Raw genomic sequence first — 134,805 nt, forward strand, 5'->3', positions numbered from 1 at the left:
AGAAACGCCATGCTGAGAGGACAGCTGTCAGTGGAGTGACGGCTTTAATAATAAACAAACACGCTTGTCTTGAGACTAACTTCCTGCAGAAGCACCACGAATGACAATGAGGGACAACAGACATATGGGAAAGAGTCATATTTTCGATGCATTTACAATGCCTTTCCCTTACACATTTAAGAATGCATATTAGTAGAAGAAAAATGAAGCAATTCAGAGGTAAATAAACGGTAAATAAATAAATACATAAAAACAACATTTTTTTAAACCAAACCTTTTTTTTCTAAATTTTTCTATAAAACAAAGGATTAGTTCACCTCAAAATTTAAATTTCCTAATACTTTACTCACCCTAATGCCATCCAAGATACCCATGTCTTTCGTTCCTCAGTGGAAGAGAAATTACGTTTTTTGAGGAAAACATTTCTGGAATTTTCTTCGAATAATGGTATATAAAATCAATGAAGTTTCAAAGGTCTTTGAAGTGCTTCAGCGGACTGTGCACGATCGCAGCTGAGGAGGAGGGTCTTATCTCGCGAAACGATAGGTCATTTAAAAAAAAAATATATATATATATATATACAGTGGTGTGAATAAGTTAGGCCCCCCATGCTAAAGTTGCCTAAAAAGAGGAATAAAAAATCATCTTTTGGAAATTGATCTTAATGGCTTAATTGGAAAAATGAGGAAAAATCCAACCTTTAAGGACACCAATTTTCTTTGTGTATGAATAATGTATCATAAATAAATAAATGTTCTTCCTTAAAATACAGGGTGCATAAGTCATTGCCCCCCTATGTTAAATTCCCATAGAGCCAGGCAGATTTTTATTTTTAAAGGCCAGTTATTTCATGGATCCAGGATACTATGCATCCTGATAAAGTTCCCTTGGCCTTTGGAATTAAAATATCCCCACATCATCACACACCCTTCACCATATCTAGAGATTGGCATGGTTTTATTTCAGTTTGGCTAATAGCTGGTTTGATTTGCATTGAGAGATGATCTTATGGAAAGTGCCCCATGCCAATCTCTAGGTATGGTGAAGGGTATGTGATGATGTGGGGATATTTTAATTCCAAAGGCCAAGGGAACTTTATCAGGATGCATATTATCCTGGATCCATGAAATAACTGGCCTTTAAAAATAAAAATCTGCCTACCTCTATGGGAATTTAACATGGGGGGCAATGACTTATGCACCCTGTATTTTAAGGAAGAACATTTATTTATTTATGATACATTATTCATACACAAAGAAAATTGGTGTCCTTAAAGGTTGGATTTTTCCTCATTTTTCCAATTAAGCCATTAAGATCAATTTCCAAAAGATGATTTTTTATTCCTCTTTTTAGGCAACTTTAGCATGGGGGGCCTAACTTATTCACACCACTGTATATATATATATATATATATATATATATATATATATATATATATATATACTTTTTAACTACAATTGTTCGGATTGAGCTGATCTGCAACACGCCGGGAACTATGTCATCACGTTGAATGGTCAGGCTCGATGTCGCCGGCGTCGGTGGAAGTACCGCCCCACTGTATACAAAGCGACCAATACAATTTGAACCATCCTCCTTCACAAGGTCGAGTGGGGCGGTACTTCCACCGACGCCGGCGACATCAAGCCTGACCTTTCAACGTGATGACGTAGTTCCCGGCGTGTTGCAGATCAGCTCAATCCGAACAATTGTAGTTAAAAAGTGTATATATATATATATATATGTATGTATATATATGTATATATATATATATATATATATATATATATATAATTATTATTTTATTTTATTTTTTTAATGACCTATCGTTTCGCGAGATAAGACCCTACTCCTCAGCTGCGATTGTGCACAGTCCGTTGAAGCACTTCAAAGACCTTTGAAACTGCATTGATTTGGACTTCAAAACGCTGGTTGTCATTGAAGTCCATTATTCAAAGAAAAATCCAGAAATGTTTTCCTCAAAAAACTTAATTTCTCTTCCACTGAGGAAAGAAAAACATGGATATCTTGGATGGCATTGGGGTGAGTAAATTTTTAGGAAATTTTCATTTTGAGGTGAACTAACCCTATAAGTAAAATACATACATTTAAAATAGTTATTTAGAGGTAAAAACTATAAACAAAAAAAAGAGAAGGAAAACCCAAACTAACAACAATCAATACAAAAACTTAAAATTAAAACAAAACATTAAATATTTTATATATATATATATATATATATATATATATATATATATATATATATATATATATATATATATATATATATATATATATATAAAGCAAGGGTGATATATATATATTAAATATATTAATATATATTAATAAATATATATTATATATAATATATATATATATATAAATATTTTATATATATAATATATAAGTATGTTTAATATTAAAAGTAAAAATACAAAATAAAATAAGGTAAGATAAGCAAAGCAAAACAAATAGAATTGACCATGTTGATTACAATGTTCTAGTCTGAAATCTGTTTACCTGGTGTATTATTTCAGTAAGTGTGTGCATCCAAGCTGGCACGCTCACCTTGTGCACACTGGTCAGAGGTGAGAGGACACCAGCGTACGGCTGGTTGGACATTAGCGGGCATTAGCCTGTGGATGGGACAAAGGTCCATTGAAGGGCTGCATTATTAATCTAGGCCTTCAAAGGCCCGAGCAGCTGAGTGTCATGGCAGAGAGGGCTAATTACGGATTCGTTTGCCTGGGGTAATTTGCACCCATTGTACTGTTCAGGCTGAATCAAGACATGAGATCACAGATTAAACACTTAACGCAAGAGAAGAGCTTTTCAGAACCAAAGTGCAGGAGCAGGCGGGGGTGGTGGGGACGAGGAAGGGTTAGAAAATGATACAGTCCTTCACATGCATAATATTGTCTTTATTTGGTGTTGGTTCAGGCCTAAGGTACATAACAAAACTGTATTGTGCCTCAACGTTATTAATAGTGTTTGAAGTCTGCAGTGAGACTAGAAAATCAGAGTGGTATCTGCCCATGCAAACCTCAAAGTCACGAAGCAAGGGTGTTGTGGGTGGCTGCAAAGGCATTGCTAAACAAATGGCTATTCTGTGTCAATTGGAGGATTGAAAGAAGAACAACAGGGTCTGAGCAGACGCCATTCAAACAGACTAGGGTTTAGACAAGAAGGCCAAATCATCATAGAGCTAGTTATTCATCGGTTCTGGTGGGTTCACGTGTGCTGTGTGCTTGAACTCAAGCGGATACAGCGATATGTCACGCCACATTAAAGAGCATGACATTTACAATTTGAATATTGTGATATAAACTGACAGAATTTGAAAGCCGAGCCTTTATTTTATTTCAAAAGTTACAAAGCATAAAGATTATTGTGATAATTGGATAGGAGCGCTGCAAATAATGTTTAGTGAAGTTTTGTTCACGCATCAACTGAAACAGAATAGATGAAAGATATATTCTTGGGATTCAATAAGCAATCTTCAATATTAAAATGAAGATTGATTCAAATGGAGAAATCAATATTGTCAAAATGTCAACTCCGTTATAGCGTCCACACAGCTGACATGTTTATCTGTTGTATCTTATCAACATGATATAGACACTGACAATGATTTCAGCTCTCCAAAACCATTTCAGCCAAAACTGAATGTTTCGGACTAATATTTTTGTTTACCGAAATTTCTGTGCATCACTACAAATGGCTCTACACTTTGTTGTCTATCTCTGAAAACCGCCATGTGGAACAGTTCAACAGTTAGTGATACATAACCTAATTTCCTGTGTGTTTGCACATTAGATTAACTTTGTTTGCATGCCTGATCTTGTGTCCCTCCGCATATCTTCCAGTAAGACTCCTTTTCCCTTCCCTGCCAATGCAGATCCATCTCTTTGCGCTCTTCACAGCTGCCTAACCCAACCGATAACCTCTTGGCCTGTCATGGGGGAGATGGAGCGTTTCTGTCTGAACAGTTCCCTGGCTCTCCATTTGGTCCCTCGGCAACTCCTGCAAACGCAGAGTGTCAACACCCGCAAGCCGTCAGAGGCTGAGGAAAACAGAGGAGCCAATCTCCTGCTGTCAGACCAACACACACTCACGCTCTGATCAATGAGGACGGCAGAGTGTCTTTGTTATCTGTGATTAGGTTTTCATGAGCAGAAGCCGCATCCTGTCTGGATGACCATCTGGTCATTTACTTGCTCTCAAAGCGCACTGGGAAATGCAGTCCTTGGGTCCCGTGAGCTCCCACCATTTCTGCTTTGCTTTCAAGTATAGCCGCAGTCAATCAATATGCCACAGTAGATCACCGTCATCATTTGAGTGAGATAGGGAGTGGGAAGCTAAATCTAGGACTGAGCATCTCTCATTCACAAACAAACCTGAAATCTGAACCTGACAATCCAATATTTAATTTTTTAGGGGAGTAAACACCATTATTACTATTGCTCATACTTAAAGGATTAGTTCATTTTTTTTTAACTTTTGCTGATAATTTACTCACCCCAATGTCATCCAAGATGTCCATGTCTTTCTTTCTTCAGTCGAAAAGAAATTAAGGTTTTTGATAAAAACATTCTATGATTTTTCTCCATATAATGGACTATAATGGAGATTGGGTACCAAACGGTCCAAGGTCCAAATGACAGTTTCAGTGCATTTTCAAATGGCTTTAAACGACATCAGACGATGCATAAGGGTCTTATCTAGCGAAACGATCGGTCATTTCAAAAATAAATAAAAAAGTTTAAGTTTTATAAGCACAAATGCTCGCCTTGCTCTGTTCTGTGATGCACGTTCGTGACTCTCCTGTTCAAACTCGTTCATCAAAATGAACAAATCTTTTTTCGAGTCATTTCGTTCATTCAATGAACGAAATGACTCGAAAAAAGATTTGTTCATTTTGATGAACGCGTTCTCGACTGAGGTTTGCGCAGAGATAATGGATAATCGCTTGCACCTTTGAACCTATTTCAGGGAGTGCGTTCTCGAGACACCAGGCACTGTTTTATGCAGATGGGCAGCCGGAGCTCGTTAAGGGTTTTTCTGTTAGAACGGTGTCGTGTTAGCGGCCCCTAAATTAATGACTAATGATCTTCGCAACGGAAGTGAATCAATCAAAACTAACTTTATAGCTGGACAGTAACTTTATCCTAGAGCTGTGGTAAAGCCTAAACAATCTGCTACGGTAATTTCTATTATGGTAAATGGACTGCATTTATATAGCGCTTTCAACAGACCCATGGCCACCAAAGCGCTTTACATATTGCCTCACATTCACCCATTCATTGACTCATTCATACACCGACGGCGGTGTCAGCCATGCAAGGCGGCATCCAGTTATCCATTATCACTGTAAAGCTGCCTTGAAACAATCCATACTGTTAAAAGCGCTTTATAAATGAAGATGACTTGACTATGAAAATGTCAAAATCTAGTTGAAGATAAACCAAAACAATAGATTGGAAAACTGCCAAAAACTCAGTAGACGAGCCTATCTGTGTGATACCTTGTATTCTCAAAGTAATAGAAACCGCTCTAGACCCAAACCGCAAGTAGACTGTGCCCCAACATCAAGGTTAATTACCTCCTTCTCCAACTCTTTGCTTTTGTGGCTTTATGAATGCCTGCCTTGCACCCTCGTCTACTGTGTATTACAAGCAAACACACACAATGTTTCTGCCATTGCTGGTGCTGTGTCAACAATTCTCAGATTAAGAGGAAAGAATGTCCTTTCTGATGATCGCCGAATACCGGAGTAATGTATCAGCAGGGGACAGAAGGAAATCACTGAAAGACAGAGAGAGGAATCCCCAATAGAAATGTGTGTTTGTGAGAGTGCAGTATTTTCAGAGAAAGCTTGATGAGCCTTGCAAGCAAAAATGTATTATGATCAAATCCTGCTTGATTTATTCAGCATACAAAATTTTGCAGACAAAAAAAAGGTCATTATTCATCATGTGGATTCCTTTAGACATGAATGGATGTTGCTCACGAGAAATCATGGAGCAACGCTGTATGACTGCACTTTTACAATAGGCATTTACAATGGATGTGAATGGGACCATTGAAACTCTTTGAAATTTTACAACGTCATCACCAAAACTATGCAAAACTACCCTAAAATTGAAGTATTAATGTAAGTGCTTTTATAAAATGACACATTTCTACTTTTAAATCCTTCAGATGGCCCAATTGACATCTATTGTGCCTCACCATTAACTCAATTTTAGCTTATTTAAGAAAACACTCTACAAGTTTTCGGAATAACAGATTATGACAACAGTGAAGCAATGCATTATTTCACAAAAACACATAAATACACAAGCTGTTTGTGGACAGAAGCATGTGATATTCTCTCTCTCGCTCTCTCCAATTAGTCTTCTGAGTTTCCCAGAGGCGGGTCACGTATATTAAGCACACCTGTTCATTACATCTGCAGTAGGCCTGTTGAGTTCAGCATGCAGAATAAGACCACAGTAATTACCGAACATTCACACTGCACGGCCCACACATTTCAGCTTACAGATCAGCATGAACACTTGTACATGCATACTTGACCGCATATTTTTCAGTCTTTCAGGTGAAGGTCTATCCATCCTTACACAAAGACAGTGTTATTCCAAACAACCAAAAGATATCAGTCTAATAGTCTTCAAATAAAAGGGTGACATCACAGTTAAATGACAATTTATCGGCTTCTAAACATTAAAACTGGACTATACAGGATACGACTATTCACACCAAGTTCAAATTTTAAAACAAAAGATTGCTAAAACAACAAAATATTGTATTACAATGTTTTGTATTATTATTTGGAGACTATGGCAAATGTTTCATTGCTTGGATTGCCAAACTTTCAGAGAACTTTGCAAAATAATTTAATAATAATGTTATATTAAATTTGTAATAATAGAGGCCACAGTGATTTTACATATACATAGACTAATATATAAATAATATAATATACCTATCAATATAATAAAGTATGTATAATATACAATAATATATAATGGTTTTAAATAATTTTAATATATTAAACTATATTTTTATAATATTTCCCATATTTTTTATTCTTTGATGTTGTTTTAATACTTCAATAATAATAATGGATGCCAAGGAATAATACAATTATATATATATATATATATATATATATATATATATATACAATTATATATATATATATATATATACACAATTATATATATATATACACATACATACACACACAGTATAACAAATATTTATATCTGTGTTTTATGCACTACTGTTGTTAATTATGTTTTAATAATGATGAAGGCCAAAGTTCAAGTTTTTTTAAAATGTGCTTGTCTTTGCTCTGTAGGAAGCAGAAATAGCTGTTACAGATTTCACATAACAGTGTCAATAACTTACATTTACATTTATTCATTTAGCTGACGCTTTTATCCAAAGCGACTTACAATTGCTATATATTTCAGAGGTCGCACGCCTCTGGAGCAACTAGGGGTTAAGTGTCTTGCTCAGGGACACATTGGTGTCTCACAGTGGATTCGAATCCGGGTCTCTCACACCAAAGGCATGTGTCTTATCCACTGCGCCATCACCACCACACTTACAGTAAATATCATCCACATCTCTATTCAGCACATGTTTTATGGTGATGTATTTACAATGCTGAGTTAGATCTTCAAAGGAGAATTCTCAATCGCAACATGAACAAGCGCACACTCACCCACAAACACAAGTATCTATTTTCCACAGTAAATCCTTTTTGAAGAGGAAAGCAAGAAATAACATTAGATACGTTGGACAGAAAACAGAGGAATGTATGAGGATGACTCGCTAAGATGAAGACGAAGAGAAGGCCAAGAGGATCTACCCACACACTCTTCTATCACCAGCAGGCAAAGCCGCTCGCGGCCCCAATCAGGCCCGATTACACACCGAGCACAGGACGCCTGCCCTCCAGGCATGACACACCTGTCAATCATGCCCAAGACCCCAAACTGAGCCAGGCATGTGTAAATGAACACAAATCAACATGAAGGAAGGGGAGAGTTTACTGCACAGTTCTACTCATATGTTTGTAACCCCTCAGGTCCTACACTATGCTCTGCTCTTGAGCTCAAGGGAGTGAAAATGAATTTTATTCCATCACAATGAAGCTTTTTGATATTTTATATACATTCCCCAAGATAAAATAATAACATTAAAACATAGCATCCCATTCTAACAACTACACAACCCATGTTTTCTCTCTTTGAGCATCAATGACTGTTTGCAGCCTTCTGTATTGTGCTAGTAGTGCAATGTAAGTGTTTTGGTTTCCCAGCGTGCCTTGCACATTCGAAGCCTTCCCCACGGTGACTATATGATTTTGAGATCCAGCTTTGCCACTTAGGACAGTTGGAGCACTGTTAAACAATTAAAAAAAGAAAGTAAGGCTGCAAACAATCACTAGTGCTACAGAAGCAACAGACAATATTAGGAACCAAGAGTATGTATGGTTTTGAACACGATCATTTATCTTTGGAACATATTTAAATATATAACTTTTGTCTTGTGGAATATACTTAAATGTCCCTTATGCAGCTTTTTCGGGCAATAAAAAAAAATGAATTACTAAACATCTAACAGATTCTTCCAAGGTTATATCAACTTATGAGCACTGTTTATCAGAGTGGATGTGAGACTTTGTGTATAGTATGTGTGCGTATACTTAAGACCTGCAGAAAAGAGACCCGAGTGTGTGTATGTGTGTGTGTGTGTGTGTGTGTGTGTGTGTGTGTGTGTGTGTGTGTGTGTGTGTGTGTGTGTGTGTGTGTGTGTGTGTGTGTGTGTGTGTGTGTGTGTGTGTGTGTGTGTGTGTGTGTGTGTGTCAATTATGGAAAGATATGGCATACTAGATTAAGAGCATCATACTGAGCTCCATAACCTTCATACAAAAGGAATTGTATTTGAGGATGTGGGCTTGGTTGGAAGAAAAAAAAATATAGGAGGGAGAGAGAAGAGGATGAAGAAAAAGAGAGAGGGGGTGATAGAAAGAAAAAGAGGGGAATATATACTTTGATGCATTGTATAAATTTCCATAAATTAAGGCCCCAAACCGCAAGCTTCAGTCCTTCCTTTAATGCACCACAATAATCATAACTTTCACGCTAAAACCCCCTTTTATTAAAGCACAAGATATGATTGTGATGCAGAACAAAACATAACACAAATATATACTCCAAAAACACACCATCTTCTGTGGGTGTGTAACACCTATGTGCATCTTTTGCCGTTTTTTGGGGATCTTTGAGGAGTGTTTTAGTGGTCAACTCCTCACCAATATTTGGCATATTTTTAGTTATCAGCATCAGCCAATATGTTTTCTGCTTGCCCGTTAAGTGTGGGAAGCAGGACTTTAATCTTAACAGCATCAGGACATTTATTTTTAAAGTGAGAACACCAGCACATGCACATTTGCCTTTCTACTATTAATAACAGAGGCAAACGCTATAATACTTTCTCATATACTTTCATCATTCAGCAACTTTATTATCTACTAATACTATTTAGTATCTTTTAATTAAGTTGTGTGATATATCTTTGTAAAGACCCAATCCGAAAGCCTCGATCTTTTGTATCATTATCTATCACTATGGTTACAGACATTATTAGAAAGTTAGGGAATAAGAGTGACTTTGGTTGCCAGTTCATTTTGACTTTATCTGACTGTTATTTTATTTATTTATTAACATTTATTAGAGGATCAGCCCCATGAGATGAAACATCTCGTTTTCATGGGGGTCCTCAGGATCATGTCCAAACAACATTAAACAACAACACAACAGAGTAGATACAAAATACAACATATAAGAAAAACCTTAACCATACACTCACACTCAGTCACACACACCACGCGGACAGCACGCGCACCCACGCCTGCCCGCACTGGCACCCACGCCTGCCCGCACGCGCACCAACGCTCTCACTATTCCCCCCATCACAGATAAAGTAAAGTAAATCATAGTGGTTCCAAAGCTGTGGTATGTATACCACTACACACAATTTATTTTATACCACTTTAAATAAAACCTTTTTAAATTAAGACTCAGCATGAAGTTGCTTAGGAAGTCAAGCATTTTACGAGGGGTATTTAGTAAGAAGTAGGAGAACAACTGGTGTAACATATAGCATAAAGTACAATGATCCAGTGATGTTTTTAAAGTCACCATGAAATAAAAATAAAAATGTATTGGAATATTTTATGGAATATTGCAGTGTTTACTATAAAAATATGTTTTTATTCATGTGCCCTCAACATTTAATCAAAATAAGTTGCCCTCCCTCTTGCAGAGACATCTCTTCTCTGATGTGTTCACGGGCACAAGGGTGGGACAACCTGTCACTCACATGACATCATAGCAATAGCAAACCACAATGATCCAATCAATACCCAATGAACAAAATCAAGTCCCGCCCTACATTTTTTCTTCTTCAAGAAGCTATTTATCTTGGATATACGTCACAATAGGGAAAAAAGACCATTGAAACTTCGGTTTCATGCCAACTTGAAGTACGGTTGTCTGCCCTAATCCCTGTGAATTTACACGGTCAATGTCAATTAGTCAATATTTAACCTTTTCAAAGAACGAGCACGTCCTCCAGCCAGAATAGAACAGACTATAGCAGTGTTTAGAGATTAACAAGTGATGACTGACTCACTGTAAATATGGTGTTTTGCTAACCAAGCCCACCCTTAAAGCCGTAGTGTGCGTGCTTGGGTGATTGTGCAAGCGTGCAGCTGGATCTATTCGGAGGCATAATTAAAGCGTAAAGTGCTGGTTATCACCCAGTGGGCTAGCAGGACGCTTGCTGCAGTAGGTGATGGCGATGCTCGCTTGAAAACACGCTTTCTTTCCCCCATTACATGCATTGTTGAGCTTCCTCTGAGACTGCAGCGAGGCAACGTCTCTCTCTCTTTCTCTCTTTTACACATCTGTCTGTCCCAATTCTCTACTCCAAACAAAATTCTAGTTTCTTCTCTTCCCCTCCTTTGGGTCTTGAGGCTGTTTGCGCTGTCGCCTGGATGTGATCTCATACAGTGTGTCAGCAGGAACACACAGAACGACAACACACAGGTGAGACACAGAGAAGAAACCACATCACATCATCTGCAGTGGTGGAACACCTGTCTCGCAGAAACACACCTACGCCAAGTGAAAAAACCTGGTCTTTCCGTGCAGCTACTTGTATACTGTAGGGCTTTTAGGCACTGGTGAGCTCTCTCAAGCTCTGGATCAAAGGTGCTCCAAAAAACACACGAGCTCCTGAGACGTGGGAAAACATCAAAGGCATCTGTGAATGGACTATAAGAGACGTGTGAAGACGCTGGATGGAGATGTCTGTCGCTTGCATTCTTCACTCGACTGGGGACTCCGTTGCGGATACAACTGATGGTTTGGGGTTATTTACTGTTGAGAAGTTGCACAATTAATACATTTAATGTATCTTCAATGAATGCATCAGTGTTGTTACTGTTAGCTAAAACTATTGAAATTGAACTTGAACTGATATAAAGCTGAAATAAAAGTAAATATAAGAAAAACATTTTTATAAATGTTTCCTTGGCAACTCACTGAAATAAAAGTCATCTAGAGAGTTAATATGGCCAACTGATCAAGTACTAGGAAATGACAGGAATGTCTTGGAAACACAATTGTTCTCTTTCTGAACAGTTATTTTTTTCATTTCATGTTGCTCATGTTGTTAAGTAACACTTAGACATTAAAAATGTCAAAAGAGCTTGACTTTTAATACTTAAATTAGTTTTGCTGTGATTTTCTGTGGTACAATTTCAGCAAAGAACAATTTGTACTGACACTGAATGCGGTGACTTTCAGTCCAAGGAAGTGACAGCACAAGATTAGACGTCGTTCACACAGGATGACGCCTTTTTTTCAAGAACAAGTACATGGAGTATAATTGAATAGAACTGATTGCGGCAAGGGTGTAAAGAAGTGTTTTAAAAGAGCTATTTTCAACCTCACACTGCATCATGAATGGCTGTAAAGCTCAGCGACTGTGAATTTGGCACAAGACACAATGCAATGGCACAGACCAACAATTAATGGAAAGAGTAGAAATTGCTTTCCAAATCAGACAAAATGACCATTCCTAATTGTGATCATTGTGTAAATTGGTTTTTGCAGTGTAATCCACCTAATACAAGAGCCAGATTCATGCAGTCACTGAGCATTATGCTTTGACCCATTCATGCTTCGGTGATATATTTATGCTGCATTAATGTTTGATGTGAACAAAGAACAAAAAACAAATAAAAAAATAATAAAGAAATGAATAAAATATATAAAGCATAAACCTACATTAAATGTTAAAATTTTATAAAAAACAATTATAATCTCTCTCTCTCTCTCACAAAATTAAAGTGCAAGCGATCTGTTTTTGTTTGCAGAGATCACTTCTTTCTAACCCTCTTTTATTGTGTTACTCCCCACAATCAAATCATGAGCATCTAAAAAGCCGGTGGAATTAGCACAATGACGCAATCGCCTGAAGACAGCCTCCGCCAGTTCTTACCCCCCCCATCCAGCTCAGAGCCGCTGCTGTAACCATGGTGACGGGGCAGTGAAAGGCTAGAACAAGTTTCAAGGTGAGCCGGTGCGTAGCAGTGAACTGTGGAGAGATGGATTGTGGTGTCTCCACGCTACACGGGTGACTTGAACGCGTCTTACGTGCCTGGGAACACATGCAGGTGCACAGATGAAGCAATGCACAGCAAGTGGAGTGATGGGGCTTCAGATGTGGAGCGGCTTCCCAAATCCCTCTGCTGGGTTGTGACAGGAAGCTGATTACTGTGTTTCCAGCTCACACTCGGTTGCTGCCTCGCTCCATCCCCGCGGCTCTACTGCGGGACAGGACAGCTTAGTGAAACCGCGTCCTCTGTAAAACAGAGTACGGAGCACTCACTCGTTTTACTGTTTTTCGGCAGGGAACGGTCATTTTCTCTCTCATAAGACTTCTAATATTTCACGCTGTGTAAAGGTCAGTTAATGATCACTTCGTCGTAATGTTCATCAACTAAAGAGATCTGTTCCGCCACATTGCGCCATTCAACATGGATCCGGTCTATTTCTATGCTTTAACTGTTTATGGACGAAACACATTACCTTAGCGTCCTTGAGCATCGTATATTCTGCTGCGACCAAACATGAATCACTGAATGATTACAGAGGCATTGCCCTGAATACAAAAACGACTCTGCACGGTTTTAAATGACCCTATAATTAAACCTTCCATGTTTTGCTTACACCTGAGGGGGGAAATGTCTTGGAACTACAACTAATTACTCAAGCAAACAATACATAAATTAATTCAAAATAAGAATGAGATTTCAGGTGAAAGCGAATGCTGTAATAGAGAGAGTTGGGCACAGACTAAAAACAAATGACTAAAGCCCTATCCGCACCGGATTAGTATTACCTGGTGACCTCTAGTCATTTGTAATAATTGCGATGGTTGTCTGTGATCTTAATCCCGCGCGAATCGGCCATGTCTGTAATTTGTAAAGTACAAATTACCCCGCAAATGACCTAACATATTTCGCCCAACACACTGAGGTCCTGTGATAATATCAATCCCATGCGAATCGGCATCTCTGTGATTTGGCGGGTTCGTATATAATTGTTTCAAGGTTTTTGTTTCCTGTGCGCTTTTTTATCCATCTTTCGCAAAGAAAATGGCTACAGAATACATGGCTGTATTGGAGTGTTTCGATAGTATTTTGGGTGCTGGGTCATATCGCTATAACTACACCATACAACTGTAATTTGCAGAGAGAGAAGAAAGCTGAAAATCATCGGAACAAAAAGAATGATTAGATGGAGATGGATACAGCAGCATGCGGTAAAGAACATTTTTCTGTTCATGATATATCATACAGCTAGACCTATAGCGAAATTTCCAAGCAATAGCCTATTGACATCATATCCGGGAGATAAGTCAGTAAATTCGAGTAAAATCAGAGGCTTCGCTTATCCCGTGCGAATGCGCCACACGAAATTCAGATGGGTGGGTAATTTCTAAATCACACGAGGTCCCCAGATAATACTAATCCTGTGAGAATACGGATCATTTGCACATTCCTGCCCTGATCGAGTCCTCGATTGCCTGATCCAATGAGATTTTGCACCAAAAAAAACAAAAAACAGGCCATACAACTTGAGCACTGTATTGCAAAGGTTTTGAAACCATATGATAACTTTGAATGAGGAACAAACTGAAATGTCATTCATAAAATGAAAGTTAGTAGTAGTAGTAATAGTAGTATTATATTGATCGCTTGTCATGAAATGAAAAAGTATGGTGCCAGTAGCCCAATATAACATCAAATGCATCATATTAGGTTTAAGAAATTTCATTCTATTCATTTTTGGGTGAACTATCCCTTTAAGTTACTAAACAAGAAAATAGACTAGAGATAATCCTGGAGATATTTGGTGTCAAACAAACAAAATGAATATATCTATACATTTAAGAAATATTTGCATGTATATACTTTATACATAATTTATATTATTATAAATAACTATTTTTTCTTAAATATATACAGTACATAGTACATGTGTGTATTTACAAAATAATTATACACAGTACATACACATAAATTATGTAAACACAAACTTTTATTTTGGATGCGATTAATCGTTGCCGAGCACAAAATTATATGTATTGTTAAATTTTTTTAAAGTTAAAGTTAAACTAAACAGTTAAGTTAAACTGCAAGTTGCACACACACGCCCAAAGAGTATTTCGACACATACACTTCCATCTTGTGCCCTTTATAAAACCATGAAGGGCAAGCAGAAAATCTATCTTGCTATTTTAGCATTGAAAATGTTGAAGGAAGCCAATGAAATTCATGAGAGGCAACAAATCAGCCGCTTGCCGCCTGTCGTCTCCATTAGACAGTAAACGAGGTCCGTGTATCCTTGAGCAGCGACGTGGCTGAGAAGCCGACCTCGGCTGAGAAACACGAAATATATTTCAGCGCTTTAAAACTCATTGACTGCTAAATCAAAACAATGCCTGGTTATGTGAACGAGTGGCTTGTCATTTTCAAGTAAAAATAACAAAAAGACTGGTACAATTACCTCAAGGCACACACAAATGTCAAGCTGTCTGTCTACGACCTGCGGTGATTGTAATCTGGTAAGAAAGGGTTTTAAAAGATCTTGGCATCTATCATCATTAAAGCTTCAGGCCTACAGTTTCAAAATGCCAATTTAGATCATGTTTAATTGACTTCTATAAGAACGGCAGGTTAATAAATAGTGATAAGTGTTCCGCCTCAGGATGACAGTACCCAGGACTGAAGATCACCTTGTGAAGGGAATTTGATCCCGAAGACCTTCTTATATTGTTATTAAATTTTGCATTCATTATTGCGATTACTTTAGGGTGTCCACCTTTCCACTAAAGCTCTCTGGGGGATTTGACATTGGAGTCAGTGATTCACTGTAACAGCAACACAATGTGAACTATAAATCCACACGGATCTATTTCTATGCCGCCAATTCTAATGAGTCCTACTTATCTACAATAAAAATAGATGAGGTGATATAAATGGCTTCAAACAAATTGTGATCAAAGGAATGTAGCATAATTGTGCCAGTTAAGAAACAAACAGTAAACTAACAATAGAGTCGTCTTTAAAAAAAGATCCAGACTAAGAGGAAAGGGAAACAAATTACAGCCAGACAGGTTTAAACGGGAAGTGTTTATCTGGAAGATTGCATAACTCAAACTTGACGTGCTTTAATAGGGTTAAGATCATGAAAAAATATAAAAAATCTCTCAAAAATAAAAATACATTTTTGATATGCTCAAAGTTTAAAAATAACTGGTAATTAAAACAAAATCTGGGCTTTTAGAAAGTAAAGACCTAAGCAATACTGTTGCCATCACAGGTGTAAAAAAAAAAAAAAATTATTATTATTAATAATTATTTTTTCAAGTTTTGGGATTTTCACTGAACCAGAGGTTTATTGGTTTACAGAGGCATGACCAGAGGTTTATTCATATTTGTGGCACGAACAATACAGAAAAGGTGCTTTAAAGTTTAATACAGTGCATAGGGTTCAGTGGGTGTTTAAACTCGTAACCCTAATCATGAGCAATAATAATAGAGAACACCATAAAAAGCAACACTAATAGTGATGTTAGCTAAAGAAACAACCAATAATGATTACACAACTAAAACCTTTGCCACCTTGTGGTTAGAGAGTGCTTCACAGAGAGAGAGAGAGAGAGAGAGAGAGAGAGAGAGAGAGAGAGAGAGAGAGAGAGAGAGAGAGAGAGAGAGAGAGAGAGAGAGAGAGAGAGAGAGAGAGAGAGAGAGAGAGAGAGAGAGAGAGAGAGAGAGAGAGAGAGAGAGGATAATAGGAAGTTAGTCATTATTATTTGTATGGTATGGTTATTTGTATGGTATTTGTATGGTATGACAAGTTTCTACTGAGGAAAAACATGACTGCGTTTGCTCATGGCACCAACCCACATGACTCAGATTTGTGAAAAAAAGCATTTCACGGAAGAACGATATAAACAACCTCTTCAAAGACTCTACAGCAGTTGCCTAATCATTGTACAGATATATATATATATAAAAAAATATATTCAAAAAAAGCAGTTAAAAAGGCCCCAAGACTCTCATCTGACTGTTCCGAACCCAGATGAAACATCTGCTTTCTCAGAAAGAGAGAAAACTACAAAAGCAATCCACACTTGATTCGGAGGGGAGCAGACAGTCAGTCTAGAGGCCAGCCTCGGTTTCAGGACCCTGGAGAGCGAATAGTCCATGTTTTCCACCTTTTCAAAGCATAGTGTCAGTAAATATGTCTGCTTTGTTCAAATGATGTATACATTTAAAGGGATATGATGACATATCTAGTGCGCCTAGTCCTCAGGGGCCCTTTTGCCCCTCCCTGCGGTCCCGTACTCCCCCTCTCTTTGGTTTTAACAGTACGTTTGCCGGCCTTGGTGGAAACGAGAGGCATGTGTGGTGTTCCTCATACAGTGATATGCGATTACGGGCAGAGCAACGGCTGCGGCCAATCGAATTACAGCAGAACAAGGAGAGGAACAAAGCAGCCTGTGCTCTAAACTCTAAATGCACTTCAAAGCCTCCAAGCCTGCCATGCAGGACACTGACAGACCCCGCACTGGCAGAAGGGGGGATGGAGAGAAATGTAGAGAGAAGAGAGGGTGGAATAAGACCGTCTGAGATGAAAAGAACAAAAGAAGCTCTTGAGGCCGCAGAGAATGGATAGACGGAGAATGGAATATAGACATCGAAGTGTAATAATCTGTAAGCATCAAAAAAATAAAGTCGATAACAGACTTATTACAGTCCATTGACGGGTATCTCCTCTGTGATAAGACTGGAACTGTTCTGGAAAGATCAGATTGGGACTTAATTAAGACTAGAAGCCGTCATACAACTAAAAGAAAGCAACATCAGAGACTCACCCAGGCTCTTAGCAGTGTACTCCAAATGTCTAGTATTTTTTGGGCAGGTCAGGAAATCGTTCAACAGCTACTAAAAGTATATGAACCCTTCAACCAGTTATTAAACCTAACGTATGAAATGATAGTCTGAAAAATCTAAATTTTGTATTCAACATTTAGACAAAATCTAAAAAATTAAAAAAAGAAGCTTGCATATGTATTTTTTGTTGTTGTTGAGTATCATTTCTAATACAGCGCATCAGGCTTTTATGGCTCACGTAGTATGATATAGGATAATATGAAGCTCACACTCAAGGAGGAAAAAAAAAAAACTTAATTTTATCCAGAGACCCAAACACAATAAATGCAAAAATACACAATCTGGTGCAGATACTGGTATTTATATGGTCAAAAAGTAAGATTACATTTTTATAGCTTGTAATGTAAATCAATGAGATCTTGATGAGAACAGTATAGCAGACTACATGCATATATTATATATATATATATATATATATATATGCATATATACACTCACCTAAAGGATTATTAGGAACTATATTAATACTAAAACTGTGTTTGACTCCCTTTCGCCTTCAGAACTGCCTTAATTCTACGTGGCATTGATTCAACAAGGTGGTGAAAGCATTCTTTAGAAATGTTGGCCCATATTGATAGGATTGCATCTTGCAGTTGATGGAGATTTGTGGGATGCACATCCAGGGCACGAAGCTCCTGTTCCACCACATCCCAATGATGCTCTATTGGGTTGAGATCTGGTGACTGTGGCAACTAGATAATTGCATTTTAGTACAGTGAACTCATTGTCATGTTCAAGAAACCAATTTGAAATGATTTGAGCTTTGTGATATGGTGCATTATCCTGCTGGAAGTAGCCATCAGAGGATGGATACATGGTGGCCATGAAGGGATGGACATGGTCAGAAACAATGCTCAGGTAGGCCGTGGTATTTAAACGATGCCCAATTGGCACTAAGGGCCCTAAAGTGTGCCAAGAAAACATCCTCCACACCATTAGACCACCACCACCAGCCTGCACAGTGGTAACAAGGCATGATGGATCCATGTTCTCATTCTGTTTACGCCAAATTCTGACTCTACCATCTGAATGTCTCAACATTCAGAAATCGAGACTCATTGTCAAATTTTGGTGAGCTCTTGCAAATTGTAGCTTCTTTTTCCTATTTGTAGTAGAGATGAGTGGTACCCGGTGGGGTCTTCTGCTGTTGTAGCCCATCCGCCTCAAGGTTGTGCGTTTTGTGGCTTCACAAATACTTTGCTGCATACCTTGGTTGTAACGAGTCGTTATTTCATTCAAAGTTGCTCTTCTATCAGCTTGAATCAGTCGGCCCATTCTCCTCTGGCCTCTAGCATCAGCAGATTGTCTTGACCAGGACCACACCCCTAAATGCATTGAAGCAACTGCCATGTGATTGGTTGATTAGATAATTGCATTAATGAGAAATTGAACATGTGTTCCTAATAATCCTTTAGGTGAGTGTATATGCAATATGCATATAAATATTGGTTGTCACTCTATATCTCCCAATTATATGTCTTTGTAAGATTACATTTAAATGCCTGGTTTTATGATCAAAGCCCTGTAGTTTTTAGTTTTTGTTTTTATCATGGGAACAAAACATATAATACAGTGATGACTGAGAGATGTACAAGTAAACATTCCTCAAAACCTGATGTATCATATTTGATACTCACATTTTAACATAAAATTTCCAAAAAATTATGTGTGGATAATCACGTAAACCTAAGCTGCTTCTGTCTAGTATGCGTTCATCTTGAAATATTACAAACGACTTAATATTTATCCTTACGTCTACTTTATTAAAATCAGTAAAGATTAGTAAAGTTTTCACAGCAAAAAGACACGTGTACCACAAACTGAAGGGGGACATTTATAGAATTATACTTAAAGAACCTTTTCACTTGCTTAAAAAGTATAAACTATCAATCAGACGACAGAAAGCCTGTAGAAGATTGTGTTCAACAAAGTTATTATCACATGCCTTAGAGATATGCGTATCAAATATGATACCGTAGCTTTACAGAGTTAAATTCACCCAGCACTGTGAACCAAATCTGCCATCAGACCCTTCTCTAATGTAAGCATGCTACATCTGAATATTACTATGATCTAAATGTTAATATGCTTGTGCAAGTACTTATTTGCAACAGCTTGACGGTAAGAATGAGCCTGAAAAAAGACATTCAATTGATTTCAGCTTTGCCATCGCAGGAATAAATTGCATTTTAAAATACAGAAAACATTTATTTTAAATTGTAATAATATTTCACAATATTTACTGCTTAACTGTTTTACATGATCAAATAAATGCAGCTTTGGTGGGAATATTACCAGGGTATCACATCCAAATAGAGAATATCCTGAGTCTCAGTGGCTGATGGCATTCCACTAGACTGTCTCAAAGAGTTAAATGTCTCAGGGATGGACCGTAAGCCCAATCACATGCCTATCTCTCTCTCCTACGCCCCCTCCAGACACATGACTAGGCTTTTCTTTCTGCTGCACTGCGAGACTCAAACTCTCTCCTGAGATTCTTGCACCCTCTACAGTGGAAAACAAAACCGTTGCCATCTCAGACCTCTGCTCTGAATAATGAACACAAATACACACACACACACACACACACACACACACACACTCAAAAACATATCACAACGGTTATTAATAATTGATGTGTTTTACAGAACTTTGGCCAGTTTTAAAGTAAACTACAAGGCTTTTAAAAGGGATAGTTCACCCAAAATAACACTCTGGGAAAGAGCATCCTGAACATCAATCTTCAAGCATAAGGAAATGGATGAAATATTCTGAACAATACCAATCCAGAATCTGACATGGATTTGCCTGGAATCATAACCACACCGTGTTGGTTTGTTTGGCCAGAGGAGATCTGGTCCCCGCGCCTGAACTTGGTTTCTCCCAAGGTTTTATTTTTGTTGGAGTTTGGGTTTCTTGCCACTGTCGCCCCAGGCTTGCTTAGTTGGGGATACGTAATGTTCAGCAATATTATTGATTTGACTGCACTGACACTATTGGATGAGAACTGAACATCACTGTTTTCTACAGAGCTGCTTTATAATAGAATCAAACTCATTTAATATTTGATGATCTTTACACAGTTATTAAACGGAACTGGCCTCAGCTGAACAATGACACTTTTCTTTTTAGGGCTGCTTTACAGCAGAATTGAACTCTGTTTGCATCATTGAATCCTTAGTTTTCTGTTTATCCCTGTAAAGCTGCTTTGAAACAATCTGTGTTGTATAAAGCGCTAAAAAAAAATAAAGGTGACCTGACCGGCTACCGCTAAATAACTTTGTGATCCACAGAATAAAAAAGAAAAAAAAAGTCAGTTTGGAATGACATGAGAGATAGAAAATGACAGACTTTTCATTTTTGGGTGAACTATACCTTTAAATTAGGTTAACTTTAGAGCTATTAAAACATCCAAAGACTTGTAGAGGAAACCCAATTTTTGCCGCCGCCAAAAAAGGAAGAAAGGAAAACTTCACAGAGGAGGCCACCATTTCTTAGAAGAGCTGTGAGATATGACTGAGGCTTATATAAACGGTGTTATACAAATTTTATACAAATACTGTATAATCATGTAAAAGGTTTGCGCGTTTGTCTGAGGTACAGTCGTAGCTGCAAGGAGCTGAGATAACAACCTGTTCGAGCTTGTTAAACTAAAATGTCATTGTTTCCGTTTAGCCTTTGGTTCTAGTTCGCAATGACCTCTGATGTAAATGAGTGCTTTATTCTGCAGCTAAATATAAGCTTAAGAAGTAGAAGGACTCGCACCACACAATGACGTCAACTGAACACCAGCAAGGAGTATTTGTGGATGTCACGTGAATGAGACTTACCAGGGTCAATTACTCTGGTCAATAAAGCTCAATGACTCCTTATGTACTGTTATCAATCATAAAATGAAAAGTATTTTGATTTAAACACAATTGTCTGGCAACAATATCAAAATTGACATCCATTTTCATCCAATCTTTGTAGCAATAACTATTTTTAAGGTAGCTACACCTTTCACTGACCATTTGACTTAATTAAAAAATATATATATTCAGCTGCATATTTTTTACCTTAGTCAAGTCCCCATTATTTTGAAAGAATAAATACAAGAGAGAGGGATACTCATTCAAATGCGAAATATCCAGCAGTCTCTGAATCAGACACAAAGGTAATAAAGGCAAAGTCAGACTCCCCCCAGACAGAGCTAAACACACACACACACACACACACACACAGTTGTCAGTAATGAATGCATCCTAGAGCCTCAGCTTCCTGTGCGAGTCTGAAAGCACACGCGGAGCTTCAACGGTCTTCTCTCAGCGTCAGCAGAAGTCTTCTATGACACTTCTCTCTAATCCTCCCCCTCATTTTCTCTTCCTCTGTATTTAGCTCTGTTCCCTGTTTCGCTCCGGTACGCCATCCTAGAGCAGAGAACTAAGATGGAACTTCTCCTGCCTGATCTCCACAGAGACGGAAACACACAACCGCCAGGATCCGGGCACACTGAGAGGAAGAAGAGATATGTCGCTGAACTGACAGCTTGAATTCCAGTTGGAAATTCTTCACAGGTTCTTTTATAGACTTCATAATTTACTTTCAAGTGTCAGTGTCAGGAGTACAGTATCCCAGAAGTTCCAAAACATAATCAGTTCACTAAAATAAAACCGTATGATACAATAAATTAATCTGATTTCATTTAATCTGAAAGTTACACATTTCAAATATAATGTCCCTTAAATAGCACAGTCTGCCATTTTCTTGTGCCTAAAAAGGAAAGTTTGAATGTAGTTTAACTACTTAAAATGAGCACAAAATACTACGGTTCCCCAACACTTGTGAGAACCATAGTGAAGACTCATTTGCTGTTTCAAGCCACCCGGTGTGACAGAATTAAAGGTAGGGTAGGCAAAAAGCTCGGAGAGGCTAACAATAGCAATCCAGCTTTGAAAGCATGAGATCCAACCCACTCTTCAGAGCGTCTCCAAACCCACGCATCCTTCAAAACACACGAACACACACAGCAGCGTCTGCAAAGCGTAGCGAGAGACGCCGTCAGATTACATTAACACTCAAAGACATTTTACAAAACCATTACAACAATAATTAATGTAAACTAATTACAGAGCTCTTACTTGTACAACCTGACTGCTGTAATTTCATTTGCGTTGATATTGTTGACATGGAAACGCATAAATCCAAGTCTGAGGACGTGAACTGCTCCGGGTAGAACGGCACGGGTTGCCATCTTGTAATTGCGCTGTAATTATGGCGTGAACGCAGCTTGTTGTTTTGGATCAGGAGGAACTGTAAAAGGCGGCTGCGGTTTGTTTTCGGCATCGGTGACTGACGTCTGTCTATAACTCTGCATAGCCTTGTGGAATGTGCGGATGATGATGTCTGCACAAGCAGGGTGCGCGGAGGTATAAAATACATATGTTGACCGACAGGACCGAGTGCAATGACTGGATGAATATCTTCCACAGAAGATATCATGTACATGTTTTAATATTTAGATCACTTCTATTATCGACTGCTATCAGGATTTGAAAAGAGTTTCAACCAGTATAACAAAAAGTGTTTATGAAACAAACTGCCTAACTTTAATGAAGAACTGTCATTACCGACGCAACGGTGTCGGCTGCTAAAGTACATCCCTTTTGGCTCACCAAATTAGTAAAGAGTGTCTAACCCTTTATCCAACAGTGCATGTGTCAATATATGAAGCAGCACTCAGGAAAAATGTGCCTGTGGAAATAGTGAATCCTGTCGGACGCTAATGAGCATTGCTAAGGTCTAACGAGAACGTGTGAGATGAAAACACCTACACGAGTGAACAAACACTCCAGCACACTACAAATCCTGTGCTTGGGGATACAAAATTGTACTGTTTTCTGTTGTTGAACATCTGAGTGCGAAAGTGGTAACAATTACTTTCTAAAAATAGCAAAACCTTCAAACCGAAGGAGTTCAGTTTCACAAGAGAAGAAAAAGAGCGACTTCATGATGTATAGACCCATATGAATTGGGTAAACAAAGACACACTTTTGTGACCAAGCACACACACACACACACACACACACACACCGAACACACACACACAGAAAACAAGCTGAGGATAGAGTGACAGGAACTTGGCAATGACGAGAATGGAGTGGCAGAAGTTTGACAATTTTCCATCTGTGGTGATCCATCTCAGGAATTAAGCGTCCATTACCACTCACTTACGCACGCAGACTACAAGTAGCGTCATGCTAATTTCTACAACCCCAGGAACTGTGACTCAAAAATAAGCAATTAACTAGCCATAGTTTCTAAAATCGAGATGAATTGACATAGCAGGGTTTCTGAAATTACACAGATAATAATCGTGGACTGAGTAAGGTAGTACCATGGTATTTTTTGGCACCACCTCCAGCTGGTATTTTTCCAGCCGGGTACACATTATATGAACACAACTGAAATCATGCACATGTTTGTGGAAATGGCAGATGATGATGAGGCCCATATTCAACCGTGCACTTTCTTTCCACAATAACAAAGAACAAGACGACAACTGTTCACCAGACTAGCACAAAGCTGAAGCTTCAAATGTCAGAGTGCAGCTGTGAACCTCCAGCCTCTGCTGACTCATCCACAGTTGCTACGGTGAGGAATATAACTGAGATGCATCAAATGACATTACAGACAACAATAACAAGCTAGGACGCTTTTGTATGAAAAAGAACTTCGCGCATCTGCTTCTGTAAACATTTAAGCAGACCCAGAGAAATTATGCAAACCTATTTTTACTTTTTCTGCTTCTGCTTTGAGTGAAAACCTGCCAATCAGCAATGTTTTTTACATATATATATATATATATATATATACATATATAGTGCTGTCAAATCGAGTCACACAAAGTCTGTGTGTGTGTGTGTGTGTGTGTGTGTGTGTGTGTGTGTGTGTGTGTGTGTGTGTGTGTGTGTGTGTGTGTGTGTGTGTGTGTGTGTGTGTGTGTGTGTGTATATATATGTATAAATATATGTGTGTGTACAGTAAATATAGCCTATACTATAGGCCTATAAAATAATAATATACAGACACACATAAATTATGTAAACAAAAAGTTTTTTGTTAGATGTGACTAATCGCGATTAATCGATTTGACAGCACATGCAAAACACACACACACATATATATATATATATATATATATATATATATAAAAAGAGCGACTTCATGATCTATAGACCCATATGTTTGGGTAAACAAAGACACACTTTTGTGACCAAGCACACGCACACGCACGACACACACACACACACACACACACACACACACACACACACACACACACACACACACACACACACACACACACACACACACACACAGAGAGAGAGAGAGAGAAAACAAGCTGAGGATAGAGTGAAAGGAACTTGGCAATGTGTATAATACACATTTCTAGATATAAATATAAAAGTACCCTTAGAAATTTGCCCCATGTTTGACATACAAGTGGTGTGTGATAACTTCAATAGAAAAGTGGAATGTAAAAACACTTGAAGAATAATTACAATGCAGCAGTAGCCTATTTTCTTGCGTTAACAGCAGGTGTTAAGGAACACTTAATAAAAAGAACTCCAGGAAGCAAAGCAAAGTCCAAATCATTTTTAACTCAAGTGTGTCACTGATTGGCAGAGGCCTGTAAACAGAGCTGGCAGCGGGGATGTGGTGAGCAGCAAGAACCACTGGAGCTCTAGTGTAGTGAGCAGAACTAGAGGACCTCAAGGGCACAGCCTGGATCAATGAAAGAATACCACCGGCATCAGTCCAGCCATGACTGTGGGACTTTAAAAGCTGTAGGAACAAAAAAAAAATCCAGGGCCTTTTTTCTTCTGCTTGCTGTGTCACAAGGACACACACGCATACTAAAAGTACTGCCCTGACCCTGAGACCCAAGTAATATTTATACAAGGACTTGACAACAGTAAAAGCAGACTACCATCAGAGCCTCAGAAACTACAGTAAATGTAGGTTATGGGCACACTGGGAGGTCATCTCTGGGTTCCTATGGAAACAGGTGAGGGGGCTATCATGCCATTAAAAGCAGAAGCGCAGGTACATTAGCTCAGATGAGTCAAGAGCTTTGTAATGTTGCTTCCTGTCATTTCATATTGAGTTTTTTTTTATAGGTCATACAAAAAAGCATTTCAAAACAAATTTCACACAGCAAATGCATGGAAAAAAGAAGTTAGGAGGATACAAACAACACCCAAATAACATCTGTAAATATTTTCCTCTGAAGAGGACTAAGATGGAGAGAGGAAAAGGAAATGCTGACCTCTGCTTCTGCACAACTGATTTATTAGAGATGACTATAATGTAGTCATTTTATTTATGAGAATCAGCACCTCCAAGTCCGAGGCAATGGTTCTCAGTCGGAAAAGGGTGGCTTGCCCACTTCAGGTTGGTGGAGAGCCCCTGCCTCAAGTGGAGTTCAAGTATCTAGTGGTCTTGTTCACGAGTGAGGGAATGATGGAACGGGAGATTGACAGACGGATCGGTACTAGTGATCGACCGATATTGATTTTTATAACCGATACCGATACAGATTATTTGCATGTGTATGTGCCCGATAACCGATATGCAGAACCGATATTTATTTACTGTTATACTTCTGTTTTGGCACAATTATTACAACACAAATGAACTGAACAAACCATTTTATTTATAACAATCACTCCCTCCTTGCATACAAAAAAAAAACCTTTATATTTATACACAAATAAATAGAGGGGTCTGAGTCTAAAAAATAAAGCACAAAAACTATTCTAACATATTTGGATATGTTTATTTGTTTTCATAAATGGTAAACTAATCAAATTACAATAAAAACATTTATATTATTACATTATATAATTTATATCTAAATTATACATATCATTTATAAGCATCAGCAGCAACAATGTTAACAATAGGCAAAATAAATGTTAAAAGTCTAATGTTTTCATATGGAAAAAATAATTGACAGGGGAGTCATATCACCTTTGCAGAAATGTAATTCATTTTAAACAGTTTTAGAAGGTTTATGTGCCGTTTAATAGGTTTAAACTAAGAGTGAGGAATAATTCACTGGGTAATATTAATTCACTGCATAATATTAGCTGGAATAGCCTATAACATCAGGAAAGTAACAAACAAAACAGCATATACATCATTGCATTTTCCAACTAGTATGTTATTAATTATTATTAATATTTTTGTCGGTCTAGATCATGAAATGCTTTATGACAAAGTGCTGTTTATCTATGCATTTACACATAACTATAACATTAGGCTATACGTTACTCAACCGCGATCGCGCGTGCAGATAATAAATAATTAATTTCCACAAAGCGGTAAATTTAGATGTGTATTAGCGAAATAATTGCTATGTAGTAAATGATAATATAATCTAGGGTGTTTAAACAAGACAATCTTGTCAAAAGTTTCATTCAGTGGCCGTGCTTGAGCATTCCTGATCATCAACCCAGTGAGTGCTCAGCAATATGAACAAACTTTTTTTTCGAGACTAATGGTGAGCAAATACAACAGATAGAGAATTAAATTCAGCGCTTTTATTTTCAACATGCACTCATTCATGTCTGTTTTATTTAATTCATGTAAAGTTACGTCTTTATTGGGGAAGGACATGACGGATTACGCTACGTGGCTCAATGAGTTCGTCTCAATTTTTTAGAACCAAGCTGCATAAATAAACTATATCAGGCATTTATGTCTCAAATCTCATTTCTGCATGCATGTCTCTTATGTTAAATAAAGTTGAATAATTAAAGCAAAGCAAGTAGAACATATACTTTACCTGTGCACAGAGTTGTTATTGACTGATCTCCTCAGACGCGGGGTGCAATGGCGGAATTCTCAAAACGGCCACAAGATGGCGCCGTTTATCGGAAAATCCGATATTACAAAACCGATTCCCGATTATGGGAAAATGCTTAAATATCGGGAAAAATATTGGTAAACCGATACATCGGTCGATCACTAATCGGTACAGCTTCTGCAGGAACGCGGTCGATGTGCCGGTCTTTCGTGGTGAAGAAGGAGCTGAGCTGCAAGTTGAAACTCTCGATTTACCGGTCAACCTACGTTCCTACTCTCACCTATGGTCATGAGCTGTGGGCCCTGACCGAAAGGACAAGATCCGGATACAGGCGGCCCGAAGTGAGCTTCCTCTGCAGGGTGGCTGGGCGATCCCTTAGAGATAGGGTGAGGAGCTCAGTCACTCGGGAGGAGCTCAGAGTAGAGGCGCTGCTCCTCCACATCGAGAGGGAACAGCCGAGGTGGCTCGGGCATCTGTTCCGGATGCCTCCCGGACGCCTTCCCGGGAACGTGTTCCGGGCGCTTCCCACCAGGAGGAGGCCCAGAGGAAGACCTAGGACAACACTGGAGGGATTATGTCCCCCCGGAAATGCTGGAGGAAGTGTCTGGGGAGATGGAAGTCTGGGCGTCTCTGCTTAAGACTGCTGCCCCCGCGACCCGGATAAGCGGAAGAAGATGGTATGGCATTAAAAAAAAATGTTAGCCGATTATTTAAACTAAAATACAAGTGGAAATAACCAGTATGCATGAGAAATGTGTTTATTATTTTATTCACAAATGAAATGACCAAAAACGGTTTAAAATTAACAACAACACATTTATGTAAAAATATATTTATAATAGTAATAATAATTATTATTATTATTATTAATATTATTAATAATGATAATAATAATAATAATAATAAGTATTAATAAAACAATCAACATTTTTAATATCAATACAAATACTTAAATTACTAATATTAAATATATTAGATATTTTTTTAATTATGTTTTAGAAATACAATTAGATTATTCAAATTGATCTTAGGCTTTGTATGTATATATTAAAAACTATTTATATATTATTTATATATATTCTTATTCAGATAAACAGTTGCTGCAAATGACCTGTTAGAGGTCGCAGGCACACACTGAGACACACTGATAAATTAGCATGTTTCTTATAGTGCTTTACTGGAAACTCACCCGGAGGGATGAGGGATGAACCAAATATACCAATAAGAATTGAAATTTTGCCACACTTGGATGCAGATGACAGCACACACGATCATCTCTCAACACCTCAAAGTCACGAAATCCACACCGGCAAACCAGCAATTATTACGCATTCAGACTTAGCAGTGAAATGTAGGTAAAGGATTCAGTAGGAAAGTATCTGTCATTGGTGCTTACAGCAGGAAAAGCCACAAAGGAAAACAATTTGCATAGTCCATGCTAGTCACATAGTCGACTTAGGTCTCTTCTACCTTCCTGACCTTTTATTTCTTTTCATCCAACTCCCGTTCCCCAGCATTGTGACTTCAACACATGAACTGCCGAACAATAGCCACTTGTGTTACGGAGAAAAACAACAATCGGGTAAGCTGGAGTAATCCAGCATCACAAGACCACACTGGAACTGAGCTTGTTGCTAAGGCTGAATGAGGCAAGGGTTTGACCTTTGACCCTGGGTCCTGCACCCCAAGCCATAACCCGTTCAGAAAACCAAACCTTCAGAAACACTCAAGTCAACTTCAATGTCAGCACATCTACCTAAATATAAAAACAAATAATGATATTCCCGATGATACACAAAGAAAACTAACAATAATATATATATATATATATTACAACAATAATATTAATACATTTATGACCTTGTGAAATATTGAACACAACTGAAAGAACAATATAATAATATTAATTAATGACATAAAGGTCAATAGCTTCCACTAATGAGGTGAGCTGGGTCACACTGTGCTCACTCCATTAACCATCAAATAATGTCAGACACCAGTAACTGACACACAACAGCTCTTACACAACTTTAAAACGACATTTGAAGGCTCTAAAAGTTCTCATACACAACTTTGTTCTATCGACCTTAGCCACTGCCAGGGTAGACACCATATTTAATTGTAGACAAAACATTGATAATACATAAAAAAACTCAAGACCTTTTGTATTAACAACATATAGGAAATGTATTTAGGTCACAAACTGCCGTTTTTCACAAACTGAAAAACAGTTCTCTCTCATAAATACCATTAAAGGGTTAGTTCACCCAATAATGAAAATGACCCAGTAATTTACCCAGCCTCAAGCCATCCTGGGTTTATGACTTTCTACTTCCAGCCAAACACAACCAGAGTTTTATTTAAAAATATCCTGGCTCTTCCAAGCTTTATTATCGGAGTGAATAGTAAGCCTAAAAAAAAAAACCCACACACATACATTATAAAAGAAATCCATACAGGTCCAGGGAGTTAATAAAGGCCTTCTGAAGCGAAGCAATGCTTTTTTAGTAAGAAAATATCCATATTTACAACTTTATAATCTATAAATCACTGGTTTACGGTAACGTCTGTACGCGAGTCTAGTTCCGGCAGAAGAGTGACCTCTGACCCGACGCATAACGTAGGATGTAGGAGTAGCGTAAGCTTAATTGAGAGAAGACGCCTCTCGCTGTTCAAACAAAATAGGGCTGGGCAACAAACTCAAGCTTCGACATTTCTCTTTTATTTAAATGTAATAACATTTCTTCTAATTCGAGACTGGTGTTTTGTTTTGCTCTATACCCTGCGCTTCCGCGTTCATCAATGCGTCATACTCTTCATAGGTCAGAGGTCACTCTTCCACCGGAACTAGACTCGCGTACGACCGTTAGCCGGAAGCCAGTCATTATAGTTTATAAACTACTGTATACTAAAATCACACTCTAACGGCTAATATTGCCCACAACCCATTGCACATTGGAAGAGGATCCAATTAACTATAAACAAATTAAAAATAGTTAAAAAACTACAAACATGGGGGATGTGCAAGTCTGGCGGTTAAGTAGAGAGGTTTAGATAAAGGGGTTTGAGTAATTATCAGTATCTAACTTGACAAAAGATATTTATTCAATGTTATCCACATTATATTTCATCTGTAACAATATTGTAAACTTTGTAAAGATATGTTTGGTCATTAACTTTTAAATGTATCATTATGCAAATTGAAAACACACAAGGAAAGTTCTCCTCATGAAAAACCCACGACTGGCAGATCAACATGCTACTACATATCTCACCGAAACGGTAGGAAATTAAATTAAATTGAATGTGGAAGATTTTAACTGTGAAAAATTGATTGATGGTGTAGTTTAAACGGTGACAGGATGCACGTAACTAAACGACAGAGCTGTCCGTTAAAAAGCACTATTATGTAGTAGTATGACCCAAAACTTGCCTACTCCTCTGCTAAACACACAAAAGTACTTTTTCTTCACAAAAAGAGTACATACTTTTAGGGCGTAGTATAAGGCAGCGATACTGCGCAATTGGGACGCAGTAAATTATTTGAGAGATTTGTTTCGTTCAAAACACTGACTCATCCAGTAATGAAACAAGTAAAGTGTTTATGAGTGAGTATTTTAAGTAACATTTTAAAAAAAAAATTTTTTTTTTACATTTTTCACATAATATTGTTTTAATTTCACCTTTATTTACATCAAATTTTAAACAGTTTTTAATAATTTGTTTATACAATAACAACACTGCATACATGTGACCTTGAAGTTCAATTTGCATGTTAAAAATAAAAAGCTAATTAAAAGAAATCCCATCAACCAAGGTTTTGGCACTAGGCCAGATAGCCAGGCATATCTTTGTGTTTTACATACTAATCCTGGAACAAAAGACTACACACAAAGAGACGGAAAGTGAGATATTGTACTTCCGCCAAATGTGTATGCCAAGAATTGTCCTTTTTGGGAGTCAAAATAGTGTTTGAAGATCTGCAATATGGGCTCGATGTGGGCCCAACATCTTTCTGAACAAGAAAACAAGCTGAACGTAACATTTTTCTGTACTATGTTTACCCATAACTATAGATCAGATACTCATGGGCAGTCAGGACTGCAATGAAAATACAGACTGCAACAACACTTTCTACCCTTAATCGATGTGGAATTAAATGGTTGGCTGGTTTGTACCGAGTGGGGAAGGGAGGACAGAACAAATTGAGGTGAATCAAGGAACATGACCAATACAAATCTACAAAAAACAGTATTAGAGGACATATGTTGAATAATGTGACAGTGAATGATGACTGAAAACTCTTGCGTTGATGTCAAAAGCATTTCTTTCTCATTTATAACAGGTATAAGGGTTACTAGTGTGCTCTTACATATTGTGCAAAAGTGCTCATGCAAGCAAATCGATTCATCGCGATTCGTGGGTCGATTCCAATATTTTCCGAATGCATCGCCATTCTCTCTCGAATCGCTTCTGAGCTTAGTTTTTGACAGCAGATGGCGTTCTAGGCTAGTTTTTAACCGCACGCTCAAATGCTCACGAATAAAAGCGCTCGTGTGTTCGGCTGAATCTGAGAATGTACTTGCACCGAATGCTTTTATGACGCCAGATTAATGTAAAACACCCTTAATTCGCTTCAACCTTTTCGAACTTTATGATTGATTATTTCATAGAAGGTTCAAGTGGTGTGTCTAAGGCATTGGAAGCCAGCAAAGTACGGCTGTTTCTAAAGCATGCATTGCCATCTGCTGATAAAAACTAAGTTCAGAATCGATTCGAGAGAGAATCGCGATGCATTCGGAAAAACTCAGTATCGATCCAGAATAATTTCTCGATTCACGATGCATTTACGACCACGATTTATTGTACCAGCCTTAGTACCTATAGTGTAAAAAAAGACCAAAAGGCAAAAATAAAACTTAAGTATGTAGTGTTCTGACTCAACATCAACAAACTCCCTGTTTTTGAGCTCTCCACATAGGCTATCGCCAGCAAATGTAGCGACACTTCAAACGCACAAAGTGATAATGAGTCAAAGATCAGCATTCCAGCCCAACAAAGCCGACTCAAATCCTCTTCTCCGGCTTATCTTTCCCTTCCAGCCCGCAGGCCTGTGCTCTCCACACCAGAACCAACATAACGTGGGTCCTAAATAGCTCTCTTGAGCTGTTTATTCCCCCAGCATGCAACACAATGGCCCTGCAGTGCTGGAAACAAGAGTCGGAAAGCTTCTCCTCTCCACCGCTGCCTCGCTCTTGTTCTTCGAACTCTCCCCTTTCTGTGACTCTCTCTACCGCCCTCCCTCTTCCAGTCTAACGCCAGACGAAGAGTGAGTCAGAGCGGCGAGTACGCCAGAGGGCATGTTGGAGGACAGGACAAGATTTTACCGGGCCAGACTGAGTTTGAGTCCACTGCGAGACCTTGTGGCGGTTAGAGGGATTTGGGTGAAATCTTTAGAGGAATTCAGAGGGTTGGTCCAACTTCCCTCAACTGAATGGGGGAGAACTAAATGAGAAACACAGCATGTGACCAAAAAGGCTGAAAGAAAAGTGAAAGACTCAAATACAAACTCTAAAACCACAACAGCAGGGTGCTTGCAGTGATGACATCGTTTTCCAACCCGGAAGTTAGCATCACCCTGGTTCCCTCGACAAAAAGTCAACAGGATTTTCCCATTGGCTTTTGGAAATATTGCAGAAAATATGCTCTGTGACCAACAAAAGTTTATGATTCTTACACATTTTTGTTGATCACATATTAACACACCTTGAATTTTGATGCTTAAAGTTGTCATGAAATCAAATTTTACCATTAATATTTTTATATGTAATACTGTAGTGTTTATTAAAAATGGTTTATCTGTGCACTTCATTATTTTTAAAAGAATCATGTACCCTTATAATCTTTCATCAAATACGTTACCCTTCCCTCCCCCCTCGAAACGACTTCTCTTCTCTTCCGGTCAAAATCTATTACTAGGGCTATTGTGCGCCTCATTGTTCCTGGGAGGCTCATATAAATATGGGGTGATTCCTTCCGGAAAATTTGGCTGCTCGTCCTCGTTCTCATCGTCGGGTTCCTCAATTAAAAATGCTTCATGGGAGGGTAACGGTGGTGAGTCCGGTGGAGAGAAATCCTCCACAACTGACTGTAAACTGGCATTCAAATCTGCCTCCATTTTGTTAGCAACGCCCAACCTCCAACGATCCAATCAATTCCCGAAGGACGAAATCAAGCCCCACCCTACATTTTTTTCTAATTCCAGAAGCTGTTGCACTCGGATATTCGTCACAATAAGGAAAAAAGGACAATCTCAACTTCCGTTTCATGACGACTTTAAATACAATCTCCAGAAGTAGAAAGCTAAAGTTAGGCTATAAATGAACTACACCAGGTGTAGTTGACTTCAACGTCACCATCACTACGCTTCTGACCACTCTTTCAATCTTTATTTAAAATTTTAGAAAGTTTGAATTAAGTTTGACTAAGTATAGTTTGCAAGTTCACTAGTATGAACACAACGGTGCTGTGAAGGCGGACTAGTGAATATATCAGCTTTCCTGTTGATGATGTTTAATGTCTCCAACCACCTCTATAATCCTAATCAGACACTTATTAGCAAATTCCTTTAAGACACGTACAAGCTTTAAAAATTCAAGAGTGGGCATAGCCAATGTGTTTTATGTAACAAAATAAAATGTGAAAATATCCACCAATATACCACAGATGTTCCTAAAAACTAATTCGAAAATTCCTTAACTTCAGGACGATGGAAGTTTTTCCAGCATCCCATTTTTAATGCTTTATTTTTTTTTTTTTAAACCATCACATCATAGTAACACAATGGTCACAGAAAAGCAGCCCAATTAATTTTGTCAATTTAAAAAATTCCTTTCTGCTAGTAGGAAGTTAATTACATTTACATTACATTTAGTCATTTAGCAGACGCTTTTATCCAAAGCGACTTACATCTGAGGACTAAAGCAAGCGAGTCATCGTGAAGAGGGAAGAACGACGCAAGAAGTGCTCAAAATACAAAGTTCAGGTATTGCTCAGAGTAGTAAAAGCCAGACAAGGGAAGATTTAAAAGGGAAGGAAAGATTTAAAAGAGAAGAAATTATTTTTATTTTTTTATGTTAAGTACTCACGGAAGAGATGAGTTTTCAGTTGTCTTTTGAATGCTGTCAGGGATTCTGCATTACGGACGAGGGTGGGGAGATCATTCCACCAGCATGGAGCCGTGAATGAGAATGTTCTGGAGAGTGATTGGTACTTGTTGGTACCATCTTGAATCGTTACAAATATTGATCTGATATTCAAAAGAGTCAACTGGCATGCTAGTTGCAATTGTGCCATGATATCAGTCCTAAAAAGTTCTTAAACTGTCTTTAACAATCTAAATTTTGTTAGAAGGTAAAAAAAATACCTGCAATTGCCACATCCTGTCAATATAGTTCATTTATCCTAAATATTTCCCAAAACTGTTGTGGGTTTCATTATTGCAAGATACACTAAATTGCTCCTCGGCGATGAACAAAGCAGCATTGTACTGTATTGTTAGGGTTAGACTAATAGTATGACTATTTACCTCAGGTTTGAATGACCTAGATAATACACTCATACCGCACTCCTTAAATAAATAATATAAAACAGATCAATTCCATCTACAGCATGCATTTATATTTGTAATAACTTAACGGTGTGTTGTCAGGCTTATACGGTCACATGGATCCCCCTTCAGCAGAATCTGTAGATAAAACAAAAATACCAGCTGGGGTGAAGCATCATCGGAGCCTGTTTAATTCTGTCCACAAAGCATACCACGCTGCTTTTAGCGTGTGCAGACAGCGGGCAGGCAAAAAACTAGGCCAACATGAATTTCATATGACTCTCACCAAGTACAAGAAAGATGTATGTGTGTGTGTGTGTGTGTGTGTGTGTGTGTGGGGGGGGGTGGGCTGTTGGGGCGGGTGGAGCGAAAAATCAGCAAATCCATGATCATATGCAGTGTGGTGGAGAATGCAATTGGCTGCTTGCACCACAAAAAATGTGTGTGTGTGTGTGTGTGTGTGTGTGTGTGTGTGTGTGTGTGTGTGTGTGTGTGTGTGTGTGTGTGTGTGTGTGTGTGTGTGTGTGTGTGTGTGTGTGTGTGTGTGTGACCCAGACTCTAGTATCAGCGAAACTCTTTGCAGCAGAAAGACAGACAGAGCTTGTGAGACCCTGGTCTCGTTCACAAACAAGGACACATAGCCTCTACATACCTGTGCAGAGCTCAAAACGAATCCGAGCCCCTGGCTACTCAATCCGATATCATCTCCACACACACTTGTCATTTATTGTGTAAATGTGCCTCTGGTTAGACGTGAAAAACAAAAATCACTCCACCAGCAGCAGAGAGTCTACAGACACGCGCAAGTAAATGTGAGTACTTCTCCTTGAACAGTTCGACAGTGGGACTTAAAAGCAGATTTTTTTCCCTGCTGCCCTTTTCTATAATAGATCCGTTGCTGTCTGGAACATGCTCATGGAGAAATGAACCTCTTTTCTGAAAAGCACTGAATTAAAGAAATATGACCTTTTTGCAATTCATTTGAGGAGATGGACATCTAGTCGTGCATGTACTGATGTGTTGGATATTACACAAACAGCGCACACACTCACAAGAGATAGAATACAAGCCAATGTGCATCAAATGCCTTTGTGTTAGTGCAGTAAGAGAGGTAGATGTGTGTAAAGAAGAGAAAGGACAGGCGTCTGAAAAGAAGGGTGCGGTTTGTTTTTTCCGGCTACGTTTTCCAGCTATTCGACAAACATTAAGATTACAGTTGGGTCAAAATATACATTTCCAGATTGATTGTAATTTTCATTTGAACATTCTCAATATCGATGAATAAAAACTGGTCTGAATTGAATGTGAAGGCATATACCAATAAATACAAGACACATCTTTCCTTGCATTGTCCTCAAAAGATGTTCACTGTGACATGGATCGTGACCAGTGTAGTTCAATTCACGGACAAATGACTCTTATGAACCAGTTCTTTTTAGTGAATCAAAATATACAGCACAACTAGTATAGTCTGATTCATGAACAAATTACTTTTTTGAATCGGTCCTTTTAATGGAATCATTCAAAAAGACTCAATCACAAACAAAGACCATTTTGAATCCTTCCTTACTCATTGAATTCATATGTTAATTTCATAGGATATCTGTATAATTTAATGCAATATTTGAGAGAATTTATTTTATGCACAAGCAAAAGGACATCATAATGTTTTAAAAGAAATGAATACTTATATTCAGCAAGGGATGATCAAAAGTGGCAGTATAGACTTGTACATTGTTAAAAAGATTTCAATTTATATTCTTCCAGACTCTATTCATCAAATAATCCTGAAAAAAATTTAATCACAGTTTCCACAAAAGTATTAAGCAGCAAATTTTTATTATTATTTAATAATAATAATAAGAAATGTTTCTTGAACTCCAAATGACCATGAAGACTGGAGTAATGATGCTGAAAATTCAGGGTTTCCATCACACGAATACATTTCATTTTAAATTGTAAGAATATTTCACAATATTACTGTTTTTGACTGTATTTTTAATCAAATAATTGCATCCTTGGGGAATGTGAGAGAATTCTTTCAAAAACATTACAAAAAAATCTTACCAAGCCCAATCTTTTGAATGGCAGTGAATCAGAAATTAAATTAATCAGATTCAAATTTAATGAATAAAGTGTGTGAATAAAAATATAATTGGCAAGTGTCATGTGTATCAACACAGCAGTGAAGCTTGACTGGTAAATTTTAAAGGAACACTCCACCATTTTTTGAAATAGGGCTTATTCACCGTCTCCCCTACATTAAGATAGGTGGGCAAAAGCATTTTATGCCTCAGTGCAGGCATTTTTTTAGTTTGGCAGCGCCGACGCTAGCTCAGCTTAGCATAATGAATGGAATCCTAAGTTGTCAGGTAGCATGTCATGAGTAAAAGTGATAAAAATTAAAAAATGTAAAAAACCTAATTACTTCTTGTGGCCTGCATATTCACAACAAGTACAAATAGCAATTCAGATTAAGACTAGGCGATTTCCTAGGCAGATATTGATTTGGAACTATATTAGGGTGAATCACAGGCGAAGCACTGCTACTTGGGCGCAGTCATATCACGCAACACCTGGAATCCCCTAACTTCTGTCAACATACCGGCTTGACCTGACCTGCCCCGGGTATCTTCGCTTTTGGATTATGTTTAGTTTGAGAAGTTACAGCAAACATGGTAATTACCTGCATAGCAAAAGGTTGTGAGAACGAGAAAAGGACATACACGAATGTAATGTTTCACAGAATTCAACTGAATGTGGAACTGAGAAATCGATGGCTAGCTGGATATCTCTGAACTTCAACACCTCACTACAAAATTAGCCAGTATCGTGTTTGCGAAGAGCATTTTACACCGGAGGACTATGTTGGAAAAATGCTAAAGTTATATAGGACCAGAAAGACTACGTCTGAAGGATACGGCCGTACCATCCATTTTCAAAGTACAGGCAGATAAAAGTGCACATGTAAGTTGTCTTTTATTACTCTTTCTTACGTGAATCTGTGTATTTATTCAGTTGTAAGATAGATGCTGAGAATAAGTTAGAGTATGGTTCAAATTGCCTCATCTTCTATTACCTCATGATGAGTTCAACCTGTTTAGCATGAACAACATTATTGAAAAAAAAAAAAAAAAAAAGAAAGAAATCGCTGTTATCGTTACCGGTGAAATAATTGTCTTTCATCCTCACGTCCTCTGTCTGTTGAGTGATCGCAACCTCCTCCTGTCTGTCTATTTCCATTGCACGCAGCTCCTCTTCTGAAAACTCTGGTTCGTATATGGTTCTAGATCTTGACTGTCAGCGAAGTCACCCTCTTCGTCTCACACAAAATCCCCCATGTCCATCGCCATTCACTATGTCTACTGTCGGAAAAATAGCCAGCTAATATTCACGCCGGTATGTTGACAGAAGTTGGGGGATTCCAGGTGTTGCGTGATATCTCTGCACCCAAGTAGCAGTGCTTCGCCTGTGATTCACCCTAATATAGTCCCAAGTCAATATCTGCCTAGGAAATCGCCTAGTCTTAATCTGAATTTCTATTTGTACTCATTGTGAATATGCAGGTCACAAGAAGTAATTCGTTTTTTTGTTTGTTTGTTTTTTGTATCACTTTTACTCATGACATGCTACCTAACAACGTAGGATTCCATTCATTATGCTAAGCTTAGCTAGCGTTGGCGCTTCCAAACTAAGAAAATGCCTGCCTTGAGACATAAAATGCTTTTGCCCACCTATCTAAATGTAGGGCAGACGGTGAATAAGCCCTATTTCAAAAAACGGTGGACTGTTCCTTTAATGTGAAATCTAGGTCCTGAATATAATGTAGCATGATATTCTGTAGTGCAGTCTGATATTTTGACAGATACTCAAATACCCAAAATGACAACACCAATGGTCCTTACTTGCTAAGTGTGCTCTTAGTCTTAAATATCCCATAAAGCCGCAATTTGGGGACTTGTTTACAGCTATACAAGCGTATTTTGATCCCTGATTTTCTTCTCAAGAACATCTCATTTGATGCAGAACAGCTTATCCGACTCATACCTGCCGATCACAGCGTCCAAGAGGCTTGTAATGCCTGGACGTACATGACATTCCTGCCAGCACTGGATGTCTGAGCTAAATAGTGACAACTTTGTTCACTATCGGGAACGAGAAAGCGTTTATTCCAACTTATCTGGAGATTTGATTGTGACATTGCAGTTTCACATTCCCAAATTCAACCTGGAAAATAACTACTTGCAAAACAACTGAACCCTGTTATGTTCCATTCGCAGCACAATGGCAGTTAATTCAAAAATTAAAACATGAATACGTAGCAATGAACACACTTTTGTATTTGTGTTTGTTTTTCCTATTATTGTTCCCAAAGTTGTTCGCAGCTGGAAACCATCAAATCTATTTTCAATTTCAATAATTTCAGCAGAAGCAGGAGCTTTGTTATCAGATGGCGTGACAAAGACGGGAGTCAGAATCACTCCATTCTATTCAGGTTATCATTTTATTGTTTGATTTTTTTTTTTAACGCTTACTCCGAGCATTTGTGCCTCACGTCTAGCCAAAAGAGGTTGTGATTATTCAGAAAGAAATTGGGAGCCAGGTGGTATGCAGAATGTGTACAACCCATTGCACTGCCTATAAGGAAAAGAGTGGTTTAACTCCGAAAAATTCTATGAAAAGCTCTGTTCATTATAATCACATTGTCTGGCCTCTGCCAGCAATGAATCTGTTTTGATCTTGCAGCAAACACTCAGTAAACACTTCCCACCGTTGAAACCCCGATTGAGCGATTACAAGAGACATGAGAAATCTATATTTTCAACCTAGCAGGCTCTCTTCACCCTTTATTTGTGTGCTAAACCTCTGCAAAACTTTCCACCTCACAAAACCAGTAAAGCAAGGCAAAATAACTATATCAGTATAACAGTAATGGCTGCGTAGCACTTTACTAACTTTATTTTCCACTGGACAGCTGACAGCGTCAAACAAGTGTGGAATGATTCAGTTAAAATACACTCCATATGGTGCATGTTTCACTTACGCTGAGGTTAGAATTCTGCTGCCGTCAAACGCAAGCAAATTTATGATTGTCTCCGACTCAAAAAATCTAACTTCAGTGTCAGATTCTAGGCTCTCATCCAGAAAGATCAGGGATACTGGAGAGAATCGGTCCCAGAGTGCAGAAGCTTGATGATAGACAATACCAACTTATCTGTTTTAAAACAGATCTGCAATAGCATAGAGATTACATACATAGAGACTCTCATTAGCAGAGATAAGAGTCGTGCTCATGACGCTTTGTAAAGAAGGTCCTGGACAGTGAAGCGCTGCAGGAAATACGTCACGATGGGGCACTGGCTCGAAAATTGGCAGGAACACTGGACTGATCTAAATTATGCTACAGTTCTTTTCTTAAAGCCTCTTCTTTCATAAGAGCCTCTCAATTTGAAAAGCTCTTATGAAAGGGGCTACTGCCCAAGTTGCAACCTTATCAAGTGGAATGAGGCAGCCTTTTTAAATAAAATAAAAAAGGTCAAGATGAAAATCGTGGGAAAATGATGATGTTTGTGCATCTAACCCAGACCTAGGCTGAATCTTCTGACATTTTTATCATTTTCTGCACTGATATTGAGCAAAATATGGATTTAAACATTGTAAAATATGCTAAAGGGATGGACGATTTATTTGTTTGTTTTTATTGCCATACCAACATCTATGCTTGCATTTTCAAGGCAAGATAGATGCATTTAAAAAGAAACAAATAGTGCTAAATTATTATTGAAAATCCACAACAATGGATGATAATGTTCTTTTTATTATAATTGAGTGCTGAAGTCATTTTCTCGAACACTTTACATGCTCAAGCTCTTTATAGTCAGATGGATTCGAATTTGCTGTCAATGTTTATTGTTCATCAGCTAGAAAAAAATCATTGTGAAAGAAAGTCATTCCAATGATATCATTCATTCCTGTTTTATTATCTTTACAGTTGCAGTGTGGACTTCCCTATTCTCAGAGAAACAGAATGATTACTAAAACATTATAGTTATCATCCTTGGTGTGAATGGCTCTTAACACATCATAACCAGGCACAATGTGACAAAAACTATAAATCCTACGTGTTCCCAATGAATATGGGACAGCGACAAGAAACAAGCCACAGACAAGGGCAAAAACATTACAGTCCACTAATAGTTTTTGAGAAAACATCAGATGCAAATGTCAGCGGTCATGGTGTGGACAGGAAGAGTGGAAGTGCTAAAAGCCCACAGTTGTGCTCGCCACGGGAAGATAACATGTCAAATAAGCATGAAGATGATAAGGTTATGAGGGGAAAACACACCACTCTGTCACAGGAGAAAAATAACATATTATATACAAGTGATAAGGAAAATGAGGGAAGTACTACAAACTCCTTCAATTACAATCAATAAAAGCATTATAGCTCAAGGTAAAGAATATTGTAGTAAATCTGCACATCACATCAGGCATAGTCTTGTGCTTGCCTTTAACAAGATTTTAATCAATGCCCGTGTCCTTGCTTTCTGTCCATCTGCCCGAGGATAAAATATGGACACAGCAAGCTGTGAGACCTACAGATGTTCAGCCTCGTCCTTCCCAACAAATCAGACACACACTGAGTGATGTTACGCAGTTCTTTACTGGATGACTTTGTGTGTGTACATCAACATAAGCATTTTGCAAATGCATATTAAAGTACACTAAATGTGTCAACTAGTTGTTTCTGTTTTTTGTTAAACCTAACACATCAGAACCAGGGGATACCACACATAATTCAGATATGTTGAGCCCCGATTTTTATGTAGGACATCCCAAATAATTTTCTATCTAATATACTGCTGATAAAAAGTAATATTTCTGTTTGTATTTGGAATGATCATTTTTACATCAAAACTCACAGTACTGATTATCTGACTTACTGCATTAAATATTTACCAGAACTGCCGAGTAAAGAATTGTATGCCTGAATATGACTCATAAAGCCCTTTTGAAGAAAAAAGTGGCCCTTCTACCTTGTTATGAATTAATCTATCACGATACATAGCTCACAAAGCATTCTCCGTGTCAGACAAGTGTACGAATCACTTCCATCTACATAACTAATGAGTGAAGTCAATAATGACGAATGTTAGGAGCTGCACCCGGCCTGTATGCACTTGGTCTCTAATGAAACAGCCAGGTTTAATGAAATTCCTGTCTCAAGGTCTTCACAAAGACAGATGTTACCGTTCAAGCTCAAGCAATTTACATTGAAACAGGAAGTTAGGGCATATTGGAGGAAGGACAAATCTTTCTGTAAGATCCAGTGGCCTCTAGTGACATTCCCATTCGCAGAAATTTGGGTCAGTAAGAATTTGTTTTTAAGAAATTCATACTTTTATTCAGCAAGGACGCAGTACATTTATGTATTTGGAATCAATTTATCGACCAAATAAAACCTATTGCTGTTTCCATTTAATAAATACAGTAAACACATAGAATACATACAAATATATAAATAAATACAGCCTTGGTGAGAATGAGACTTCTTCCAAATGCCTTAAAATTTCTTACTGACCTCAAACTTTTAAACTGTATAGTGTACATTAGCTAAAAGTGATTTTTTTAAAAGTTTCATCATGAATACTAGCATATGCACGACCTGAAAGCTAATATACATGCACTAAAATCCACAAAACCCCAATTTCCATTTCCCAGGGTCTTTAACTCTACTGTGGCAAAGAGCACACATCTCCTCTCTGAAAGCTTTCAGCGTGAACGATGACGCAGCACTGTCACAGGTTAATGCAAGCACTTTCATTAAAGCAAGAGATCAGTCTTACAGTAGAAGGTAAAGAAGATTACCGTGGCTTTGTTCGCATACTTATTAGCTACGGTCACATCTGCTGGATCCCTGAAATGTAAATGTACGGTAAACAATTAATTAATTGATTATGCGGCTAATCTGATTGTGAGGGCCTGATTTCATATCCGCTTCTCTATTGTTATTTAGTTTTGTAGGCAAACAAATTGATCCTATAGGTTACATCGCTGTGCCATTTCACGCCCTCCTGTGATCTTTTGACCTTAGAGATTACTGATCCTGTGCAAGGAAGATTTGCATGTACTTTGTGTTACGCTGAGCGGTCTCATACCGTTCTATGCATGGCTACGTCCTGAATGAGCGATATAGAGCTGTGCTGTTGTCTCTGTGGCCAACAAGGACCGTTTGTGCTGACTGTGCAGAGCTTCCTGACCTTGGTGATTCTGCAGAGTGGATGTGAATAATGAGATGATCCCTTTGGACAGACAACAACAGCTCAGCCACAAGAGAGTGAAAAACGAAAGGGAGAGGGAGAGCAAGATGTTCCTAATGTGTATTTAAGATACAAACAGACACCTCAAAGCAGTGTCACAATAATTACATAATATTTTGCATTAGGTCTGGTTTAAAAAAAGCATATATACATAAACATATATATATATATATATATATATATATATATATATATATATATTTATATATACACACATTTCCATATTAAAACGCAATCTAACTCGATTTGATGTGATAAAGTGACTAGCATCGCCTCGCCACACGCACAAGTTTAGGGTCATTCTGATTTTTTAAAAAGAAATGAATACTTTTATTACACAAGGATGCCTTAAATTGATCAAAAGTGCCAGTATGGGCATCTTTAAAGTCTATAATAGCTTCATGAATATTTATTTAACATAAATGCTGTTATTTAGAATGTTGTATTCATCATAGAATCCTGAAAAAAAATGTGTTAGGGTTTCCACAGAAATATTAAGTAACACAACTGTTTTCAACTTTGAAAATAATAAGAAATTCTTCTTGAGCTCCAAATCAGCATAGAATGATTTCTGAAGGATCATGTGACTGAATATTGGAGTTATGATGCAGAAAATTATTTTAAATTATAATATTTCAAAATATTACGTGTTTTTGACTATTTTAGCAAATAAATGCAGTCTTGGTGGTGAGAATAATAAAATAATTCTTTCAAAAATATTACCAGCCCCAAAATTCTGAACGGAAATATAACTGTATATTAAACAAAATATATCTTCCAATTGTTTTGCATTGTCGCATTACGCAGCATTTTCATTTTGGACAGACAAAATGCTTGACACTGATCAGGATCCGGTTTTAAGATGAAATTTAACAAACTCGTTTACTTGGTTTAAAATGTTTACTACTTTTACACGCCAGTCGCTTTAGTGTCAAATAAACCACTTTGTATATCCTCCTGTCCAGATCGCAAAGCTGATCCAGTTGGCCGGGAAGAGATGACAACAGTTGGTATGGTGGGAAGCAAGCAGCACAATCCCATGGTGCTGTTTCCATGGCAACTATGATGCTTTGCTAATGGCAGGGGAGTCTAAACGTCAGGCCCTCGGTGGCAGTCTGTGTATGTGTGTGCGTTACGTGTGGGTAGAGAAAAGAGGGGGGGGGGGGACAACAGACAGCGAGCAGATTGGCTCAGTGTACCTCTCACAGGAGAACTGAATGGCATGAGGTAAAGGACGACCACGCATCAAAGAAAGGCAAATAAAATTACTGTATCATAACAAAATTACTGCATCTCCCTCGCCACGCACCCAAATTGCCACTAATATTATAATTGCAGCCTACATATTTCCAGTACAAGAATTAATGTAATACAGTACAGCGACCAAAAAAGACGAAGCCTGTTTCCTGATTTATCTGAGGGTGAACTCCGCAAGACTGCAGCTACGACTACAATAGTAACTATGTCAGATCCACAGGGAGGGAGCTGTGAGCCCTGCATACAGTCAGGGAAGTCTTCCTGTGATCCACGCTAAATAAAAGACACTGTGACCCTCTACACATAAACAGAAATGATTTGAAAATAGACCAGAGGTAGGATTACAGTAAGAAATCGAGTCTTAAAATACATCTGGTAGCTAGGCTGCTCATCATCGTTCATAATAAACTACAGCATGTGTGTTTTATAGTACACTTGCATGCTTGCATGTTGTCTGGAACATTATCAGGAACTGCCGTCATGAAGAGGGCCACAGGACACTCTTTCATCCCTCATCATGCCAGATCAAGCTCTCTCGACACCTCATGCGTGTGTCATTTGTTCAGGAGCTGGGTGGCAGGGATGTCTGGCATACCACTGTAAGGCCACGAGGTTGAGGACGAGTCTAATTACATTCAGGGTCTAACAGCAGTGCTTCACAACATGTGTTCTCTGGTCAGAATTTCAATAGCAAGCAGGGAGACACTGGAGAAAAATAAAATGGGATTTTGAATCTAGCACACTGACCAAATTAGAACTCAGCCCTTAGAAACTGCCATGAACTGGCAAAAGAGTACAGAGGCCTACAGAAACAATCCATCATATCCAAACTTCTTCAAAACGGCTTCAAAAGTAGAGAAATTAAATCAAACGTGAATCCAGTTCGGAGTATCTTTTTTCCCTGAAACGCATAAGACTCCCAAGCCCTGTGGAATCGCCAATTAATTACGGTTATCGGTACATCTGCTCTGCTAAATGGCATTCACCATCCATCAATACTGGCTGTACTCAGGCACAAGCAGCGCTTTCAGACAAAGCTGAATAATACATAAGGTCTACCCCACCTACAGTTGTGTATCGGCATTGTGCCAAACACCATGCAATGCTTCTCTCTTTCCCTAGTGCACAATATTACTGCAATGTGCTTTGACCACCAGCGTTCTCCATTAAAAAACAATAGAAACCATAATTTCTGCAAAAATACAATACAATTTCTACAGTTGTTGTTGCAATAATACAATAATCTTAGTAACTGTGTTATTCTGAAACCATTTAATGTGTATTTCCCAAATAAATCTCCATTGTGAGGGAAGCAGATTGGCCCACAATGCACATCATTTCAAATTTGATTAATAGATTTAAAAAATAAAATAAAAAACTATCTACAGCGGCAAAAAGGCCAATCTTAAAACATCTGGATTTGTTCCAAATATGGATCCAAAAAACTATTTAATATAACGCTGAAAATGTGCTACTAGTTGCACTTGTTAAGGCGTTGGGTGTTCTTGAAAATGTTACTGAGTCTACAAAGGTTCTCATGACAAAAACTACTAGGCTACATACTTGTAATGGATCAAAATTTAACCAAAAAACAATAGAAGGGCTAAGAGCTGACAGGATTGCAAGTGACTTGTTTAAAACGTATATCGTCCGCTTTGTGTTATCCAAAGCACAGCATAGGAAGTACGGAGTCATACCGATCTGAAACCGTGAACTCTATGAAGTCACATGACCCGCCATGTTGCTCCAGCCAGGACAGAGATCGTGCTGCGCTACTCTCTTCGGTTTAACTCCCGTTGGCTCGAGGTTTCAGAGCACATCACCACTGCAGCAACCCCCACCCTCCTCCTCCTCCTCCACCACCTGCTTCCACATGCACGGCTACAGGAACTCTGCATCCCTGCGCATAGAGCAACTGCTGCAGCATCCCTTCACTGGAATCACCACTGACATGTTTCTTAACATCCAGCACTCTAAATTAATGACCCGAAGAAAACATCATGACCGACGCCTCCTATTAAGAGTAAACACCAATTGTGACTAGGCCTATAAATCGAACGCTTACAGTCTCGATACTAGTGCATATAATTACCGCAAGCCGTTTTGTAACTCGTGGAATGGTTTCGATAACATTTTTAACATGTCGAGATGGATAACGTGATAGATCCGTTTTAACAACGTTGCAGAAACATTGTTAAGAGGTTGCTAGCACGCCGTTTTAGGAACTGATACTAGCTATAGATATAGGCCTACCTTAGTAGCTAACCTACACCAAAAAATCGTTAAGACATTACTCTCATGATGTATTTTCAAAACTTTTTAGAAGTGAATAGGCTACAATTTGCCCTGAGGTAAAAGTGTCTTGCCTCAGAAAACCTGTCCTGTCAAACTCTCTCTGTGCGCGCCGCTCAAACATCTTTGCGCCCATTCAAACATCTTCCATTCATAAAGATTCAACTTGCAATTTACCTAGGTGAAATGTTTGTAATTTGTGAAGCTGACACGTATTTGCCATTGAACGAAGCCAGTTTATAAACTGCTTGTTTTAAGAAAATAAAAACGTTGACAACGTTCACTGCGTTTCATTTTGATTTGTTTTCATAGTAAAGCACATTATAGGCTACCTTTCTTTTATCTGAGTTTTTGATTTTTATGACTTTAAAAAAACTGTAACGTTACCTAACTGCAACGTTGTAGCATGTAAAATCGTTTCATACAGCATAGGCCTGGCTCGATCGGCCAATTGTAATTATTGATAAGGAAGTCGGTAAAGAAATCTCCATCCCTTCCTTCAAAACAAAGATCCTCCCAGCATCCCATGCAGCAGGCATTACTGAATCTGTGTTAATGCGTTTTCTAAGCCGTTTCATAACAAGAATTCAGTTAAAGCCCGCTTTAATCCACCTCGATCGCTTCCCAGCCTGTGGCCTCCACGAGCAAAAACAGCAGCCATATCGAACATATACGGACACAGGAGGATATAACAGGTGCCAAACACAGCACACTATTAAAGCTTAAAAATAACGAGCATCACAGACGACACGTTAACGCGCCCTGAATATTAATTACACCCACACTGCTTTGCTGTAGCTACATCTATGAGAATTAATCCACAAATTCCTGCGTCGCGTATCATCTACCCACAAGTCATATTTACATATCAAAAACGGAACCCATATTCGTGTGATAGCATAAGACGTGTTAAATATGTCGTCTAGGCGAGAATTATTAATCTAACAGCATATTCCACGAAAGATGGATTCCCTTATTTGGCGAGTCATTGTTGCAGGCCGGCGTGTTGATACACTGTCAATTTTGCACATCAAACAAACGCAGCGATCACTCTGTGATAGTACGCAGGGAAAATGAATTATGACGTTATGTGTACGATATTTTGTCACCCTAAAGCAAAGCTGGTAGTAATGAATCTGAATGGGATGTCAACAAAAGACAGGGTGACATTCCTCCGGGTAATATTTCTGGCTTTAGTGCATTTGATCAAGAAGTAAATTCTCATATGACATCATCTTTAAAAACACCATGCGCGCTAAATAAAACATGCGTTCAATTGACTGTATGCAGATGCTTACCAGATTTAAAACTGTCTCCACGATATCTCTGTTGCTAACCTCCCCGACCTGGATCAAACCGATGAGCACGGCGAATTTCATCTTGATATTCCGGATCGGAACCGAGGGGTTTATCACCCCGGCCGGTAGAACCACGGCGCCCGATCCAGACACCATCATGTCCCCAGTAACGGAGCCCGTTACGACTTGCTGCCCCGAACCCGGTGGTACTGGTGGTGGGGGGGCTTCTCGGTCCGTGAGCGAGGCGGAACCCGGTGCTAAAACCGGTTTCTCGCTCGACATTTCCGACCAGAATCCCAAAAAGGAGCGGTCGCCTCGGTCTCACCTGCTTTTGGATCACCGAGCACTGAGAAGCAGCATCAAATACAGATGAAAAAGGAAAATTCTCGATCAGGTGTCACAAAGGCTGTCCTCCTCCTTCTCCTCCTCCAAGATGTGCACATCCAAACCCGTTCAGAGGGATGCGCAGAACGAAATCACGTCTAATGTTTGGCGAAACTGTCCCTCTCTCCTCCCGAATCCCGATGTCAGCCGAAGATCGGTGCGGTGTCGGGCTGTGTTGTCTTTCTCAGGACGCCATATTGACGCCCCCTGTCTGCGGGAGCGCTCACCACGCCTGCGTGCTGCTGCCCGGCTGTCAATCAAAAGGTGGTAACCAAGCAGGAGCACGTGCGCGAGTCCCATTAATAGGTGTCTCAGCATTAGGCAAATCAGATTAATGTTATGTTGACTATCAAAATTAGAGTGGGATTATTTTGGACCGTTGAGCAATTGTAAATAATCCCTTAGCGCAGTGATGTAATGTGACATTCTCTTTCACTCTTTCACAGAGAACATACAACTTTAAAGACTATCTATTTCTGTACACTTTCATTAAAGTAAAGTATTGGCTGCCATGAATTTTGTTTTTGGAAGAAACACACCAATTTCTCCAAAACTTTTTTTTTTCTGTTAAAATAAATATATAGCCTACCTTTGTTCTCTCTCTCTCTCTCTCTCTCTCTCTCTCTCTCTCTCTCTCTCTCTCTCTCTCTATATATATATATATATATATATATATATTATTATTATTATTATTGATAATAAATAAATAAATGCAATTGTGTTTTGCTGTTTTGAGTGTCTTTTGAATATATGTTTTGAAGCCAGCACATCCACTGCTGGAGAAAATAAGTGCAATTTGAATTTCGACCCTTATTGTTAATTAGAAAAAGCCCATGCGATTTTACTGTGTAGAAATAAGGGCAATTTTGTGAACATCACATTTGCTTTTATTAAACTGAATTAGATATCAATCAGCTCAATGCTCAATCAGCATTGGCAATAAAGCATATGAGTTAAAGACTACGCAGAAAACAATTGCCTAATCACTAAGACTCACAGTTTTCCTTCACTGAGAACCTTGCTATTGTGATGTTTTAATTTTAGCACTGCAGCAGAAAGCTGTGAATGGGGACGTGAGCTTTCCTTCACTCAGAAGGACACCAGTCCTGCCTCATTTTGGCACAAGCACAGCTAATGTTTTAAAGTCTGTCTGTCTGAATGAAAGTGAGCTTTTCCTAAGCCCTCTCCTCATCCCCCAACCCCTTTCTTCTCTTCTCCTCTTTCTTTATTTCTTTTCTCCCTGTGTCTCTTCCTCTCTCACTCTCATTTGCTTGCATCCCGTTCTCTCAAAATAGAAAGGATCTTCAAAAAAAGATAAAAGCTATTGCTGACATTCAAAATTCAGCTATAGACCAATCCTAAAACAGCAAAACGAAGATAATCCATTCTGCTTCTTATTATCTTAACAACACTTATGGATTTGCAAATAGGGTATAAAGCAGTTTAAGATGTTCTAGACTGAGGTATGAAGTAGTTTTATTTGACTTTCACTTACTATCTTACAGTACATTTCCTTATCTCCCAAAAGTCCCTTTACAAGCAATCTCATCCCAAGTTTAAAAAAGGTAGAGATAGACATAATTCCTTTTTTAGTGTTGGGGAGAAGAATATATGGAGTGAAGGAGAGGAGGAGGGGTGGGGAGGGGGATGGGCTCTGCTCAGAGGAGGAGGGGAACAGAAGGGACCGGCAGCTGGATAGTGAAGAAGAGTCTTCGGCCAATACAATGGCTGACAGGAGGCTGAGTCTGCGCTTTACGTCCCGTCACCAGACTGAAACCTGCAAAGCTCAGACACACCGATGCAGAACACATGAACAGCATCTGTTAAATATATGTTGTGTGTATTTTTAATTGGGGTCGTTAAGATTATTTATTTTTATGTTTCTCTTATGCTCATTGTAAAATTTTCAAGCTCTTATGTTAAATAGGCTATATTTGATAATGTAATTTATTCCTGTGTCAGCAGCCATTACTCCAGTTTTTAATGTCACATGATCCTTCAGAAATTAATCTAGTAAAAAATATGATCAACATGTTTTTACATTGCTTTAACCTATCAAATGAAGTTAAGCTATTTTCAACTTGTTTATGTTATACAAGATTCAACCCATTTTTTGAGTCAGTTCAATGCAATGTAAGTTGAAATGACTTCAACATCCAAGTTGATTGTAGGCTACTTAAAAATATAAGGCAATTATATCAATTTTGAAAACACTGCTTCATATTTTTGTGGAGACTGTGATTTTTTTCTTATTTTTTCTCAGGATACTTTGATGAATAGAGTGTTCAAAAGTCAAAAGTCTTTGTCACTTGAATTGTAACATGAATTTTTGATTAGTAAAATTATTATTTTCCTTTTAAAAAACACACCCCTGACTTTAAAATGTTAAAGCTATTAAACTCTAAAAGACAGCGCAAGACAACAAAACATCTATATTTTAGTCAAACATTTATTTGGAAAAGTATTGTGTAATTTATTTAATAAACTTTGATAATTTAATAAACATAGTATAGTTTGTTTCCAAACAGGTTTCCTGCACAATAATATCTGCCATCATTTGTAGGGATTGTTCAAACCAGATCAACATTTTAAAAAATAAAATAAAATAAAAGTCATTCAAAAGATTAATTCTTTTGAATGAACTTTTGAATCACAAAGTCATTCAAATGATAAGTCATTGCAGTTAACATGAAGCACTGTTAATCAATCTGAAGCTTTTCTGAATTAAACGTGAAACAATGGACTTTATGCATCCAGTCAACTGATTGTGAATAGTGGCCGTTAGGCTACATAGCAGATTGTGAATGGCTTACATACCAGAATGGAGCAGGTGACAATCTCGACTGACAAGGAGGAGTTTACATTACATTTACATTTATTCATTTAGCTGACGCTTTTATCCAAAGCGACTTACAATTGCTATGTGTCAGAGGTCGCACGCCTCTGGAGCAACTAGGGGTTAAGTGTCTTGCTCAGGGACACATTGGTGGTTGAGAAGTAAGAGATTTATGGATGAAAAAAAGTTGAATGAAAATAAATGGTAACTCAGCTGTCAGTCTGTAAAGTTCTGCCTTTTGTGTTCGACGAATGACAGAAGGTCACACAGGTCGGGAACTACATGAGAGTGAGTAAATAACGACACTATCCCTTTAAGACTCTAAAGAGTGAGGCAGAGCTGCTTTCCCCTTCTGTTCAGGAAAAGTTTGAGACTTGGCCTCTCACTGGTTGGCTGAGGGAATGTCATAAACATAGCGCTATTCTGCTCCACATCTTCTGTCACAGGAGAGGAAAAGCCCCTTTATGTCCATATCAGGGATGAAAGAGCGCTTCGGAAAGAAGGAGGGAGCCTTTACGTTTAAAATAGCTGCACCGTTCACCACTCGCCCACATCTCCCAGTTCCCGTAGAGCGCGTGGGTTTGACAGACAGGTTTGTTCTTCACTGGACTCGAGAGCAAAACACCAGGAGAAAACACAAGAGCTGCTAAAGTCCATGACTTACACATTCAAATTTTTACATTGTTTTTTTTTTTTGATAACACTTTCTCACCATTTCAGCGTACCAGAAAATATAAAGAGCTTTTTTACGTTTTACCTGTCCATCCATACTCGAAAAAAAGCGAGTGGTGCCTGTCCGTCAGAAGCCAGGCATTGCTGTGGTTCTAGTTGTTTACTGGCCCTATAGACAAAAGATACCATCTCCAGTAATGTTATTGTTCCTCTTGCATATGGCAAAGCAAATGCTGATAAGATATCTGTGGTGCAATTAGTAGTCGAATGAATCATCAGGGCATCTTTTGGTGTTATTTTAATTAGACCCCGAGTTCAACACATCCTTGTATAATGTATCATGCAAATGCCCAGAGGCTGTAAACAAGAAATATAAGCGTCAAGAAATATAAGCGTTTAACCTGGCCAAATTTATTTCCAAATATAAAAACAAATAAACCACTTAGCAAATGTAAACAGGATCTCAAGAGCCAATTCTTAATGAAGGATCTGCTAATGAAGTAATTTAAATAAATAATATGTGCATAATTGTAGGGAATTTTTTTTATGTGTATGTTTATTTATTTATTTGTTATCAAATGAATCCTGGCATGTCCTACAGTAATGCAACAAAATGTTTTTATTTTATTTTAAAATCTATTTATCTATCACCAAAATGTTTGTTTTGGTATCATGAACCAGCTGTTGGTTATCATTGGTCAGCAATGTCCCAGTGGGCAAAGAACTAATGTGTGTGTGTGTGTGTGTGTGTGTGTGTGTGTTTGTGTGTGTGTGTCTGTTTTAAACAGGATGTAAACAGAAGGGTCCCAGCTGCCATGGTACGTTTCCATTTCGTATGTGAATGGGAAATGAATTGGCTTGTGCGGACACAGATGTACATCATATATTTGTTATATGCTGCATTATGGCAAGAAGATGGAATCTGCAGGTTTGGAGAGAAGTTCATAAAGAAATTTTAAATAAAAGCAACTTCCTTCAATGCTAACAGCCTGACAGCATCATACGCCTCACTTCTGAAAGCAGAGAGAAAACAGATTAGAAAATGCACTGTGACCAAGGAGATGTTCTTTTCCTAGAGGAGAAAGATGTGCAGGCAGACAGGGGCGGAGAAAGAGAGAGAGAGAAAAGGACGAACGACAACACATGGAAGAGTAGAGAGAGGGAGAGGACGTAGCGCTGTCACTTTGCCGTTTCACCCTGTCCATGTGAAATGCTGGACACTAGCAGGAGAAATGAACAGGCATGTTAAACTAAAGTGACATCCACCACACACACACACACACACACACACACACACACACACACACACACACACACACACACACACACACACACACACACACACACACACACACACACACACACACACACACACACACACACACGTTAAACTAAAGTGACATCCACCACACACACACACACACAGGTTTGTGTCACTTCATTTCTGAGGACATCACACTGACTTTTATTGTAAAGCTACCGTATGACTTCAGAATTATTATAGCTCATAAGTTACTAATTACTTTTATGTTTTCTTTTTGTTGTTTTTTTAGAGCTTGACAGCAGCAGTCCTCATTTACTGTTATTATAAGGAGCAGCCACAGAGTTCTTCAAAAACTCAGCTGCGTTCCACAGAAGAAAGAACGTCAAATGGATTTGTAATAACATAATTCAATGTTATTCTCTAGTAAGGGTTGAAAAGAGTTCAGGCCTCACTATCAAAAAATGACCAAAATGTCGCTTGGTAAATACCAAAGTAATATTGGGAGTACCAAGTAAATATCATGGTATACGTATATGGGAGTCAGTCAGCACCCGTTGGATCCCATCACTGTACACACCACAGTATTATTATTTGTTTTATGAGGGAAATAAGAAGCATATACTCTGAGCAGTCATGACAGCTGCATATATCCTCACACAATAGAGACTGTAAACCCAGTGAATGTGACACACACAGAAACACACACATCCCTGCGGACTGAAGTACCTGCTATCACAGGAACTCACAGATGAGGCTCATCTGTAAAAGGTTCTGCTGATGAGAGGTCCAAGTAATTGGTCACATCCTGGAGTGGATGTGAATCACAGGATGTGCTCGTGTGCCCGAGAGAAAGACAGTCATCAGAGAAACCAGGCAGAAGATGAAACATACTTGTGATTCCAACAAAGCATTTTCTATTATCCCAAAACTGAAAGCTTTGCATGACATACTATTGGAATAAGAATTTCGATTCTAGATTCATATCCCCATATAGCCTACTCTCACTTCCCATGTATAATAGGATTTTTATATGCTGTAAAGCTTTTAAAAATTATTTTAAATCAGGTCTCCCATAAGGCACATGCCAGCTTTAAGGCTTGTATTACAATCAGCAAATAGTTTTACATTTCCATGAAAATGATTTAATATGCTACTTGCGTCATTGACAGCATACAGCCCCAGTGTGAGAGACAGGCTGGCTGTTATTATGGGTGAGAGAAAAGTGTGTTCGCACATACGCAAGCAAGCTAAATGTGTGTGTCAATTGAACAAAAGCCATCAGTTGGAGAAAACAGAGACAGGACAATGAGTCATGGGCCAGCAGATGAGATGAATTCTGAATTCAATAAAATCACCATGCTTGGTTTGTATTTCTTGCATGCCATGTTGAAATAGCCCCGCCCAAAACTGAATCTCATTGGCCCACGATGGTGCATCCTAAACCGGTGCAACACGTATTTTCTCCGTTCACAATGTAGATGCGTTCACACTTTTGAAATTGCAAACTCATTAATTTTCAATTAGACGATTTCAAGCAACACGCTAAAAAGATGAGTAGCTATTATTTTATGCTAATGAGAAGCAACGCAATGGACTGCAAAACTGGATACTGTTGAGTAGAAGCCACTAGTAACCAACAGAAATTTGAGGGCTTAATTTAATCATATCATTGCGAAAGCTACCCGAAAGCAAAAATGTTGCAATATGCATTAGAATCACAGCCAATCAGAACATATTGGATACTTTAACAAAAAAAAAAATCGAATTTATTTTCTCCTTAGGGGAACTGTCATTTTAACAATAATTTATAAGCAGTTATAGTCAGAACTACTGTGAGCTACAAGGCTTGTAATCGATGGTATATGCTACTGTCTACATTACCCATGATTCTAACAAAGACATTTCTGCCAATCGAAACAAGCAAAACTCACCAAAAGAATTCTAGCACCCGCCTGCGATTGACATAATCGAGTCAGTCTCCCTACGCTCTGTTTATAGGGTTAATTCAAGATATTTTGTCCCAATTTACCTGAGTTCACCCTATACAATCAACATCTTTAATTTGATTGGCATTAGCAATGCTTCATGTTATTGTAGTTTTCCTCTCTGAAGAGTTTTATGGAACTGCACACATAGACCAGACACTAGTCAGGTGACTATAATTACATGGAAAACTGAGAGGCCACACAGCATAAACAAATAAAGTATTTAATCTTTTTTTTGTTAGTGTTGTATTTTGATCATTTTCAAATTATGTATTTATTTATTATCCCACATAAGGAAACCCTGATGTAATGTAATGTTTAATGCACTTCAAGTTCATGTTACTAAAACAAATGGAATAATTTTTCTTTCTCTTTGTATTTTTTTTTATCAATATGGTAGAAGATTATATTCAAATCAATGTGCTAAATGAGTTAGGTCAAAAGTAATCAAAAAGTAGTCTTGATTATATTACCTAAAATGTGTAATGTCATTACGTTACTACTTAAAAATTTTATCATACAGTAATGGACTACAATTTGTGAATATCTACCGGCACTGTGTACTAAAAGGTAAAGTTCACCCAAAAAGGAAAATTCATGCGTGTAAGAAAAATATCCATTTTTAAAACTTTATCGCCTAAAATAACTAGCTTCTGGCAGACGGCCGTCCGCATTGATATACGAACGCGGTTGCTCAGCCCTGTTTGTTTGAACCGCGAGAGGCGCCAAAGCTTACGCTACTCCTACAACCTACATCATACCGTCAAGTGTTACTCTTTTGGTGTAAATCGACTTGCGTAGGCCGTCTGCCGGAAGCTAGTTATTTTAGTCAATAAAGTTTTAAATTTCTTGCACAAACGCATCACTTCAGAAGGCCTTTATTAACCCCCCAAAGTCTTGTGGAGCACTTTTATCATGGATGGATGCGCTTTGATGGACTTCCAAAAAAATATACCCATTCACTCCCATTGTAAAGCTTGGAAGAGCAGGACATTTTTTTAATATTGTATTCGTCTGAAAGAAGAATGTCATATACAACTAGGATGGCTTCAGGGGGAGTAAATCATGGGCTAATTTTCATTTTTGGGTTAACTATCCCTTTAACGGCTTTAATGAGGAAAACAAAAATTTAAGATAAAAAAAAGAACAACTAGGGAGCAATTAATTCGGATTAATTTACTGCCATTTTGTGAATATTAAGTAATAAAGTATTATTAAGTAATAAAAAGTGACTATTCTGATTTTGAGTATTTTAAAAAGCAATATAATCTAATTAAAAGTATTTCATTTTTGTAATCTGATTAGGAAATCCAGATTACATCAGTTACTACCCAGCTCTATCCTAGAAATCTAGACGCACCCTAGCGGCAGCAAATTTTATTTTGCAGCCAGTGTCGTCTAGCAACTCTCTGTTGTATAGAGTTGGTGGGCGGGTTTAACACAGAGATGTGACGGTTCCGGGTGAATTCCCTGCCACTTGAAAACAAAGAAGATGACCGCTGCTGCTGGCGAACAGCGGTTTTTCGAATCGACTTTGGCCGCGACTCTGGAAGACTTGGCACATGTAGTATCCAGACTTCATACTACCTGTATTCATACTATATAAAACATACTTTTTTAACGGTCGCGAAGTACATTCAAATTTAAATGTAGTAGGCCCACTTACTCATATAGTACGCGATTTTGGACGCAGCTTTGGAGTTAGAGGTGCTCTAAGCGATGTTGGGTGACGTCACTTCTTGTTGACGTTTAAAGTATTGTCAAACAAAACGGAGGCTAGCTAGACACTCCCTCCTCCTCATCCACGCACTTACCCCCCAAACCCCGCCCCCAAATCCTTCTTGTCGGTTATTGGCTGGAACAGTTTGTTATGTTTCGTGGTGCGGGTTATCCCTGTTTGTTTTGTTGCCGTTTGTGGAGCCTGGGGTGTCTGCAGAGACCGCATTTTTTTTACAGTGTGTTCAGGGGACAGGCAGCTAGCGGATAGTGTGGAGATTTTTGCTGTATGTGACAAAAAATGTTATGGCCTAAAAAACGCTTGACATCGCTTAGAGCACCTTTAGGCCGTGTGTCCACCAAAGCATTTTTTCACGCAGATGACGTATTTTTCCAATTGTTTTCAATGGGAGCGCCGCGTTTTTTAAACGCCATGAGCGTAAAGAGGCGCTGAGCGTTTTTTCACGCTGAAGCGCTGAGCACCCAGCGGTTTTTACTGGTCGCCGAGAGTTGAAGAATGTTCAACTTTGGGGTAAAACGCAGCGCTCATCACTGTCACTCTTTACCCAACCGTCCAATCACAGTGGAGGAGGGGCGGGACAAATATCACACCGACCAACCGCCACATTCTGCTTGTACAACGTCAACAGATGTCAACAACAAGCATAATAACGTAACAAAATAATTTAAAACAAGAGCCAGAGAAAATACGTTACATTGTATCGACATTGTAATTTAGAATCAACACAGAAACAAAATGTGTGTGAAATGAGATACTAGAGACACTTTCGCAGATATTCTGTATCATAACAAGCAAAGTGTCTCAACTGAAAAAAAAAATTGCTGCGCTGCCAAAACGCTCTCAAGCGCCCATAGCTAGGCGTTTTCAGCAGAGCGTCTAGCGATTTCAGCTGGCTAAAAACGCTTTGGTGGACACGCGGCCTTAAGCTTTTCTTTGAGAAAAAAACAAAGAACAGCACTGAAGTCCGTCGCTCCGACTACGTCACTTTCTCCGTTGCTCTGGTTGGTTGAAGCGCTATCCTATTGCGTGCGAAGGGAATTTGAAAGACAACCGTTTATCCCGCCCCTCAGATTGATCCCTGCCAATGGTGTGATCCCAGACCCAACATCTTGATGTGGGTCTGGCTTGTCAGGCTAACCCAGCACTGCTTATATCTTTGCATTTTTGTCCGATTTGCAAATACCTTTTTGCAAATTTTTTTCTTTGTAATGTTGTGATTCACCTCGTAGCTAGTTGGTTTGGTTTATGGCTTATAATTCTTTCCAAGACTTTTTAAAAAATACCTGAAGAATGTAAAAATAGGCCACAAAAAAGTAGACTGGCACTGTTGCTGGTTGTGGAATAACAATACAGATTGAACTGACTTTTTCAGAGCAAATTTGATATTATATTAAAATGATGAATACCTGAAAAACAAAGCATCCTATAAGATATATAAAACAGTAAATCAGCAAGAGAAGGTTGTGTGGTTTAGGATTGGAAGAGAAAACGATAACAATAGTGAAAAACGAGTGATAAAGAAAAAATTATTCAGTGGTGTTTATCCGACTGATTAGAAAAAAAGATGCTGAGCTCCCCTGCAATCCTGTCATCCAGATAGCCAGTGTATTGTGTGGGAAATGGAATGAGAAACAAAAGAAAAGACGATAGTGCTAGAGGGGCCAGGAGATAGTGAGGAAGTCAGTGACATGAACAAAATGGTAGCCAAGGCAACGGAATTTCTCTCTTTTTTTGTCTTTCTGTCTCTCTGGGGCTGTATGTAACTCATGTATTTTTTTCTCTAGATGTATGCATCTTTGATTCTCTCTCTCTCACTCTCTGTATATACATCTACATTAGGACCATATCCCCCCACCAAATTGACACTCTGTCGACTCTAAAAGCATGAGAAGCAGAGATAAACAGGACAGGAGTGGAAGTGAGGTCATGCTGCATGTCTCTGGGAGATTCTCTCTCTCTTTAAAAAATAAATAAAAATCCTCCTCCAAAGGAGTTTGATAGAAAGACAGTAATTAGCTGAAGGTTGTAGCTCCATATTGTTAATTCCTGGCCTGAATTGTTCCCAGGAGAATTATGTCTAATCGAGCCCTCTGATTGAAGCTATAGATCTGTTTATGGAATGTTTTGCACGTTTTGCTTTGTTGAAAGGCCAAACCAGACATTATCCTCTCCAAAGAGCAAAAACACACATAGTCTCTCTTTCTCTCTCACACACACATACTCAGACACAAACATCAATAATTCAAGTATTCGATCTTTTATTTATTAATGACCTTATTGCTGTGCCAGGATTTGTCCGAGCTATAGAATGTGATTGCTTTTTGTTTTTTGGAATTCAATCTGCCAGGCTTCTTCTGAGGCTGTGTGCATATTGGCACTGAATCTTTTGAAACAGAGTGAAAAATTTAGTCAGATGTCAACTGGAAAAACAAAACAAGTCTGGACAGCATGAAGGTGTCATAAAATGATGATATGGTCACCGCGTCAGCGCTGTATCATGCCTGCAGAGCAGTGGTTGATTAATATGGGATTTTCAATGGCCGATGCTAATGCAGACATGGAAAGCAGGGTGGGGGATGCCTGATATATTATACAAATTGATGATGACAAGCGCGACTTTCACAAAAATGCTCTAATTTAATGGACATTTCAGAAAATATTTGATCAAATTTCACTCAAAATATTAGAAAAGTATGTCCTTTGAAAGGACCACTATATACACTCACCTAAAAGATTATTAGGAACACCATACTAATACCCTTTTACCTTCAGAACTGCCTTAATTCTACGTGGCATTGATTCAACAAGGTGCTGAAAGAATTCTTTAGAAATGTTGGCCCATATTGATAGGATAGCATCTTGCAGTTGATGGAGATTTGTGGGATGCACATCCAGGGCGCGAAGCTCCTGTTCCACCACATCCCAATGATGCTCTATTGGGTTGAGATCTGGTGACTGTGGGGGCCATTTTAGTACAGTGAACTCATTGTCATGTTCAATAAACCAATTTGAAATGATTCGAGCTTTGTGACATGGTGGATTATCCTGCTGGAAGTAGCCATCAGGAGGTTGGGTACATGGTGGCCATAAAGGGATGGACATGGTCAGAAACAATGCTCAGGTAGGCCATGGCATTTAAACTATGCCCAATTGGCACTATGGGCCCTAAAGTGTGCCAAGAAAACATCCTCCACACCATTACGTCAGCACCACCAGCCTGCACAGTGGTAACAAGGCATGATGGATCCATGTTCTCATTCTGTTTACGCCAAATTCTGACTCTACCATCTGAATGTCTCAACAGAAATCGAGACTCATCAGACCAGGCAACATTTTTCCAGTCTTCAACTGTCCAATTTTGGTGAGCTCTTGCAAATTGTAGCCTCTTTTTCCTATTTGTAGTGGAGATGAGTGGTACCCGGTGGGGTCTTCTGCTGTTGTAGCCCATCCGCCTCAAGGTTGTGCGTGTTGTGGCTTCACAAATGCTTTGCTGCATACCTCGGTTGTAACGAGTGGTTATTTCAGTCAAAGTTGCTCATCTACAGTATTAGCTTGAATCAGTCGGCCCATTCTCCTCTGACCTCTAGCATCAACAAGGCATTTTCGCCCACAGGACTGCCGCATACTGGCTGTTTTTCCCTTTTCACACCATTCTTTGTAAACCCTAGAAATGGTTGTGCGTGAAAATCCCAGTAACTGAGCAGATTTTGAAGTACTCAGACCGGCCCGTCAGGCACCAACAACCATGCCACGCTCAAAATTGCTTAAATCACCTTTCTTTTTCTTTCCCATTCTGACATTCAGTTTGGAGTTCAGGAGATTGTCTTGACCAGGACCACACCCCTAAGTGCATTGAAGAAACTGCCATGTGATTGTTTGATTAGATAATTGCAGTAATGAGAAATTGAACAGGTGTTCCTAATAATTATTTAGGTGAGTGTATATATTTATTTATATATAAATATAAGTAATATTGTAAATGTATTCACTCTCAAATTTTGATTAATTTAACATATCATCGCTGAATAAAAGTATTAATTACTTTTATTTAAAAAATGTTTTTAAAAAAAAGATGTGTTCCTTGACGATGAAAAAATGGGGGGGGGGATGAAAATAATGTGTAGATATTGTTAAAAGTACAATTGAAACACGAGGATATTTCACAAGTTTTAAATTTCACAAGTTAATCTCACAGTTGTGTGTCGTTTTCTACCTCACCTAACGTTACCGTGTCTTTAAGCATCTCATAAAAACTGCGTACTCGGACATTCTACTTAATTAATGTAGCCTATGGTTTTACTACGTATTAGACAAGTATAGGCTACGCATACAACTTTCAGTTCGTTGTGGAATCAAATTAGAGTGCGAAAAAAGCTTGTTAAATAGCTAACTTAAATAAACCCGGACCATCTGAAATCACTCCTGAAGGAATAGCATCGGCAGTGTTTATGAATCTGACCTTCTATCTTTGGTATAAAGACACGCCACTACTTTTTGCTCCCTAATGATGATGTATGACCCGCAGTGAGTGTCCTCTGCCTTTCATACTTCGGTGTATAGACTTGTTATTCAAATGGCGTGGATCAATAGTTCCCTTGAGACTATCTCGGGTTCTGCACACCCAGGAGAAAACACAATCACAGCTATTTACTGGCAATGTTGTTCATAACCCATTGAATATTTCTTTGACCTCTAAATATTTCTAAGTTTGTTGTTTGTTAGTATTACTCAGACCTGCACACACGACGCCAAGCATCCAATACTACGGTGGTGCATCCACACTGCCCTCTGGTGGTTCGCTTTTTTATTCAGCCTGTGCGATTCTTTGCAGGTGATTTAGTTAGATCCCAATGTTGATTTACATTATAATGGTTTGAGAAAGTTACACTATATTTAGGACACGACTATAGGCCTGCCCAACAAGGCAGAATAAATTCAGTGAATACAAAAAAATTATGTTCAAACAAAATATGTCCCAAACACAACAAATACTGAAAACAGTAAAACATTATTGCATTGAGGTTTTATTTTTCACATTTCCAAATGATTGGAACTTCAACCACCCTGTTAACTGTTCAAAAACTACCTTTGGAGCCACAACATATCGCCCTCCACCTGACACTGAGCTCAAGTCAAACCCAAATACACAGTCCCATCAAAACAGCACTGAACAAGCCAGCTGATTAAACCAGCTTGCAATGATATGTCAAGCAAAATATTGATATGATGAGGAAAATAACCGAGCATAAATGCAGATAACCCTGCCAATAGGCCTCATTTCAGTACAAAATTTACAACCGGAATTGTATCTACACATTTATACACAAACACACACAAATGTACAGCTTTGTGAATAAAATAGACATGCTTCTCAGAAGCAGTGAAATGAATTCATGTCCCAGACATTGTAGCAATAATAATAATAATAATAATGATAATAATCCATAATTGCAACAATTGCCTATATTATTTATAACTTTGTTTGATTTTTCATCTTAAATCATATTGCATTGTCAGAAGAGCACAGTACTGGTGTATTTATCATGATAATACATTATTGCTTAACAGTGAATGAAATCACAGACTAATGTAATGATATACAACATATTTCAACAGAACTTAGAAATAATATGGGCTTGTCAGTAAATACTTCACAACAATACGTCACCAGGGTACAATCTTAGTTTAAAAATATAGTCACTGTAACACTAGCTTCATTCAAATGAGGATTAAACACCTAAATAGAGTTTTAAATAATGTTTAGACAATAAGGTACCTAAATTTGAAGTGCTTGGTAAAACTAAAACAGACCTGCTGTGTTTTGATTAGCATGATGTGGCTTGTCATCCACATCTGTTTGTTGTAAGCGAAGCTCTGAAGGTTAAAGCTGTGGTAAAGACTGGACAACAGGAAGCAGCATTATGACTTTTTTTATAGGTATGGCTTTATGGCTACGCTGGAGTATGTCTCTGTCACTTTCTCAGTCCATCTTTTCTCTTCTCTAATCACATGCCCCAAAACACACAACAAATGCCATTTCAAAAGAGGCAATTTTGAACAGCTGCACACATTTATATGAAATAAACGGACTAAATTAAATGCCCTATAAGGGGTAAAACACTAAAACGAATCCCAATGATCCACAGTCTTTTAAACCAACAGGACATGGCAGTTTGTTGTTGTTTAGGGGGGTTAGAAACACAATTAACTGTTCCATTTGCTCTCGTCTTCCTTCGTGAATCTCTCTAAGTTCGTTCTCAGTGACTATCTGCATCCCAGTTCCCTCACGCCGGACTCCACGTACCCCGGCTCAGATTTTGGTCTCTGGGCCATCGGGATCCAAAGCCTGGAAGGAGTTGCGGATGCGAGCGGTCTCGCTGGCACAGAGATGGCCAAAAGCTTTGTTGTACCATTCTGGAGACTTTCCTCTGGAACAATGAGCAAATGTACAGCATTTAGTGATGTGTAAGTGTACTCGGGAGTAATCTTAAAGACAATTAAGAGATGTGCAGCATTCATTACACATGCTTCCAGAAAGTATTTCACAACAAGGAATTTCTAATGAACCAGAGGAATAATTCTGTTCAAATAAAACAAACAATTTAAAGACTATTACAACCATGTCTGTTTTATTAAAGAACAAAATCGCATGTGATATTAAAAAATAATAACTATTATATATATATAATTTTATTATACATATAATTTTATTTTTTATGTTGTAGCCTTTCACTAAAATGCTTTAAAATAATAATAAAAAAGTCCACATCATTCTACACTCCATACCCTATTAATGACAAAGCAAAAATCAGCTTTGTAATAACTTCATTAAAAATTAATAATAATAATAATAAAAAACTTATACACAGTGCTTAGCTTAAGTGAATACACCCATGCTAAAGTTGACTAAAAAGAGGAATAAAAAAAATCATCTTTTGGAAATTGATCTTAATGCCTTCATTTAAAAATTGAGGAAAATGCAACCTTTAAGGACACCAATTTCCTTTGTGAATGAATAATGTGTCGTAAATAAATAAATGTTCTTCCTTAAAATACAGGGGGCATAAGTCAGGACACCCCTATGTTAAATTCCCATAGAGCCAGGCAGATTTTTATTTTTAAAGGCCAGTTATTTCATGGATCCAGGATAATATGCATCCTGATAAAGTTCCCTTGGCCTTTGGAATTAAAATATGCCCACATCATCTCATACCCTTCACCATACCTAGAGATTGGCATGGTGTTATTTCAGTTAGCCTAATAGCTGGTATGATTTGCATTGAGAGATGATCTTATGGAAAGCGCCCCATGCCGATGTCTAGGTATGGTGAAGGGAATGTGATAATGTGGGGCTATTTTAATTCCAAAGGCCATGGGTTGACCCCAAACATATGAACGGTAGTGTCTCCAATGCACTTACTTCAGATCAACTCGGCATATATGTGTGAGTCTGGACTTGCCAGAGCCACATGGTTCTAGCAGATACTGTGATTCCAGAACGACCCCTCTCACTCCGGCCAGCTGTGGGCTTTCCTCATGGTCGATCGACAACGACACCAGTACACACACCCCTTTTGGCATATCTGTCCTCCACGTCCTAAACAGAAAAGAAAACAACACCAATATAAAAACACAGCAAACACTCTTGATAGTGACATTCCTGAAACAAGAGATGTAGGTTTCAATCTGCCAAGTGCAAATTTGATTAATTATCAAACAACATGCAATATTCCTTCGATCAGATTACTGTTTGCACCTCACAGCTGCGTATTTGTTAAATGATGTTAAACTGTAATCTTACAGTGATATTCAGGGCATGACCTTGGTGGTCTAATTTGCTTAGTTCAAAGCAGTTTATGTTGAAGTAACAGAAGTGTGCTCAGTTTGACTCTTTCAGTAATACTCCATGAATGCCCAGCTGTTCAGCAGGGGAATGCTAGATCTCTTTACGACCTCAGCGTTCTGAGAATCACAAGAACCGAATGACGCACAACAAGCTCTCGCTGCAGATCCTCAAATTAAGTACATGCCTTTATTACAGCTTTAATGGAGTAATCAGTTAAGCTTATTCAGATATTCGCTAATGGGATCAAACACGAGCACACGGATCCAACAGTAAACAACCCTTTTCGCATTTACGGGTTTCTCAGAAGCGGAAGTCGTCATAGTTGGGTAAACTTCTATAGCGGTGAATGAGAGAGTACATGAAATATAATTGTTGTGTTCCCATTTGCTCAAATAACAAAAGAAAAACTCCACAATAGCGTTTTCACAACTTTCAAAAAGAGGGGAAAATTAGAGAGAGACTGATAACGGTAGTCAGAATAGGGTACTATAATACAAACAATAATGCTATAAATGTACATACATAAAAAAAAAAAAATGAAAATATAAAAATCTTTGCAGGATCTACATCACACAAGCAGGATCAGACGATGTTTTTGTACCCACCTGAGCACCACAAAGTCTCTGCTGGGGTGCGGGGCCATGCTGTTCAGCTCATACTGGTACACTTCTGTCTGCTGGTCCAGAGTTTCCAGAACCTTCCACTGCAGCAGGTTACTGTCCCACAGGTGGCGCTCTCGCAGTATACGGTTCAGCACCACTGATGGAGGAGCCTCCACCTCTGCAGAAACACGCCAGCGTCTCAACGGGATCCCGTCTCCCACCTGCAAGAGACAACAGACTTCCCTCAGACTTTTAATTATGTTTTTTTATTGGATAGGATAGACCATGAACTACTTCCCATGTCATAATTTCAATATTCACATTATTTGTCCAAACAAATTTGATCCGATGTTCATAATTCACTACATGTAATCAAGATGTTAAAGAGAGAATTTAATAAATACATTTAAATAAAAAAAACAAATAAATCAATGTTTTAATTTATAGTATTTTTATGTTGTAGTAATACAGGGTATTATTACTAAAGTAAATATTCAAAACATAGTTTATGCAATCATAAATGAATGAATAAAAACATCCATAAATCTGTATCTCATATTTTTTCTAACCTTTTTGAATGATAGCTCAGTATTGTCAATGTTTGATCTGGCCACCCAGCCTTTGGTCTTGTCTTTGGCCTCTTTCATCAAATTCTGTATCAGGCTCTCCAAATAAGAGTGATATGTACTTTCTTCCTCTTCTTCCTCTTCCTCGTCCTGTTGTGACTGTTTTTTACAGAGCTCGTCCAAAGAGGGCGCCAGCAGCTCAGCTTCCATATACGAGTTCCTGGACTGAGAGAGCATCTCCTGAGGAATCTGCACAAACCACATTAAAACAAAAAAACATTTCTCCTTTTGTCCTCAAACACTGCCATTTCTTTAAAATAGAGGTCAGTATTTTTTTTGAATGTTTTTGAAAGTCTCTTATACTCACCAAGGCTGCATTTACTTGATCAAAATTACAGTAGAAAATCTTGAAATATCATTACAATTTAAAATAACTGTTTTCTATTAGAACATATTTAAAAATGTAATTTATTTCCGTGATGACCAAGCTGAATTTTCAGCTTTTTTCCAAGATTCGATGAAAAGAAAGTTCAAAAGAACAGCCTTTATTTAAAAACAATGTAAAAGTTTTTACTGTCAATTTTAAACAAATTTAAAGCATCCTTGAATAAAAGTATTAATTTCTTTAAAAAAAAATCGTACTGATCCCAAACTTAAAAGCGGTAATGTATTCCAGGGAATCCCATATTGAAAATATTACAATGATCAGCTAAACATTTTTGTCCTTGTTCTGCTCACAAATTTACGTACTGTACAACTTCTCATTGCAAACATGACAGAACATGCATCTCGTACCTCAAACAGCTGATTGCACTCAGCAATCATGTGCGAAAGCCCCTGAGTGGCCGCAAGGTTCTCATTCAGGTCCTTTTGGTCTGGCCGCCCAGTGGCATACTTCCTCTGAATAGACCTGAATGCAATAAAAGACATCATGTGCTTGAGCTTCCATGTGATCTATTATATTTTCACAATATTTGTGGCTGTAAGCATATAAAACAAATGATTAAACCAATGAAAAACATCGGTTACACTTTATTTTGATGTGTCCCTGTTACAGTAGAATTATACATTTAAGCACTGCGTAATATTAATTAACTACCTGTACTTACTTTTGGGTTAGTGTAGGCTTAGGGTTTGGTTTGGGGTTAGTAGTAAAAGCATGTAAATATGTCTAAATTATAGTTATTACTATAGTAAATACAACGTGTAACAAGGACATTAAAATACAATGTTACCTAAACATCTCTCAAGGTACACTTTATACATTATGTTTAAGTCATTATACATAAGTCTCCGAATACCCCCACTCCCCCTCGCCCAGTCTGGGTAAGTCTGAGGTAAAGCTAAACTACCCGTCTCTTTTAAAACGCCCTCCACACCTCCTCCTGTCTCTGGCCCTCAGGGAAGTGTGTCTGCTCTGTGTTTATTAGGGAGCATTACTCGACACAATGATGTGGGAGTTGTTTGTACATTGAGTTAATAAAACCCTTCACGCCTTCTCATGACACCTCAGGGCCATGGAGTCCTAATGACAAAGCACATATATAATCCTATAGCTCCTATACAATAATGAAACCCAAGTTTCACCCTTTCTAAGTAGAGCTCATGTGTTGGAATGCACTAAAAACGGAACTACCTAGGCGACAGGTTATCATTCTTCATGATGTTGAGGTGGAAGAGAGAAGGAGCGAGGCACACTGCCAGGTTCATGGGGGTCATCTGGTTCTCCTCAACAGAGGAAGTGACATCATTTAGGAAGTACAGCAGTGTCTGCAAGACATCACGGTTTTCGTCGGCCATTAGCATGATAGCTGCCTGCACAGCTTGTAAGCGTTGTTCTTTAGGGACATCTGGGTAGAAGGAAAGCACAATAGAGAGTCTTAGGGATTTGACAGTACTGTATGTAGCATTGGTGCACATGAGCTGATAACAGACAGGAAATGCTTACACTGGTATATGTGGAGGATGGTCTCGCCCATTTTGCTCGTGAGGAGAGGCTCAGGCAGGTCTCTGAAAAACTGTTTGACCATGTCCGCCACGTCATACGCGGACTGATCCTCGTAGTTCACATTTTCTGGGGAGGTTTCACACATTTGCCTGAGAGCCTGAATACGAGACTTCACTCCGGATTTGCGGAAAAGTCCCACCTGGAGCACAACAAGAAAAGCTAATAATTTTACTGTTTATAAAGAAATCTGTGAGGGGTGCTATTGCAATGCTAGGGTGTTGTGGGTGGTAGTCTGGGTGCCGCTAAGTGCTTGGGTTTTTTGGGAAGCTGACAAAGGTGTGGCATTACCATTGCTTGGTGAAATTTTGCTGGCAAAATCCACTCATTTCAATAGGAATCCAAGCGATCCGGGTTTTAGAAGGGCAAGAGTTTACTGAACCAAAGTCTACAGTATGTAAATTTATGTCTTTTTTTCTCCCACCAGATTGAAATCATATGTCTGATTATTTGGAAAAGAAATATCACTCATCTACACAACAAACCGCACAATTTGAGGTACTGCTCATGACTGTTGCACAAACGTTTGTTCAAAACCTAACCCAAAATATGAGCAATAGTAATAATGATTCGTAATAATAAACGAATACATCTCATTTGATCTTGAATGACTAATACATTAGCATACAGGGAAGAAAAACAAAGACTTTGGTTTGTAAACTTTGGCTTTTCTATCTTTAGAAACAGCAGTGACTGGAATAGACCATAAAGATTGTTTCCGAGTTTGCAATATCTTAGGCTACGTTCACACTGTCAGTCCAAATCCAATTATTTGTGTTAGCGATTGGAATCAGATCTAAAAATGATTGATGTCCACACTGTGTATCGCAACTGTTCAGATCAGATTTGTGTGTCTATGCCGCTCTTTCATTTTCCGTAATATCTGCATTGGTTTCTATGGCAATGATATTGCGTTAGTAGGAATACGCTAACAACAACCGCAACATGGAGGGGTTTGCAATACAGATGTTGTCATATTTACAACATGACAATATGTAGCCACCGCGCTGAATTACTGAGGCAGCGGCAGAACCGTAGGAGGCTGGTATGAGCGGCTTTATTCTGTGCTGTCGTCTCCACAGGTTTCAAAACATGTCTCCATTTTAGGCTATTGTCATTTTCTGCTCGTCACTTTGCAACACCACAACCTTTTTTGTGCAGCGACTTTCAACATGTCTCCAATAACAACGTCTGATTTCTACGTTTTACGTGACAATCCACGCGGAATCCGATCAGAGCAGTCAAAATGAAACGGATTTCCAGAATTGCGATTTAAATATGATTTCAAACCATATATGAATGTAGCCTCGAAACTGATTTGTAAAAATTGCATTTCATGTGATTTTTGGCCGTTCACATTTGCTAAATCTGATCGGATTTCAATCTTAAATGTACAAAAATCAGATTTGGACTGACAGTCTGAAAGTAGCCTTTGACTGTGACCTAAATTAGACTGAACCTTATAATCAATCTTTCAAATGTGAATGAAACCGTGTACCTGGTCCAAACACTGGCTCCTTAAAAAGCGCAGGGCGAGCTGTAAGCTTAAGGGCAGAGGGTGTCCGTACCGCTGGACGTGGACAATCAGAGGAACGCCGAAAACCACCTTATCCTTGTAGTCTGGTCCCTTCATTCTCTTCATAAATTTTGGCACTGACCTAAGAACATATATATATATATATATATATATATATATATATATATGCACAGTATTAAGAAGAGGAGATCAGTTTATGTCCATATGTATGTATATAAAGGTATAATCTGTCTATGTGTATAGGATCTGCAATAAGAGTCTGAATATATAATGCAGGAAGTGCGAATGGAAGAGTGCAGAGGTGGAGGGCAGAACTGTGATTTACTGGATAAGACTGTTCCACAAGCTCTGGAGTTAACACTTAAATCAGTGTCATTCTATAAGAGCTAATAACTGATAAGAAAACCCAAAGGACACCCAACAGGGACTTTCCAAGCCTGACTCATCTTGTTGCTTTAAAAGACCCTTGACTTATGCATGTACATGTGTGTATCCATTCAAAAGTTTGGTAAAAAAGTATTTTTTTTAAAATAACTTAATACCTGTATTCAGCAAGGATTAGTGACAGTACAGACAATGCATGTAACAAATGACGAGTTTCCATAAAAATATTAAGCAGAACAATGTTTTCAGCGTTGATAGTACTAAGAAATGTTTCTTGAGCACCAAATCAGCATATTAGAATGATTTCTGAAGGATCATGTGACACTGAAGACTCGAGTAATGTGACTGAAAATACAGCTTTGCCATCACAGGAATAAAATACATTTTAAAATATATTACAATAGAAAACAGTAATTAAAAATTTTCATAATTTCACTTTTAATAATTTCACAATTTTCATTATTTCTGATCAAATAAATTCAGCCTTGGTGAGCATAAATATTAAAAAATATTTTTAAAAAATATCACCAACCCCAAACTTTTAAATGGTAGTGTAAGCTATGATGCTGAATACTTGATGTCACATTCTTACTCATTGTACTCCATTAGTATTTTTTTTTTTGAATTATCCTAATGATCGGTCCCAAATTTGTTTGTAGGCAACTCACCAAGTCCACCCGTGCTTGTTGGACATGGAGTATTTTTCCATGACTGCAGTGAGACGCAATAAAGAGAATTTCTGCAGCAAGCTAAGCTGGCCAACTGATTGGGTAGATATCTGAAGCGAGATTCCTGATTGGCTGAGGAGGTTTGACATCCTGAAGCTTGGCCATCTAAGGCTAGAAATACAACAAAAACATAAATATTCATGAACATTTGATCATATAAAGACCACAGATAGCTCTTTAAAGTATAAATAAAAATAACTACTGCAATATGATAAAAAATGTTTGTGTTCTTACACACCAAACCTAACAAAAATTTGTTAAGGGGCAGTGACAAGTTTTTGTATCATGCATTTTTAATTATCAGTATTCAAGCAATTTTTCATCTATATCTGCCTGCAGATATACATTTATATAAGAGAAGCTGTATGGATATCTAAAGCTTACGAGCTAGTGTGATCGCACTTTGAACACAAATCACTTTAAAGTTTCTCGATATTTGAATGAGCGCCTCTCATTATATCCATCCTGAAGTCTTACTGTGGTCGTGTGAGAGAAGCTCCCACCCCTGAGTCTCTCCTCTCTCTGTTGCTGGAGGTGTCCGTGCCATTTAACGAAACCCTGTCCCTGTTGCCATCACTCGGAGTGGTCAGGCCTTCGACCGAGGTCCCCTCAAAGTCCAGTGTGATCTGACTGGAAGATTGGCCGTCAATAATCCTCTGGTCCCGCCCCCTGCTGCCCTCCCCCTCCCCCTCCCCTTCACTCTCTGGCAAGACATTTTTGGACCAATGGTCCACGATCTGCTGCAAGCCATTCACATGCTGCAGTATGTCATCTAAATGTGGGAATATATCCTCCTTTTCAAGGTCCAATAAGTCCCCCGTGCTCGCATACAGGTGTGAGCCAGGTACGTTATCGTACACGCTGATTCTGCTTCCCCGCGGGCAGCAGCGCGTCACGGGCCGGAGTTCCCTTCCGCCAACTTTCCTGCTCTTATACAGCTGTGGCTCTGAATCCAGAACCTTCCAGGTTTTTTGTCCCTTACTGGCTGGTGTCAGACTCTCGATTGACAGCGCTTTAGGGAAGGTACCAGGTTTGTGATCTTTTGGGATATGCACCAATAGCTCATCATAGGAGCGGAAATCATTTTTGCGGCTCTTTTCAACCGGTCTCCTCCTCTGGGGGGCGCCGGCGAGAACATCAATGTCTTCGAGGTAGACTCCTGCACGTTTACCAGGAGGATACAAGTTTGAGACACGTCCCTTAATGTTCGGCGTGCTTCCGGTACTACCGCTGGTCTCCGACTGGCTGCTGGCCTCACTGCTGGCCAACGAATTTGGGCAGTTGTTGGCAGATGGCATGCTTTCAGAGTTTAGAGGCCCGTCGTTAAAAATCTGAACACATTGTAGAGTCTTTAACGCCTCTGGCTCGCTTTGCAGAACTGGGCCGCTAATAACCAAAGAGCGTCGCTCTGAACGACCCATCGACGGCCCCCACGTCCGACCCAGCGTCTCCATCCTCCTCAGAAAGTCTTTGGCACGTGTGCGTCCACGTCGCCTGCTCTTGGCAGGAAGAGAATTGTAATGAGGCAGCTCTCTGGGTAAGTGCAGTGGGGTGAGCGAGGCGGAGTCAGGCATGGCAGCCAATGAGTCTTCACTGTGCAGGGAGCAGATCTCCGGCTCACTGAGGTCTGTCAGAATGCTCTCGCTGCTCACAGTGGTCCGCAGATGCTCACCCACCTCCGACGGGCTCCGCTCCTCTTCTCTACCCAAGAGGTAATCGATGTCTTGCATTCGTGACCAGCGCCGACTGTTCCACTCAAATGTCCATCTATTGCTGATGGCCAGCAGGTCCTCCTCATCAGAGTCCTCACTCTGCAGGCACAAGAAAGCACAGGAATAGACTTAGTTTGACATTTTTCAGCTCCTAAACTGTACAGTATTTACTCATTATTCTGTGGTATAACTAAAAACTGACTTGCAATTCTCATTCAGTGGACGATAAAATAGGCAAAAGATCTCACAGTGTCGCTGGACGGCATCCAAACTCGGTCCTGGAGGAACACTATCCTGCACAGTTTAGCTCCAGCTTGCCTAAACACTCCTGCCTGTCCTAGTATGCCTAGTAAGAGCTTAATTAGCTGGTTCAGGTGTGTTTAATTGGGGTTGGAGCATAACTCTGCAGGACAGTGGCCCTCCAGGAGCAGGATTGGACACCCCTGCCACAAAAAAATATCATTTAAGACTTGGAGATCGGCTCTTTTGACTAGGGCCACTATGCAATGAACTAGCTTACCAAGGCTCCACCCAGAACACCTTAGTATAATTATATTAAATAATATATAGTAGTTTTAAAAAATGCATATTAATTCAATAAACGAAAATGTTATGAAACATAATGTACTTAAAATAATGTCTCTTTTTTGCAATACAGTAATGAGAATTTGATTTTTTCTTTGCTTTGCATCAAACTACCAACAATTATGTTTGGGGATTTAAATATACTTATAAATCATTTGGAAATGTTTTTAAAATGAGTCTTAATTTTGTATTTTTTAAGCGAATGTATAATTTCTTTTTCGTTTTTATTTGGAATTTAATCTATTTTTTTCCCACAGCTGTTGTCTTTCTTTCTAAAACAGAAAAGAAACCTCCTGACAATTATTTTTATTGCAGTCAAAATAAAATAATTTATTTATAGTTGTAATTTATTCAGTTACTTAAAAAAAATGAAGTGTGATTAACATGATGATATATTGATTTTAAGGCTCCATTGTACAGATGTAACCAATATGTTTTATAGATAGTAAAGTCCAGACATGTGAGCTCACAGTACAGGAAAGAGCTGTGAATGGCTCTGACACCCTCTTAGCATTGTATATACTTTCACATCCCATTTCCTATTTAAAATATCACAGACCTCATACATTTAAATTGAATAATAGGGATGATGTCAAAAGAGGCTTATGGTATTTGAAAAATGTCAGGAGACTATTTCAAAAACAATCCCCAAGTCATACTAGCTGGTTAGGGGAATTCTCAAATATCATCCAAACAAGAGGACATGAACATAACAGGTATCAAATCACCATCTGGTTGTGTTAAAGACAGCAACACCCAAAGACCCCTTTCACATGCCTGAGACGTCATTAGAGACGTCAGAAATGACCTACTGAATGAGATCCGCAGCTTACAATCATAATTAGGCTGAAATACGACCCCTGAGTAAACAGTCAAAGAGTCTTGAATGAAGATTAGACTGACACTTCTGCGCTTTAAAACCGTCATCAATTCTATCGGCTGCGAACGGCTGCTCTTATTATATAATCTTCTTTGTTATAAGCCGTTCACAAGCCAAATAATCCATTTTAAGAACCTAGACAGACAGATTTACTCAAAAGAGATTTTTATTTCGCACACATACCTGCACCATAAACAAAAGCCATTATAGTAATAGTAAAAACGTTGCAGTTATATAGATTATTTAATAGAACAGATATTTCATTTGTCTCTAAAATAAAAGGCTGAATATCATGAAGAAATGTTTTTTTCATTATTTGAAAATGTATTTTGAATAGACATTATGAAATTACTTTCATGACAATGAAGGACATTCCCCCCAAAATTCTCATTACTGTAATGCACAAAAATCTTATGTATTCAATATAATGTAATACAGTCATTATAAATTATATAATTTGATACAGTAATGATTAAAATCTTCATAACTTCAACTCACGATATTTATACAATACCATTCAAAAGAAATTTTACAGAAATGAAAAACAAATTCTTATGCAGCAAGGATGCATTCAATTCATCAAAAGTGACAGTAAATACATTTGTAACAGAAGATTTTTAGCTGAAATAAATGCCGTAAAATAAACTTTCTGTTCAAAGAATTCTGACAAAATGTATAACAGTGTCCACAAAAACTGTTTTTAGCATTGATAATAATAATAAATATTTATTGAGCTGCAAATCAACATATTAGATGATTTATGAAAGAACACGTGACACTGAAGATTGGTGTAATGATGCTGAATATTCAGCTTTTTTGTGTGTAAATTACATTTTAAAATGTATTAAAAATTGTAGTATATTAAATTATAGTAGTATTTCACAACATTGCTGTTTTATTGCATTTCGATCAAATAAATGCAGCCTTGGTGAGATATTAAAAATCTTACTGACCCCAAACCTTTGAATGGCAGTGTAGACGTATATTGAAATATCATGATATATATACACACAGTACTTTATACTTTCAATAATACATCTTCATTGTTTGTAAATATGACAGGTATTTCTTGACAGATTTACCCAAATCCCAAGATAAAAAAAAAATTTGAAGTAAAAAAGAATCGATTAAACAGCCACTTACTTTCTTCTTGGGGAGGCTCACGTCCAGTTTCATGGAGGCACACTTGTTCAGAGTGTTGAGTCGACTGGAAGAGAGAAGACACAGTCACTAGTGCATCCATCAGTCTCATCTCCACCACAAAGAAACCACACAGCCACAGAGAGAGAGAGAGAGAGAGAGAGAGAGAGAGAGAGAGAGAGAGAGAGAGAGAGAGAGAGAGAGACAGACACAATCCACTGTAGATCCTACACTCGTCTAACCTCTGTTTGCCTCTCTACGTGCAGGTATAGATTTCAAGAAACTCTCACTATCTGTGTCCTGATTGGCTGCCGGAAAGAGTGAGGGGACAGCTTGGCAGCCGTAGGTTCTAATCTCTTTCAAGACATGGCCATGAATGAATGAGACTCTGATGGGGCTGCATAAGGAAAAACAGAAGGATAAAGAGCGAGAGAGTGGGCAATCCACCTTCTCTTCCACCTCCTCTTTGATCTAACCCTAAAGCGCCCTTTAACGTTCTCATCTGACTGATCTTCACCCCTGAAGAGTTTTCCTCCACCCCTTTTTACACACACAGACACAATCTTCTTAACTCTACAAAAGACTGCAGACCCCTCACTTTATATCCATTCCAGACACAAACAAGCTATTATTTTAGCTATAAAACCAGACTTGTTGTTTTTGACACGCTAAAATGTTCCGTCATGACATCAGCGCTGTTAATCAGCTGTCTGCTGAAACAATCTGCTCCACTTTTCAATCAAGATTCCCTAATTAAGCATCCAGGGCCAGATGGCCACATAAATATTCGTAAACATCGTGTCTGTGGCGTGATAATGAAACGCCATTATCATTCCAGCAGACACCGTCCTTAATAGTAGTGTGTGTATTCTCTGACAGTAAAGCTGTCAGATCTCCCTAACGCTGTCATTAGTGAAATTAGACAGGGTGACAACCTGCTAGAAACCCTCAAACCCCGGGCCTGGTTTCACGAAAACACACACAGCCATCTGTTAGTATCCTATCCCGCTACCCCCAACCAACCCCAAATAAAAACACGTTTGCTTATAAAAATGAAGAGTTGTATCAATGGCAGAGAAAGCTACTACAACATTGTGCACAATAAGACCTGCAACATTAAATAAGAAAGTAAATGCGAACAATTTAAATTTCATGTTGTCCTTAAAGCTGCCATATTGCTAAACGCTGAGCAATATAAATGGCCAAAACAACATAGCCATCAGAGCTCGAGTGATTGACAGTAAGGCCTTTGATTTTCACAGCTGTATTTTAAGTAAAGACGGTGTATCAGATTCCATCCTGTAGACGGCAAGACTGAAACTATTGACCATTTAGAAACTTACCGGCAAAGAGGCTCCACAAGGTCTTTGTCGAGAAAGTCATGGTCCCTCTTGACTGCGGATATTTCAATGGGAAACTGGGAATCTGTAGGCAGAGACAGGAAGCAGATCACTTTTCTGTCCTGTTCAAGAGGTTAAATGTAACCAACATCTTCAAAAGTTCACATATGAATTATGTGCATGTTATTTAATGATATTTTCAATACATATAAAGCAATTCACAATCATGAATTAAACTAGAAAGGGGAAAAATAAACAAATTGAGAGATAAAACGATGGATAAAACGTTTCTAGTTTGTCCAGCCAGACATCTGCAAAGGTTCTGCAGAGGATCACAGATCCACAGCAGCTGTGGTGTAATTCTTATAAAGCAAGCACTATCTCTGGCAGACGCTCCTTCACTGATTACATTATACTGTACACTGCAGATCAGGGAAACACTTTAGGATACGGTTTTAATACGGATTAAATGAGTAATGCAATATTAACATTCTAGTACCTACCTGATATTAACAAGAAACTCTGATTATCTAATTAGTTAATAATAAAACTCTATTGAATGAGGTAGTTCACTATTAGCTAATCAATAACTATTATTGAGCACTTTATTTTGATGGTCCCTTTTGAACAATCTGTTGACTATAAGTAACTTTGCACCTATGTGTCAACTATCTCTCAGAGTATTAGTAGACTCTTCTAATATCTGCTATCTTTTTATTGTGACGATCCTCCAACAGACATTCTATAATTAACTTTGTAAGTATATGTCAACTCATTCTAACCCTAACCTTACCAGTCTACTAATACTCTAATAACACTCTAATGAGAGTTAGTAGACATGTAGGTGCAAGGTTACTTTGAAACCCTTTTTCATACTTCCCAGAGGACTATTAAGAACTACGTTCATAGATAATGTGAATAATGCATTATGTATAATTCATTCTAAAGTGAAGATCGTGGTAACCCATTAGTAATGATTCAAGTTTAACCAAATCATTCAGAAGGAATAACTACTTCTTTGGGACAGTATTTTAAAGTGAAAAGCATGATGACTCTAGTAATGACTGAAGTCATTGTAAGGTTTTGAGGTTTTTGTAAAGTGTTTTGTAAACCCAGACCAGCTCTGAAACTGAACCATGGTTTTATCGCTCCCTCGAAATGACTCAAACAAAATCAGAAAATTAGCAAAAAGGAGGAGAGACAGATCAAGATGAACACCAAGGTATTTTCCCAGTGGACTCTGGGAGTTAATTTATGTCATAATGGCATAATAACCTCACAAGGAAAAAGAGAGCTTTTTCATTTTCTCATGAGAGCAAAGCTATGAATTTACACGGCATTAAATATAGAATTGTTGACATTTTATCGCTCATTGACGTAAAGCATCATAAGGAGGAGTCAGGGGAACAGAGAGAGAGAGAGAGAGAGAGAGAGAGCGGCAGAGAGAACAGTATCCTCTCGACCCCTTTGTTGGCCTAAGCGGAAGACCGAGGCAAAGGCCTGTATTTTCCCGGCAGTGATAATGAAGACTTTTTCCCATGACCTCTTCCTCCCTTCGGATAGAAATTCTAGTCTGCAAATAGCTCGGCGTGGCCCGAAAATGACCAGAAAAGATAAAGAGGGAAGAAAAAAAAAGTGCTGACAAATGAAGCACACAGCTGTATAAATGCAGTTTTTATTCCATATGTCTGAAGCGGAAATTCAAGAATAATTCAGCTTGTGATCACTGCTTGGCTTCTGTCCGCCCAGCTCAGGTGGGATGGGATAGGTGTGATCTCAAAGTCAAAGCAACTCTCTCACTGCATTCCTGATTTTTTATCGTCATTTAACCTCACAGCTGCAACCACACTGCAGACATTTATTGAGGCCACCGAATCAACAAGCAATTCTTTGACATCTGTGTCTATGTTTATAGATATTAATCCCATTTCTTACCCTCATAAAGTTGGGCATACTGTGGGAATCCCGCCGCCCTCAGCCAGTCACATGCTTCCTTTGCCTCGATTTCTGAAAAGAAAAAATGATACAGTTCTTCAGCAGTTTAACCTGATTAAAGGGTTAGTTCGCCCATTTAAGACATGAAGTTGTATGCAATCCTTACCAGCACTATAGCGCATACACACTGACCCACTCTGCTGTCACCTCCCTGGTCAGAGTTCTGGCCGCTGGAAGTTTTTCAATAAAGTACTCCCGGTTATTTTCCGGGGCCACAAAACTGTGCGTTTTTACGTGAAAATATGATTTGCGTTTCAAAGCTTGATTAATTTAACACACAAAAAACACGCCGGTCAAAATTCATACCTCAGTTTTAATCGGCACTATTTTCTATCCATTTCTATCAATCCGCGCTGCTGTCAACGTCAACAGTGCGCACGTTCCCATCAGCTGTTCCATAGTGTTTACACAATCGATTGACAACGACGTAAAAAGTATTAAATTAACGATGGTGCGAACTTGTAAATTCCCAGGCTGTGACCACAAGGATGTGCCGGGATCAAAGTTCAGATTCCATCGTTTTCCTGTTTCGAATATAACTATGAGACAGCTTTGGCTGGTTGCAATCGGCTACTCTGCGTGAGCTAAAATATCCAGAATAAAGGATTTTCGTGTGTGTTAATTAATAATTGTATAACTGTCCACTCATTATAATAATAATAATAATGCAGTCAGATAGACTATTATATAGCCAACTGGTCAAGACAACGTGAAATTCTTAAATAAAAAACTACAAAGCAACATGAGCGATTACACTTACTCTGCCGACATCTGACCGTCAAGTCCAGCTGGTTTGGGTCGCTTTTTCCAATTGATTTTAGATACGTAGAAGAAGGTCTCCAGGACACCTGCATTTAGCATTGCAGGGAAAACGTCATTGGATATAATGCAAACAGACGGTGCGTTGGCCTCCTCGTCAATCGATAGGTTTTGCATCTGTGGCATGATGAGTTCCCATTCGTGGCAGCAATAGCTTTCAACCTCTGGTGGCATAATTTGACAAATTGAACAAGTGCACCACCATTTGTCGTTCATCCTGGCTCTTGCTACAGCTGTGGGCCCAGCATCAACTTGGACAACTTCATCTCTGTCCTCTCGCTCTCTCTCTTCCCGTTCTATCTCCTTCTGCTGAAGTTCGGCATCGGTATACTCCGGTTCATAAAGGTATCCCTTTGTCGTTGTGCTAAAATTACTTTCATCATATGATCCGTCTGACATTGTGCTAAAATTGGTTTCATCATCAGAAGTTTCGCAGTCAGACATGTTGTCAGCGAGTCGCGCTATCAACAGCTGATCGGAACGTGCGCACTGTTGACGTTGACAGCAGCGCGGATTGATAGAAATGGATAGAAAATAGTGCCGATTAAAACTGAGGTATGAATTTTGACCGGCGTGTTTTTTGTGTGGTAAATAAATCAAGCTTTGAAACGCAAATCATTTTTTCACGTAAAAACGCACAGTTTTGTGGCCCCGGAAAATAACCGGGAGTACTTTCTTGAAAAACTTCCAGCGGCCAGAACTCTGACCAGGGAGGTGACAGCAGAGTGGGTCAGTGTGTATGCGCTATAGTGCTGGTAAGGATTGCATACAACTTCATGTCTTAAATGGGCGAACTAACCCTTTAACTCTTTAGTTTATCTTTCAACCTGATCTCACACACATGCTTATGGACACACTATTGATATATATATAATGACTATATTTAACTATTTTAATCACATTAAAAAGTATTATAGATTCATAAGCAGTACAACTAGCATCAATAAGAAAACAAAAGCAGCAAATACACAAGTAAAAAGCATGAAGAATCCTTGTGTTTTTTTTTTCTGGTTTTGTGTCTGGATCGAGCGGCAACCTCCCCTTCTCTCTCTTGAAACCAACAGGGAAGTGAGTTAAACTGCAATTCATCGACTGGCCGCTTGAGGCTGGATGCAAAACTGTATATCCCCATGTTAAAATGACCAACTTTACAGCAGAAAAAAACATGTTTACAGCCTGGTGTAAAAAGTGGTTTTGGTCTATAGAGAGCCTAAGTCCCTCCCCTTCCGGTGGACCATGGGACCTTATTTCGGAAAAATATTGTATGTTAGTCAATGGCGAGAGACAGCAAATATTTGGATCCCGTTTGAATTGTGCCCTGAATTACACATATGACGTACACATATACATTTTAAAGTCAAGAAAGTCGCAGTTTGATGTAAAACTGTTGAGGTATAAGACTGTGAAAATACGTAATTACAAGGACTACAAACCCAAAAGGCGCGCATGTGACGTCATACCTTTTCTCTCAATGAATGAAGCTAACGTCTGTCATTTTTTCTATAGTCTAACGTTATAATCGTAACGTTACGCCGTCATGCCTGTGTGTTTTGTACCAGACTGCACACACACAAGCTTGGTGACGTACATAGTGCGAGACGAGAGATGTAGTTCAATGAGCGATTTTCACATAAAACTAAATGTTACTCTTCTGTTTTATGAGAAACTGTGACTTTCTTGACTTTCATAATTATCTTTTAAATTGACAAACATCATATGTGTAATTCAGGGCACAGTTCAGACGGAATAAAAAGATAAGCTGTCTCTCGCCATTGACTACCATACATATTTTTTCCGAAATAAGGTCCCATGAGGCGGAAGCGGAGGGGAGGGACTTAGGCTCTCTATATAGCCATATAAAATTTTTTTTGTTGTTTTTGAAAATTTTGTTATGTTTATCTCGCCTAAATGTTTGCTCACTCATTGCGTTGTTACAATGTGGTAATTTTGTTGTTAAGAGTTTACACAACACAAGGAAGCTTGATTTCAATCTTTGAATTAAATGTTAAATGTGTGTAGGTCTAACACCAGTATTCAGAAATACTACAGAAACATAATAAAGTAATCAAATGTAAAATAACACATAGTCTTTTAGTTCTGTTTCCTGATTAAATTAAATACATAGGCTAATAATTCTCATTCATTACAATTAAAGCTATCTTTTGTTGTTTTGACGACAACATTAATGACAGACGCATAGCCTATGGCTGCTGTCACTTTTACAGCTAGTACACGGATCCATTGCTGTTTTCATTATATTGTCTGTCACACTGTCACATGCGTTTTATACATTACCAACTGTGTTTATGAGTATACTTACCAAGACCGGAAGTTTTACACAATTTTGTGTTTTCCCCCCCATTAAAGCGTTATAATCCGCGAAAAATAACTTTAGTTTCTCGCGAGCTGTAGGCCTACTCTATGTATGCACGCAGTGCAACTCTCTCAGAGAGTGTGCGAGTAGCTTACTGGATAGTTTAAAACCGCTTGAATTTTTAAACTGATAAGTATTAAGAAGACTTGAAAATTATAAACTTTAGTTACGATGCACTGATGGCCCGATTGTGCAAGAGACCATTCAGCATGTCCCGACTCCTAAACGCGCACGAGAGAAGACGCGCGTCGGCAGCCCCGCTGAACACTCAAGCTGTTTGTGAAATTGCTAAATCGTCATCGGAGGCTGACAGGCTGCTCTCGCGCTCAGACAGGTGTTGTTGTTGTGCATGCTAGGGAACGTAAATGCGCCATACGTCATCGCGTCGCGCTATATCATTGATATCGCGATATGACACTTTTTTATCATGTAAAAATGCATACCGGTATTATCGTGGACAGTATGATATGGCACACCCCTAGTTAGCGTCACGTTACTTCCTCAGCTAATTCCAGCTGACGAACTTGACATATCTGCCTTGTTTTTACTTTTTTCCGGATTATTTCATACAATTTAATACATTATACCTTCGCCCACGCCTTTGTATTCCGTCGTTGTCGAGTATCGAGAGAACAACCAGCGCTGTTCATCAGTTGTTTTCCTCTGTGAACATGCACTCAGGGATGTCTGACCATTTCTATCTATAGATATAGAGGCTACACTCGTTCTGTGGTACCGATGCTCTCACTGAACAGATAGACAAGATATGCTTATGTACCGTCAGACGAAAATTCATGGAGGTGTCAGAGCTTTCTCTCCGTCCATGCAGTAAACGCACATCCTTAAATGAGCACGGATTTCTAGCGCATTTACTTGAACTCTTGACAGTCTTGATTTACTTGACAGTCTCCCGCATATTGATAGCGGCTCCCTGATGCCCGCAAATTAGTTAAAATCTCCCGGAATCTAGAGTAAGCGAGCAAGAGCGCGCATGCGAGACAGAAGAGACTGCTCCAAACCGTGTAGCGCGCGCAAGGCTGAGAGAGAGAGAGAGCGAGAGACCTTGCGTATGTGAAGCGCGTTCTCCGGTAATTCATTAAAGCGCATGCTCATTAACTGACGCAGCCGGCCAAACGTGATTAGAAATGCATTTTACTAGTTATATTTTTCTTAACAATACATTTGTAACGCAAGTAACCGAATTTTATGGACATCAGTTACTGTAATCAAATTATACATTTTAAATGTAATGAGTTACATTACTGCGTTATCACAAAAAGTAATTAGAATACAGTAACGCGTTATACCCAACTCTGGCGGTGACGCGCTGCCAAGATGGCAATGGCCGGCTCCACCCATTTTTGGCTTCAAAACTGCCCTTCAGAAACCTACGGGTGACGTCACGGACACTACAACCATATTTTTTTACAGTCTATGGTCTGGGTCCATTTACACCACATTTCAATAATGTTCTCGGTGTTGCTCTCATTAAAGCACAGTTTCTCTGTAATGTTCAAAGGTGCATTAAATCTATTATATTCATATAATTTAATTATACATAAAATTATTTTATTACTGTTGGTATTTGGTAAGAATAAGATGCATTGCAAAAATAAGGATGAATGATGTTTGAGAGGTAATTAATTTTTAAAGTTAATCTAAAAAAATAATACAACTGCACCCGTTTCTGAGTATTGATTGATGGTCAAGTAGGCTTTTGATCTAAATAGTCTATAACGAAGTAAAAAAAAAGTGACACTTAAATTAAAACAAATATTATAAAGTTTGGGATCAAATTCATGAATGAGAAAGATATAGCGTATTTAGCTCATCAAAAAAATTGTAAACTAGAAAATTTAAATAATCACACTCTTTTTACGATATTTGAGATGCGAAAGATACGGTATAATCTGCCATATACAGTACACAAAATTATTTATGGAAACGAGCAGATTTTTTTTGTGTTACAACAAAACTTATGCGACAATGCATTTTTTAGGGATGACGTCACTACGCACACCATTTTATTGATAAAAGTTCAATTGAATGGAAACAGGCTGTAGAGCAAATTGAGCACTTTTTTCACAATTACTTTGTCGAAAACAAAAAAGCGCAAAATCTGGGAAGAAACTTGGCTTTTAAGAATGATCCACAAGAGATTAAATAAGAGAGTAAAAACAAAGCGTCTCTCAAAATAAGCCACCATAAAAATGGACGGGTCAGGAAATTACCTCACCACAATCCGACAATTACATCCTTTTCTCACAAGATTCTCCACATACTTGTGCTAAATTACACATTAGCTGAACAGAAACCACTCACAGTCTGCAGAAATCTCCCTCAGAACACAGCACTGAACACATAACCCTTGATACATACGGCGCCGTCCATCCATGTGTAGATAAAGTCTAACAGTTCACACACTTACTGGTTGTTCTCATCTCTTCGTCATGCAGAGAAAACATGTGTGTCCCTCAGATCTGAGCACCCTTTTCCTCCAAGGTCTCTAGAAGTTAGAAATCTGGTTCAGTCAGCATACGTTCCAGTTGTGTCTCAGCTGCCTCAGCCAGCTGAACTTTGTCTTTTGTCCTCTCTCACTCGCTTTTGAACATCCTCCCTCTGGTTGACGTGCTCATCCTCTCAGGAACCACTCTGAATACTCTCCCAGCACCCAGAGAACACATCAGCAATCATATAGCAACAAACTTGCAACCACTCACAACATTCTAGCATAATGGAGGCAAAGAGCAAACACCACTCACACTTTCTTAAATAAAAAATTTAGATAGGAAATTATTGGGAAAGAGAGGAGGGAATAGGCACAACTCAAATCTGGAGCACATGATGGTGCGCCACGGCCCCGACTTCTATGAAATATTTCAGTGGTCAATGAAGGGCTCTGGAAAGCTATTCATTCTCTCTCTATGTGTTCCTCCATTCATCACAACGTAGAAAAAAAACACCAGGCAGCTGAGATGATGAAAGATGTTCTCTGTGTGTGTTAAGTCGAGCCGGCAGATAATGCCAACATTTACTGACAGAAGCTATTCCGCTAACGTCTAATAATCTTCACATATGATTTAGTCAAAGAGAACAAAAACTAGCTACAAAATCTGTTTTGAAGCATGTGGATGTGTCACCAATTACATTGGTACAAAAACAATATGCTGACACATAAATCCCTGTCTGACGTTTCAAATCCCAATCTAACATTGTCATTCGACTGTTGGGCCCGGTCCTGGCAGCAGGACAGGAATTCCTCACACTGGGGTCCACAGCACAATCCCCAGGGGTTAGCTCTCTCCTGAGGGGTATGAATTACTGATATACAATAATACCACTGACAAACACAAGTCCAAGTCTGAGAGAAAAAATCTCTTCATAGCATAAATGTCATTTCCTCTGCTCCTCTAAAGGATGCAGTAAAAGGACACTTTTTTTTTTGGCTCTTTGAACAGATGATACTATGGAGATATATACTAACAATCGCAACACAGAGCTCATTATTGAAACTGCTCATTCAGAAATCGTTATAGTTATGACATCACAACCTTGAGCACATTAACATATGCACATAAAGTAACGAATCAACTACTATTCAACTACTATCATAAATCAGGGTTCCAGACTGCGACCGAATTGGTCGCATATGCGACCATTTTTTGAGAATGTGCGAGTTAAAATGTTATGTGGTCGCATTTGTGCGAGTGGACGCTTGAGCAACAGAACGCCGTTGTATCAGCTGCTGCAGTCCGTAACTTATGTTCAAAATGAACGAGTAGGCTACATCATGAATCCATTTTCCAAACCGTGTTTTTGATTTATTCTGAATCACTACGGTACGCCTATAATAAGTGTTTATATTCGGACTATTTTATCCCGGGGTCGTCTCGGCTGCGGAGTAGCCCAGTGCCTGCGTGACTCGCCATAGACATTAACGGAGAGAAGTTCCGTCTACAATGTTCTTCCACAAGACACGTGCAGATTATTTAGTGACGGATGTAGACGTCACGCGCATTGCACACTGATGGTAAAACGCGCCGATTACGAATTCACGAATTAAGGCATATAAAAATGATAAAAATGGTCTCACGAAACACAGAGCCCCTTCCTCCTACGTCTTTTCAGCGGTTATATTTTCCTCTGTCGAGCGATTACTCTCATGATCACTCGACAGAGGAAAAGGAAATTATTATAAAATGCAGAAGGTAAGGAGTGTGAGATTTCTGCTTTTTGTTACAACTATAAACTTTGATAATGAAAAATCTGTATCAGTTTATTATAATACTCTAATCTTTTAAAATGTAATGCATACATTTGAATGTTTAATGATTTTTAAAAGATAGAAAGATGATAATAGACAGATAGCTAGATAGATAGATAGATAGACAGAATATGATTCAAATGTAAATAGATAGATTGTATATAATTCAAATGTAAAATGCTTAAAATTACAGATTAAAATTACTGTCCAAAATCCATGAAAATCCTGAAATTTGGCAATGATAATTAATATATTACAGGTATTTCTGCTGCAACCCAGGAAGCCTTTGCTAGCGTTGGTCCATTAAAACCACTATTCATCAGCATGCATTGATTAATCCCATGGCATGTAGCAAAAAAAAAAAAAAAAGGTGCGACCAAATCAGATGCTGGTGCGACCAACTGAGAAAGTTGGTAGCACCAGTGCAACCAGTGGAAAAGTTAGTCTGGAGCCCTGTAAATATATGTTGAATATAGATTTTAACATATATAAAATTTACTATTTAGAGCATCTCTAATGAAACTTACACATTAATAATCCCTTGTATGTTACATGTTCGTGCAATACTAGTTCAGCGCTCAGATTCACGCTCACACATGGAAGCAATTAGAGAAAGACACAATGAGGCCCTTTTACAGAGTGCAAACACTGGCATCAAGAAACAACGCTCAGCGGGGGGAGCCGACCATACTGTCATAGGCAGGAAAAGACCCCCGTGTCACCACTGTGGCTGTTTGTTCCGCTTTAATGGTTTGTTTGTTTGTTCACATCATTCACATTGTTTGTAGACCATCGTTAAACAAAGCTTTGGGATTTTAAATCACACAAGGAGTTGATTATCAACAGATAGGTCCATGCAAGTGGGAGTGCAATTTAAGTGTAATGTTGTGTAATTATGGACATTAGCATGCATAAAACATGATATTACCGTAAAACTTCAAATAATAGCCCAGGCTTTTATTTTCCCAAATTGTCGAACTGCACCGGCTTGTATTTGAGAAAGGCGTCTATATGAGACAGGCCTTTATAATTTAGTGTTGAGATGTTGTTCCTTGAGATGTTGTTCCTACAGTCTCTAATCTCTAAAAATCTCCAAATGCTCCATGTGAAACTGCGGTCTTCCGACCTTTTACTATCACGTCAATTGATTTTGATTAATATGCGCGAGGGAGAGAGAGCAAGGCAGCGCTCGTGTTGTTTGAAGACGTGAGAGTGTGCCTTGCTCTCTCTGCTCGTTTGCGCCCTGTCAAGTGCAGCAGTCATTCTATTCTACATCACTCACCGATCAAAAAAGTATTTGGTGGGACACAAATTTGCTTTGGTGGCCGCCAAAAAGCGGATGATCTGATGGGTTTTAGAAGATTAAATACAACCCGAAACTAAAAAACAGACCCGGCCTCTATTTGAGACTCGGCTATTATTTGAATTTTTACGATATATGAGTTGTTATGATCGTTTGGGATGGTCTTAAACATCTACTGAAGTGTGGTGAAAATTGTGAATCAAGAGGATGTCATATTGCTGTTGAATGTACATTATCAAGTCAACATAATGTCATAATTTAAAATGTCCCTGGTATATCTTTAGAAAATGAAACAATAAACAAATGGATTTTTTTTATCATACATCAAAATGTAACTTTTCCATCTCCAAAAAATACTTTTGTTTTCAGCTGACATCTGCAATCCTTCATATTTTTCAACCCCTCCCCCCCAACTGCATGATAATGCCCACTTTTCCACAATTAAATAATTCCTGATGGATTAATCAACACTCCAAAATGTTGTTAGCTAAAAAAAAATACAATACCGTTTAAACATTTAGAGGTTAGTTAAAGCTAGTTTTTCAAAAGATATTAATACTTTTATTAGCAAGGACACATTACATTGATCAAAAGTGACAGTACAGACTTTTACATTGTTTTAAAATTCAATAAAAATAAATGTTATGCTGAACTTTATATTCATAAAATAATTGGAAAAAAATGTATCATGGTTTCCACAAAGTATTACACAGCACAACTGTTTTCAACATTGATAATAATGATAGGATAAGAAATGTTTCTTGAGCACCAAATCAGGCTATTAGAATGATTTCTGAAGGATCATGTGACACTGAAGACTGGAGTAATGATGCTGAAAATTCAGCTTTGCCATAACAGGAATAATTTACATTTCTAACATATTTAAAGTTATTTTAAATTGTAGTAATTTTCACGATATTACTATTTTTCTATATATTTAATCAAATAAATGCAGCATTGGCGAGCATAAGAGACTTCTTTTAAAAACATATTTTTTTAAATCTTTAAGTGTCTATGTCCAATTATAGAAGTAAAATGGGTTGCAAACCATTTTATGTTGATTTTTAACATTACATGAAATACATAAAAAGTAGGGGGTGTAACAAGTTTTTGTCATGATTCGATACAATTTGCAATACTGAGCTCATTATACGATACCATTGCAATACTTTAAGCCAAAACAAAGAGTTTGCTTGCACTCTTTCACTGGCTACATATATTTAAAATAATGTATGCCTTTTTTACTGGTAAAATCAGACACTTGGCATTTTCAGGACCCACAAATATTTCCCCATTGCATTATTATACATTATATTACTCAGTAAACTTTCATTTTTTCTCACGCAGTACCTTCGCGCTTTCACTTTAGGTATTCGTTGGATTTCTTACACACACAAGCTTCAAGCATAGACTCTTGCGGTGCTCACTATGTCCTGTCTCTCCCTCTATTTACATAAGAAGAAACCATCTAAAACATTCTGAATCATCATACTACTAAAACTAAACATGCGACATGGCGATTTAAATGAGGGGTGTGTTGTCACTTTGAGTGCAAATTTCAGAAATCTCTCAGGTATTAGAAAAAACATCTTAATTTATGTTTGGAAGATGAACATAAATCTAATTTGAAACAACATGAGGGTGATTATATGATGACAGAATTTTCATATTTGGGTGAACCATACCTTATCTGAGTCTTGGATAAAACTACATCTACACTGTGGTACATGTTGTTCACATCACTGATAAACATCATTGCATTTTAATATTGAATATATCGATATAATGTTACACCCCTAATAAAAAAGTGCTCTTTAACCTAAGTTAACCTCAACTTCCTGCTTGCCTTCAATATTACAGAAAAACTGCACGGTTCCCAGATCAATAGTAACACCAACTTTTAATGAAGCCCTCAAACGGAGCCCAACCACTGGGCTTGTTTTGTGGAACTTTTAAAGAGACTCTCAGAGGGGAATTTGGGCAGGTCTGAGTCCACGGCATGGGAATAAAGAACTGCTGTGAAGTCAAGAGTTTAATTAACACATACCATTAATATCTAATATCCCCCGCCATGAACCAAAGGACCGAACCAACACAAAAGGTGCCCAAAACAATAAATCTAAAGCAAAGCAGCATACGGAACATGAGTCAGCCAAAGTCACACAACTCAACACAATAAACCATAGAGTGGTGCTGCTAAAAAAAATGTCACAGAAACAAACACACAGCAATCACCTCTGCATGTTACGCTGCTATGGCATCTAATCCCAGCAGCCAGGACACGCAGCCCCTCGTGACCCAGGCATTCCTGATCACCTCGACGTGACAACAGGCAGCGCGCCATGAGAGAGAGCAGCAGGCACGGATGCCACGCAGAGCCTGGATGCCACAGGGCGCAGGGCACAATCAAAGGCATTCTTGTTTTGATTGAGAAGGCAAGATCTCTGATTATATAAGAACACAGGTCCTGTGTCCTTAAAAGTCACCTCGGCCCACAAATGACTCTCTCAGCTCTTTGCATTCTTTCTGGGTTTTTTTCTTCTTCACCCACTTACTCCTTTAGTTATGGTTTTATTCCGGCTTTCCCAGGTAACATGGGGTGATTCTCTCAAAGTTAAAGGACAATTCCGGCCAAAAATGAACCTAGGGCTAAATAACACATGGGTATCGAGTCGACCGTTCTCTGGGATGCGTTTTCATGATAATCGAATGTACCCAGTTTTAACGTTAGTTTCAGTTTAACCACAGATAATGCTAATGTATGGGGCATCGAATAAGTAAAAATAAAAATCGCTAGTTAATACCACTAACAAGAATCAAAATAGCCCCACACTAACATAATTAGCGTCTCTACCTGCAAACCGAAGCATTTTTGGAAAACAGTCTCGACTTTCCAAAGATGGCTCCTGCCTATATACGCGAAGTGTACGGTCTTTATAAAGTATCTTCTTATTAAACTGTCTGTACACTTACAAAGTTCTCAATGCTTCGGTTTGCAGGTAGGAACCCTCATTTATTGCTACCGTGTTAGTGTGGGGCTATTTTGATTCTTGTTAGTGGTATTAACTAGCGATTTGTATTTTTACTTATTCGATGCCCCATACACTAGCGTTATCTGTGGTTAAACTGAAACTAACGTTAAAACTGGGTACATTCGATTATCATGAAAACACATCTCAGAGAACGGTCGACTCGGTACCCATGTGTTATTTAGCCCTAGGTTCATTTTTGGCCGGAATTGTCCTTTAAGAATTTGTTCAAAGGTTATCTGGTCTTTTTAATAATGTTTTCAAAACGTTAGCAGCACAAATATCATTTGGATCACTTTCAGAATGACATTTTACAGCTGGTGAACAAAAAAAAATCTTGATCAAGCCACATCCAATCAGAATCCACTCAACTTGAAAAAGCTTAAAGGATTAGTTCACTTAAAAATGAAAATTCTGCCATTATTTACTCACCCTCAAGTTATTTCAAACCTGTATTCATTTTTCTTTCTTCTGCTATACACAAAGGAAGATATTTTGAAGAATGTCCACAACCAGACTGTTGATGTAACCCCATTGACTTCCATAGTAAGAAAAAAAGTCCTTTAAGCATTTAAAGAGTCAGAAGATATAGAACATGCTTATAAACAATGTGTGTTAACGTGGATGCTAAATTAGTTGTTATCATACTTTTATTGAATGTGCTTTTTTTTCAAATAGTAAAAAGGAACCATTTCTTATTTAAGAAAACATTAGATACTTTTTCCAAGTAATGAATGATTTAAGTGAACAAACAAATAAAATAAATAATATGATGGTGAAATGTTGCAAGCCGTATTCAAATTGCCCATTGCTCCAACCAATGAAATCTATTGTAACACATACATTCTCAACACACACATATTAAGACCATGCAGAGTATGTGTGTGTGTGTAATCTCAATCTTTGTGATACTGTTCAGCTGTTCTGCTATCATGAATGCGAGTGCTACAGCAAATTCAAAGCTGTATCGGAATCATAAATGTTTGACAGTATTCCCATTAGGCTATGAGATCTGAGAAGCCTATACAATACCTCTACAGCACTGACATCAGTCAATGCTGCCTATGGAAAAACACAACAAGACTAACAAAAACTTAATGGATTCATAGTACAAACGTTTAATCATAATCCACACACTAAACACAAATAAAATGTACCTGGTGAATAGGCTAGACAGAGGTAAAAAAGAAAAAGAAGCTCAAATGCTATTTAATTTAGTCAACATGAATTGCAATTGCATGAATTGCAGGATAATGAAAATGCAAGAGTAAACTAAATCTAAACCTCTGTTCGGAAACTATCAATTGTGTCAACGAGCAGCTAGATGTGTTTCAAATCTGCTTTGGTGTCTATGAGTGTGTGTTAAACTCTGTGAACTTGACTCTCAGACCACCAAAGAAGTAAAACTATGATCCTTTCTGAGCTTTGTAATGCAGCAAACTCTCCCACAAACATGCAGTCTCTTTTTACTCTTCATCTCAGCTATTTCTAACACACACACACACCTCTCCCATGGGGTTTCACCAGACAGTTCCTGTATTGCTCATCAGAGCATTCAGTTAAAACACACACACACACACACACACACACACACACACACACACACACACACAATCTCACACACACACACACACACACACACACACACACACACACACACACACACACACACACACACACACACACACACACACACACACACACACACACACACACACACTTATGGACCAATGCCATTTTCCCACACATGCTAAAGTGATTTGACATCTATCCACTGGGATCATAAGGATGTTTCTTGTTTAACTAAACATGACTCCGAAATTCCATTAGTATGGACCATGTCCTCCATATTCAAACTCAGTCATAAGTCAAAATCACAAAGGAAATCCTTAAATATCTCACTTATTTTTTCTAGGCAGCCATAATGGTGAGAAAATGGATACTTTAGTTTAAGTATCAGATTTTGCTCCTGGGAAAATAGCCCACGTGATTTTAGAATAAGCAGCAGAGACAAAAGTCGATGTTAAAACATAACTGACATAAAAGAGCATGATTTGAGCAATAACATTTCCTCTGTGTACTTGCAAAAAGAAAAAATAAACTTTTTAAAAAATGACAGAAGAGTAAAAACATGATGCATATCATAAAGTTAAATAAAGAGCCATCAGAGTAAACTGAAGATGCAGCTGGTTTCTGGTACCTCTAGGCATCGACAGGCAGCTGTGGTCATGGGTAAGATCCAAAAACCATATCGGAGTTTCCCGTTGAACATCCAGCGTGATTTATTCTATCAGTCTTCCAGAGCCGCTCCTCTCCACCGCAGACTTCAGCTGTATGTTTCTCTTTCTCTCCTGACTGTAACGCGTATGTGCCAATCTCTCTTCCGCCCTCCCCTCCACTCCTCCAAACAGCTGGAGTATGTACAGTCTTCAGACCCACGCCCCCCTCCTCAACCATGAACATGTGAGAAAATTACCATGTGCGTTTACCTTCAGGGCGCCATAGATCACACACACACACACACACACACACACACACACACACACACACACACACACACACACACACACACACACACACACACACACACACACACACACACACACCCGCAGATGTAGAAGCTACCCGTCCAGCTGCCTGTTCCCAGACAATGACATAATCCGTTCAAGTGCTGGGATAAATTCCCACCGATATTTATTTTTACCTGAAAAGCACTTTGTTAAATTTCTGTTGTTTTTACATGTTTTATAGAAATACTGTAGACATATCTTTATTATTAGTAATCAGTCCTTCCAGAAAAAAGTTTTTTTGTGATTGTTGCGGGAAAAAATCCTTGATTATGCGGCCTGTTTTCTTTAAAAATGCGATGGAATATGCAGGATATTTATGCAATTTTATTAGGGATGGCCCGATACCGATACTGGCATCGGGGATCGGGTCGATACTGTCCTCATATACTCGTACTCGTACTCATAAAAATTTGCCGATACCACGCCCCGATACCACGTACATTTTGCGAAACGAAACTGGCCGCCGCGAGTGCTTTGTCGAGGTGAACTGAGGCATAGGGACGTGCACTCCCAACGCAAAAGAGTGCGGCGCGGCACTAGATCTGATGGCCGAGCGCGAGCGCGGGCGCGGGCGGTAATGCACTCACTCTGTGTGTGCGGGTTCCGGGAGAATAAAACGATTCGCGGGACTCCCGCAAACTAGACATATCTATGAATACAACATATTAAAACTAATAGATTTTCATTAATCTGTTGCAGAAAAGCAAGAAGAACAACTAAAACAAAATAGAAACGATTTACAGGCCAGAGTTTCTATTCATAACATGTTTGCAGCGTTGAGCGATGTAGCCAATCACAGACATGTGTGTTGATTTCTTGAACGCAATGGCTAATCAGAAGCATTTAAGATAGACTCCCCTCACTGCTCAAAACTTTTTGGTTCAGTGCTGAATTCTGTATGCTGGCAAATCCTCTAATTATAACAAACAAAGTTTGGATATTATGAAAGATTCATTGTGCAGTCAGCTTCATTGATAATAACAGATGTGTGAGATCGCGATGAACTGTCAGCTTTTTAGGAATTAGACTATTAAGGGAGCGCACTTTGGGCGCATTCAGTCATGTCAGACCATGCACGCAGTAACTGCTTGCTTTTATGTTAAATAAACAGTGGTTTGTGTGTTAATACATTTATTATTTTACTCATTATTATTTATTTTTAGACTTGTTAAAACAAGCAGAGAAGAAAATAAAAACAGTCATCAAACCTGTGTTCTAAAATAGTCTTCTGTCTTCTTTTCTGGGAGCCTATAGTTACTTTTGCGGTAGAAATATCGGTATCGGTACTCGATATCGGCAAGTACACAAATGTAAATACTCGTACTCGTATCGGTTTGAAAAAAAATGGTATCGGGCCATCCCTAAATTTAATGCGATGAAATTGCGGGAACTTGCAAAAACTGCGGTTTGATGAAAAAGAGAAAAAAAGTGATTCCCCCAACACCCTGTTCTCACTATCTACAACCTAAATGTAAAGCGTCATTTCTTATTACTTCCTTTGATAAGCAAGCATACTACATCATAGAATGTGCTGGGAATATTTAATTTCTCATCTTGTTTTATTTCAGACTGTAACGAGTGTAAATAAGGTGTGGCCCCTTTAAGAGCTGCGCGCTCCCTGTTGAACTGTCTGCAGTGTTATATTGTATGTGCGCTTCGAACACCCCATCATGTGTGCGGGTAATTTCTGTTTGATGCTACTTATTTTATCTTATTTTGTTTATTAAGTAACAATGTGAGGATAGAACGTGTGACACACAGTTATATGAGATGTCAATCGCCTCCGTGAGTCTGTCTGGCCTCTGCAATAACATCAGCTGTGAGCTATCCCGTCGCGCAATTGTGTCACTTCATAACGTTCCCATGGAAACAGGGGGAAATGGCTGCTCTTGTGTGAAGCAAACACAACATTTTTCAACTTTCTGCTAAGATATATGTGGCTTTTTTTGCAACGAAAATGCGAGGATTATGAAATCATGCAAGCCCCGCATATTTTGCATAGAAATCGGCAATTTATGCGGCGAAAGTGCGGCGTATTTGAAAAAATGCGGCCCCCGCATGAATATGCGGACTTTGGCTGATTATGCATTGAATTCAGCGATCGCATAATCGCGTTTTTCTGGAGGGACTGAGTAATACAAAAGAATCCAAATGTAATAACTTTCTGATACTATCACAGGATAACATGCTTTGATCCAATCAAACTTAGACAGAAGAAATCAAGTTCCATCTTACATATTATATCACATTTCAGAAGTTAAATGCATTGTTTGTTTTTTGTTTGTTTGACATTTTCGTCATGTTTACGCAATCAAAATGTCATAACTAGACCTTGCGGTGAAAACGACAAACATCTCACTGGTATTTTCTTTTTCGATAACACACAATAAGAAAGAAAAGTTACCTCAGTTTACGCATGACTTTAATTTAAAATATGGTTATCTTTATGATACTACACTTATGGCCTGTTTACACCTAGGGCCTCATGCAGAAAACCTTCCGTAGATTTCATCCTAAAAGTGTTTCTGTGCACAAAAAACAGATTTAGCGTACGCACTAAAGTTTTTCAGATTTATAAAACCATGAGTACGCCAGAACCTGTGCAAATTTCCCTTTATAAAACCCAGTCAGAACATCTGCAATTTAGAACACAAACTAAAACAGAATTATCATTCATCACCGTCAAGCAATCTTTGATGTAGGTAAAACATTAAAACACAGCACTCCACAGGAAAAGTGCTCAAAAGCAGCACAACAAACATCCACAACAAACATTTCTATTTAAATTCATATAAAGAATATTATTTAATAATTTTTAAAAGCATATTTAATCTAAATGTGTATATCAGATGTAAAACAGAGTTTAAATCATTCTGTTTAACTTCATTACTTTGCTCACTCCAGTAAAAGAGTGCATACGCATGGTCTAGACCAGGGGTCTCCAACACGTCGCTTGCGAGCTACCGGTAGCTCGTGGCCTGATTGGAGGTAGCTCGCCAAGGGGCCGTTCACATATCGCGTCTTTTGCGCGCTCAAGTTCGTTATTTCAAATGTAGGAGGCTCATAATTGAAGCGAAGCGCTCATTTTTTCCAGGCGCAGCGAGATGAAAAAAATCCATTAGCTACTAAAAGTTCTTTGTCATTTTGGAGAGTGCAGTGCATGGTTGAATAGCAACGACAGACGACACATAATTTTTATAAAAAGAATGAGTCAAAAAAATATAAATTACTGACGTTTACAATGCACATTAACTTTTTTTTTTAGAATCTTTTATATTAATAAAATTCGGAAATTTTATTAATAATAAAAGATTATTAAAAAAAATAGTTAATGTGCATTGTAAACGTCAGTAATTTATCCTTTTTTGACTCATTCTTTTTATAAAAATGATTTAAAGGCTGAAATATGCGAGGTTTCTTCTCGCAAATCTTTTTTGTCAAAACTTTATTTGAACTTGTAGGCTACATGTTAGTAGATAACATGTCGCAAAGACACTCCTTTAAAATCTGGCCATCATTTTTAATGTTGTTATTTTAATGTTTATGTAAACAAAATGTGCATATTAATGCTAATTATATTTATTTGCTGGTTTTCGACATAAAACTTGGTGAATCGATTTTATTGTGTAGTATTAGTACTTTTTGAACAGGATTCTGTGATAACCATGATCATTTTAGTCACTATAATCATGAAATGAAATTTCCATGCCATTTTATCTCTAGTTAAGATGCACAATAAAATCAACTATAATTATTTGCTTTTACAGTATAATATGCAAAGTACAATTTTCTATAAAAAAAAAATCTCTGATTCTGTTCTTTTCTCTGACATTTAAGGATGACATATATAGGCCTACAAAAACTCTTTTAGGTCTAAAACAGTTCAGATAGTTGTTAATATGAGAGTTATGAGACATTATTTAAGAGATTTAAGTATTGTATTACATGAGTAGCTCTCGGCCACTATCTTTTTTTAAAAGTAGCTTTCAAATGAAAAAAGGTTGGAGACCCCTTTGTCTAGACTCTAGAGTGTCCGTACGGTGCGCACATATTTAGGCTATGCCTAGTTTATTTTCTTATAAATCCCGATGCATGCGTGGAAAATTGCATACGCACATTTTCAATGCCTTTTTGATGAAACGTTTATACATCAGATCCTAGTCACTTTATGCTCAGATTGGATAGATATCTGATCGTGGAAAGATCCGGTGTAAATGCCCTCTGAAATGCTTTCGACACGGATTTAAATTCTGATCACTTCAGGAGGTGGTCTGAGACACATTACCAACGGAACTGGACAAGTGTAAATGCATCTGGTTTTTGAAACCGCACATCTAAATTTGACTCCTCACAAAATGTTAAAAAACAAACGTGTGAGAGTGTGTTGTATGGCTATATGACATGTTATAGTCAGATATGACAGCGCTACTGAACACACATCGCCAAGATGAGTAGTGGAATATCTCTTCAGAAAGCTAACGCGCAAACTACCATAAATTAAACAGAAAGTAATTCGCAGACGCTCAACAACACACAATCATCTTTATTATAAGTAGTGAGACTAAGGCCTTGTCCACACGGACATGGATATTTTTATAACCGTGACTTTTTTTATGCGGTTCAGCCATTCGTCCACACGGAAACGCAGTATCAGGTCACTGAAACCGAACATTTTTGAAAACCCCTGCCAGGGTGAGGATTTTCAGAAACGCCGGTTTTAATGTTGTCATGTAGACAGTAAACCCGGGGTTCTTGCCTTGCGACGTCAGAGTGTACGCCGTTATCCGCTGTGTTTGACGTCAGATTGTGCGTCGCTAGCATGCTCTTGACAGCACTTGATAGCGTGTTTTTGCGTTTTCATGTAGACAGAGATTTTTTTTAAACCGAGCATGTGTGGACAGGATTTATTTTTAAAACGCAGGAGGAAAAACTCCGGATATAAAAAAACCCGTGTCCTGTGGACTAGGCCTAAATGATGAGACTAAATGATCTTACCAGTGCTGATGCCGCTCTCTCTCCTATGCGGTCTTTGATCTTGAAATTGGCTGATGATAAATAACACACAGCTCATATCTGTTGCTTTTGTTGATGTGAACTCAGTTAAATTTGCAAATAGCATGGGAAATGAAAATCGGATTTATATTCGTTTTGCGGCGACCTTTATGTGGCCAAATGGAACCGTTAACAAATCAGATAGCTATCCTATCAGTAAAAACACATGAAGTGACCAGGTGTAAACGGTCTCGCATGGTATAAACGAATATGAAATTATATAGCTGCTTTTATATTTTAAGGGGTTCTCTTTTTTTTGTACTATGGAAGTCAATAGGGACCAGAAATGGTTCGGTTATACCCACATTCTTCAAAATATCTTCTTTTGTGTACAACAAAAGAAAGAAACTCATACAGGTTTAGAAAACTAAAGGGTGAGTAAATGATGACAGAATCTATATTTTCGGGTGAACTATCCCTTTAATGATCCGTTTAATAGTCTGTTATTTACTTTATCTCACTTTCTTGCACAGTCAAGCAGTGAAACGATAGGAGGAGGAATAACACTGGAGAAGAATGGTTCACAAAAGAATAACAACAGAGGAGAAAGAGAGACTGCTGTATGTGTGTGTGAGAGAGAGATACCAGACGGTCAAGTGTGGGCTAAGTGGCTCTGGGCACACTCCCTAGAGTCCTCACACATTCCCTTCTGGGAACAAGATGAGGCTGCACGTGTGTGAGTGTGTGTGTGTGTGTGTGTGTGTGTGTGTGTGTGTGTGTGTGTGTGTGGACAGACAGCAGTGGCAGACAGGAATGCAGGAATCGTATGGCATGAGGGAAACAGGGGTCAGAAGTGAAAAAATATCTATTAAACAGTGGGCTACACTTATTGATTTTGATTTTTTTTTGGGGGGGGGGGGGGGGGATTATTGTGAGCAATGCAAAACATGCCACATTGCTATAAAGACATTAATGTGTTTTGAGTGTTTTTTTTAGCATGTTGTTACGTGGTCGCACCTGTATGTTTACTAGGCAGTTCTGGGTGTTGCTAACTGACCCAAATCAAAAGTCTTTCAGGTCTGTGATATTCTGCTCTCTAGATTTGGGTTAGGTCCCTCCTTCGATGTAAGACCATGGAATTTTTTTTCAACTATTTTATCATTCACCAGGGAAAAATCATCTTTCTGATCGCACAAGCTGCATGATTTCAGGTATCAGTCATGTCTGCAGCACCAGCGGTATTAAGGAAAAGTTATGTGCCAAATTATAATACTTAAGGTTATAGGGGCTAGGTCAAATAGTTTGAGCAATACTAATACTGATTCTTGCCTTAATAAACACAATTAATAAGTAATATTCTGTGATTGACTTAAATCTTTTATCCAACAGAGGGCAACCAAGAGCCAGGGAAAAACTGCAAAATGTCAGCCCACTGAAACTTCATCTCAAACAAAAACAAAACTAAATGGGTTTGTAAGACCAAAATACCATTAATGCAAATACCAATTATGATACACACAAACAGTACACAGAACCGCCACAGTGTTTGATTATGTCTTGGGTTTTAATTATGCCGTTCACACAATGGACTTAATCTACTCACTGACCCTACAGAAGTGTTTTGTCTTCATTTTCCATCTTTTCACATCATGCAGTGCATCGAAATCCCTCACATACTGCTTTTTAATCTTCTCCTACACACCTTCCTGCTACAAATTCAGGCTCAAATCACTTTCTGACTTTGCTTTATGATGTCAATATTGAGTGTGGTATTATAAATGTTATACATTAAAAATGTATGATACAAGTTAACAAATCTCTTTAGCATTCAAAATCTATATGCCAGTGATGTCAAACAGTATGATGATGTCAAAACGGTCTGGGTCCATTCTCTTCGTCACCCATTCCTCTGGCTTTCTTCTTCGGGACTCTTCGGGACAACAAATGCTGCCTTGCTACTACTGGACGATATGACCAAAAATCTGTATCACTTATATAACCTTTTAGAGCTAAATGAAAAAAACTAATCTGAAGTTATTTTATTCCAAGTCTTTTCTTTCTGCTAGAAATTTTGAACAAATCATTCATGTCTTTATTTAATCTACCCTAGACTATTACAACTCTTAATACTATGGAGTAAGTCAGTCCTCTATGATCTCCAGATGGTTCAAAATGCTACTGTCAGGTTGTTGACAGGCATTATTTTATGCCCATTCTGACCTTGCTGCACAGGCTATCGATTAAATTTAGAATTATTTTTTAAAATTCTAATATTCGTTTTAAAATCACTACATAATCACCTTCATATCTTTCAGAAGTGATCTCCACCCACAAACCAAACAGGTCCTTGAGATCTAGCAATCTTGGTCTCCTCTCCATTCCCAGAACTAGGTTTCACTGTAGAGGTGATCGAGCTTTCGCTGTTGCTGGTCCTAGTCTCTAGCCTGGCTCCGCCCTCCTACATACTTTCGCTCAATTTTCATTTTCCTTCAGTACTACGTCTGGGTTTGTGGTATATTAGTGGGTTTTCTCTGGTCAATTTTTTACCGGTCCAATCAGTGAACAGAGAGAGTGGCTGAGAACGATGATGTTGAGGTCGTGCGCTAGTCGTGCGTCACGACCAAACGTTAGCGGTTGGTTATGGGAGATTGAGAGTGGCTCTGGGCAGATCCAATAGTTTTAAACTTCAACAAAGTCCCCGCCTACAAGAAAGTTAACGCTTGTCAACGGAGAGAGGCCAGACTCACTGTGCAAATGAAATGTACGAGAGTCTGGTAGGACCAGGCTACCTTGTCTCTGGAATAACTTACCAATTTCTGTTAGACCGGCTTCCTCTTCACCAACTTTTAAGTATTATTTTCAATAAGTTTTAACCAGGTATAACTTATCTACTGCATTGTTTGCATCGTCTTTCTATTTTGTCTGACTTTATGTGTATTTTACAGCTTTTTAGGTCAACCATGAGTTGTGTTAAAGGGATAGTTCACCCAAAAATGTAAATTCTGTCAGTAATTACTCTCCCTCATGTTGTTCCAACCCCGTAAGACCTTCGTTCATCTTCAGAACACGAATTAAGATATTTTTGATTAAATCTGAGAGCTGGATCACTCCTCCATAGGCTTCTAAGGGATTGAAACTTGCCAGCCCTGAAAAGTTATTAAAGACATCGTTATGATTTCCATTACACGAGAGTAGATGTTAAAACTTCATGCTGATTTGTACTCGGCTTTGGCCAAGATAAGCACCAACTAAGACGCAGCTTTACAGTAACCTATGCTTCTTTCCATGTGGTGATGTGAATCTCCTCCTGTCTGATGTTAATAGCTGCAGTGTATTTGCGCATCAGCACACACAACAGCTGCAACCACAGTGCGGTCCCCCCATAACAACCCTCTGGATTGAGCTGAGTAGGGAACATCTCTAGGGTCTTCAAGTGGGCACCTTCCCTCCTCAGTGTTTCGTCGACTAGCCCACGACACCTCAAGAGGGCTCGACAGTTAAAATAGTCCAAGTGACTACAGTGGTTCGATCTTGAGTTTATCAAGTGACGAGAATACTTTTTGTGCGCAAAAACAAACAAAAATAATGGCTTTATTACAATTATTCATTTCCTTCTCTGTTGGCCTCTAGTCAGTTAACAGTGTGATTACGTAGAGCTACGTCACACGTAGGCTCACTATTGGCCGACGCTGGTCATGTGTGTGATGCGGGTGACGTACAACACAGAAGCTTACGCTGTTACACTAGTGAACTGACTCGAGGCCCACAGAGAAGGAAATGAATAGTTGAAATAAAGTCGTTATTTTTGTTTTTTTGCGCACAAAAAGTATTCTCGTCACTTGATAAACTTAAGATTGAGCCACTGTAGTCACTTGGACTATTTTAACGATGTCTTTAATAACTTTTCGGGGCTGGCAAGTTTCAATCCCTTAGAAGCCTATGGAGGAGTCATCCAGCTCTCAGATTTAATCAAAAATATCTTAATTTGTGTTCCGAAGATGAACGAAGGTCGAAGGTTGGAACAACATGAGGGTGAGTAATTACTGACAGAATTTTCATTTTTGGGTGAACTATCCCTTTAAAGGTGCTTTATATACATATATAAAAATCTGTATTGCATAAAGAGCTCTATAAATAAAGGTGAATTGACTACCAGTATCACCCTCTCGATGCTATTCCAGTTCCCGCTTTGAATGTGTCATTTTGATAAATGCTTATCTGTATGGACAGGAGATGATTGTTGTTGGATTAAGGGGCTGAAGTGAATCACTGAAGCCCAGCCCTACCTCTCTGACTGCTGTTGAGCAACCGCACATGCCACAGCAGCTCATGGTATTACAAATGTACATATTCCCCATCCAGGAATCCACTCTGCATACTGAGACACAAGAGTTAGATAAGGGCACTGATCATGACTCATTTTCATGGTCCAATAAATGAGGCAAAAATTAGGTATATTTTATGTAGAATTATGTATTTAATTTTTCATTACGTATTTAGTTGGCAGGTTTTCTTATAAAGCAGTGACTTACGTGCAGTCAAGAATCTCTAAGATATGCTGTGTGTGTGTGTGTGTGTGTGTGTGTGTGTGTGAGGACTGCTTTTAGATGAAACATATTTTTCTTTCCAATACAAAAATAATATGAAAGTAGTTGGCAGGCTTGTACATAATGGTCACAGCTGCAAACCATAAATAAAAGAAACAGTTAACTGAAAAATGGCAATTCTGTCATAAGTTCACTCATGTTTTTTTTCCAAACCTGTATTTTCTTCCATAGAATAAAGAAATAAGCCTCATGAAGCTGTGGTTTAAAGTGAATTTAACAGCTAAGGGGCAATTTTTAAAACAGAGTTAAGGGGCACAACGCGGAGCGGAAGTCCCTTAGCTGTTCTAAATTCACTGTAAACCACAGTTTCACGGGGCATATTGCTTTTATAAAATGGTTACCACACACAATATATATATTACAAGCAAAATATCTGTATTAAAGGAATAGTTCATCCAAAAATTCAAATTCTGTCAATAATTACTCACCATCATGTCGTTCTAGATGTGCAAGACTTTTGTTCATCTTCGGAACACAAAATTTGAGAGCTTCCTGTCCCTCCATTGACAGTTACGCAACTACCACTTTGACGCGTCAAAAAGTTAATCTATCTATCTATTTATCTTTAAATTACAGGAATGTCTGTCTGTTTGTGCGTCTGTCTGTGTGTGTGTCTGATAATCGTATATCTCTCAAACCGTTAGTCCGATGGATTTCAAACTTGACGGGTGTCTTGCTACGGGCACGAGTAAGTGCAGTGCCAAGTTTGACGTTGTTCGGATTAGAAATACAAGAGATATCGTTAAATATATCGGTAGCACACATTGGCTTTTGCTGCTCTAGCTGCTGGCCACTCTGGCTCACACTGCACACTGATTAGCCACTCCCCCTCTCACACTGCACACTGATTAGCCACTCCCCCTCTCACACTGCACACTGAGTGGCCACTACCCCTCTCACACTGCACACTGAGTGGCCACTCCCCCTCTCACACTGCACACTGAGTGGCCACTCCCCCTCTCACACTGCACACTGAGTGGCCACTCCCCCTCTCACACTGCACACTGAGTGGCCACTCCCCCTCTCACACTGCACACTGAGTGGCCACTCCCCCTCTCACACTGCACACTGAGCGGCCACTCCCCCTCTCACACTGCACACTGAGTGGCCACTCCCCGTCTCACACTGCACACTGAGTGGCCACTCCCCCTCTCACACTGCACACTGAGTGGTAGGGGTGCGCCGATCCAATACTCAGTATCGGTATTGCTCCGATACTAGCAATATTTGCCGGATCGGGTATCGCCAGACGAGACCATCCAAATCCGATCCGATATTGTATAGCCTACGTATGTTATTGTTATACAACACAAAAGGCACAAAAACATTATAAAGCACTATAATGTTTTCGTGTACTGTATTCCAAGATTTCTGAAGCCATTACATATAGTTTAATGTGAGGTACAGATTTAAAACGTTAAATTAATCTTCACCTAAGTGCTTCCCTCCGCTGCGGCTGTCAGTCATTCTCAGCACTCAAACAGCGCGTCGCGCTCGGGTAAAACAGTCAACACGATGAAACTCTCTCCAAGATGAGTCAATGTTCCTATTTTTATACTGTAGATATGTAGATAAAGGTCTATGGTTTGCATAAAAGAACATTTTAACGTGCTGGAGTTTCACATGTTACTTTCAACCGGGTGTCTGTTAGATCACAACACAACTCCTCAGTGATCACAACACTGGAGTAGAGAGCAATATAATTGCTCTTCACACGCACATTAACTGAAATTTAAAACTGTTAAAAGGCTTAAACTAATGAATAAATAAAGAAATATATGTATATCTTACTTTTGTGCTTTGAACTTTTCAATGCGACGCGCTGCGCGCCGTGACTCCATGTTGCTTCGAGCGCATCATTCTGCACACGGGATGCGCATAAGGTTTCGTGCCGCTCTGAATTGGAGCCTTTCATATTACAATACTTTTGCGCAATGGCAGTTTATTGATAGCCTTAGTTGTTCTGTCCAATCTATGTATCATATGTTACTGCTTCATTAAAAAGCTGCGCTTAAAATTTTAAAATAAATGTATTTTAATTATATAGTATATATTTTGTCTGTATTGTCTTACAAAGTAAGGAAAATAGTGTTTAAGTCAAGCTTTGATGCCTCTAACAAAAGTATAATCCCAGTCTCTTCCCCACAGTGAGGCATACAGATACAGTTTATTAGGTAATTTGGCACTGTTTTTTTAATTATTATTTTAGTATTGGATCGGATCGGTATCGGCCAATACTGAGTCCCAGGTATCGGAATCGGTATTGGAGGCAAAAAAAGCGGATCGTGCCACCCCTACTGAGTGGCCACTCCCTCTCTCGCACTGCACACTGAGTGGCCACTCCCCCTCTCACACTGCACACTGAGTGGCCACTCCCCAAAATAAACATTCTGACATTAGAGGGTTGTGGTTTAAAAATATCTGAATATTATATTTTATTCACGGCAATCATTTGTAGTAGCCTATTCACAAACTGTTTGCTCAAGCATAGCGTTTTCTCGGAGTTCACTGTGTAGCTGCTCCAGCCAAGGTCTGAACCTCCACTGAATCGTCACGCTTATTCATTTGTGGATGTTAACTGAATCTTTAAGTCAGCTACACGTGCGCTTAACGTTATCGTTTTCTCAGAGTTTAGGCTCCTGTGTAATAGTAGCCTAGGCTATCAGTAACTCAAACATACCAAACCAACAATTGAGCCAGCGAGCCGATATTATCGGTCCGAGATTAGGCATTTTCATAACTATCGGTATCAGCATTTATAATGGCCGATAAATGAATATAAAAAAAATGTGGCGTGCAGTGATTCATGTAAGGGTGGCGCTGCCAATAAAGCACCTAAAAGCTGTCACAATGAACTGGCAAAAGCAATGATACGAATACATCAAATATAGCAAGGAGACATTTTAATTGTTTATTAATAACAAGTGTTTTCAGTCATTGTGGGCTGCAAAGATGAAGTTGAGGATGCGGACTCGCGATCTTTGAACGCGCCAGAGAGAAATGTACATTTCAGAAGGATTAGGCCTACATAAGCAGAGAGCAGTTTGTCTTTCGTTTTGATTTGTTCTGTTTAAAAGTAGACATTTCAATAGATATATTTCTCAGGTCTATACGCTGAGATTCGGTTAATTTATGAGACGAGTTGCAGTTCACTCGCCGGTGCCTCCGTTTCGAGATTGTCTATTGTCTGTTATATTTACTTCTTATTTATTAAATCCAGGCATTTGGTTGATGAAACATTGATTAAAATTAAGATATAATTAGTACAAAACGAAATTGACTTTAATGAGAGGCTTTGTGCTTTCTGTTAGAGGTCTATGTGAAAGTTTTAAAGCACTTTAGTGCCGCTTGCGGAGCTTGTCACGTCCGTTTTTCCTCATAAATGCGAACATAAAATTAATATTATATGTTCAGTTGAGAGCCAACCCTTCTTCATCCAGTGGGTAGTAGACTATAACTTTTGATTTGCGCAGTGTAATTCACTGAATTGATTTCTCTGCTGCCAGCCTCTGTCACGTAGGCTTGTGACTATTGTAAGCGCGCAGCTGAGAAGTCCTGATTATACTGTCTGCTACATTTACTTCTTATTTATTAAATCCAGGCAATTGATTGATTACACACTGATTAAAATGCGTGGAGCGAGCGACAAATCTCCGACAGTAAACGGATGGCCCATTCTGCTCTGTAACGGGTGCTTTTCCGCGTCTCGGGTAAACAGCTGTTGTACATCTCGCGAGCAATAAAGGCCAAATCCGGTGTAGACACAGTGTTAAAGCTCATTCTGCCTATAACGCTACGTTACAACATCAAGCAATATTCCAATAATTGATATAATTATAACACTTTATATATGGTGATTTTGCATTAAGAGTAGCCTAGTTTCACGTTTAGTAGGTACATTTTGCTTACTACTTATTTAAAATAGTATAAAAGTCTGTACATTATGTAATTAAAAACGTTTTCATTATGATATTATAAATTTTACTTTAGTAAAAAGATCTGAGTTATTCCTCTACTTTTAGACATTAGAGGAATTAAGACTAAAAATAGAAGATAATGTCAGTGACACTTTTGATATATTTATTGATACAAGTTGTTTTATATAACGTGACTAAATTAAAAGACAAAGTCGTTAGTGAAGATTATGCAACAGTATTTAGAATATAATATAATATAACATGCAATGCAAACTAGTATGGTTACAGCTCAAATGTATCATTCTCATTCTATCATTCCCCCTGCCTCCATTACATATCTTTGTCACACAAGTGTTTGATCACCACATTTGAGTGATCATTGCAAAACGTTTATATATTTATTCTGTTTAAATACTTTGTATTCTATATATAGTACCCATTACTATATATAGATTTTGCACGGGCATTGCACTAGTAAAGAGAACGTAAAACTAATCCATAAGAAATGAGCGGTTTAGTCCAAATTTTCTGAAGAGACATGATTGCTTTATATGATGAACAGATTGAATTTAGTCTTTTATTCACATTTAATATTGATCAGCGAACATAAACAGAAGCTCAAATGAACGTCATTGGTTCTTGCAGAAGCTCAAACGTGCTGTGTAACATGAGAATGAACCTCATTGGTTCTCGCACGTCAATCGAACATGCTTGACCTTCTGTTTATCACAACTGATGTGTGAGTTGATGAAGGTTTATATGTGAATAATAGCCTAAATCAAATTTGTTCATCATATAGCAATCAAGTCACTTCAGGAAATTTGGACTGAAATGATCAATTCATATGGATTAGTTTTACGATCTCTGAATGAACCTTTTGAAGTGTCAAAGTGGTAGTTGCGTAGCGGTCAATAGAGGTACAGAAAGCTCTCAGATTTCATCAAAAAGATCTTCATTTGAGTTTCGAAGATGAACAAAAGTCTTACGGGTTTGAAACGACATGAGGGAATTTCCATTTTTGGGTGAAATATTCCTTTAATATGTTACTTATTTAAAGTTAAATCATTAAATGCCATCCTTCTGCTAGAAAAATTGTCCCTAACAGTGAAAATGAATGGAAAAAGAATGTTCTTGGGTGTGATACCTTATCTGATGTAGCTGGAAAAAAAGAGCGGTTTGAATCAGTTTGATTCACAGACTTGTATAATTTACAGCATAAGTTGAGAGAGCAAAATTAACTTTATAAATAAAATATACCCAAATCAAATACATTTGAGAGCTTGTGAACCAGATTCAAGAGCTTGTAAATTGGAATCAATTTAAATTCAGAGCTTGCAAATCAGATTCAAATCAAATCGAGCTTGTGAACTGGAATCAAATCGAATCGAGAGCTTGTGAACTGGAAATTACACAAATCGAGAGCTTGTGATTCTGATTCAAATCCAATTGAACCGTAAATCAGATTAAAATAAAATCGAGAGTTTGTGAATCAGAAACAAAATCAATATATTTTGACCTCTCGCTGACAAAAGACCTCTAAAGACAGCTGAAGAAAATGCAAGGGACATTATCAAGTAGACGCTCATATTTCTCATCATGGCATTGACTTCAGTCCACATTTAGCTCAAACCATTCGCAGTGGCAGACCCAGTTTAACAAATCGCTGCGCATCACAGGCCTCGGGCCCAGTTTTTGATGGAATGGGGTATTCTTGGACCCGATTCACGGTACAGCTGCTAACACTTAGTCTGCAGTCAGGCAAAAGAAGGTCAGGTAAAGATTTGAGACAGAGGCAGTATCAAACTATCTTAAGTGTGAGATGCAAATAATTTCAAATCAATAATCTTGCTCCGCAGATGGAGTTGAATAAATCATGCAGCATGATATGCATCCACATGCCACAGTCATGACTGAACAAGCCTGAAGAGCTCTTCAGCCATCCAGACCTCCACGAGCCCAATGACAGACTAACCGCCGGTGTGCAGTCCAAACATTCCTGCTCCCGTGTGAGAGAGAAAGTGTGTGTGTACGTGAGCAGATTACAACCAAAACCAACGCTGCCACACACAGCATTTCTATTGACCTCTAAAGCATTTCACTGTCAAACCAAAGCTAAACATCAGTAGTACTATAAACATATTTAACAAATCATATTACTTCTTAATAATACTTCTTGTTAATGAGCAGACAAACCAAAACAAACTGCCTTATTAGACCTCCAAGAATGTAATGCAGTGACGTTAACCTTTTGAAAATACTCGTCATGTGTTTTGCTATCATACACATTAAGTATAAAAGTGTTCTTCATTAATAATACTGAGGATTTTTGGATTAATACTTTGGAGTTGGACAGACTGTTCTCTAGTGCCAGAAACACAAAGACTCTTTACATCCAGAAAACACAAGAAAAGTCTTGTAGCCTGTATTGCAAATGAGAAAACAGAAGATCAGCTTAGCACATCAAAGCTGAATGCAAAGAGCTTCATATTCACATAAACAAGAACAAAAAATAAAACATTAAAAGAGAATGGGCACATATTTTGTTACACTGGATAATGCCAATGGAACATGTTATAAGTTTCACTCACATTTCAAAAACAAGGATATACTCATTTAATATCTAAATTGAGAGGAAATGGTTTTGTACAGATGTTTATACTAACAAAAAGACTCGATTATCTCACACGTGAAACCGCAATGTCTCAAGCTGTTAATATACCAAAGGCTGCAATCAAAAGTCACAGATTTCAATAGGAACTCACATTTGTCATCATATTTATATTTTCCAAATCCAAATGATCAATGCTATGCTCTCCAATTAGGTTTATATTCTTACTGTAGTCTCATTTAAAGTCTCATTAATTTTATTTCTCCCAATGAATTTTAGGACAAACTTACAATACAAATGATAATCGAAATGCAAATAAAGATGAGTACAAACTGTTACTGTACCTAAAACACTTCTCATACCTTGAGATATCTTCTTTAGCAGCTGTTGCCTAGCTATGATACGGGCCAGGCGTAGTCCAGAACGCCTGCGGTGGCTGTCCAGTCTGAGGTATATATCTTGAGTCTCTGGAGTCATGCTTCCCAAACACTCACTGTCCATGCACTCCTCTAAGAGGTCAGTCAACATTGTGTCCATCTCTCCACTGTCCACAGGTACAGAGTCAGTCAAAACTGCTTCCCTCGAACTTGTCATTTAGTTACTCCTTTAACTTTCACACACAAACAGTCAAATGTACTGCTGAAATACTCTACAAAGTGTGATCCTTTTGTCATATACTCGCTAAACGCTGTCAAATATAAAGACTCAAACAAGTCAGTTCTTATCTGAGTGCACACTTTCATCTGCAACACCCACTCAATGGTCATGTGACCACGAGAAGAGCCAATAGTGTTGAGAGGATATAAAGCTTTGCAGATAGCCAACTGAACTTCAGCCAAGAACCTGCTTCAGAGTGATATTAGAGTGTGTGTGTGTGTGTGTGTGTGGGTGTGGGGGGGGGGGGGGGGGGGGGGTTCAGCCAAAGAAAAGAGAAATGAAAGGTGCACCTAGGGGAAAAAAACCTTCTGCTAGAAAAGAAATCTTAGTAGAAACAAAGAGTAAAAGTAAGATGTAGTGGGAAGGAATGAGCTGTCAGAAAGTATCGCAATATCCTCAGAGATCTAAATGCATCTTTACAGAACATCTGACATGCTAAATATTTTAAATCTAAATCGGTAACAGAATAATGTGAACAGCAAACAGAAAGAAACACTACAGATAAACACAGACAGGTATGGTATGGTATACTTTATAGTTAGATAGAATAAATATTATGCATATTTGGCGTGCTGTCCGGGGAGAGGGCTCCGGGCTCGGATATTTTCTAACTGTTTTCTAACGTTGGTTAAGAATGAAATGGCTAGAATTTATTAACACCTCTAAAATTGAATCCAACGTATCATCAGCGCTTGGATTCGCTTCCATGGTGCTATCAAGTATGACTTGCAGTCTGTGAGGTAAACTAAACGCTATTGGCTATTTGAAAAGAGGGAGGAGCCATTCAATATATCCCGCCTTAGCTTCCTGTCACAGCTGCGCATCAAACACAGCTGCGCGATCCAAGGCATTTCAGTGGGCCTTTAATTGGAAGGTTAGAGTCAAGACACTAAAAGATATTTGGCCCACTCACATTTGGTTGGTCTTGGCAGATCACTATAGGAAGTTCCTGGGTGAATAAATCCAGAAATATAAATAGTTTAGATCCTGATGATGTAACAAGGGACTGTCTAAAATGAACTGGTGATAGAATTTTTGTTAATCATGCCAGAGGTTTTGGTTTGTAATCTGCCCTCAAATAGTTTAATTTTTTGTCATTAAAACAAAAGATGTTCATCTGTGATTATATTTCAAGAGCAGGGAAGTATCAATTAATAGAAGTCTAAAAATTTGTTTAAGAAGTTATCAATATAGGCTAGACTTGCTCAGAAAAGACCTTGTTCTCATTAAACTCCACACTGAGAAGACATGGAGTTTGGAGAAATATTTATAGACATATTTAGAGACCTGGCCAAACATTTCTACTGAACCATGATATAGAAAATTCAAAGAGGAAAATGGCAAAGCACTTCAGGTCAACGATTGAGACACACCACTGGAGACGGCTACACAATTCTTTTGTATGCCAGCATTTGTGTTTCCACTTTGAATGCTTGAAACATGCATGGATAAGCTTGGAAAGATGTAGTCTCAGCCCATGGATCGCTGACCGCCTGATGCATATGGCACACAAAATAAGAATCACTATGGGAGTGTCGAAGTCGTCATCTGATTGGTTGAATTCTCCAGGATTTTTGGGAGACATGCGTCAAAGTATTTAACAAAGCCGGTGTGATGCCAAACCCCCTTATGGAAGAAGAACACCATCGCGTTTACAACAGTGACAATGAGCGCTTATCAGGATCAAATAAAAACGCTACATTTTCAAAAGTATGAAGTTTACAGCACCACTGTTGCAATAAATGTGCATGACGTTCTTGAAGGAACTGCACGCCAGTCAGTTATTGTGGAGACATCGACATTTTATTTTCACGCCCCTAAACATGATGCTGGACAAAACAAACTGTGATTGTTTGCTTTACATGTCGGTCAGACGTCCTCTTGGGCTGCCCTTGGCCAACAGAAAGATGCAATGGCCAGTCAGAAGGTCTGGCTATATGTAAAACTAGAAAAGATGCTGTTGAAGCATACTGGCATCCTTGAGGGAGAACCTGACTATGACTGCCATCTGGTGGTCATGAAATGCAATTCGTTTTGAACAACCATTCATAATTGATTCAGTTCAGCTGAGGACTTGCTTCAGGCTGCATAACCTCCACAGAATTCAGTCCAGCCAAGACACCCACATAAGGGCTGTGCCAAAATTACCCAAACATGAACTTGATCCATTAAAATAAACCCGTGTCATTATGGGTATTCACTTATGAGCTAAATTCAGTTGAGGTCAACCAGAGGTGAGCTGTTCATGGTCTAAATCGGGGGGGGGGGGACACTGCTTACAGTAATCCCACATGTTTTACTAGAAACAGGAGTCCACAGGCTCAATATCCACTTGAATCCACTCTTAACAGGCACAAAGCTACAAAACACTGGTTTTAATATACAGTTTTTATATATCTTTATATTCTATGTTTACCCAGGAGATAAAAGGTCTGAGTGCTGGAGCAGAAATGAATCCTGAGGAGAGAGAAAGAGAGAGAGAGAGAGAGAGAGAGAGAGAGAGAGAGAGAGAGAGAGAGAGAGAGAGAGAGAGAGAGAGAGAGAGAGAGAGAGAGAGACTGTCTGTACAGCACTCAGTGGGTCCAGACTGCTTTTAAAGGGGTGGTTCGGAATTTTGGACATCGGGCCTCATCTACAAGTTAGCCTGTGTGTTATTTACCAGTGGAGTCAGTTTTCGAAAATGTTCACCCAGTCCTTCCAGTTGCATAGTTCGCCGGTGCTAGGCTAGCGCGAGTCAATGGAATTGGTTAGCCTACCATTAAAACAGTTTTATCCACTCCACAGTTCACCAAAAGCACATCAATTATAACGCCAGACTATCGATGTAAATGTCTGTTTAGAGAATAATTTTAGAAATCAAACTACCCTTTCATCGCATTGCAATAGTTATACTTTGTTCCCTGTATTTATCAGCATAGTCTACAGCAGCGGCGGAGTGATATTAAGTTACCTAGGCAACCGAGAGAGCCGGTCCACATGACAATCACGCAAGTGTATTTACCTGCCGCTGACACTCGTCATCACTACAGAAACAGAGTTTATTTCAAGAATAAAGCAACAAGACATATGATTATGGCCACATTTGAAAGCCATGACAATGTTTCGGACTTTGAAGACGATGAAGATGAGGAGATGTGTGTTATTCAACGAACCATAACGTTACATGTATGAGCCAGAATACACAGACGAAGAACTAATCGAGATGGATGCTAAAAGGTCAGAAAGAGAAAAAATTCTCCACAATGCATTGAACTGTAACGTTATCTCCACTAATGTTGTCGGTGTCGATCTATCAGTTATGAAAGAGTAGCTTCATTAGCTAGCTAACGTTAGAGTAGCCTAACAAAAGTTATTACCTGTTCATCTGTAGCTGTTGGTGAATCTGGAAAGACGGCTGGAACTGCATTCCAACTCAGTGACTTGTTATCGTTTCGATCACTTTGTACAAAGCCGTCTGATCTAAAATGATCGCTACAAATTCGGGCCTTTAGTAGTGTCTCTGTCGGTGTCTCCTTATCCAAGCCAGCAGCAAGAAGCCACAGTTGGTTCCTTTCTGGATCTCTTACTGGAAATCTGTAGAAATTTTTTGCTGACCATCTTTTTGATTTATTTGTACAATTAAAACTACAGTGAATAACCATTTTGCCAATTCTTTCAATTCCGATCGAAGGTTTCAAAATCGAGGCTACTTGACGTTCCGACTGAACGTAGTGCGATTCTGTTGCGTTTACTTTCCGGCGCAGTACTACTCCAGAGCAAAGTAAAATTCCGCCGCTGCTGAGAAACTAGTTCCTGTAAATGTAATTCGATCATTGAAATATATTTTGATATGTCAAACTACATTGAGTAGTTTGATTTCTAACATTATTCTCTAAACAGACATTTACATCGATAGTCTGGCGTTATAATTGATGTGCTTTTGGTGAACTGTGGAGTGGATAAAACTGTTTTAATGGTAGGCTAACCAATACCATTGACTCGTGCTAGCCTAGCACCGGCGAACTATGCAACTGGAAGGACAACTGACTCCACTGGTAAATAACACACAGGCTAACTTGTAAATGAGGCCCGATATCCAAAATTCCGAACCACCCCTTTAAATGAACTTTTCCTGTCATTTCCTCACTCAAAGCCACAAAGGAGTAAGCAGAGCCCTGCCATTCATGTTTTAATGGACTCTATTTTACTAGAATTAGCCTACTTTATTCTCCATGGTGGAAAACAATTAAGTATCCAAATTAGATCTCCAAAACACTATATATACTGTCATGGACCCTCAGATTATTGATTCAAATAAGGGTATCATTATTCTGCATGACTAAAAAAGGGATTTTAGAGATCACTCATTCACAAATCATTTTTTAGTTTGAATTTTAAATTAAAATGTTTTAATTTAGTCAAATCAACTGAATCACAACTTTCACAAATCATTTAAGATTAAACTGTCATCATCCTCAGGATACTTTTTGGATTTATTCAATGTGGAACAAAGTGTCAAAACTCTTTTCTATACAACAACACTGCTGATCACTGGTTGTCATTTTACTTTTTTCTAAAACGTTTTGCTTTTTTTTCCTTCAAAGATTTGAACCCTGTCACCCTAAACAAATTGATCCTGTATTATACTCTTAACATTGTTGAATTTGACGTGTTCAAAAACTCACTTAAGATGAACTACCTTAAAGACTGAAATTTTCTTCAAATTTTAAAAATTCTGCTGATTTTAGATTATACAGTTGATAGTGTGTGGAGGACAATAACGTTGTAAAAAGAGACATTTATGAAAACTATACTGTGCTGAACTGCTTTATATACACTGAAAAATTATATTATCAATAAGTTATGACATGTTTTTACATTGCTTTAACTCATTAAAATAAGTTAAGCAATTTTAAAAATTTTAAACGAATTATAAGCCTAGGCTACAATATTCAACTAAATTAAGTCAGTTTAATGTAATTTAAGTTGACTTTACTTAAAAATGTAAGGCAGCAACTTTTTTTAGGCTACAGTGTTGAATTTGTTTTCTTTTGCTGCAAGGTGACGCAGCGCGTCATGATGAAAACTATTTTATAGGCTACTAACATGTTCAACTACTAACATGTCGGTCGAAATGAGAACAAACTGAGACATTGAAATTCCATACACTGAAGAAAAAACAATACTCCACAGCATACCAATTTTTAGAGTGTAAAGAATATTTAATAAAATAAATTTAAGAATATTTTAAATTGCTTTAAAACAAAAACGTGACATGGATCGAGTGTCCTGATTAGTTTTTGTGCAGGAATGCGCATTTAATCGAGTTGAGAGGCTGCAGACGTCAGCTAATGACATTACAGCGCGCGACTGCGTCTTCACGCGCACAACAGACCGGTGGCGCGTAATGTCAATGTTGATTTTAATTATTTATAGACAGCACAAGCATTCCTCACATGCAAGCTTATTAAATCCATCCCAGTCAAGACGGCACAAAATGACCATGACTTAAAACTTGACCTTCCCCAGCCAGGCCCATGTGGCAGTAGGCATATGATTAATTGGACGATGCATTGTTTATTTATAAAAGTTGATTCGTGTCCTGTCACTGACCTGCCAGTCGCTTCTCCCGTATGTTTCTCCACAGTAAATCCCAGGCTTTCGACGTGGAGTCGCGCAGCTGCTCGCTGATTGACCGCCGAAGCTGCAGTTTGCTGGACTTTCGTCTCGTTGTCATTGTGAACGGTGACACATATCAGCACCGCGCCCGGGTTTCCTCTGAGAGGACCGTTATCCGCTCGCTCGCTCGCTCGCTCGGGTCTCTCGGACTGGTGCTGTGCCGCAGTTGTCGTCACTCCACCTGATACGCGGCGCTGCGTCACCTTGCAGCAAAAGAAAACAGCGAAGCGTGTTTATATTTCGCTCGGGCACGAGGCTAAATTGGACGCAGAATCCGCTCGGATGGGTCTCATGCTCTCTGAGGTTTTCCCGCGTCTATAATCAGCGCAACATGACAGCGAGAACAGCTGTGTGACGTTTCCAGCACTAATGCAATGCAGAGTCGCGTGGTACCCTCACTACAACACACTACAGGCTCTCTCTCTCTCTCTCTCTCTCTCTCTCTCTCTCTCTCTCTCTCTCTCTCTCTCTCACTCACTCTCTCTCTCTCTCGCCTCTAGGTGAAATATTGACATTGTGATGGAACAGTTCGTCCGAAATAACATTTATGACAAATGTGTGACAAATTAATTTGATCAAATAGCTACAACAAGTACAGTTCAAAACTTTGGGGTTTGTAAGATTTGTTTTAAGAGTCTAATGCTCACTAAGATTGCATTGATTTGATCAATACAGTAAAAACAATAATATTGTGAAATATTATTACAATTTAAAATTACATAAAATAATGTTTTCGATTTCAATGTAATTTAGTGATGGCAAAGCTGAATTTTCAACATCATTACTCATGATCCTTCCAAAATCATGTTAATATGTTGAATGGTGCTCAAGAATCATGTCTTATTATAATCACTGTTGATGCAACTGTGATCCTTAATATTTTGTGGAAACTGTGATACATTTTTTCCGGATTCTTTGATGAATATAAAGGGTTTTTTTTGTTTAAAAAACACACTTAATTAATTTAAGGTGTCCTTGCTAAACAAAAATATGATTTTCTTAAAAAAAGAAAGAAATTTACTGGCCTCAAACTTTTGAACCATATAGTGCATTTCTTGTCAATCAGCGTGAAAAAGATTAATATTTAGGGTTAGGGGCTACTTGTGGTTGCTAAGACTGTGAAAATAGGATTTAATATAACATACAGTATGTCACTCTGCAGGACACTATTACACATTAGTATGTCAACTATCCAGTTACACCTGAAGTCAATGTATTTCATAAGTCCTCTCCTTCTTTAGTGTGCACACACACACACACACACACACACACACACACACACACACACACACACACACACACACACACACACACACACACACACACACACACACACACACACACACACACACACACACGCACACACTCCAGTGTCTGTGGGTGTCAGGCATTACACTGGCTCAGCTCCTTCTCAGAGGGGGGTGTTTCAGAGGGAAGTTTTGCGTTGGAGATTTATGTCAGTAGGTTACAGTGGTGACATGACTGGAGTGAGGTGTGGAGAGAAAGGGAAAGACATGAACGCAGGGTAAAGCAGTCAGTTCACCCCGGGTGGGTCACAGTTAAACCAGATACGCCTCTGTAACAGAGAGCCTAAACCTCCTCCACACACAAACCGAGGGGAAAAGATTGTTACCGCAACTGAAACCTCAAAATAAAAACTCTGGAGTAACTCTACCCAGAAAACAGCGGCGCAGGAGCCAGTCTGGCGCTGAAAGGGTCTCAGCGTCACTGAGGTCTCGTACATTAATAACATTTTTATATAAATCCTAGTGAGGTTATTTATGTTTTATGCACTTTAAAAGGAAGACCAGAAAGAAAATGAATAAAAGCCTCTAATAATCATAAACAACAAGGTAATTAACAAGCAATTTAGAGTTTTAAAGTATTTAACTCACACAGTATTAAATAAATAAACAAACTTATATGGCCTGCAAAAAATCAAGAGCACAGTTATCTGAATGTGTAACCTGTGTTTGGCCCCAAACGTCACTCCATGTTAGCGTGGTTATCACACAGCTAACTGCTCATCTGTGTGAAAGAGTGAATTCATACAAGTCCCCGGGGCCCCTCAGGAGACCCTAATGTATATTCATAGAGGCCAGTGAGCGTCAGAGGGAGTCACTGGCCTCTGGCATCCTGTACTACTTTTTCAAAATCGTCCAGAATGCAAAAATGTATAGCAAAATGTGTCCTTCACTTGTCCCACAAAAATCCAGACAAATTAACCTCCACAAGCCTTACGGGGAGCAGCCAATCGCAACAGCAGACCTGTTTTTGTGAGCAAACATGCCATTGAGAAGAGGCGTGTAATGGGAGAGGGGACAGACAGACATTCACAGAATCAATGGGAAACAGGGACTTAAGAACGGGACTTTTCTACACTTCTCTGGATAAGGCTAAGACTTTCCCCCCTTCCTTTTCCTTTCAAAATACGTGTACTTTACACATTTGAGTCAACTCTTGAGTCACATAATTATGACTTTAATCTTGAATGTTTTTTTTTTTTTAAAGATTAACATAGCAGCAAATCACGATATCAAATTTATCACATCATAAGATGTGGTCGCATAGCCACATTTCATTGGGCAAAAAAAGGTCCATTGTCAATAGTGTAGCGATGTATGAAACACAGCTCACACAGAGGTCACGTTCTAGCATCTTTCTGTTGATCAGCGCGGCAAATCTGTGACCAACTTAAACCTGTTACAAAATCAGCATGAGGAAATCTTTCACCCTCATGTGAAATTCCAGATTGTGTGGATTCCTATTGAAACTGGATTTCGCCCCCGAAAATGTTCTCTTTTGACAGTGGTGGAGAGAAAAGCGTGTGTGTGTGTGGATATCAGAGTGGGTAAATAATTACAGGGTTGTGGTCGTTCAGTGACGACGGAGGAATGCAGGGCCACGAGGTCAGATGGACGTAGTCACTGATCTAACTTTCAGTATAGAGGCTTCTCTGCACATCGAGGGTCAGCTCTGTCAAAACATGATCTAGAAGGAAATCCCCTTCATGTTTCCAGTTCATACAACACCATTTCCTTCTCCTTTTTTCTTCTGTAACCATGTAGACATCTTTTAGACTGGAACCCCCCCTCCGCTCAAAGAAGTCATCCTCCGACTTCACCCTAATCCCAAACATGCCAATATCCTAAAACTGACTTTTCCCTGCTGCTTCCGAACTTCTGTAGACCCCCTGTAGCTCTGGAAACATTTCCCCCACCAGTTTTAAAATGAGAGACATCAAGATTAGGAAGAAGCTGTCTGCCAGATGGTGCTGTTTTCATTGACCTTATTTGTGGGTTTGTGGCTGTTTTCCCTTTAGGAGGAATGTTTTAAATCTAGGGCCAGACTCTGAGAGGTGATGAAAATCATGAAAAGTTTGGCAAAAAGAAAAAAAATCTGGTTTAAGGGTAGTTTAACTTTAGAGGTTTGCTCAAAATTGACATCCTGACATGATATTCTGATGCCTTAACAAGTTCAACATTTTGTTTGGCTTAGACTAATGTTAGTCAAAAGATCCATTTTTTTTGCTGCTTTAATTTAAGATTTTGTATTTATAATAACACATTTATACTGAAAACAACTTGATTGAACCATTATTAATATAGAGACAAAAAAAAACACAATTCTCTTATGCTATACCCGAATGTTCAAGGAAAGAATAGGAAAGATCAGCTTCATTTTGGGCTATCTTATGAAGAATGTCTTCCAGACACATCAGCAATGAGCCACTAATGACATCAGTCTCATCAGCAGCATTGGTCACCTCAACAGAGAGCCAAAGTCTCTGTAAAATGGGTCAAAGGATGTCTGGAGCCTGGGTCAAATCCTGCCCTGCCTAGAGCGTCCCATCTTCGGATCTCTCTTCCACAACATAAACATGCCAATGCATTGTTTTTATCCCCGGAGTTGTTTAAATTGATTCCTAAAGTACTTACTAATGGTGTGAGATTATTATCATAGAGGTGAGGATTACTGAGGCGGGGGGGTTGGGCTGGGGCGAAACAATGACTAATGGACGCAGAGGAAATCTGTTTATGTTTATGTGAGAGTTTCTACTATCCTGCAGAACCCACTGTTTGTGTTGGCCACCCAGAGCAACTGATTTCCCCTGAGGCTGAGTGGGACAAAATATCCTGCTGGATCACGACCTCCCCTCCTTCTCTAAATCATCCCCCCTCCAAATCTCTCATGGTGGATCTCACAGATGCCAGAAGAGCCAGAGACAAGATGGTTCTCATGTGATGGCCAGTTGAAATGAACAAAACTGCAAACAAAATACTTCTTAATCAGTATGTTTGTCCTGTTTCCAATTAAATATCGAAACATTCTTAAAAAGTGATTAATGTGTTAAATTAATAGACATTTTCAGAGAATTTATCTTGAATTAGGTATTAAGTTCTTGCACAAATCACTTAATAAATATCTAGTAAATCTATCTTGTTTTAAGGGTGTAATGACATTAAGATATTACCGATTTCTATCCTTTACTTTTTTTCTTGTCTACAGTGATCATATCATTCCCAGACCACAGCATCCTCTTACACAAATGAAGATAAACGTACACATAGGCCATTAAAGTGCATTACAAAGACCTCATTTAAATCAGGACACACACACACACACACACACACACACACACACACACACACACACACACACACACACACACACACACACACACACACACACACACACACACATAAATGTACACAGGCTCCATTAGAGAATATTACAGAGAGCCCATTTAAGCTTTTATTAGACTATGAGGTAAAGAGGATGTTTAAGCTAGAGTTGCATTTCTAAGGTGGATTTACTGATGTCTGAACTATAAATAGACAGACAGTCTAGCACAGACCACAACCACAAAAGCAGCAACAACAACAAAACACTCAGCAAGGGGCCAAAAAGCAGAGAAAAGTGTGTGTGTAAACTTGTAGATTTCTGGCAAAAAATAAAATCAGAGCCTTTGCATGGACCATAACATTAATATGCTAACTGCATTATTGGCCACTTTACTATGATAAAACTAAAACCACAAAACTAAAGGTTTAAAAGTCTAGTCCAGTCCAGCCTATCCATTTGACTAAAATGATCATATAATATACACACACAGTATATATATATATATATCAAAATGTATTAAATAATTAAAATGTATTACCATTTCTATTTATATAAATTACTCGACTATTTAGTGTTGTTTTTATTTAAAATTGGTAAAAAATATAAATTGATATTATAAATAAAAAGTAATAAAAAGGCAAATTTAAGGTATGACATGGTAAAACAATAAACTAAATAATAATAATCATTACTAACACATTAAACTAACAAATCCAGAACAAATGCAGTACTTGAGTAGTAGAAAAAGTTCGAAACAACTCAAATTGCCATCCAGGAGTCGCGGGCCGGTAATCTTAGTGCCACCCAAGTGGGCAAGAGTGAGTGCCACAGTCGACAGGAAAACACACCCGATGCCAACAGTTCCATGGGAGGGTTGATGGTTGTGTGTGCGGTTTGTTGTAGAAACAGAGAAGGCTGTCTGCCAAAGCTCAGAGTGCTGAATTAGCAGTCCAATTAAACACACTCAACACTTGCACAGCGGGCTAATTAAGCGACCTTCGTTTAGAAACAAACTGAATTGACATCCATTTGGAGTGAGACTCTCAATGCTCTCTCCAGATATTACAAACATCCAATAGTTTTACGCTAGAGAATCTCTATAGTGCCTTACTGTAATAGCAACGTGTGGTTTTAAATGTGATGCGCTGTTAACTGCTGAGCCAAGAGCTTTCTTTTACTGCCTGCAAAACATGCAGTTCCAAACAACTCTTTTTATTGAGCGTTATTTTTTTAATCAGATAAATACCACACAAGATGAGTCTAATTGGACTTACGCAAGCGTTTCCACACGTATGCAGACATGCAACATTGTTGCACCTTTCTACACTTATATTATACAGAACATGGCCAATGGTACCTATGGGTGCATGTCCCCTGCCTGTCCTCAGATTAGCCTCAGTGAGTTTTCCCAGGGGAACACATGCCTGAAGTGCCAGAGACTTTGGAAATATCACTCTGTGTTCTATCAGGTTCTGTCCTGTCAGGCTGTGTCTAATCAGAAGACACAGATGCATGTCCATCCTCATGCGCGATACACATAATCCCTCCAGCCTGACACTAGCGAATGCGCATCTTTCTCTCTGTGAGTGTGTATTCCTCATAAACAGATGTTTACACAGATGTATGTGTTTTATAACGCTCACATGCTCTACAAATTAGCTTTCACATTGAAATAGACACAAAGGCCCAATTTCTGATGAAAAATAAAAATCAATGTTTTGGATTCTACATTGGCCTGGATATAATCTATGAATTTACTACAAAGATGGAGAGATTTCCTACTATGGACGGTGACATTATTGAGAAAATGTCAAAGAGCATTCATTTATTTAGATTGCAGATTATCTGAGGGAATCCAGTGAATGTAAAATCCATGCCAAAATGCTTTTAGGAGCACTTCTGTTGTCCTTAGCAATGCAATATAAAGGAACTTATCTTTATAAAGAAAAGCTCTTTGATGTCTTGTTGGAAAAGTGTTTTAAAATGATATAGCGACAGGTCTGTGATTTCTGAATAATCAACAGTATGGTTGCAACTTGGATGTCATATATTAATGCAAGATTGGAATTATATACATTAAAAATGCAAATGGGGCATCACAGTAGCCATTTTAGTGAAAACAAAAGGAGAAGCTCCAAAAACTATCAAAAACAATCATAAACGAATCAGTCAAGTTTCCCATATGTGATAGTCTGGGGCGGGGGATACAGGTATATTAAAAACTATTACTGACTTTTCCCTCCGCTAATACTAGTGTTAAACCAGAAACATCTTCTTAAAGCGAAATATAAACATCATCTGCGGTGACAGTTTTTCAATATATTTAAATAAATCTAATTTAATACAGGTTTTAAAAAAAATTCTTGGCTTTGTGCAAGGTCGCAGGTTCATGTTGGTCTTGTTGGGTTTTATTGGTGTCAAATGTTTTTGTTTTTTTCATGTGCTGGGTTTGCATTACATAAATGCATTTCTACAGTTCTACTGTACCAGCAGCTGTATGTTGACATTACTCATGGCACGCACGCACGCACACACACACACACAGTCAGGCCCTATGCATGCACTGTCACTTTCAAGCTCCATATATGCAGACATATAAACATACATGACATATTAATAGAAAAGGGCAAACAGTGAAGTATTACCCTAACAACATGGGCATGTGTGCAGTGAAAATTAGCACAAATATAAAGAGTGCATTAAGAAACCAGCCTAACCGTATTGAACTATATAATGCCATTAGAGATTTGATTGATTGGATTTTAATAAAATACATAATTGACGAAGAGGCAGAATGCAATTACCAGTAATATTAATGAGCAAGCACACACGAACAGATGCACACCACCAGACACCCACCAACCAAAAAGCATGCAGTCTCAGTTTCTCTGTCTCTCTCAAACACACATACACACACACACACACACACACACACACACACACACACACGCACACGCACACGCACACACACACACACACACACACATAGTAAAACATTATGGCCCAAGGGAATGGAAAACAAGCTAGTGGACACTATCCTGTGAGATGTGAGATGAGAAAGGAATGACAGAGTCAAATGTGCACTACTACATACACAAGGAACACAATATGAGGGTGTGTTTTTGTAGGTCATAGGGACATCACAGTGAGTGGATTAAATCAGTCCAGATGAAATTGAAATTTTGAGATCAATGTGGTCTGTAAGCGCTTAAGCATCTCTAAAGATAATACAACATTACAGAATATTAATTCTCAGGATGAGATGTGATGGGGGTTAAATCCTTCAGCTAGCTTTGAATGCAGAATAAAACATTGCTGCAGCCATGGCGCAGGTACACCCGAGGGCAAGAAGTAGAGAAGACAGTGGGAAATTCTACATGACATTCACACAGAGCGTTTTTCCATTCCACCGTGCTACTTTTCCATCGTTTTTCAATGCAATTATGCACTAGACGGACGTGTTTAACCATTGTGCTTGCATCTTATGTCTTTTGCAGCATCTTGTGCATGACGCGGTGTTCCAAAACAATTTGTTAAAGTCCCCCTGTAGTCAATAATTGAATCCCTTAAAACTAATTTTTAATCAACAAAATTACATATTTAAAAGTTTTTTTCCTGTGATTTTTTGTATTGATGCCTTAAAATAGCTTGAAATAACTTTCAAGCTATTTTCTATTCAAGCTATTCAAGTTTGATGCAAATTAGAACATCATACTTCAGTAAAGAAAGGCATATAGTTCATCATAATATCGTAATATATATGACATAATTCACCAGCTCTATTGCTAAAAGAACCCGATTTTTCATATCAATAGAAAAATATACCGGGATAACCTGGATTCTCTTGAGACATCCCTGCTTAAGTTGACGTGATTGGTTACAAGGTAGTTTGTTAATTTCAAACAATGTTTTTTTCACTGCCGTTATAAGAAGAAAATACTCAGCAATGGTGTTGACAGTTACATTTTCACTTGGCTTGTCTTAAAGCAAATTAAAAACACCACATAGACATATAAACAACATTAAAAACTTGATTTTCACCACAGGGGGTCTTTAAAAAATATTTGAACTAGAATATCACTGAAATTTTAAATGTAGCAATTTTGGCAATGTAATGTAATTAATTTAAAATGAATGGTAAGAATACAGGAAATATTTGTTTAAACTCAAAAACTTTAACTAAATTAAAATAATTTTTAACAAATACTTTATTGACTATAAATTTATTTATACAATTTACAGGCCCAAATAAGGCATTAAGATAAGTTATCAAACATGTTATCCACCTGTCCTAACAAATCTTCATTCCATCTTAAGGATAAATGGTAAATTGGGTAAAACAGGATAAATTATAATGCTGTGCATGGTTTACCAGACTGCTTGCAACACTGAAAATAAAATCCGGAACAGAAGAAAACATCAACGTCTGTTTTAGTCTCATAAAAGAGTGGGGGTAGCGACGGTGGCTGCACTGACTATAGATAATCTCGCCTGATGTCCAGGAACTACCATTTATAAACATTAGACCTAAAATGTCACCATATTAATCCAACTACTGACAGCATCTACTGTCAGAAATGACAAATGCATCCCAAATGCAGATTTTTTTGCAAACCGTTGCCACTGTTTTACAAAAGTAACAAGGCATTTAAGGCCGTTCATTGCAAGGATTTTATCATGGTTAGGCATTATGCTCCGTGTCATGCCTAACAACAGCACTCAACCATGGAATATTAACCGTAAATCTGAGTAGCTCACTGCTTTTATTGTAGCACAGAATGGAAAAATCAATGGCACCACAGACCATTTAGAAGCTGATTCCCGGACCAGCACAGACCAGTCAGAACACCTGACGCCCAGTAACCATCAACCTAAAGATACCAAGAGCAGAACATAAGCTCACAACACTTCAATATCCACAGATTCTCTCAAACGCACAGGCAGTGCATCCGCTCCACACTACAGCAGACAGGAGCTAAATTTAACTCAGAGGAGGGAGTGGAGAACATGTTCTCTGTGCTGGTTTCTGAGACACGGGACAGAGAGGATCTGGGGTGGAATGACCTTCTATGCAAAACACATATAAAACAACTGTAAACGTGAATCTTGATTGTAGAATTTCTTGCAAAAGCGCACTGTAATTTGAGCATTTATTCAGAGAACTCCCAGAGTGCATATACTCTGTTTATTGATCTGCCTTGCTATCTACATAAATTGCCATCTTCTAAAGCTGCAACAATCCCAACCTAAACAGAACCTTGTAACACTATCTATTAGTGATGCAAAATATACTGTATATAGGTACTGTACAGGTTATTGGATCTTTAATTGTTGATTTCTAATTTGTACATGTACATTTACATTAACCTTTATCTAAATCTAACTTAAAGTAACAAACACATGAACTCACTTTGAAAATCTTTAAAAATACTAATAATTGAATAATGCTGTTAAATGTAATCTCAAAACGGATATCCATTCATTATAAAGTACATGCTGTGATGCCTAAATTCACTTAATCAGCTATCAGCAATAATAGGGAAGTAACAAATGATAAAAAGAAATATTTTATTTTAAAGTTTATAATACATTTCTTTCAAAAGTTTTTTCAAAAATATTTAAAAAATCTTAACGGCCCAAAACTTTTGAACGGTTGGGGTTGTCTCAGTAGTGTGCCTATGAAACTAGCTCACTAGGCTAGTTTGGAGGAAAGCTAGTATGTTTCTAAAATGTCTCTGGAGTGTTTGGCACAAACAGTAGCTTTCGATCTGTCAAAGTTAAGAGTAAGAGTGTTATCTCAACCATCCACCATCCATCGCACAACAAACACAAACAAATCAATGCTATGACCTATAGATTTACACATTCCTACCAGATTCCTACAAACAAACACACACAATCTAGCCGCTTATCCCAACAAGCAATATCTGTCATTTCATTAGGTTAACTATAGAGCGGATATAGTCCGGCTATGAGTAACCCACTTCTATAGCTAAAATAACCTTGAATTTGGTTGCAGAATAACTTAAGGTGTTTGGTTTCATTTCTTTAACATGTTATCTAATTGATGACTAGTCTATTCTTAGGGTATGGTTAGATGTTTATTAAATTTTCAGTGATAGCCCAAATTTTGCCTTGTTTTAGTCTAGACTTCAGGGCTGTGTTTGGACTATTAGACTTTTAAATGCACAATTGCTTGATGGGTACTGACGGTCAAATATATTAAGGACTGGGGCATTCAACGCACTTTCCAAACACACGCAGTGCTCGTCGCCAGTGAGGTTATGTGAGAGGCCATTTCAAGGCCTAGAGTGGCATGACCTTTGACCTCAAGGGGCCCTCCAGGGGCCCATTACACACATCCACACACTTCCCCAAGGCTGCTCAATAACAGTAACGTGACATGACTCCTGATAATGGTCCTGTTTCACTGGGAGTCCAAGGTAAACCTGAGTCCTTATAAACACACAACTTGAAGCTGATCCGACACTTACTCACTCGAGCCAGTGTCTGTGCAGTCTGACGTCTGACACTGTCAATCGCTACAGTTTCAAATCCTCCTGCAAACATTGTCTCTGTACAATAGACAAAAATATTGGCAATTGGTTTTACAATTATTCTGCTGACATGGATACTCCATGGTATTTTCTAATGTTACATGTCTCTACGTAGTTATCAAACAAAACCTAAAATATTTTAAATAAAAACACAGATAGATTTAAAAAACAAAATCATGACCTATCATTTCCTTCTCCAGACTTTCTAGATCACGTTTCCAGAGGCCAAAGAAGCATGAAACTAAAACTATTTCACAACTCTAAGCAGGACATGACAAAACCTTCTGCAACCACAAACTCATGGAAATTAGACTTAATTAGAGAGATAGAGCCAGGAAGAAACAGCCATCTAAAATATGTTCTTTGCTCTCATTTCTTCTCATTATAATCTGTTCATTTAAGGCCTCTCTGTGTGGTTTCTGTGGTGTGGTTGATTCTTTTGTGATTTTTTTTTTACCAGCGTGTGTGGCATAAAGTGAAAACAGCCTGTCATTATTTTTGGAAAGCTAAGCTTTGACATACTGGAAAGACCTGAGAAATCATTCCCAGAAATCCCATTTTACTGTCATGCATTGAAATAGATGCTTGTGAAGAGACATTCCATGACTTCTAAGTGTGTGGGAATGAAAATAGGAAATTAAAAAAACTTGTTAATATAAACGGGAATGTCAGTAGGACTGGAATCGGGAAAAGAAATTGGAATGGATATTAATAAAAAGCTTTAGAGGAAACAGGAAAGGAAATGGAAATAGAAACGGAAACAAGAACAGGAATTAAAACAGAAACAAATGTGAAACAAACAGAAAGGGAAAAGATTATGTTAATATAAATGGAACTGGAAATGGGAGAGAAGAAACAATTAAAAGAATTGGAACAGAAATAAAATGGGAATAAGAAGAGTCTATAAAACTGAAGCAGGAACATTTAAAAGGAAAGGGAAGTAGAATCTAAACAGAACTGGAATCTGTATGAATAAGAATCACAATAGGAACAGGAATGGAATCGGTAATGGGAATAAAGGTCTGCCTACCTGTTGAGTTTGGATTCATCATCACCCTGTCCTAGGAGGGAAAAACAACAAAATGCTAATTACTGACGATATGCAGAAAGTGACCACAGATAAACTTCAACTTTGACATTTGACCTCCAGAGGTTAACTGAAAACACGAATGCGGCAACAATAACAGCTTCAAAAAGTACCATCAAAGTTCAAAAGGCCATCAGCAATGCATTCAATTTCAGACAGATGGCAATAAAATGTATCTTTATCGCGTGAGAAACGGTTCTTTAAAAACTCATGAGCATCATCAACTAACATCAACATTCCAACAATGATAGTTGGCTTTGCACTGGCTTACAGTCTATAAAAGAGAACATGTCTTTAGAAGAAGCAGAAAAGGTATCACAGAAACTCTAAACTGGATGTGTGAGCCAATACAATCTGCATCCATCCAGTTGATTTGAGTTGAGTTTGTTTTACAGTGTGGGGATGGTTCAGGAGGAATACTTGTCCTGAGAGCTGATGAGGTTGTTGGAAATCCAGCGAGTGCTGATCTCATGCTTTCTTATTGATTGAAGGCTCCAATTACACAGAGCCAGTAGACAGAGATTCTACTGAGCAATCAATGGACGCTCTATTTTAGTCTTTGATTTCAGAGCTACAGTATGTCTGTATAAAGTGAATAGAGCGGCTAACCTCAGTCCAGCAAGCGAGAAAGGGTCAATTATTGTCTTGAAAGTATAAATATACCAAGATACCTCGGAGTACAATGTAAACACATTCAGTATGAGCATTAAGTATCAAAGTAGATCGTTGAAAATACATTATTGCAAAATATTTTTCTTTACGTAGTAAAAAAAAAATCCCATCATATTTAATATGCTCTCCCTTTTCTTTAATCAAGGGTTTAACCTCTAGCTCTAAAAATATTGACACTTTTAGGGAAGCGGCCGTTTATTTTTGGGTTGTTTCTGACCCTCATTCTTAGCTAGTCTCAGGGGTGTCTATGAACTGATCTAGTTGGGAGAGAATGAAGGCCACTCAACAAGCTAAAGGAATAATAGTTTTCTGATACGACCTACATATCGGGATTGCATGTGATATTCTAAAAAAAGAAAGGACCCAGAGGAAATGCTGGCCCTCGATGTCTGACCAAGAATAACTTCAACAATATAAATGAAAGTGTTAGTTGAGACTGTACAGTTCAAACTGAACAAATGTTCTTTTCAAAGGAATAGGGGAAAGATCAAATTTTTCTAGATCCACTCCCTCACAGACCACAAGTTCATGTGAGCAAGACCAAACTGAAAAGAGGAGAATACCATTGCTCAGACAGAATCACAGTCCTCTGACACCGAACGCAGAAGTTATTTCTTCCTTGTATACCATCTTTAGACGCTAGACACAAGTATGTGAATGTATTCTTACTACTGCTACAAGGTATGTTATAAAGGGTAATAACATAAACTGGTTTTATCAGATTTATAAAAAAACATAATAGTCTACTATACACCATCGGTTCCCAACAGGGGGTCTAGGCCCTCAGCGAGCTCTTTGGGGGGTCGCGTCATATTTTGAAAAGTGTTGAACAGTGAGGTTTAAAGGGTAACTAAACACTAAAACAACTTTTTTTAGTTAATGATCTGTAAGAATGGAGCTTCATAAATGCTGTTCATTGATTCCAGTAAATTTTTTGACATTTGGGTCTAAAGTGTTTTAATTCTGCAATATTTGGTGTAAAAACATCTGAGTGCTGCCCTCTTTAGGTTGAACGGTGGCTACTGCAGTTGAATTTTCCTATTGGAGTTTTGTGGTGGTTTGTGACGTAGCGGTTGCAGGTGACGTAGGCAGGTTCCATACAGAGAGATGCGTCTCAGGTGCACGCCCCCCTCCGCTGGGCTCTGCCCACTTTTCCAGCATTTTTCAAATATTGCCAGTGGGTCGAGTCAGGCTCTGAACAGGGGTTTAGTTACCCTTTAAAGCAGCAGTCTGTAACTTTTTTTGTGTTCAAAATTTACTACATTTATATAATGAGCGAGTACATCATGAATCCATTTTCCAAACCGTGCTTTTGTCTTATTCTGAGTCACTGGTACACCTATAATAAGTGTTTATATTGGGACTATTTTACACTGGTTTGGGTCATACCGCTTCGGTGTAGCCCAGTGCCTGCATGACTCGTCATAGACATAATGACACAATCCTCACACTGACTGATAAAGCCTCACAAATAACATGCAAGTATTGAGGTCCCAGACACCAGTCATTTTGTAATAGCTTACAGTATATTAATTCATTTTTCCCTACACACCAGTAGTTTTTGTTATTGCATTTCAAATAGGGCCAATTAATAGGCTACTCCTAGGCTTACATTTTTAAATTACAAATGGCCTACTGATGTATTTGTTATAGTATTTTGAATATTATACGCTATTATTTGTGCATAAACATAACTGGTTATAGTAATAAACATACTGTTTATTTAAAAACAAAACATTTTGTCATTCTTGCTGCAAGCTTACAACAGCGACAATATCATTTAATGTGAAGGGGGGCCCTAAAATATTTTCTTGGGAAAAAAGGAGGGTCTCAGACAAAAAAAAGGTTGGGAACCACTGCTGTACCGATTCTTTCCGAAAACAGCCGAGTTCCTGGAGGTGTGCTGTGGGCGGAGCTAAAGGGTCACGCACAATACATCATCACATTATACCTGGATAACTTTTGATTCACTATACATTTGTGTTGTTTACATTATATGCACTTACGTACCGATTGCCATCAAAACAGACATTTTATGTTACTTGCACCTGCAATTCCAACTCATGACCGGGATATTTTATCGCTGGGATCGCGCCATCTTTCGGTTTCAAACGATCTGCAAATCCAGCGTCGAACTGGGCCTTGTTTATAAAACATTTATCACCGAAATGCTCGGAACAAAAAAACAGTTAGTTTCCCTAACGCTGGGTTTTTTTGGGAAGCTGAACAAGATTATCTGTCCCATACAACCAAAAACACACTTCTTTGAAATTCTGCCCTTTATGACATCATACAGGGACATACTCGGGGGAAAAAAACTTTCCAAAACTGATACGACTTCTGAAGGAGTGTATTTAGCACAGAAATAATCCATCATACGTCCAACTCATGTTTTGGCCATCTTTAGCATGAGAGTCCAACTCTTTAACAGTGTAAATTAGTCTGAATGCATGAAATAGCATTAGACATCCTCTTTAAACTATTGACATTTATATAGCCCTTATGTCGTTCCAAACCTGTATGACTTATTTTCAACTGCAGAACACAAAGAAAGATATTTTGAAGAATGTTCTTATCCATACATTAAAAGTCAATGGGGTCCAAAACAACATTGGACTAAGTCAATAGTGTTGTGGATCCCACTGAATTTTACTGCACGGACAATAAAAGAACACTGAGACATTCTTCAAAAAAACTTCTTTATGTGTTCCACAAAAAAAAAAAAAAAAAAAAAAAATCATACAGGTTTAGAACCAATTTTCATTTTTGGGTGAACTATCGCTTAATTCCGTTCAACTTGACCAAGCGCTTACAAGGACAAGCATTTTTGTCTGTGTTTTTGCTGTAGGCATTTCTTTGGACTAAGAAAGCTTCATCCCAGGAAAAGGCAACTAAGGACAGAGCACCACATCAAAAGCCTGGGTTAATTTTTCTCTGTGACAAAATTATCTAATTTCCTTTACATAGCCCAGAAGGAACAATGTAGCTGTGCAAGCGTTGCAAGCGTGCTCGTGTAGAAGCGCACCGTGACCTGGTCTGTTTTCTCAACCCAGTGGTTGTGGGAGGACAGACCCGTTTATCTGTTTCTGTTTGCCTGCAGATGACTGTGTGCAAGGCTGGATGCGTTCAGCCGTCTACGGCTCGCTCACCACTCAGAGACACATTTGGACAGCTGCATTTTATCAGTGGTAGCCGAGGAAAAATAAACCCAGTCCAAGAAACCTGGTATGATCCCATGACCTTATACTCCAACATATGCATTAAACAAAACAAAATGATACGAAGACAAACATAGCAATAAGTTGCAATATCTACTTTCTGATACTAATACTCACTTTCAGTTGTTAAGTACACACAGTCAAGTGCTTGTTTTAAATCATGAAGTTTTACTGTAACATCTCAATTTGCTCTCTATTTAATCTGATCGCTTTCAAGGAGAAATAACGGAGATGTTAAAGAGACCCAACTGTGATTAGAAATAAAACATCTGACTAGATTTCAAGAGCATAATGTCTCACGGTTTTGTGACCTCAGACTCAGACATGTTTGCTGTTTGTTGAGTGATGATTAGAGTAAGTGGTATTAAGGGAAAGTGGGGCCATTTTTGCGACCTCTGCCTGACTCAAAATTGAGTTCCAGGCAATGGCTGTCCCCCGCTGCAGATTTACCGCTAGCCCGAATTTCACACACCACCCCTCACAGAGCCTGGAAATAACAGATATTACTCAAATGGCTCTGTAAATGAGGCATGCATGCATGGGTTTCACAATTTGTAACCCTAATCCTTTGTGTACAGAGTTATGTCTATCTTCATTTGCAAGATATTTCAAATAATAACCCCCTTAAAAAAATAAAACTATCAATAAAATGGAGGTAGAAAGAGGTTCTGAGGTGCATGTCCTGTATTACCTGACAGGTCGGCACACCGCAGATGGGGTTTTAATAGACCGTGATGGATGTAGCATTCTGAGGACAATCACATTGGTCATTGTTTTCTGGAATATATCCGCTTTAATCCGCCCTTAATCCCCAGATGTGTTTGACAACATCGACATCACACAATCTCAACATCTAAATTCTCATCACGGACTTGATTCCACCTGATTCTGAGGCCAGGCCATGAAGTGAGGAAATGAAATGAGAAATTTGCACTAAGTTGCATTTGGTGTAAACGTAATCAGAATAAGCACGGTCGCCTTATTTCCCTCCTATGAGCTCTCACACTAGAAAGGAGACTGGTCCGACTCAACCCGGGACTAGACTAGAGTCACAAGGTTAAGAAATGTCACACTGGATCACAAGGGGTGAAGTCAGGCCATTTGATCTCTGGCTCTTTCTATTGGTTAATTTAAATTAGGTAATTTTTTGGTTAATAAACAGAGTTAAAAAGGAAACAAACAAAAATAAAACGTTCATACTTTGTGAAGTTAAACAAGGTACAGGAGATACAGTTCTTATGCTAATGTAATTAAAAGTAAAGGCTCTAAAACTAATAATACGGATATAATTATATCTGGATCATTACGTGATGTTGCCCGATTCTGTTTTTTCCTGTGTCCATTTAGTTTCCCGAAGACATTTCAAATGGAAAGAAAAAACAGAAGACAGACAAGCAACAGATAAGTTAGGATGCTGATATGACTATACACTGCTCTAAAACATCCTTAAACATTAATTCTGAAACCATCTCTCCATTCACACATAAAAACATGAACATAATTTTCCTAATTTGTAATTAGATCACTGATATTGGATAGGAAATAGTGGAAAAAACTTTAACAGGAACAGAATGGAGGTAAAACAAGTAAATAAAGTGAAGATTAATACAATTTTCATTGTAAACTGTAAAAAAATTAGCAGTAATTTACAGGATTAAAGAGTATTATTTTAGAATAAAGTAATAGTCAGAAATTTACAGTGAAATTAATGCATGCTGGGTCATTTTCTTACGAATTACTGTTAATCAACAGCAAAATTATGCTGACATACACATAACAGTAATTTACTGCTCGTTTTACTGTGAATTCACATTATAAAGTTGCCTTTAACCATGCCACAGCAAGAAATTACATTGTTTAGTCCAGTAATTGTTTTAAAGTCACCATAATGGTAATCAGTGTTCCATTTGTTTGGGATCTTAGACCTTGTATATTCATATTCAAATTTCTGATCTAGTGTGACAAATAAAAACATCTGTTAAAAAATGACCAGGTAGAATATAAAATAAGCTAATTGGCTGAATTTAAGTTAGTTACTATAAAGTTATAGTATAGTTACTATAACTATAGTATAGTTCTAACTTTACTATAAAGTTAGAACTATACTATTTATCAGTGTTATTTCAGCATTAAGATTTATTATTATTTTATATCACCTTTCAAATTCATAATTGTTTGTAGATGGATAATTTTCATTAGTAAAGCAGCTGCTGAGATTTATCTTTGACATCATCTTATGTGTGACATCATCTTGAAATAAGATTTTTATCTTCTATCACTTAATGATGCACAGACATCAATACTCGACATACAAAACACAACAATGGTGACAACAAATAATTATAATAAAAAATATAAATTCTGAACATTACAAAATTAACAAACTGCTAAAAGTGAACCAAAAATTAGTTCAGCAGCAACCATCAAGAATAAAAAAACCCCACAGCATAATCTACTCATGCCGCACTGCATCCTGGGTACCTTCATACATATGCACTGTTGAAATACAGTATGATATTGTATCTAACTGCAATTTCTTGTAAAATCTACAAGAGAAGTCCTACTGTGGAATTACTGTGAAAGTAGTGCAATTGAATATACTGTAATTTCACACAAAAAATTTTAACAGTGTTTGTCTGGCTTGATAATATAACAAATAAGATATGTTTAGAACCTCCCATGGTGGGTAAAACCCACTAATCCTTCCAGCAAATAAATGCCAGAAAGCATTGAGTGTGTGTGTCACGCAAATTAGATTTAAAAATATACTCTCTGTGACAAATAAACTGCTCTTTTTATATGGAAGTATACGCAAAGAGAGCTCAGGCACACTACAGATGAATCAATCTGAGGACTTACATTTTCTCTAATGTGGAGGCAAACATGGAGGAGGAGGTGCACACTTACTCCACCGTACATCTGCTGTTCACACACACAATATAAATCTTATCTAGCACCACCTAATGAAAGTCAAACAAAGAGACTAACATGGGAAAGCGTTATTCAAGGACACGGGCGATGTAAACATGAATGTGCTGAGGGCTGTTTTTCTCAATAGCCTTGAAGACTCAAGGTTGCATTTGCATCATCATGTATCACAAATCAAACTACAACAAAATCCCACTGTTTGTTGATAAGATTGGGAGATTGTATCTGTGTCAGAAAGGAGTGTGGGCTCTCTCTGCTGGATTGATAAAACTAATGCGTTTGAGCTTCAGCTTGACTGCTTGCTCTGCAAATACACCACTTGATTTCATTAATCAAGACCCTAAGAAGAAACGTCTAGGACTTTTTTTTGTTTCAAGAGAGCTCAAATCACCTAAGGCCTTCAAAACATTGTATCACTACAAGGAGCCCTTTGTTGAAACAGACTCAATTATTCTCATGAATATACATTAGAATAAAGAGTA

The 134,805-nt window shown here is 38.4% G+C and overlaps 2 protein-coding genes across 8 annotated transcripts in view; both read right to left on the reverse strand.

The window, feature by feature from the left end:
- nbeaa (neurobeachin a) overlaps positions 1–48,830 on the reverse strand; it is a 136,736-nt gene extending 87,906 nt beyond the window's left edge. For all 3 annotated transcript variants that reach the window (XM_077242264.1, XM_077242263.1, XM_077242262.1), the window contains exon 1: positions 48,239–48,830. In XM_077242264.1, the coding sequence (XP_077098379.1) occupies positions 48,239–48,520 (282 nt within the window). In that variant the 5' untranslated portion in view covers positions 48,521–48,830. The remainder of the gene's footprint in view (positions 1–48,238) is intronic.
- Positions 48,831–62,128: 13,298 nt separating this feature from the next.
- Positions 62,129–115,711, reverse strand: stard13a (StAR related lipid transfer domain containing 13a). 5 transcript variants are annotated; one of them, XM_077242270.1, is made up of 14 exons: positions 115,170–115,711; positions 78,378–78,449; positions 76,446–76,527; positions 75,106–75,169; positions 71,263–72,596; positions 70,726–70,896; positions 69,635–69,794; positions 68,080–68,278; positions 67,768–67,981; positions 66,927–67,041; positions 66,135–66,380; positions 65,569–65,786; positions 64,538–64,714; positions 62,129–63,545 (listed from the first exon to the last, which is right to left on the reverse strand). In XM_077242270.1, the coding sequence occupies exons 1-14, from the start codon at positions 115,291–115,293 to the stop codon at positions 63,428–63,430; spliced, it is 3,294 nt and encodes a 1,097-aa protein (XP_077098385.1). In that variant the 5' UTR covers positions 115,294–115,711; the 3' UTR covers positions 62,129–63,427. The 5 variants fall into 5 exon arrangements, with proteins under 5 accessions (XP_077098385.1, XP_077098384.1, XP_077098383.1 ...); XM_077242269.1 differs by lacking the exon at positions 115,170–115,711 and adding an exon at positions 109,283–109,653; XM_077242268.1 differs by lacking the exon at positions 115,170–115,711 and adding an exon at positions 109,265–109,611.
- Positions 115,712–134,805: the final 19,094 nt, after the last annotated feature.

This window comes from Siphateles boraxobius, unplaced genomic scaffold (assembly GCF_051911475.1).
Source record: "Siphateles boraxobius isolate OS27281-9 unplaced genomic scaffold, OSU_SipBor_1 25, whole genome shotgun sequence".
Taxonomy (NCBI): Eukaryota; Metazoa; Chordata; class Actinopteri; order Cypriniformes; family Leuciscidae; genus Siphateles; species Siphateles boraxobius.

Excerpts from the sequence above, each read along its gene's own strand:
- stard13a (XM_077242268.1), bottom strand. The coding sequence starts at position 109,514 with ATGACAAGTTCGAGGGAAGCAGTTTTGACTGACTCTGTACCTGTGGAC. Across the intron at positions 67,982-68,079 it reads CATCCTCCACATATACCAGT|ATGTCCCTAAAGAACAACGC; the intron begins GTAAGCATTTCC and ends CCTTCTACCCAG. Across the intron at positions 63,546-64,537 it reads ATATGCCGAGTTGATCTGAA|AGGAAAGTCTCCAGAATGGT; the intron begins GTAAGTGCATTG and ends TCATTGTTCCAG.